We start from the raw sequence: 144,179 nt of genomic DNA, 5'->3' as shown, positions 1-144,179 counted from the left end.
ATGGCACTTTTACCTGACATTGCTGTGCTCTCTGGAACTAAGCTCAGTTAATGTGAGCTCATTAGCAATACCTTCTCTATTCCCCAAATTCCCCTTGGTACTGATGCTAACTTCTTGAGAGCGGACTCTGATCCATCCAGGTCCTTCAAATGATGTGGCAATTAAACCTCCCCCATTATGGTGAAAGCCCTTGTTACCCAGATCTGGCCATTCCCTTCCCTCTGCAGTGTTCCACAAACACAGTGTTGGTCTGAGCCCCAACACCTGCTGCACTGCTGAACACTAAACCAGGGCATTTCAGTCAGGGACTGATAGACTGCTCTGTCTGAAGTAGTGCAAAGGCAGAGGTATTCAAGATTGTCTTTCTAAGCTGCTTTGATGCTGACACTAAGAATTTACTTTCTTGTTGTTAATACATCCTAGCATTTGAACTAGCATTTTATCTTTACTTCTTGCTTTATGGTAATCAGAAGCTATTTGCAGTTTGATAACATGAAGGGTGTCAGCTGGGCAGAAATGAAATTTTGCTTTGATTTGAACAGTTCTTCCTCTTAATTGTAACATGGTGTTTTGGAAAAGTCTGTTAGGTTTTATTTAAGTTGTGTGTAACACTTGCTGTGCTTGACTGTCTGTTCACATCCACATGTGTAAATTCAGAGTAACTGCTGTAAAGACAATGAGATTTTACTTACACTGAGCTGTAAGAGAAAGAGTAACTACAGTTTCAAGGTTGAGTCTTTAATCATATTGATATCCAGTGTATTTGGCTATTTGGCTCTATATCAACTCCCACATTTCTTTAACCGGTATTAATAACCAGTTCATACAACCTAGTGATGCTCCTAACAGATTAAAAATAGTAATCAGAGAATAAAAAAAAAATAAATCTTTTAGCAAGAATATTTATCTCCTTCACAATTAAGCTCCCACATGATTTTGCTCAGATTTCTTCTTTAAAAACTCTATATTTATATGTCAGTGTTAGAATATGTTCAAGATCAATTTACAATTCTAAAACAAACCACATTCTATAAAGCAACAGTTACTAAGGGTGTTTAAAACAATTCTGCAATGATCCCCTTTGGAGTATTAAGTGTTAAGAAGTGTGAGTTTCTGATCTCAAGTACCATCTCCAGGGCTTATGAATGTTCTTTGTGACTTATTGGTATGCACAGATGACCTCATTTCTGATGTGATTGTCCACCTTTAGCATTTGGACTTTCTGCTTGTTTGCTGTTTGATAAATGAGTCTCTGTCAATAAGACTTGGTGAAATTAGGAAAGTCTTGTAGTCTGTGACTCCATACGAGGTTGAGTAATTGGGGGTCATTACTGGAGCTATTAAACGAGGAAACAGTGATATGGGAATCCATGTCCTGAAGGCATACAGTAACCTGACTGACTATCAAAAATAGAAAAAGTTTAAATAAAAACAATGCAACTCATAGGAATTGCACAGAGCAGATACAAATAAAGGTTTTCCAGCAGGAGAAAAGTGGCAGTGTCAGACACAAGGAGTGTGAACACAGGCCCAAACACTGTTGTAGTATGCTGTAGCTGTAGTAAGAGACCATCCATTCAAAACAGCACCAAAGGACCAGCTCCAAAGGATGGATGACTTTTCCTTCTGGGGGACAAAAGTGTGTTAGTGTTTACTAATAAACAAAACACAGGGATATTGCTCTGAATGAGACACTGCATCCAATGGCAATGGTTGCTTTGAAGCAAATAGTATGTTATCCCTAAGATGAAGGAAGCACTTTGACCATGCACATACACTGTGCTCTGTCAGATCTACTCTGGAGAAGCCCTTTCTTCAGTGCTCATGTTCCCTCCAGAGCAGATGAGGGGCAGATCACTTCCATTCTCCCACATGCTTTGCCATTATTATCCACAGGTTGCGCCTCCAGAGGTGCAGTCTCACAACACTGGGTAATGAAATCTGTAAGGTCACTTTACATCTCTTTCTGAAAAGAATTAACACTCCTGGAGATGCTGAAAATTTAATTTTGGAATTAAAAGTGTGGAATTGTGTAAGAGGGAGTGAAATGGGGTGGGGGAGGTGGGGGAGGTGGAGGAAGGGCAGGGGGAGAGCTTGGGGAATGTTTATTACCTTGTGCTGGACAGAAAAGCTACAGGATAACCTTTCTGGGCACTATTAGTGGTTGAGGTGAACTGAATTTATGGCTCATAGTCTCTTGCTTATTTTGGAAGGATATCTGAACTCATATATATTGGAATAGAGTCCAAGACGCCACTTCTGGCATTTAGATCCCGTAATGAATCACAAGTTGAGGATATGATTCAATATCTTAAATTGCATTATCAGATTTGTGACTCATGGTTAATGACACCAAGTCTGGCAGGGTTCTGAATGATGCCTTCAGGAACAACAGTTTTTGATCATTTTTCTTGTGGTCAGGAGGTGAAGATGGTGTGCACTGGGGTCACAGAGCTCTGTGTTGCCAAGGAAGGGCTGTGTTTCAAAAGCACTTGCATTGAGCTATTCTCCCTAACTCTCACTAGCAGTTCCACACTATAGCAAGAATTTCAAACTGAGGTACCCTAAAATATGGCATGTGTGCTATTCTGTGTATATATTGTTGTACATAACAGTAAATATGCTTTTTATCCTCCTGTCTCCTCTGCTTCTCAGGCCTCATATCAGCAAAGAGGCAACACTTAGACTCTCCTAATCATAGCACCAGCATCCTGGTGTAGGTATCATTCCTTGCTAGGCTGGCCTATATCCCTACATGCTCCAGGATTGTGTGACTGGCAGGAAGTGCAAGAGAGGCCAAATGGCAATGTCTCAGATGTGTGCTGCACAGCTAGCAGTGGCTGCACTAGCACTAGGCTCTGGGGATCCAAGCTTCTTAAAACAGGTTTTTCTAACAGGAAGAAGAAATGAGAACCAAGAAAAATGACATTTTTAAGGAAGGAGATTGAGGAATAATCAGCTGCAACTGTGGGCACTCAGAATACGCCTTGGAGGAAACTCAAGTGAAGAGGAAGAAAGTGAACTAACTATTCATAATACAGCCAAATTAAAGAAGCCTTTGAGTTACCTTCACATTCCTTTTGCCAATTTGAGAGGAATTAGGCTATACCCAGTGGTATCAAAGGCTGTGCTGAGATCCAGCCAACAGCAAATACTCATTTCCTAGTTTTCGTTGCATATTTAGTTATCTTTACAACATAACCACAGGAATGATTCCCTCATCTCTCTAAGGACTACTCCACATTAAAACTATAAAAGATGCTATAAGTCAGGTATTGTACAAAATGTCTGAAAGAATATGAACAGAAAGAAATTGTAAACAGCCCCTTTATTGTGAACTTCTTTGTCTACAGATGCTGAATGCTACAAGAAGGTCTCTGAGATCTTAAGGTCACAGTTTGGGTAATACTATTCAGCAGAAGACAATGTGCTCCTAAACCTCCTTAGATGATTCAGACAGTGAATAGTGCCACCCACATCTGATCTGTGTTTGGCTGAACTGCCAAAACATTAAAATCCGTGAATAAAGCATCCTACTGAATTTAAAGTGGGTGTCCTGCTTTGAGAGAGCTGTTCTTAGACCAAACACTCCAAGCTGGGGGAAGCCTAGGACAACTCAAAGTCTGGAGTAGGTAGCTAAACTGGAAGTTAAATAATTTCTTAATTGCTGACTGCTGTTAAATTCTAAAAGGCAGAAACCTAGAGTGTGAAGTAGCAAAGGAAATGCAAGTTGGGAAATTCTCCACTTCATGTAATTTCAATGGAAAGTTTGTTCTTTCAAGATGCTACAGACCTGAGTCCTGAGGCAGCAAAGCACAAGCACCCCTCATGGATGGCAGACCGAGTTTTTTCTGATTCTTTCAGCTGGTGTCACTATACCACTAAAGGGGAGCCAGGATATTCTCTTGTCTCCCCTTGAATATCAAGTCGTTGACAGTAAAGTGGGGCTGGCAGGGATTTCTCTGCTGGTTTTTTTTCATCATATTTAGTTGCTACCCTTGAGATGCAAACCCATCTTTTCAACATACTTTCATTCTGAAGAACATAAAGCTCCACTGTAGCATTTTATTTACCATCACACCAGTATTGTGAGGGGGTCCTTCCTCTCATTAAGATATATGATATGAAAAGAAAATACAAAAGAGAAAAGCACATGAACAGCAAGAGTTCTATTCCCAGAGACTTTGCAGTTTTTCTAGCCATTGTCCCAACCTGCCTCCAGGGAGTTCCAGGGAATATGATGCATCTATTGCTGCTGCTCTTTTGTCCTCTGACACTGATCTGTTGCCCAATAAAATATATCTCAAAGGACAGCATGGTCTCACAGCTGGTTTAGAACCTGAGAAAACCAGCTCTTTGCATAAACAGGCTCCATCTTCCCTTTGTCCTTTTAGGAAATGTACCCAAGGATATATTTTCATGGTATTATCTGCTAACCAGTGCCCTCCACTTTGGGCAAAGCACAATCAGAGGGTCATTAACAAAAGTGAAGGGCGTCACGTAATGTAATATCCTCTGCTCAGCCACCTATTTTATGTACCTTTGTACTTGTCTGAGTAGATTAGGTAAAGTACAATAATTTATAGAGAAAGAATTTTATACAAAGAAACTTACTTTCTTTTGTAGTTTCTCTGTTCTTTTCTCTGTCATGGATCTGCTCCCTCCTACTGTAGTGAAAAGGGTACATTAAAATTAATATTCTGAGCTGGGGTTTTCAAAGCAGACTATGGCAGTAAAGTGTCCAAAAGCCACTGACATTCAATGGGAGCTAAGTCCTTAACCTCTTTGAAAATTCTTAGTCCAAATCCATTAAGCATACTTCAAAGAGATAATATTCACAATTCCAGGAGTAATTTTCCTAACAGCCTTTTATTCTCATTTCTGACAGGCCCTTCCTCCCTAGATCCAAGCCCCCCATTGAGGTACAAAACCAAATTGCTTCCATGTCCCTTGTAATTCAGACCTCAGCTTTAGCTCTGATTCTTTTGAGGCATTAGTTTTTATATTTAATGACACATAATAATTTGTGTCTAGAAGACACAAAATGGGATTCTGCAATATTGTTTTTCCATCACTATCTGTTCTCATCTGTCATTACACTTCTTGTAAATGGGTGTAACTGGGGCTTTATAAACACACACCAGTTCACCCAGATATTTTGACTCCTTACTGGGAAAAGGGAATTCCCATATTGTGGTTCTTTTGCTTATGGTCACTTCTGATACTTTGAAAATAATTAATTCATCTCTACCAGTCTACATCCTACTTTGTCAGCCTTTCCTTCTAAAACAGAGTGCTACAGCAGTTGTGACTTGTCACATTATTAACTTCAGTCATTTATACTGATTTTTCACCTCACACCCCAGCAATCATAACAGGAGAAGACTTCACTGATTAAATGAATCAGGTACAGAAAATGTGATCTGACCAGAATTTTTGCAATTAGTGATACAAATATCCTATCAGAAGGTAGATTTTAATTGCATTGAAAGTCAAAGGATGCTGTAGTAACCAACCCTTACTGATAATCTGCTACACTACATTGACACCTTGTGGCTGGTGCATCGTAATGCAAAGCATTCACCCAGACTAGCAGGAATAAGAGTGAGTAAAATGTAAAACCTGTGGGGAAAATATTTTAATTTTAAATACTCACAGTGAATGGGAGCCTGATGAGGGGGATTTATCAAGCTCCACTTTAAATCTCAGTCTGATCCCAGCCCAACTCAAATGTATATGTCCTTGAGTGCTGAACACACAACCAAGACCTATACATTTCTGATTTTCACTACAATGCAGATCTCTGTGGGATCCAGCTTCGAAGTGTGTGCCCCAAGCTTACCTCAGACTGCCCTTCTCCAGCTTACATGTTGTATTTCAGCTTCCACAATGAAGATAGTGGGATAAAGAATGAACAGATTTTGTAGCAATGGTATCTGCTGCCAAAATAGAATGAGATTAAAATTCCATTTTCAGAAGGAAATGCAAACTTTAGAGTGTGTGTGTGAAAAAACACTCTAGAAAGGTCAAACAGAATGAAGATGCAGCATGAGCAGTCTTTTTCCCTGCCTGCCCGCTGGAGAGGAAATGGCACAGTGCAGGAAGCCTGCTTCAAACAGGCAGATGGGCTCTGACATAAACCTGAGACAGCTCATCTGCTCAATATGCAATCATCCTGCTTGAAACCATTTTCCTACAATCTTCCTGAAAAACACAGAACTCCCATGAATTCACATAGGAAAGGAACTGCTGAAATGTTAATAAAGGGAAGGATTTGAAAAGGATTCAGATAAATCACTTACAAAGAGTGCTCTGGCCAGCAGTCAGTGAATCACTGAGCAACATTCAATGATTTCTCAGGCAGACTAAATCTATCATATGAGCCTACCCTTCCCCAAAACCCATTAAATCTGCTTTGGTTCATTTCTTTACAAACCCGGAGACTTCCTGTATCAATCAGTGCCATCACATGAAGCTGACGTTAATTGTTTCAGTGAAGAACCACACTTGAATCATGATTTTGGTGTTCTGTGGGCAAATATTCTTCCACAAAATAAGGGTTAGTTATCCAGTTTTTGAGAATGGGGGAACTGGACATCAGGGAGTCCCTCCTTTCTCCTGCTTATTTTCCCCTTGGAATAATGAGACGAGGCTGCTTGGAGGCCCTTCTGCTGCCTTGGCAGAGGTGTCAGGCACCCACAGCTGGAAAGAGCACTGACACCAGGATCTGTCATGATGCTCTGGTGTCTGTGGACCTTGAACACTCCTGGGATGCCTTTGGGCAAGAATGACTGAGCTGGGGGGCAGCCTGCACTGACAGCAAGGGCCCAGTTCCAAAGTCAAGGGTATGAAAGGGAGGAAGAAGAGGGTGGGAAGGATGCCTGGACTGACTTGGTCTCCACCTATTTCTATCTCTATCCAGAACTCTGCAATACTTATTTTGAGGTTTAGACAGTTTAAGTGTTATTAATTTCCTGTGTCTAATTTTATTAATTAAGAAAATGTGTGGTCCCTGATGGTCTTTTGGCCACATGGGAGTTCACAGTAACACAGTTCCATGAGGATGTGGTTAGGAGTTGAGTGATCTGTGGCTCTGCCCATGGGAGAGCTTCCAGAAAAGCAAATATCTACTGGATAAACCCTGTCTCTTGCCATGGATCTCAGCCAAGAAGCCTCAGCTTAAGGATAACTATTAACATTAAACAACCTGCAAAATTTGTTCAAATTCCAGTAGCGTTAAATGATGATTCTTTAAAAAGAATTACAGTAATCTATTAATTGCCATGGAACAAGATATAATTAAAGAAATTCCTACAGCAATAACTCAATTACATATATTTTTGTTCTAAACTGGCTCTTAAAAGATTCTTTAAGTGAACAATTATTTACTCACTACAAAACTGTAGCTCAACGCAATAATAAGTATACTTAATACTGCCATGCAAGGCACTACTGGAGAAGGAACCAGTCTTTGAGGAGAGGTGTAAAGGCAGCATGTCCTAAACAAAACCTGAAACTTTGTGTCACTGTTGTTGGATGTAAATTGATTGTGAACTTCTCTCATCTCTCCATGAGATGAGAGATATTATTGCCAGTATTCATAAAGGAAAAACAGCTGAAATTACAGAGCCTTTCCCCTCTGAGTGAAAGAAGGAGTGTTGTTTGGAGGAAGGTGGAAATGGCCACCAAACATGGAAAATGTTCTTGGGAAGTCAAGAATCCAAAAGTACAGCAAAAAGCCGCAGCTGCTCTCCAGAGAAGTGAGAACACTGCACATCCCAGTAGCAGGATTCTCTCCTACTCTTATATAGCAGTGATATGTACACCCTGCTGCATTACAGAGCAACCCAGAGCTGTGGCCATTCCATGAGTTCTTTGCATTAAATGCAATTTTCAGTCTTCGTAAGCTCTTCTATAGAATTCTTCTTGCAATATACCCAGACCTCTTTGTCATAGCACACTATTCCCAGCAGCCAGTTTGCACAAATGCATTGTGATTTGGAGACTAAAGTAAATTCACTTACATACCTGGGAGCTGTCCTATGCCTGTTGTCCTCACCAAGTATGAAATTTCCCAGGGATTTTAGTTTTTAAATTTACTAAGCTAGACCAACCAAGGAATATACTCCAGGCCACACAGAAAATCTGTGTTAGGGAAGGTAAATCCAGGTAATGCTCTAAACACAACCAACATTCCCTTTTTCTTTTTTACTCTTCTCTATAAAGAGCCTATGAAATATTTTCACTACCTTTTAAATCCCTGCCTTCCTATCCTTTGGAATCCTGCCAAAACCCCTTCCTGCCTACCAGATATTCTCACATTCCCTCTGCTTTGCTCTTCAGATAACTACAGGAGTGAGCACAGCAGCTGCTTGGATGACAGCCATCAACCCAGCCCTCTCTGCTCTGTGGTTTACCCAGCTCTTGCAATGAATACATACTGACTCATGAAAATGATAACAGATGTGAAAAAATTACAGCTCTACCACCTGTTGCTAGTGTAATGGATTTAATTACTGGCAGACAGCTTGAATTATTTTGAGGTCTTTTACAAAAGGAAGATTTCTTTATCCCCTGTGGGAGATCCTTGTTGAGAAAATTGTGGTTCCATAAAGGCAATTCACTACAGGGGATAACCCTGCACCACAAAACTCTCTGGTTCCTTACAGATTCTTCCCCACCAGGAATTTTCCCTTGAATCATTCTCTGATGTGTTAATTATTTCTTTGCCTAATTGACCTGATGAATTTATCTTAGTTATATACTTTCAAACTGTCCTTAAACTGACCATAATTTCAGAGTTGGTTTGCCACCATACTGGTATTCACCCTTATACTGATGGGTGCTTTTGCTACCATCATTCACAAAAAGAGAAGAGCAGTAAAACTCGAGGCACAGTCACTCCAGGTACTCATTGCAACTGGAAAGATAACTGCAAATACATCCTGTGTGGGCATTTTTTCATTCCAGCTCTGACCTTATTCAGTGAAATTTTTTCTACTCAACATCTGTATAGGTATCTGAAAATTTCTGTATTGCTACTGATAAATGTGAGATAACGGATTAATTGAGCACTAGTATGCTCAAGCTAGATTGTATCTTCTGTATGTGCTTGAGGTTGGGAGATTGGCAAAGAATATCCTTATTTATAGCATGATATCTGCTGAATGGCCATTGAGTTTAGGAGGTTAAACTGAGCTTCTTGATCATGGATTGACCTCAAAGCATGCAGATGGAGAAGGCAGAGGGCAAGCTGGAAAAGGAAGATCTTGTGCTATGCCCTCTATTCACTAGTGGGAGAATTTGATCTAAGATCTGGACCTGTTTGGAGAAAATTTTGACTGAGTCCTTTGCTATCTGCATCAACTGAAAAGATCAGTGTGGGCACTCATAATTTCTCTCTGGTTAGAAAAAAAAAAGAATAAGACAAACCCTGCATGCACACTTTCTGCATGCTGTAACACAAAGGTTCAATGAGAAAACAGCCAGCATGAGACAGAGCCCTTGTGGGTATGTTTATCTCACTAAAAGCACCACTGTGTAAACAACTGGCTTCGAGACACCACTATAGATACACTGCCAACTTGAAATATACTTGTTTAGTTAAGTGAGAGCTGCTGGAAGAGCAGTAAATGGCAGAAACCTGTGACCCCAGAGACAAGGAGAAAGGAAAACAGGGAACCAGCAAAAAGGTAGCACTAAGGGCCTTAGCAAGCAACAGAAGTGGGTAAAAGTACATATTCCATCTCAACACATAGGCTTCTGAATTGTTGCCAAATAAGAGCTGGAAGAAAGAAAGTAGAACCAAATGGAAGAAAAGGAATGGGAAAGTATAATGTAAAGAAGATGTAGTCTACCTCCAACTTTTCTCTCAATTTTTCTCTCCACGCCAAATTTTCTGCATAGAGTGATGTACTTAATTTTCTTTAGCATCATTGTCAGCTATGGTGGAAGGTTATTTGTGCAATCATTATCAACTTTGTCTTATTAACTGCAGTCTGCAGCTCAGATTTTGCTTGTCTTTTGCCTAGTAAGCTCTTCCCAGTCCTTTTCTTTTTTTTTTTTTTTTTTTTTGTCATTATAGGATCATCAGTAGTTGTTTTGTGTAGTTAAAAAAATGGGAAAAAATGAGAGAGAGAATAAAAGAAATATAGAAGGAAAAAAGGCTTCTTTAAATTCAGCTGTGTACTCTTCAGGAAGCTGATCACTCCTCCTGAAAAGAGATATCAGGGGTTGCTTAGCAATAGAAAGATGGCATCCTGCCTGTCAGATGGCCCTTTTCAGATTATTTCCTAGATAAGTACAATAATTGGAGGGAAGCATCTTTTGTGGCTGGCAGCCCCCTCGTCTAGGTTAACACAAGGAGAAATGTTAAGCTTCAGCTACTGTGCTGCAGCTGCTGGCATCTCTTTTCTGGGGAATTAGAATATAATAGTAGCTGATATTGCTTTATTTAGCATTATCTTCAGCTAACATTATTTTAAAAATATTATTTTTAGTATTTTAAAAATATATTTTTAGTATAAAGACATATTTAGGAATGGCTGCCATCTGTCCGGACAAAACAATACAGAAAATAAGTGTTTCTCTAATGATCAGGAACTAAAGTTACTTCTTCTGAAAGAGAGGTTGTTAAAAGGCTAATTGCCCTAGGCAAGAACATAAAATACCGCAAAAATTATAATGGAAAAACCAACTCGTGAGCACATTTGTCTATGTGTGGCTTCAAGAATTTTTGTAATTCCAAGTGGTGCCTGCTCATCATTTTGCTGTCACTGTTACAGCCTCCATAAATTTATTTCTTTTTCTCCTCATTGTTATCACAGGGAAAGAGCTCAGAAATTCCTCCCCAGAGCTGCATTTCTGCGTGCGGCCATGCAGCGGCACAGGAGACCAGGAATCTGCAGGACGGGGTGAGCGAGAAGCAGGAGCTTCTCAGGTGCGGGGCTGGCAGGTGAGTGCCAGGTGCCCGAGAGGCCGGGCTGGTGGCACGGCAGCCGCGGAGCCTGGCCCTGTCCCACGGAGCCGGGGCGCGCCGCCAGGGCCAGCGACAGGGGGAAGGACAGGGGCAGCGACAGAGGCAGGAACGGGGCAGCGAAAGGGACAGGGACCGAGACAGGGGCAGGGACAGTGACAGGTACAGCGACAGGGGCAGGGACAGCAGCAGGGACAGGGGCAGCAGCAGAGCGGGGCAAAGCGCTCCGCTCCCGTCCCTCTGCACACAGCGGGAAGGCTGCGCTGCTTGTGGCACACTGTGCCCCGGCTGGGCAGAGCAGGGCAGGGCAGGGCAGGGCCGCTCACACGGGCAGGGCAGGGCCGGGTTCCGTGGCTCGGTGCTTCTGCTGAAGCGTTCCCTGCTGCGTTGGTGGCACTTTGTGACACTCTGGCAGGCCTGCAAAGCCTCGTGCCTACCCTGGGAAATGGCAGTCATTTCTCTCCCTGCCCGGGAAAGGCTCAGTGCCCCATTTACCAGCTCTGTGGGTACAGCCTCCCTCCATTAGCCAGGCTCCCGGAGTCAGAATACACATTCCACACCTGGTAAGGAGAAGATATCCACAGGTCCCCACTGCTCATCCTTGGTACACACTGAAACCATCCTCGGGGCAGATCTTCATGGAGTGTCAGAGAAATGGCCAAGCTGTTTCGGTCGGGTGAGGAGGACAGTGTGATGAGGGCTCTGTCCCTGTCTGACGTCCTGGAGGCTGCAGCAATACCGTGGCTGCAGAACTCTCAGTGCACTCAGGACAGCACTGGCCAGGTCCCTGTAAATATATAAATGAAGGATGAGTCCACTTTGTGCAGCCGGTGCTGGGATGATCATGTTTTCTGTGCTCCAAGGGATTTTATGCCTCATCCTTGGATCATTTTCACTAAAGGAACAATTTCTTCCCTTTGGCAGTGCCAGGCAGCAGCAGAAGGGGGAAGAGTCTGCACAAGAATACTTAAAGCCTTTGGCAGGATTTTATTTCAGGCTTTTAGATCTCCTGGGCATGAATGAAACAGGTTCAACTTTAGAATTTATCTTGAGTTTTTAAAGAGAGCTTTCTTTACAATTTCCTAACTCTAAAATTTAGAAGGGACCTAAAACTGCAAGACAAAATCAAAGGAAAAAAAGCTGAAAGGAAGCATTGATTTCTGACCCTTTCCATTGCCAACATCATCCCTCCTGCCTCTTCCTTTAAGCAAGAGGAGACACCCAGGAGTTTATTTTGAAAGCACAGACATGTCATCTCAAGAGCACAAAATTAAATTGAGTGTCCAGGCTTTGGAGCTATTTATTCTAGTACAAAGACTGATAAAAGGTGTAACTACACAATTAGCTGATTCAAATTACCCCTAATGATAACCTCAATGCCAGGAACTTCTTCCCTCTACAGTTAAACCCTTGTGATCAGAGACACCACACACATCCCATCCTGGGGAGCCAGTCACGACACACGGGTAAGACACACAGATCCTCCAGGTGGCAATACAACCATATTTTCCTTTTTTTTTTTTTAATCTCTGAATTTGAGAGAAAAGCTGCTTGGATTCTGGACAGCGAGAGCTTATGATTTAAATTTATCTGTAAATATTGCATTTCTTTACACTATTTATTTATAGTGACAACCATTCAGTGTGTGTGAATATATATCTATGTATGCACATCTATTTAAAACATATGTCTTTATGTATATACATAGATGTACCCACATCTACTTCCCACTGTGGCTGTGCAAGTTACATGTCTGCATTCTGCTCTGCCTCAGCTGAACTCTGCTGCAGATGAAGGAGGAAGGTGTCCTCATGAAAAGGAACAAAGAGGGATGACAGCAGTTTAATTTCTAATTAATTAATCCATCATGATTAACACCTGATATTGAAGCAGTTGTGTTTAGTCTCTGCTGAGTGTCTGATCCAAAGACAGCTGCAGCCAGTGTTGCAAGGGAGAATGATCCCAACTGGGTACTCCAGTGGAGATGTGGCCCCAGTGTTTTAGCAGTGGAGACTCCTCTGGATGTGCAGGCTGGCACCTGCCCTCACCCTTCTCCATGCTGCTTGCTGCCCAGCTCCATAGCAGGAAAGCAGGGAGATAGGCTAAAGAGAAATCTGGCTGGGACAAAAAATTAAAAGGAGGCTTCTCTTTGCATCTTGCTACTTGTAAAATATAAAAGTGTGAGCTGAAAGCAGGTGTAGCACTACTGGACTCAAGGTAATGCAAAATTTAAATCAAGTTATTCCTTTGCAGTGTACAGTTTGTCTTGGCTGCACTCACACTGAAGCTGATCAGGAATTTTTCCACTGCATTTTAGCTTCCATAGCACTGTAAGGTACATCAGCTGCAGTTTAGATTTGGAAGAATGAATGACTGACAAAGCATTGTTGTCATGAGCTTACTTCTTCCCATAAACCAAAGTGGCACAGTTAGCAGCATGCATATGTGCCTCAGGATGCCATTTGGAATTTGACATGCCTCCTGGCTGGCTCTCACCCACAACACACTGGGGTTTACATTTGCTTTCCTGAATCTTAGATTTCTGCAGATGCCCCAGAAATGTTCTGATTCACTGTCCCTGTGGCACTTGCTGGTTGGTGAGCAGCCAACATCAGACACTTGTGGTAGAATATGGTATTTACTTTGATGAATTAATAAATTATATAGCTGACCTAATATCTTTGAATATAAATGTGAAATTTTAGCTTTAACATAAAATGTAAATCAGTGGTTGAAAAAATATTCCAAAATAGTACCAGAGAAACCAGAGGAAATGAATTAATGTATAATTCAAAGAGTTTAGCTAGGAGCAACAATTCTATTTTAATACTGTGAATGTTTCTAAATGAAAACCATGTTCTGATGCTTGATTTCTTTTTCTTTGAGCCCATTTTTTTGTTGTTGTTGAAGATATGAATGGTAATTAAAAACAACAGTGAATTATGAAGCTATTAAAAGCTGAGATTAAAAATTAAATAATGGAAGTCCTATGATTTATGTTACTGAGCTCATAAAAAACATTTAAAGCAAACTCACTAAGAAATTCATGCTACTTCCCTGTCAGCCATTTTCTTCAATACAAACCTAATTTACTGAATAGAGCTTACCATGTTCCAGTTAATGCTCAGTTAAAAATTTAGTTTGTGGTACTGGTCAGTATATTAACTTCTGAGCCCTATGTTGTTAGTGGCCTCAGGGTGAAAACTATGCTAGAACTTGCTAAAGATGAGTATTTTATCTCACAGAAGGAAAGGTGATGTGTTTGGGGTAGACTCTGCAAAGCCAGAGGTTTTTTTATGAGAGGTTGCACAGTCCATTTATGCAGCCCTTTCTGTGAGCCTGGGACAGTCCTGACTGTCATGGACTCAAATCTCAGTGCACTAAAATCAGCTGCAGTGCCTGGTGGGGCTGGAATTGCTCTTAGCACTGCAGAGCCACCAACACCCCATCTGCCCTCAGCACACCATTACTGGAGTTTATCTATTACATATAAGGAAATACCACAAGGGTTACTACTACAGGTGATGACCTCTGCCTCAGCAAGTTGTTTGGTCTGGCACGGTTTGAAGCTCCTGCCTTGACAGCCCTGAATGTTCATGCATTATGAACTGGGTTTAACAACAGGATCTAATAGAAGGGAGCAATTAAATACCTAATTGCTGTTGCATAAGTGCTTTGAAACCCTCCCATGTTCCAAATTTATGTATACCACATGGGAGAGAGCCCTAGGTCCACAGTGAATTTCTTTAGGTTTTAAATAAGAACTTCAGAAATAAAGCTCCCACAGTCTTTCATTATTTTAATTGATGCAATTACTGTAAGAAACAATATCATTAGCGCAATTGCTGTTATTTGTTTATAAAAAATTCAGGTGCAGTAAAGTGATATTTTTCTTAGGCCTTCACATGATCTATCAATAAAGAAAGATGATTTAAATTACTCAGCAGCATGGAGACAAGGACTATTACTAAATATCATCCCACCTCAACAGGCAAGCAGATAACTTTCTATACGTTGATGCAAATGACATGAATATTTTGTTGAAATGCCATGATGCAGAAATAAAGAATATATTTGTTGTTTTTATTTTCTGGGAATCTAGAAAACCTAGATAAAAAAACTGCATGTCCTCTTTTGGCTAACACTGAAACTCTAGGGTACAGGTTTATAAACTGCTGGAAAGCATTCTGCATCAGAGTAATTCAATTCACAGAAGCCTCATTTCTCACCTTTAATGAATTGCAAAATAGAGATATATAAACTCAGATTTTTGCACTGTCATTGTTTCCCACTGAAGCAGAGAGGCTGTAGAGAGACTGATGGCATGAAGGGACCAACATTAAACTGGCACCAAATGAACAAAAACCTACAGGAGCAGAAACCCTGCTTCATCACCTACAACCTTCCCCCTCATCTACCACAAAAGCAGCAAAGGACTGGCTTATCCTGCATGGGTTGCAAATTATCACTGTCATAAGTACTTGACTCCCTTTTCGTTCTTTACACTTCAAAACCAAAATGAGATCAGTCTGCAAGCAGATAGCAAAACCTAGATGAGGAGATGGCCTCACAGAGAATAGAATGTATACCCATGCTGATGTTTCAGGGTTTGAAACATATACTTTACTAGGCATAATTGCTACATGTCTCTCTCATCAAGGGATATTTTATCTTGGAGGGCTGTGCAGCTGATGTTTTGAGGTTTTCACATAAACATCTATTAAAAGGAGTAGCTAACAGGTCAAACTGCACCTTACTGCAGAAGAGAAAGCATTGAGGTTCAACAATATATTAGAGACTATATACACTGACCCAGGCAAAAATATTGCTTAAAATCAAAGTCAGAGCAAAATAAAAGAGAGAACCATGGCTTATCCCATTTATCTTCTAGCCCACATGTCATTCATGTTCTGTCCCCAGGCACCTTGAGAAGGGCAAATAGGATTTGTTGACACAGAGGAGTGGCTGGAGTTTGTAAAATAAAGAACAATTTATTGTAAAGTACTGCTACCCTTCCTTTAACAAAGCACTTGTTTTACTGTGGCTGCTGTTTACTGCATGAAAGACAATCTACTCATTATTCTGTTTACCTTTTCATTGTACTTTTCATCCAGCTGTTGTTTCATCTACAAGCAGTTTGAAGCAAGCATGACATCTTTGGATGATGGACTTGAAAAGATCCCATTGCTGTGAAGTCCAGGTGCCCCAAAGGGAATGTTTATGCAAAAATAAAATTTAGTGACAAAACATGAGAGTGCAGTCACAAAATGTTGAGGACAAACACAGTAGTCTCAACTGTTTCCTTCTGGTTTCCTGGCTCTGATGGTCCTGGCTATGCTGATCTCTGGGACATTCCTTGGGTGGAGCTAAGAGCTGACAGAGAGCCAGTCACCAGCAGCTCTGTGGGAGGTCAGTCCTGCGTAGATTCAAGATAGCAAAACAATAGATAACCTTTTATTTTCCTTTCCTTAATTAAGTCAGAGTCCTGGAGGTTCATACTCCCAATGTGCTGCATTAAAATATTGCTGTAGGATTTGCCTAGATATATCCTTAATTATGGTATCTAGCTGGCTTCACAATGATGCATCTTCCTGAGTGCATTTGCATTGACAAATTGGAGTTGTAACAGATAACTTGGAATCTGCAAGTTATGAACAAAGCAGCAGGGAGGTAACATATAGTCAGAGTCATCTCTTTCATAAGGCATGCAATGCTTGGAGTTTTAGCCCAGAGAGGGGAATGATGGAGCAGGAGATGGAGTGATCAAAACTCCTTTACATTGTCTACTAGACACTGGATCTGTCAGGAGACGACCAAACCTTAGCTAGAAAAGAAAAAGCAATATTCTCATAGCTTTGATTACCTAAAAGGATTGTGAATACTAGGATAGGAATTAAAAATGCTCCAAAAAAGTATATTGTTGAATGCCTGAAGCCTGTAACAACCTTGAGCATACATGTTATTGCTTTTATGGTCATTTCTAATAATATTAGTGGTGAAATAAAGAATCTAAGATTATACTAATGAGAAATTATAGCAGAGATTGTAGGTCCAGAGGTACTGCTCCCATATGGGATCTGTGCTGCATAGCCAAAAAGCACCAGAACTTCTTCTAAAAGCATTGACTTGGTTATTGTTTCATTTTGCTCACAATATCATACATTTTTGGTTTTTAAAAGAATATTTTGTTTTCTTTTGTTAATTCTCATTTTCCTGCCTTAAGATCTTGTTTATTGATAGGTTTCACTCTAATGTAATTCAGCTAAGCTGTTCTGTGTGCATTCATGCTCTCAGTTACCTTGCTTGCCATGCCCTTGGAAGTGAAGCTGCAACTCCATTGTTGCACTTTTCTTTGCTTGTCACTGCCATTGTTTGCTTTCTCCTTAAAGTATCAGCTTCATAATGTTCCCTTTTTCATAGTGTCTGAGCAGAACTAAAGCACTGGGATAGAGAATCATGTACTTGCTCCAAAATAATTGCTGATAAAGTCAAATCAATGAAAACGTATTGCCTTCCATTTATAAAAGGAGGTTCTGCTGTCCTGACTTGGGGAGCCCTGATCTCCCACACAAGTCACTCTACTGTTGTGACCTCCAGGAGCAGAAAACTGCCTGTGTGCTGTAAGGCACTGAGATTGTCAGGTAGATGCTGCTGGGTAACTGGAAATTCTGTCAAATGCTGGCCACACTGTGCAAATCTCTCCAAATCACATTCACATTAAAGCTGACATTACCTGTAGCAACATCCTGCTGATCTAGGCTTCAATTTATCTCAACAGCTCCTGTACAGGTGTTTTTGCAAGATGCTTTCTTTAACCCAAGTGTTAATAGTTACAGAGTGGGAATATTTGTCATGTTACCAACACTTCTGACAATCTGGATAAGCAACAATATTATAAATAAGGCATTTTCCATGGTTAAATATACAGGTTATACAATCCTTATTCAGTCAAATCTTTATGATCAGTGAGTAAACATATTCCATAAGTAAATCTGGCTGAGGAAGCATTGCAGAGGTAGGTCAAACAGCTCTGCACTGAAGGGTCCTTCATGATGATGAACATAGTAGCAACTCTTAAAAAGCTGTTCTTGTCTAGATGTCAATTCATCAGCTGGTGCCACTCTTTTTTATATTACAGAAACAGATATAGCTGTCCAGTGTTTAAGGGTATCCCAAAGATCTTATTTTTTTTAAAGGTAAGACTTGTAGAACTTATACATAGGAAATACTAACTCCAATATAGTTAATGGCTGTTTTGTTGTGTTGGACATGAACATTAAAATAACAAATATACCATCAATAGCCAAGTTAGTAAAATGCAGTGAGGGACAGTAAAGAAAATAAATTGCCAGAACTTGGACAATGGCTTGTGCTCTGCTTGCTTCCTGAAATTTTCAGCCTCTCAAAGAGCTGGATTAACACTCTGGGGATCCTATCTTATCCCTAATGGAAATGCTTCAGTGACATTTTTTGTTCCCTTTGGAAAATCAGACATCTTTGAAAATACTCTCTCTGAAAATATAGAAAAAACTATTTAGGTATTAAAAACTTTATGGAGATTGATACTCCAGTTAATACAAGTGCCTGCAGCAATTCCTGCCAGACAGGACATTTTAATCCTCTCCTAGAATCTCCTGTATTTAACTAGTTAGAATTAGAATCCCCTGTATTTAACTGTGGTGATCATGAATTCCAACAGAAACACCACTCCCAGAACCGAGAATTTTCAGGTGTGGTATGCTCTTGTTAAAGTCTATGGGACCTGTGTGTCAGGATTAGTGCCTAAACTGCCATGCTGAGACAATGCAAAACAAACCTCCAGTTAGCTTAAGGAAAAATAAAATAACAGATCTCCTCTAGGGTAGAAACATTTGCTTCATATCTAAGAAAGTCATGCTTCAGTTATTTTATCAGGGCTTAACAGCTCTGCCTCTGGCTCCAGTTTGTTGTTGACATTGTAGTCAAAATAGGACAGAAGATGACCAGTTGTTCATACAGGAGAAGGAAAAGGAGGTAATGCTGTTATGGAGAACACAATGTACCACAGATATGGTACAAATATGTGCCATATAGCTCACAAATATGCTGAGCTATCAGCTATTCCAACTGAGCATTCAATGCTGCCACCTGAGACACCTCTGAGAAAATTTAATAGTAAAGAGGGGAAAGAGTATGGAGGACCTCATGGTTGATTCTGTAAGAATGAAAAAGAGGAGGAAGAATTCAGCTCAGAGTAAAGTTCTTGTTTGCAGACCCATTAGGGATCACATCCAACGGTGTCTGAGCACTGCTCCTTATCCCAAGGGTGTGCACATTGAGGCTATTCACTTGTAAGGCAATTTCACCCACAGAGAAACAGGCTGGTAACAGCACCACTGCACGGCACCTACTGAGCTGTGACCAATAGCCTTGCTAGAGAAACAATACTTTTGAATTTCTTTTACCAACGTGTCTAACAGATTGACTGCAGACCCTCAGCCCCTATAACCTAGTATCTCTGCAGTGACCTCAGTGATTTGTAAAGCACTTTGACCTGCTGAAAAACTAGATTTGTAACATTACGATTTCAAATCTAAAATTGTTTTATTTTAATTTTTATGTAAGACTATTTTTTAAAATTTACATGTCACAAGATACAAGACAACAAGAACAGAAAAGGAAATGCATAATTTCTTTAGAAAAAAATCCAAACTTTTAAAATTAGCAGTTCTGTCAAGAAAACTGTTCCTCTGTGGCAGTAGGTAATGCTTCTTTCCCTAGAAAGTACTCTAAAGAGGGTTATGGTTCTAGCATTTCCTGTTCCACTTTACTCAGCTGCTCAATATCCAGATCATGAAGTATTCGCATCTTGCAAAATGGCAGTTGCTATGGAGACCTCAAATATTTAATTGGAGAAAAAATAGCTGAACAAGCTTTCATTTACAAGCCAATAAAAGGTGTTTGACAGCCTGAACTCAAGGAATGCTTTCTTTTCTTTTGCTTCCCTTATACTTCCTTTTTAAGTTTTTGTTATATATTCACCAAAAAAAAAAGTTTCCTCTTAATTTTCTATCCTGTTTCTCTCTGTATTTGAACAAAAAAGGTTTTTAGGAAATATGGAATGAGGATTTAACACTTGGGATAGTAATGGTGGCTGTTCTGTTTCTTGTTACAGTAGTAGTAATGTTTGAACAGGTTCATTTTCTGCTTTAACCAGGACAAATCAGTACCCTGAGCACACATATTGTGGAATATTATGACTGCAGAAAAAAGTCTATATTCCTCAGCTGTGAGCAATTACTCTCCCTTGCAAATGCCTTCAATGTCTAGGACCCACCTGATGAGTTTGAGATAAGCGAATACTGCTTTTTAAAGATGCCCCAACAACTATTTCTCATTTACGCATAGATGAGATAAATCAGCTGGGTAGAAGATAAATGTCTCAGCTCCAGCCTATTTGTTTTTGGGGAGAAGTCTGTGCACATTTAACTTTTGCAAGAACAGTTGTGCAAATCAACCAAAACCATTACTTTTGTTTATGTGTTCATGAGTTTCAATTTTTTTTAAACCTGAGCTGATTCAACCCTCTCATTTGCATTTCTTCCTTCTAGAAAAGTTCAAATATCTTCCCTAAGTAATCTCTAGAAACCAAAACTATGTTTCTTTCAGAAATTTCAGAAGAAATTCTGTTTCCTGGCAATCTCTACACATGAGGATAGACAGAGTTCTGCTTCTCCCCTAACCAGCACTGCTCCCTCCTGGAACAGCTGATAATTGCAGCACATCTGGGGCAGGACAGGAACTTGAGCAGAGTTCTGCTCTGGGTTTCCAACCCCCAGCATAGAATAGGGCGAGCTTCTCCAGCCCTGAGGTAGCCTCTGCATAGATGGCTAGCAGGGCAAATCATGGCTCAGCCATATGGTGGGGCCTGATGGCCACATGTTCTACCACATGCTTTAATACTGCTCATAAATTTCCTTAAGGAATTCATGAAAAATAAGGGATACTTTGCTATATCTACAGATTTGATCAGTGGGTTGGCTGATTTGCCTCCCTGCTATTTTCAGCTCCTGGATAATTTTCTTCCAAATCTACCAGTAACTCTTAAGAATAAACTAGCAATATTTTACAACCATATAAATCTGAGATCACTGAATTTCAGTGTACTTACAAATACTCAAATACACCTAAAAAGGAATTCACGGGTGTCACAGAAATTGAATGTCCACTTGATGGTTCCTGAATGCCTGAGAGACTTTAAATGTTTGTTCAGTTCCTCTGTGATCTCTGTTTGATTTTTAACTATCTGTGTAGTTGCTTAATATTTAATACAGTAAAATTTCTATGAAATTTTACTAATGCTGATTGTATCAGAGGGTGGTTCACAGCTTTTAAAAGAGCTTTTGTGTCTTGGAAACAACCAGCTTTCTAGAGGGAGTCAATGACAATTCCAGAACTGCTTCCTCAAGGCAGAGGAAGATACAGCAAGTATTGAAATTAACAGAGAGCCTTAGAAGCAATTGGAGGATGCAGAGGAGATGTTGAAAGCCTTCAAGTGGCTTTACTGGTAAACTCTGCCACTTAGTGAATTTGCAGGTTGCTTTGGTGCTGTATCAATGACAATAAAGGTTTAAGTCCCTAGAAAATTAGTGTCAATGAATCCTGTCAGCTACACCCTTGGAGTGACTCCAATAAGGATTAAAAGAACATTGACTTATCCACCAATGTCTGGTCCTTACATGGGACAGTTAGCTTGGGAAAGGGAAAAATAGTTGCAACATGGGAACTTGACCAAGGAAAACCAGGCTAGAGTGACTTACCACATGCTGAGCCTCCCCAGTCACAAAAAATATTCTTCCAGAGCACAACTGTGCTTATCTGTTTTCCAGGGGTTTGAGAGCTGTATACATTCACTGTGCATTCACACTGCTGTGTTGAATATTCCATCAGATTCTGCTGTATTCCCTCATTATGTGCTGGAAGGAGTTGCTCTTTTTCATTGTCCTGTGTTTGGGGTTTTCTGAATTCACAACTCAAACAAATGGGAATTATGCCTCCCACTGTACCACCATGGGAACTGTTGATGCACATAGACAAGCATTGTGAAAAAGGATAATAAATGTAAATAAACTGTGAATTGAATAAAAGACACACACCAGCTATGCTGCATGGATCTCACGAGCAGCTGCATTTGTCTTTCATGAAGGTTCCCTGGTGCCCAAATGGGTTCATCCATGTCCATGACAGCTTGAACTGCTTCGTGCAAACACTGGGGGTCCGTGCTGCTGTTCTCTGCTTCCCCAGGGCAGACACTCCAAGGACGGCTGTGAAAAAAGGAAAGCTTAAAAGTAACTCTGCCTTGTTACTTAACTCACTCTAGTAGTGTTTCAGGTAGACTTATGGCATGGGGAAAATGTTGTTTGTTTGTTTTTTTAAAACTTTATCAGAATAAAAGCAAGAACTTAAATGCTCTAAATCTATTCTACTATTATGGCATCTGTTTTTACAAATATACCATTTTTTAGCAAGAGTGATCCTTTTTGTTGGATGGCTTGTCAATTCTAGGGAATCTGAGGAAAAAGAATGAATAATATTTAGATAATTTACCCTGGAATGTAATCTGTAATTTTGTTGAAAAAGGGAATAAATGTACATTCTGCTGCTCAAATTCTTCTCTGTGGTCTTCACTTTGCCCTTACCCTGGGCTCTAGGCAGTTGGCACAGGGAGACAGATGCTGAGCTGGCATTTCCTCTACCTATAACTTGATTGGCTTTTTAAAATATGTATATCATAAACTGTACAAACTACAAAAAAAAAAAAAGGCAAATCCTCAGCTTCAAAGAACATGATAGTTCCTAATTAAGACAAATTTTGATGATCTAGCAGACAGTTTTAGAGAACTGCAGTTACAGATCTATTTCTGGATTCCTATTTTAGGTCTCAATGCCAGATATAAAGTACTTTGCTTTGTTTTCTCAATTTAGATAGTCTTGCTGGCTTCAAACGAGCCTACTCCTGTGTTTAAATCCCTGGATGAATCAGCTCCTTAATCTGCCCATATTAAACAAATTGCATTATGTATAAGGAAACTCTCAGGACTTCTACTATTATTTCTTGTGGAAATATTTGAGTTACCTCAATGTCAATAAGACCTATAGCTTAAAACCTGTGCAAAACACAGAGCTTCATAGAGCAATAGAAGTTAATTTAAACTGCAAATATGACAATAAGCTGGAATAAGAGTGCTAAAAGAATATTTATCAATATAATCTTAGGCATCTTTGATTTTCCTGTAAATTTAAAACTGATATCTGCATTAATAATTTTGCAGCATTTTACATCACCAGACAAAATTAGTTTTAATGAACTGTTTCCAAAAGGCCTTTGGCAGTGTGCAAGCAGACATTGTGCAGACTTACAGCATTTAAAAAATTTTTTTGTTTTTTTTAGAGATCATGAGTTGTCTGCAGCCTGCCATGAATTGTAGGGTTTGGCTACACTGTTAATCTGGAAGCTGCACATTTCATCTGTCTGTGGTATGGGACAAAAAGTTATTCATGGAAGTCCTAGAATAATTTTTATCTGGTCTCAGTAAGGACAGTTTAGTTTTAGAAAAATTGTTCCATTCTAAAAGAGCCCTGGCCCAAGAAAGAGTGAGAACATAAGCCATGCTTTTGTTCAGCTTTACATAGTCCCCCTTATTTCAGTCCCTTGAAAAGAAACTGTGACAATTATTACACATTTTGTAGTTGAAGAAACTCAATTTCCTTTTCTCCCTAAAAGCTGAAAAAAGCTGTTCTAAATCAAAGGAATTTACTCTTAGGCTTGTCAAAACTCCATGAATGTTACAGGTTCACTGAAGTCCTGTTTGTAAATTTCACAGTTTTCGCATCATCACTGAGTTTTGGAACCTGGAATAATTTATTATTATTATTTTATTATATTTTTAATAACTTAGCAGAGTAAGAGGCAAGGAAATGGTGTTTATATCTGAACAAGTTTTCTTTGGTTTTGGTGTCATGTCCTTACCAGAGTGTCTAGATGCTCAGTAAATGATATATTTCCCCTGTGTGCAGAAGGGCACAAATGCATTGCTGCAATCCATGCCCTGAGCATGCCCTGTGTCTGGAGAGAGGCAGAGCTCCCAGGTGCCATTTCTGTCAGTCCTGCAATGGAAACTGCTCACCCCAAATTAACCTGACTTTGCTGGGGAAGTCACTTGGATAATAAGGCTCAGGAGCAGACACAGAACACAGCATCAACCTTGGACTATTTCCTGCTGCAGGAATTAAATGAGGTGAGTTCAGCATGATGTTTCACAAAGATTCAGATTCACCCCACTCTCTCCAGTGCAGAGTTCTAACAGTGTTACCTGCTAAAAAAAAAAACCCAAACCAACAAACCAATAGCAGCAATGATACTTCATTAAAATAAGATAGATCCTGCTGGAAATTCCTCTTCCTCATCTGATTTTCATTGAATTGCATTGAAATACAACAGCTGGACAATAGAGAGGCATATACACATGTTCAAAAGAAATTATTTATAGTGAATCCCTGAAGATTACACCAACATTATCTATTCCCTCTGTGTACAGCTCCATGTGTTTCTTGCTCTATATTTTCTTAGCACTACTTTTCAATACAGAATGTGTTAAATATATAGGCAAGAATTTAGAAATCCTTATTCAGAAATCTGTAAAAGAACCCTGAATACTTTTCTGAAACTGGATGGCTTAGTAGTATCTCTGCAAGTGGAATATTAATGTTTTTGAATTAATTAATTCAGAAAAAGACCAGTTACTTAAAAAAAAAAAACCACAACATAAAGACCTGCTTTATCATCAAACTATGGATTGCCATATTAATATTTGACTGAGGAATGATAGCTAGAAATGTGCTGCAGCTTCAGTTTCCATTATTCTTGGCTTTAATATATTGTGTGGTTGTGTTTTAGGCTCATTTCTGTTTGACTCATTTTAAGAGTCAGAATAGTAGGAAAAGCAAATGAATGGTTCAAACTGTGGCATTTAAAATTGCTATGAAATAAAATCCACATCTTAGGACCAAAATGGGAAAAGCTAATTACTTTTGGTATGCTATCTTCTACTGGGTTTCATTTTCCCAAAAGAAGAAAACTCATAAAGAAATGAACTGCAGAACTACATTGAGGCCTGCAAACTATTACAAATCTTTGAGCTGCATAGAAATATACATCTGGCATAGAGTTGAATAGAGCATCAAGGATGTAATTACAGCTATTTAATATGATGAACATCTTTTGACTGAATTCAAGGGAAAGACAGCTACCAAAATAAGGTATTGTATCAGCAAAGGTCTAATCTAATCCATCTTTCCTTGTTTGCAAGCTTTGCCATAACATATGTTTTTTAGCACAATTTTCTAAGGCTGGCTATCTGTTTAAGGTCAAGGATATCACTTCTGCTAACTGAATATTTCAAGATATGTAAAAAGTAGATTTCCTTGCAATGCCTGGCCTTGGGATGGGACAATTGATTAGCACTTCTTTTCACTAGACAACCAAGTGAAGCCAGGTACTCATGTTATTTCTTTTCAGTAAGGTTAACTTCAGTCAAAGACCATACAGTAAAGTAACATAAAGGTCAGTGGTCTCAGGGCAGTTATTTATGCCTCTTGTGACAATTCACCTGCTACACCTCTCTTTATCCTCTAGTAAAATTGCTATGACATACCCTTTAGTCATTAGAGGAATGGCCAGGGCTTTACAGAAATGATGGAAGAGGAGCTGTAGGAGACAGGGGAGGGTTAGAGTCATTCAGTCAGTGTCTGTCTCAGGCTGGTCAACAGCTGATGGTGCTGATTCAGGATCCAGCTTCCCCACAGCAGCCACTTCCAGCCATTCATGGAATGGAATAATGTCACCACAGCACACTAATGTCTTTTGAGCCAGAAAGACCTCACTTAGGAGGCTCTGAAACATCCGTCAAGGTATCCTGGTGGTAAAGAGAAATTCATGCTCACAAACAAAACTATTATAATTTTCTATCTCCAAAGGTACCTCCAATACTTGCAGTATTCTATTAATTTGGTTTTGTTATTGGTACATCTGCTGCATGGTTTTCATCGATTTCTCATGAAAATGTTCCATTTGTGGCAGTTGTATTTTTTCACAACTCAGGAACAATGGATCTACAGCAGCACATTAAGTCTTGTTCTCTTCAAAATAGTGGAAAAGAGCAAATGAACAAAAATAAGCTCCATCCATCTCTATTCCCTACAACTATTTAAACTACCAAACATAAGCAATTGTTGACTTTTGCTAACATCAGTGTGGAATCTTAATGAGTAAAATATAGTGAGATAAAATGGAGCTAAATATTTATTGTTGGGGCAATAATTTCCAGCAGCAGTTGGCAGCCATGTGTGTAATGAAGAATACTTTTGCAATAAAAAAAGCACTGAAATCTTTTCTCTAGCTGCAATAAGATTTGACTGGAGAAGTCACAGCTTCAGGAGGAGGACCTCTAAGTTTGAAGAGTAGAGAAGCTTGTAAAGATATACTGCTAACCCAAGGTGGTTTATAGCCAGTCAGCCCTCTGTGAGCTTTTTATAGAATAGTGCCAAGACAATATATATTAAAGAGAAATCTGATGGTTGCAATGAGTCTTTTTTCCCCTTCACTGCTCTTCTATTCCAGTTAAAATACATGGAAACATGGCACTCAATCTTGATCTGAGCTCTGCACAGCTGAGATTTATTAGGACAATAATCAGCACAGCCTCTGACTGTGAGTTCAATGACCATGACACTATTTGAAAACTTGTTTATAGTCCTCAAGTTTTTTATAAAACACAGCCAGTTTTCAAAGTGCCCCCATGCCCCTCAGTACTCAAGCCTCTTGACTAGTCAAGTGAAATTGCTGTCATGAAAAGAAATCCTTCAACATCAGAAACATGAGAGATGTGCTTCCAGGATCTGAAGGAATATGCCTCAACCCTCTATTCACTCCTGCATTTCAAGGTTGCTTTGCATACTTCACAGCAGCTTTCTCTGCACCTGTCTGGCTAGCACTTCAAGGACTGGGCCAGTCAAAATAGCTTAGCACTGACCTGTGTTGAAAACTTGATCCTTTATTCTGTTTACAAATTGCTTAAAAGTCTCCATAAATGCAATTGTTGTTCACAATTGCCCCAGAAAAATAAACTTGGAGTTTTCAGTTTCCTGAGTGTTTGTCCATCACTCTTCAGATGGTTGGCTCAGTGGCCTGTGTTGTTACTTTCACGGGCTTAGGTGGATGTGCAGCTATTTTTGCCCAAGTGGACTTATGTGTTTAAAGCAGACAATGAGCTACATTTCTATCCCTTGGTTTCCTGAGGCTAAGGAAATAGGTTAATAGGATACAAATACTCATTGGGCATAGGATAAGGACTATTTTTACTTGCACTCTGCCATATTATTAACACATCTTAAACACAGAAACACTGATCCACTTTTGATTTGACACATAAGATTGCTTGGAAATAATTTTAAATTGTCACTGTTATTCTTTTATTCCTTTTTTCAGCTGTATTTTGCTTCAGTAGAAGTGGCAGTTCTGGTCAAGTTGAAAGGCTCAGTACACATTCCTTTAAAATATCAAAAACCCCCATTTTGTGCGTCCTATCAATAATGGAAAATAAGAGTTAAGAAACAAAAGCAGTGTAATATAACCAGAAGCTGATTGTTCCATCTTTAATTCTCTAAAAGAAAATAAATTCTTACACTTTTCTTTGTAACACAGAAGGTTCTTAATGCTTTTGTATAACATTATTTCTTGCAAAACATTACAATTTTACAGTTTATTATAAACTTGGTTGATTTGGTTTTTTGGGTCTTTGATATTTAGGTGGTTTTTTTTTCCCAGAAGTGCAGACATTGCACATTAAAAGATAAAACTTTTAATATTAAAAGGTTTATTCAGCACACATCTTTTCTTCCTGCTGTCAGCTAGAATTGACTGTCACAGGAAAGCATCAAGTAGAAAATGTGCTCTATACAGACTTCTAAATTTGGAAAATCTGCATCCTTCCTTCGGCACAGAGCTCTGAGTCTTACTAATTCAGAGAGGAAGGTATCATGACAGCTCTGCATGCTCTCCTGAAACAACCTGTTCTCTCATCCTCTTCCCACACACTTGGGACATTCTAATCCCCCACTTACCTGAGATACCCTCATGTTTGTCTGGCATTCCATCTCCTCTGGACTCTTCAGAGCCTATTACTCATTTAATAGACAGGGATCAGTGGGCTTTGTATGAAATGGTAGCAACAGCAGATTAGTAAAAATATTCATTCTTTGGGTGGAATTAACAGTGTGATGTCCTTCGCTGCTAAATGCTGGGCATGTCAGGGGCAATGCCCATTTCTGTACATCTGCTGCAAGACACAGGGCCTTCAGTCATCCTCATTCCTATCCCTTCCCCTCCTGCTGCACAGAAAAGTGGTTATCCACAAAATGTAAAACCTGGATATGAAATAACTCAGTATTGCACTGAGTGCTGGTTAGTGCTGCTGCAGCCTCTGCCCAGGGCACTGCCACCATCAAATGTGCTAAGTGTCACAGTTGTCAAATGCTCTACCTAGAATCTTCTTGTTCTGAGGCACTGCATGTAAATCTCTACAGAGATACCCCAGCTGGTGCAGAAAAAGCCATTACACTGTGCTAGCCCTGTTCTACACTAAACACTGGGCTTTTATTACCGCTTCTAATGACAAATCCAGAACCATCACTGGGCCATAATGGAAAAAGTTAACTCGACTCCAGCCACTCCCAGTACACTCAATCTGTGTGGCTTTTATAATGGCTGCTCAGCCATTTCTCTCTTTAGAGGAAGGCCAGAATCACTTCTTCTATTGCAATATATATATATATGAATTCTTTTAAAAAAATCCAGACCACTGCTATGGTTCAATTTCAAAGCTAAAGAGTAAGTGGAGTTAATTTTCTCTAGGGACATAAAAATATTAATAGTTTATAAGCAGAGGCCTCCCCAAAACCTCTTCCAAAGCAGGAGTGTGAAGGATAAAGATAGCAATAGTTGCAGCTGGGTGAACTAATGACTAATGTAGATTAGTTTCCTGCAGTTTTCAGAAAAAAAAAAAATGAATTAAAGAAGATAAGCTGCTATCCCATAGCAGGAGACTTCCAGGGGGAAATTGTTGCACAAATAGATTTGTGCAACCCCATTTGGTTTGGTCCTTCTACCCCCTTTAGCCTCTACTGACACCCTCCAACCCCTTGGATCACTGGTTTATTTCCAGCATCCTGACATTTTGAGGCCACTTTTGCCCTCTACTTTTTTCCCTGTCTCTGGTCCATCTCCATTCAAGCTCAATTTTATTCTGGGACTCCAACGACCTTTGGGTCTACCAAACCCTTTCATCTCTACTTTTTCTAGCCTCACACAAACTTTCAGCCTGCCACCCCTTTCAACTGCTACATATTTCCTGGCCTTGCCTTTTCCTCCAAGCCTCTACTTTATTTTGGGTCTCCTTTCAGACCTTTTTTCTTTGCCAGTACAAGATGTCAACAATTTGAAAGTGGGACACAGGTCTTTTTTTCTGGTTTTGAGCACTAAACTGTGTAGCCAAGGGCAATTGCAGTCCACTTTAAAAAGTGGTTTGTGCTCCCAAGATTGGCAAAAAAGGCAGATAGCAGCTATAAATTGGATTTCTCATTTCACTGCTCTCTCACAAGAGTCAGAAAACTGTTTGTCTCACTAGGCCAAATTCTGCTGTTTTGAATTATGAATTTGTGTTTATCTCAGTGAGAAGGCTATGTACTAAAGACTGTAATATTTAGCCTTATTTGTTATCTACTTTTCTCTTTCCCCAGTGCTGTGAAATTTTTGTTGGTATCAATTTGCTGAGGAACCACTGCAGCAATTTGTAATATATAAATCTTGAAAGTTTTGATGAAGGAAATTTTAATAACTAATTTTACACCACTGGAGTCAAAGAAATTTTTTTTCTTAATAGCAAACAGTGCAAGAGCAAGGTAGAAGTTGTCTTTGAGAAATACTTCAGATAAAACACCAGAGACGTGTTTTCTCCCTTCAAGATTTTTGAATGAGTAGCACTTAATAGAAATGCTTGACTGGGTTGGAAGTATTTGATCATTGCCTCAGCTTTTATCAAAGGTATATTACTTGAGAGAAAGAACTTTTCTCCTAATTTACCCATTTTTCCCCACTGACAAGCAGGATAACTTAGTGGACCGATGTTTCCAATAGCCCTGCAAAAATTGCTGAGTGTGATGTCCCAGCACCCTCTCTATAAAAGAAGCTTAAGCAGAAAAGACAGGAGCTGGCAAGGAGTGTAACAGGGAGCTTTCCTCCTTGCTTCATCCACTTCCCCAACAGCAGGGACCCTCACATGCCACTTGCTGCTACTTCTCTTCAAACATATTCTTTAAAGATTTTGGGCCATTTCTCACTGCTCCATAGACAGAAACCATCAAACAGAGAGGTCTAAGTGCTTGAAAGTCTCATCCCAGCCCCATCAGACCCTGCTGACACCACTGAAAGACTCCCCCACAATCCCCCTTGCATGCTGTAAATGTACTGCCCATGATGCAGAAGCACACTGAAAGTCCCCATTCCCTCTTTAAAAGCATCTGGGTTACTCCGCACTCATTTGTTTGGCTTTCTGAGGGAGATAGCTGGTCTCTCTCAGCACCACAATTAGCTCATCAGATGTTTTGGGGCATGGGGGCTGCTTTTCTTCAAAATCTGCAAGCTGCTTATCCCAGCAGGAGCCTGGCACACAGGTAGGCAAAAACTGTGTCAAGAAGGGCCACCAGACCCCTGAGGAAAGGTGTTACACACAAACAAATCCTAGGTGAAATATCAGCCTGTCATTTTTACCCTGCTGAATTCAGAGTGAAAGGAGAAATGTATTCTTAATTAAGACTTGATATTAAAGGTAAATATTTATGTCTGTTGATGGAGGCACAGATGAAATCTCTATTAAAATCTGTCACAGGAGGCTATGGCTGGAAAAGAAGATGGCATGGGTGCAGTAATGGCACACCAAGGAATTCAGCTACACAAACTGTAGCATTTGGAAATGACAAAGCATGCTGTAAATGTCTTGATATGAAGAAAGTGTCCCTTTTTAATGGAAAAATAGAATGTAATACTCTACTGGAATATTGTGTTGGTGTTAATGTAACTAGTTTTTTAACCTAAACCTCCATTATTATCAGAATTCATCATATGCTTTTCCCCTTATTTACCATAGTAAACTAAACAGGATCAATATGTAGAAATAAATTCACATCTCATTTTCTGCAGAGAGCAGCTGTGAATTAAGGAAAGATTGGTTATAAGATATACTAATCTTGATGCAGAAAGGCAAGGAAACTTTAAACTCTTCTAGCTCACCTTTTTTCCTAGCCTGATGTATATATATATATATAGCAGTATCATTCTTCTGTTGCCTTTAGATTTCTGCTTTCAGTGTAAGACCTTTTTCCATGCTATATCTTTCTTGCCTCTCAGTCTGGATGTCATAGATAAAAAATATAATGAACAATAGCAACTTTGGTGGGGATATTAAGTTCTATTCCTTACCCATAAGCCAATCTCTGATGATTGCAGACACATGACATAATGAGGGAAATGAAATCTTTTATCTGCAGAAAAAAAATTATTCTCTGAGAGTCACTATGAATTACTTTTTCCTGGGAGTGACCAAGTAGGGCTAAAGCATCCCAGCAACAGAAACGAGGGGCAATGGACACCAACTGAACACAGGAAGTTCCATCTGAATCTGAGGAAAAGGCTCTTTACTTTGTGGGTGACAGAGCACTAGAACAGGCGCCCAGAGGGACTGTGGAGTCTCCTTCTCTGGAGATGCTCCAAACCTGCCTAGATGTGGTTCTGTGTAAACTGCTCTGGGTGAACCTGCTTTAGCAGAGGGCTGGACTAGAGCTCCAGAGCTCCCTTTGGAGCCAGTCTGTGCCTTTGTGACTCTGGGATCTCTACTTTTACCAACTGCAGCCACGTGTGTCTATTATATTCCTGATCAGTTGGCCAATGGCAGAAATTTATGAGACAGAGATAGAAATAACAGAACAACAGAAAAGCAGGCAAAGAAAGACCAACAAAAAGATTGTGCCAATTTCACAAGTTAAAAAAAACTTTTGTAGGAAGCTTCACCTTACAGATAGGGAAATGGAAGCAGAGCATTCAATTAGGTGTAAATATTACCTTCTACCCAGTAATTGCTGTAAGACCTCAAATGTTCTGCAATCAGCCACAGCCTGAGCATTAATTTGAGTGACTCACCTGCACTGGCATTAACACTGTCATGTTTTATGTTAACCAAATACAGGCTCTAAACTTTTTCTGCTCCTTGCTTCCATCAAATCCAGTTTTTTTCAACTCAATAAAAACACCCCCCCTAATTCTTAGTTTTAAATTATTAATATAACTTTTGGGATATAAAACTGGTTACCTCATGTTTTGGATCAGGTCAGAAACATTTTTCACAGAACTGTCTCCTATCTTCAAATGTTCCATTCTGCAAAAGAGCTGAGTGGTGCCAGAGAAGAAGCATTAGAAATTAATTTACAAAGAGTGACTAGGAGAGCCCATTCAGTGAGCCTTCTGCCCAGCTTTTACTCATCTAATACCCAGTCTCTTTCAGATCCCACTAAAACCCACTGGGATTACCAATGGGGTCAATATAATTGAAGTCTATTACAAATTTAATACCCCTTTTTTGTTTATAAAACATATACAATTATTACATGCTTTGCCTGAAGCATCAATAATGCAGATAGTATTTCACAACTGAAAATGAATTATTTCAGTGTTAAAAGTAAAAATGCTGGTTTGCTAAATTTTTTACATTATCCTTTTTTTCTGTAATAATATAATGAGAAAAGGTTTATTGAAGTAGAATTAGAGCTTTGGAAGATTTAGATTCTTAGTAGACAAGTACAATTGCACAGAATGATCACCCCATAGTGTAATTATTCCAAAAATACAATTAAAAGACAGCACTGAGCACTTTCACGGTGCCCAAGGAGACTTGAATATGTGCCTTTGGAACTGCTGGGTCAAAAGAGTATTGTTATCCTCAGCAGTTACTGGAGGCAATAATTTAATCTCCTTAATAAATTTCTTAACGGTCTAAAACACTCTGTCAATGAAGTTTTCGTGTGTCAAAGTGATAAAAGTCAAATTTTCCATTGTCTTTTAGTACTGTAAAGTAGAAGTTAAGTATCTGGAAAATATCCTCATTTAAGAAGCTAATTTCAAGGGAATTAAAGAATTAGCCAAAATTACTAAACATATTATAGTATAAAAGAAGCCTGGAAACTCAGAAAAATTTTATATTCAAATCCCTACTTGCAATCACAAAGGCATGAAGCACTTTCCTTTAATAATGAATATAAATGCTTTGGAGATCATTACACATTCTTGAAATTTTCAGACATTCACTTTAAGCCCTTAGAAGAAGATTTTATCTTTAATGTTCATAGGAATGAGGAATTGAAGGTCCATGCTTGTCAAAAAACCAAGACGGAAATTAAATTATCATTTCCTATAACTCTACTTTCTTTCTTTCTTCTTTAGATTCTTAAATATGGTTCCTGTTCATTTTAGACTCTCAAATAAAGTGTTGGTGATTTTGAACTTTTTTGGAAATGAATAACTAACTTATAAATAATCACCAAGTTATTTCTTTGGACAAGTCTCAGGCAATGAGCTCATAGGGAACCTTTCCCTTCCTTGACTTTCTACCCAACAGTTAACCTGACCAGATCAAATTTTGGATGACTGAAACTCTAATCAAAAATAAAATCATAAAATAAAATTAACCTCCAGGTCCAGTTATAAAACTATAGATTAAACAGTTACTGGGATTCAGCAAATACTACACCAGTGATTGTTACACATTAAAACTTCTACAGAGAGTGATGGATAAAATTCAGCCATTTATTTATTCCATTTCTCATCCAGAAGCTCTGTATTAAAAGCCCTTTGGGGAGAAAACTATCTAGGACATCTCAATTAAACAATCCGTCTTACTGCTATCATACAGAAACTTGGAGAAATATTAGAGATTTCTTTTATTTATGTTTTCTTTTTTTTTAAGTAGATTTTTTTTTTAGTACAACCCTTCTGACAGCCCTTCAGCCGCCTCAGTCTGACCTGCTCCTTGGGAAGGGCTAAACTGTGGGTCTAAACTGCAGTGGAATAAGAAACAAATTATGTTCTGAAAAGATGGGGGGGGGGGGATTTTTAAATCCTCATCCTCTAGCTTTTCTGTCTTTTAGTTTTGCCAGGGTTACCACACAATCAGCTTTTAAATGACAATTCACAATTTTCACTTCATCCCCATGCTAGCATTACCATGGATAACATATATCAAACCAATTCCCCATTTATTTCAGCTCTCAGGCAGGTGGAATTGAGTTCAAATACAATGAGTAATATTTCTTTCTTGTGGAATTCAAAGATTTGCATGACGTGCCCATCACCTTTCCTCCAGCCTTCAACATACACAGGCATTTTGAAAATAGCATCAGCTAAATGCCTCTTGCTATTAAACAGCTCCATCCACACCAGTTCACTTCCACAAACTCCATTCCCTTCCATTCCCTCCTGGGACCTGTTGTTATATGCTGAGTGGGTCTTACAAAAGCCCTTCATGAGTTCCAGTTCAAACACACATCTCTCCCACCCACAACCACCCAGTGATCTCTCCTTTCTATTTTTTATTTTTTTTAGTGAAACTATTTTTATACAGGAAAAATTTTTATAGTGAGAAATTTGAGTGAGGCAGTGGTGGATTATAAATCTTCAGAGAACACTGATTATATTCCACACGTCTCCTACACTCACTCAACTGCCACTATAAAGAAAACTTTTTCCACTCACTGAAAGTAAGAGTGTAACTATGCTGTGGTCCAACCTTATCAGAATCTATCTACAATTTACAGGTATGAGATGAGTAGACAGCTACAGACAGTAAAAATATTTAAAACGATAATTTAATTTAAGAAAAGTCCTTATATGAAAAGCAGCAGCGGCACAAGCTCTGAAGACTTTTTTCCTTATTACTGGAGATTACATCTATTTTAACTTTATCATTTTACCTTCAGAGAAAGCTGATATAAAAATCCCTAGAATATCGAATATTACAGTTCAGTACATCCGCCAGTCACCAATGTTCCTACTTTTTATAATATTTTCATCACCAATAATGGTCATCAAAACTGAAGAAATTCTCAGACTTTTCATCCCCAGATGAAATGAGAAAGAAGAAAAAGACAACAGAAACTGTAACTAAATATGAACCACACAGAACTAAGACAATGAGGGTGGCCAACTTCTAAGACTTAAGTTTTATTGCTAATTTAGTTTTAGCTTTTCCTTCAATAGCTATATGTAAAAAAGAAACAAACTGATCTGATATTTAAACACAAAGAAAAAATTCTGAGTTTTGAAGTGAGAGTTCCATTGCCTCTGTGAGCAAGATTGGACTGAGATCATTAAATGTGCAATTTGCCACAACTACTGGGAGGAATGACAGTATTTAGAAATTAGCATCTGCTATGGTTCCCAATATTGCAACCTTGCTTCTCAGTAGGTAAGAATGTAATTCTTACTTCTACCTTTTACTTACTTATTTCTGTTCACCTAGTGTTAAAAAAAAGCCAAGCCCAAAATAAAATCCAAAACAAAGGCCAAAATTCTAATAGCTGGATACTCTCTTGGCATTTTGCTGTAAAATGTCAATGTGAGCCATTACAAATTTTACAGATCAAAAGGCATTTTAGTAACTTTCTTTATGGCTTGAAAATTAAAGTAAGTAGAAAAGACTGCTATTTCCTATGGAAACAGAAAAGGTTTCAAACCATTTAGAACACACAATACTCAAAGCAGGGGTTTAATTTTAGCAATTCACATAATTGTGGTAAAAATACACAATGCTCTGCAAAATGTATTTAGTATGAACAATCTTCCTTTAGACAGCACCAAAATAAACTGTATCTTTGTTCCTTCCTATTTGTCTTTTCAAAGTAAGGTATCACCAAACTTTTCCTATAAGGACATGAGGTTCAGCACCTACCTTTTATTAAATCTTTTGAAGCCAACACTGAGACAAGAGCCATACACTGCTGCATGTGTTTTCAGAGATTTCATTCCCAGAAGTGTTGTCATGAATTACATTGACATAATTGGAGCTATTTATCAGCATTTCCTAAATAAACAATATTGTTATATTTTAAAGAGTCTAATATCATACAGCCTGCGCTTAATGAAATAAATCAGAAGGTAATGCTAAAGATACTAACATTATTGGAAAATCTTGATTTCCAGCAGAGTTAGAGAAGTGCCTATGTGGAAGCTACTTATAACCTGGGCCTGAGCTTCTGTTGGGAGCTCTTCCAGGGCTGCCCTGGGCTCAGGGCTGCCCCCAGCTCTGCAGCCAGCAGATCCAAGCCCTGGCGCCAGGTTGTGCAGCTGCAGAGCTGTCAGGGTCAGCTGTGTGGCAGCCTGGAGCTCATGGCCTGTTGCCACTAATGCCCCTGACGTCCCCACTTATCCTCCCCCTCAGTTCCAGAGAATGAGGAGCAACCTAGCTGAAGGTGTAATTTAAAATATAGCCAGCAGTGAAATAGTAATCACAACATAAAAGGCCACTGACTTCCACATCTATTGAGATAGATGAAATAGGCTCTGCAGACATGAGCTGATGTGGTGAGCAGCTGACCAGTTGGCTGGGTTGAGTGAAAAATCCTTCTGTCCCAGAGCTATAAGTGATTGCGCCCCATCCTGCTCCAGTAGTTTAAAATCCAGTAGAAACTGTTAAACAAGATACACTAAAGACTTAAAAAATAAAAACAATCCTAGAGAAAAGACAGATAGAAGTATTTTATTTCAATGGAAGAGGAGCAGACAAGCTGGAACAGTGGGTTGCCATCACAAATCTCTGTATGGGCTCCCTAACTAGAATAAGCTCACAGCCCCCTGGACCAAACCTATTAGCTGTGTTTCATTCTTAGTGAGCATCAGACACATGGGAACCCCTGAATCCAGAAAGGGAAATGAGAGAGGCAGGCTCACACCAAATGGCTTCGTTATTATTCAGATGAGCTGTGTTTATTTTCCCTCTGTACTTTACAGCTCAGATATAAACCAGAGCTGCTGCTGAGCAGGGCTCTTGTCACAGCATCCTCCCTAGCTCTGTTTCCATTTTCTGTATCTATTTCCAGTGTGCATTAAAATAACTCAAGTTCATTTGCAGCATCAGCTCTAACTACTGTTATTTTCATATCTAAAAATAATTCAAGTTTATTTATGGCAGTGTTTTGACTACCCAACTGCTGATGTCAACCAACATCATAGAAAGAGAATCAATGACCAGGCTTAGATTATTTTCAACTGCAGACAAGAAAATTTGAAAAGATTGATGATAAATCAAGATGATTCTGCAAGAGAGCCTCTGGAATGTACTGGCATTTCAATTTTATTAAGAAATAATAAACAGCCTCCAGCAATAATATGTTTCCACAAGACAGTTGTGCTCTAGCAAGTATGTGTGTGCCAATGATAAGAGTTATTTCCATACTTTTCTTTGGATGTGAAGCATTCAGGCCTTGCACTTACACAGCTGAAATGGCACAGATATAGAAAGTGGAGCTGCCATCCCAGCATCCCAGACTACACAAAGAATAGGTTTGTCCTATCTCTGCAGCTTTTCTGTGGCCATCAGAAACTGTATAAATTTAAAAATTTTTTTAGGATACAAAATTGTCTCAAGAATTCAGTAGCTGCATTTAGAAACTGCTTCTGGAAATAAATTCTAGTATAATTGTCTATGGAAAGTACTTTTCATTCCACTTTTTAAATCCTTATAATTTTCACTTTCAATAGCTTAGTTTTAGTGTGGAACTTCTGTCTTTCTGTGTCATAGCTGGAACAGCAGATCTTTCTTACAACTACATCAGTGAATTGTGGCTGATTCATCTCTGACTCATTTTGCTAAAGTTCTTAAATATCTCCATTTTCTGGTCTCACTTCAAGTAATTTATTTTAGGTTTGGGGTTTTTTTCTCATATAGGTAGAAATCCCTTTTCAAATGGCATTGTGCAATTTAGGCTGAAAATAAAATACAATCAAATTTAGCTGCTCAGTTCATTTTGAGAGTCTGAGTAAAGCCCAATGTTGGACTTAACTACAAATGTAGGAACAAAGCCAAGATGTTTGTTCTGGAGGCCCTACAACAGTGGCTTCCATTTGTGCAGTACCTTCATGGCCCACTTTACTCTCCTGAAAATTATCAATTTTTTTACTGTGACAGTTCAGAAAGTTCCAGCATTGACATTTGAAACAAATTTTTGGAAATAGTTAAATTTTGAGCTAGGTGGAAAATACTGCTGTTTTCATTATTTAAAATGAGAAAAACTGAAGGCATGACCTGAATCAGTCACAATAGTTCTAGACAAGAAAGCAAACTGGATCCTCCATCATAGGAAAACATTTAGAATTGATGTTCAGTTCCTTTGTGTCATCCTCTTGAAACAGTATGACTGGTAAAGCAAAAAAGCTCCTTCATTGCTGATTTTATAGTGCTATTTTATATTGAAGATAATGCCATAAAAAGCTTATAAAAGAGTTTGTATTAGTTCTGCAAAACACAATCTGTCTCTACTATCAGATTTTTAAATATTAATGGAAAATTTTTCTACCAAAGGAACCCCAAATATCTCTGAGCAAAAAAATTTCTAATATGAGATGTTTGCCAAGGATGATGTTTTTACAAGGACCCACAAAAGGATATTGAATGCCATTGAATTTATGGGATTTTTTTTCTTGCTATTAAAAATTCATCATTTATTCACATCTACACATCGATGAATGATCTTTAGCTACTAAAATAATCTTGAAATGGATATGAGTGAGCTAAAGAAGCATTAATGCATATCAAAGGTAACACCAACTTAACATACAAGAAATGCTCATATCAGTGAGAAATCCTTTAATAATACTGCACAAGCTTAATCATTAAGGAGGAATGAAAGGGCATGGCAAGGCTTATCTCCAATTTGAAATAAATTTGCTAACTTCAACTCAATGCTCTCAAACAGTGTAGAGTAACAGAAAGGGGATCTACAAATTTGTCACTCATCAAGTCTTTTTACAAACCTGATTTTTTTATGACTAAAAATCTGCTATTAACTCATTTTCAATTGACTAATTCTAAAGGAGCAGAGCAATTTACATGAAAATACTAATTTTAAACATGCTTTTAATGAAATGCTTATTAAGGGCAAACACTATAATTTAAGAGTAAAATATGTTATTTCATTGTAATACACTTAATTTTATGCTGCTCAGAATCATGATTTTAAAACTTCTCCCACAAATGTGCATTAGCTGCACTGAATTTCAGACACATTGTTTTCTTTTTCCTTCTGAGGACATAAACAAGCTCTGCCTGCTTCCATCCAAGATTTTCTTTGTTATGTGGCACTGAGAGGAGCCAAAAGCCTCCAGCACAATCAGCTGGTCTTCTGGACACAGCTGCCTTGGGCTTTTCAGGTGTCCTGGCAGCTGCAGGGCAGGCAGTGCTGCCAAGGGCAGGGCTGTGGTGCTGGCACTGCTGCCACACTTCACATCTCCCTACAGCTCTGCAGCCCAAGGTCTGCCAGCACAGGCACTTTTAAATGGCTGTGAACAACCAGAAATAAAAAACAAGGCACTGTTGGTGTGGAATGCCCTCACAGCTCCCCATCCCCATTAGCTTAGATGGAAGCTAAAAAGCCTTGTTTGTAAGATGGGTGTGCTGGAGGCTTGGAGCTTGCAGCTTTCCACTCAATAAAGGCAGGTTCCTACAGAGCTGGACAGCAGCCTTGGTCACCCCTCAGCCTCTGGCCTGCACGAAAATACAGCTCCCCCAACCACCCTCTCCTCCTGGGGCACAGAACTGTAGCTCCACTCTTATCTGACCTGAAGCAGAAGCCATCTGGAGAGAAAATATCAAAGAATTACTGATGAATAGTTTTCCTTGTGGTTGAAGCTGTTTTAGGTTTTTCCTAGTCCAAGCCTAGCTGAAACTACTTCCAGCAGGAGATGTAGCTAGCCAAACATGCCAACAAGGACCTGACTCAATTCAAACACTTCCAGCTCATTTTGCACTGTCTGACCCCAAATGTAACTCTCCTGTTTTAGAAGGGGAGTAAGAAACCTGCACAGAGAAGCCTCCAAGCATGAAATGCTAACAGAAATCTCCAATTCTGTCTGAAGCCCCTCATGTGCTGCAGATGTGTTCAAGGGATGCACCTTGCAGGTGGGGTGCTGCACCCAGGTCAGGCTGCAAACAGGGTGCGCAGAAAGAAGAGGGATCACAGGTGAAAAACAACAGAAACAGCAAACTTTGTGTATCTGACACTTGAACCATGACACCAAGCTAGTTCAGGTAGCCACTGAGTAACATTTGATTACATTGGTAACTCATGCACATACAGGGGAAAAGCTGATGTGTTAATTCCTAGCATGTTTGTATTAACACAGCTTTTATTATCCGTTAAGCATGGTCCTGTCCATGACAATTTTTTTTGCATGGTTGTAGTTATGAACACATGCTTAACTCAGAGCACAGGAACTGTGCATTTATTATAAAGCTCTTCCCAGCTACATTTTTTCTGCGGGATGCTTTTCACTTGCAGGGCCTTTCTTACTAAGCAACCCTCAGTAGTTACATTTCTGTGGGGTTATTTTTGGGGGGAGGAGTTCAGGGACACTCAGACCTTTCCAGGTGGTCTGAGGCCGGCTGCTACATAACAAAATAGAGGATTCATTTAGGTTCTCTGCAGTGGCTTTAGCTCCACTGAATATTGCCTTTCTGCCATGACCATCTCTTGGCCATACAGACTGGCAGGCTTCCTGTGCCTGATGTTGTTAAACATTTATTTTTCTGGATTGGCAGGTTTTTGAGCTGCATTTTTAGTTTGAGAGGAGGTAATAAAATAGTGATGGTTATGGGTTGGTGTTCTATAGCAATGAATTTCCTCAGGCCTATGTGCATCATGAAACTCTTGCTCCTCTGCACTGTCACATTTAAGACTTGAGTAAAATATATTTTGAGTGCCTTTATATTACCTAGCCAGGCACCTACTACAGAGCCTTGTTGTTTTGGAGCATGTGTACTTGTGTATGAAAGCTCTTTTTGTTACCATGGTTTAGAGTACTCATATTTCTTCAGTAGTGTGTCTAGAAACAGAAAAAATTACTTTTAATGCACTGTTAGTATTTTCAGTGCGTTGTTCTAAATTCACACTGTACTCCCTGAATGCCAGTATCAGTGAGGATTTGCCACAAGCAGCTGCCTGCAGTCCCTCCTTATTTACTGTTCACTGCTTGCTCAGCAAGAGGAATGCAAACATGAGGAGTCCAGCAGAGATTAGGTGATGATTAGACCGGTCCCCAGCTCCTGTCCTGAGGCTGTAGCAGGGTTTTTCTACCTCCTCCCAAGCTACTGCACTGACCTTACGTCTCCCCTTTCCCAGCTATAGCCCACATCTTGCTTCCCAACTCTCTCACTCCCTCTCACAGTCACATTGCAGCCTCTCTTTTGTTTAAAAAAATATTGCAGTTAATATTTTCCTGAACAGAATGCTTTATAGAAGGAATTAAGTAGGGTTTTTTTTTTTCATGTTTAATGCATGCCTGCCATCCTAAAACACAGTCCTGTAAATGCACAGGAGAGATCCTGTCAGAGGAATGAATAATTGTACTCCAGCTCAATCAAAGATTGATCAATCCTTAGTTTCATTTATTTCCTGGTCTCTTCCTTAGTGGACTTGCTGCAATAAAAAAAAAAAAAAAAAAAAAATTTCTAAATAGTTACTAAATGCTGCATGCACAAATGTTCTTTAGCATCTCGCTTCAACCTCCTGCTGCTGCTTGGAAAGCTGTGCTGTGCCTGTGGCAGAAACGTTGCATACATTAATCATCAGGGAAGATGGTGCCAAGAAACTAGGTAATAGCTTTACTAATATTTGTGCCTTTCAAGATTGGGAAACAACTGAACTTTAAAAATCTTTGTTAAAATTTAGTTTGCTGAAGAGAGTTCATTATTCCAATGTATGGAAGCACATTGATACAAAATGTGTGTATCAAACAGCAGGCAAAGCCAAGGCTGCTGGGAGCTCACCCCGATCTCCACACCAGTTCAGGGTTCCTTACCCTGAAAAAGGAGGCACAAAGAGGCTTTACATAAGTGCGCATCCAGGAAAGGCTCCACCTCTGGGGCCACACCCACCAGCAGAGGGAAGGAGGAGTGGTGTCAGTGCAGCTGGGGAATACACGAGGCTGGACCCAGCTGCTGCTGGAGTTGTCCTTCACTGCAGCAGGCTCAGCCCCACCTGGGACAGCGCTGCCCAGCAGAGGCTGTTCTGCGCTGTTCTCTAGAGGAGATGCAATCCTGCACATATTGCTACCTTCTCATCTTTTCCAGACCCCCCTTTTCAGCTCCCTAACTACTTGCTGCTGCCTTATGCTGTATAGTTTCTGTTCTTCTTCATGGATAAGATTACATTATTTTTTTATATTTAACTTTGGATATATCTGGAAAATGAAGAAATGTCTATTGTATTCATCTGTATCACCATACTTAATGTCATCAACCGAAGAAACAATTTCCATTTCATAATATAAGATCTCCACTGGAGAAATTTAATGGCATTGCTTGTCCATTTAACACTTCATGTTTGATTTAATAGCAAACTGCTACAGGCTTAAATAATACAATAAATTTAACATGTAAATACAATAATCCATAATTAATTAAGAATGTCTATACTTGAACAGTAAAATGTGGGTGAATAGGAAGGAAAATCATAAGGAAAGTATAATTTCTTTCTGATATAAAGCTGCAATTTGTTTTTCACACTTAAATCATTAAATTCACAGCACAGAAAAATCTTGGATTTTTTAATTCTCCTTACACTTCCTTTTCATATGTTATGACTCAGATGGTCACTTCTCTTATGCCACTACTAAAAATAAAAGGAGAATAAATCTGAAGCCATAAAACTGTTACCTTCTAGCTGAGTTCACATAAAGGGGACTAAAGAATAGAGACACTTCATCACTAGAAAACTGGTGATGGGAGAACTGTTCTTTTTCAAAAAAGAACTACTTCACATTTTTTTGTTCAGTGGCATGAATTACAGTGTTGAGCAGTTACAGTTCAAACACACTGAGTTCAGGGACACAAAAAGGCAAAGGAGTAATATTGTGTTCACAATGGTAAACACCAAGCTGTTGCCTTTAATCTGACTGAAAAATTCCCTGAAATTCTAGACACACCCTGAAATCTTTCAAGACTATTATGCTTGTTTCAGCATCAATATTTGAAAGTAATCTAATAATACACTCAGTGGCAAAATTCAAAGAGTGTCGACTTAATTATTTTAATTTCTTAAGGATAAAAAGAGTATGTCTTTTTTCTTTGCAAGACAGTATAGTCTGTTAGGATGCTGCATGCAATGCTACAGCATTTCAGTCATGCCAAGTCATGTGTGACAAAGAAAGGAAAAAGGAGTTCTTGCTTAGTCCAGCAAGCCTGGTATCATGATAAAATCTAGGAGGAGAAGACACACACAGTTTTTAAACACACACCTTTTAAATCTAAGGGTAAACTCTTGGATAGGTGCACTTTAGTACTTATGTGGGTGCTGTTTTTCCAGCCTGCCTTATGTTCCTTCAGGGAACTGCTGCCCAGGCCCATCTCCAGAGTGTTTACCCTTGGTCTGAGTCCCTCCTCTAACACTTTGTGACAATAAGATCTAGTAATTGATTCTTGCTTACAAAGTTAATATCTGGAAGTGGTTCAGAGCTTCCTCAGGGTCACAAATCTCAGCTCCTTCTCTGCTCCCCTGAGCTTTTATACATTTGTTTTTATTGTCCACAGCTATGGATAAAACCCTGGGCCCTCCTTACCAGGAAGTCTTGCAGATGCCATATCTCGTAACAGGGTCAATTCCACTTGGTAAGTCACTGAAACCACTTTCTTTTCCTAATTAGTCACTAACTGTGTGTTTCTCATTATGGCACAGAAAGTCTGATTTGAAATAGGGGGTTTATCTTGTTTTTTGGGTTGTCTAGGTCAGAACATCCTTGTCTGACTGGTATCACATACTCTCCAGTTCACTCATTTGAAAGCCTAAATCAGCATTGGACTCTGAAAATCTCAGTTAGATGCTGACCATGGAAGCACACATTTCCTTTACTTACTCTTTGTATAGGTTCTGTATTTGTAAAATACAGAACACTTCTTTACCCAACTTTCTAAAAAGGAATCTGTATCCAGAACTAGGAGCAGCACCACAGAAGGACAGTTAATTAGTAGCAATTTTTCCTTCACATTAGGGTTGGAATCATCTCTAGCAAATGGGCCACAGATTGAAAAATGGAGAGATAAAGTACTAATAGCTTTGTTGATTTTATGACTTAATGAAGCAGGAGACCTATAAAGCATAGGACAATTGTGCTTGATTATAATAATGAATAATATAATGCATTATACACAAAGGAGCAACAATTCAGTTTCATGCAGATGGCCTGACTTTGGGGAACTTGGGTTTATCACACTAATAATGTAATGTAATTTACACAGGCCTTATAATCCATATATATTCCTTCCTCTCTGTATGAGAAAAGGGAGACCCATGGATATAGTGACATGAATCCTGTTGCAGTAAACATGGAACTTTTCTGGGGGAAAAGTGACAGAGGAGAGTGACTGTGTTTCTGGAAACCCAGAGACCTCTGTGTAGAGAAACTGGACCAAAACTTCTCTGCAGCCCTATAACTTCCTCTCTTCCTAAAGCAAGTGAGAGGAATAAAAAGGAAAATAAATTTTCTAGGACTGTTTTTCTTCTAACAACTTGCGTTCTTCCATGGACATTTTCATGCAAGTATATGATGTGGCCCAGGAAGTGCCTTCTGTACTGTGTTCCAGTATGGATATCAACTCACATGGGCCTTCCCTCACTCCTCATCCACACATTTGCATTTGTGGAGCTTTTATGTAATAGTGCACAGAGCCTGCTACAGTTTTCTTGGTTCTACCAGCAGAAGGAATAATTAATGAAGAATAAATGAGGCATCTGACTTTTGAAAAATCTTGCATCCTAGCTAGTGTAAGATTGTGCCAGACTCCTGAGTTTTCTGTCCTGCTTTTCCTTATTATAACTTTGAAGTGTCTTTTAACTAAATCAGTGAGGAAATTACCTGAGATCCTGCTCTAGTCCTTCCTTTGAATAAAATATACAGTTCTAAGGCAGTTGAAGAAAATATGCAGAAACTTGGGTAAGCTAATTTGTTCAAGAAAAAGAAAAAAGCTTTATTCCCTGAGTTTTAGGAAGAAAGACATCTACTATGTGGTATAGAAATTATTTCGCTTCTCCTACAAAATAGATTAATTTTTCAAACTAATTTTGCATAGTTAAAATAGAAGGTTTTCTCCTTGTGCTTCTTTTCCCTGCCAAATTTTATTTCTATTTGCTTAGTACTGATCATTAGCAGTTTGTGAGCATGTACAGCACTGTTGTTGATGATACTGGATATTACATCAACTTCTGCCCATAACAAATAGGGCTCAGAACAGTTTTGTCTGATTTTCTTACAAAACAAACTATTTTCTCCTTTCCATTCCCTTTCTGATGATTCTCAGAGCATCAGATATATCCATTTTCTAGCTGCAATATGGTTTTCAGAAAAACAAGCAGTATGAAATGAAATTGCCCTGTGCCACCCCCTGCCCCACTGTGCCCTCCTGACAGCATTCTGTTGTTAGTCTTTAGAGAAAGCTGAAAACATGGATTGGCACTTGGCTTGCACAGCAACATCACTCTGTCAGGACAAATGTTGTGATTTGGCCATCACAATAAACAGAATATGAAGAAAAACAACCTGGGAAGGAAACACTGCTCTGTTTTCTGTGTCCTTTATGGGCAGACAAAGGATTTGGCAAGTTCCTTTCAGTGAAGGGGGGCTCTGCAGCAGCAACAATTGTGACATGACTTTCTCACCTGAAATTCTAAATATTCTTCCAGGTTTGTGCCGATCAGAGCTACTTGGAAAGTTGAGACTGTCCTGCAGAATTTGTCTTACGTTTGATCATATTAAATTGATTTATTCCATATTCCTTATATTTCTTTGCACAGAAACTCACAAAAGCCTAAGCCTTCAGCCTTCTTAACACTAGCAAGGTTTGGGAAGCAACAAACCCAGATACTCTGCCTCTAAAATCTGTCAATACACTCCATAAACAGCATTTTCCGAAGTCACATCCTCTTTAGCATTCAGACACAGCAATAAACTCATTTGTTGCAGTTTGCTTACTTGGTTATTTGAAAAAGAGACAGAAAAATTTAAGCCATATTGTCTGGCCCAGCAGAACTGACTACAGAAGCTACTTCACCAGGGCAACTGCAATAGCACATGAAGAAAATATCTGACAAATAAGAGATCTGAGACAATCTCTCAAAGATATGAAAAAGTCTGAGAAAGCCATAGTGGACACCTCACATCTCACAATCCTTTTTAGGCTGAGAAACTGATGGAGCACAAAGCTGCTTGTAGCTGTGCAAGAAGACCCCATCTGCCAAAGTGCTCCACAACACCTGATGCCTCATCATCCTCTCTTGCCCAGGGAGATGGCACTGTCCATGACAAGTTCACATAAATAATGTCCTTTATAATTTCTCTGATCCTCTAATATCAATTGATTTCATTGTCAAATGATATAACCTTCATCCAAAATAATACCTAACCTTCCTGGTTTTCAAATATGGCAAATTGGATTTATAGTGTAATGCAAGCAAAGGCAGAAATATTTTTGTGTCTTCCCTCTGAATTGAGAGCTACCATTGAGCTGTCTGTGCCAGTATATCCTTCCACTCATTTGGTCCATATCTGGATGTTTTGCATTTTATGGATGTGATGGATATCCTGGAACAAAATGCTTGTGCTGAGGAAGCTATCTGGAGTTAAAAATCTTTGATCTGATCCTAACCAGCAACTTTTATTTTCATAAATAAACTATTTTATACCTCCCGTAAAGTCAAAGTTCTCCTCACTAAACTAGAGGTAGGTTCAAAAATCAACATCAAGAAAACCACCCTTTAAAAATTGCCCAGCCCCTTATCTTGCTCATGCAAGTGTGTTACACAGATTGATCTCTGCAGACACCTACAACTCTCTGAAACAAAGATTACAGGTAAGTATCTTATTTGCAGTTCATTATACCTGTTTGTGCCCATGCTTCCTCTGAGGATCAGTGGCCAGTGGAGAGGGAGCTTCTTCCAATACACCTTTGGGTTCTACAACAATAATGATTAATAATTTTATATTAGTGATTGATTCTTTTCCTGTTGCCTAAAGCTGTGTGCTGGCATGAGATGAGACATTTCTGCCTGTGATGGGTTTGTGCTGCTCCAGTGAGAGGTCACCAGCCTGCCCAAATGAGCAGCTGTGTGCTCTCTCCTGGCGCCTCTCGGGCAAAGCAGCCAGCAGCAATTAGTGTAATAGTATAAATTAGTGTAACAATATAAACAATTTAATCAGCCTGCTTGAAATAGACCCACAGTTTTGTTTAAAATGGATTACAAGGGAGCACGAAGCCCTGAGAGCCTGTATCTCCAGCAACCAGGCACCAAGGGGAGATCAGCTTCTTCACCCCATCAGCCTCCAGCGGGATCAGTTCATGACCACAGCCTTGTGCCTCTTTGACACTTGCTCTGCTTCCTTGTGTTTTTGTCTTAATTCAGTTCCTTGACATCCCAATGCTAAGCCCAAGAACAGAGCTGAATATTTTTGCAGGTATTTTTGCACACAACCACCTTTTGTCTCATGTGCTCCACCTGTGTCCATGGTAACAACTTCCATCTTCCTCTTCAGCGTAAAACAAATTTAATTTGGTTGCAGTTTGTATTTTTCTCTGCTGTCAGACCCATTAACATTTTCTAAAAAAAATGAGTTTAAAATACAAAACACCTTCCTTGCTCATGGGAAAAGGCTTAACTCAAATGACTGTCATGTGTTGAAATGTAAAATGAATTATTGTTCAGATCTGCACATCTCGTGAATAGCATAAAAAAGTCATCAAAACAGACCTGACTTCAAAAACCCAAGTAAAAGTCCTGGAATATTTACATCACAATAAATTGGAAGCAGTCCTCATTATATGAGCAAACTTTAAAGAGGAGTAATTGTATTAAAATAACATCAACTGTCAGACACGATTGAAGGAATGAGAAGTTCTCCTGAATGCTATGTTCAAATGATGACTGAGTCAGTGTTCCTTTTTCAAACAGCTTTCACTACAATTTAATAATAAATTTTTCACTTTCAATGGCTAGATTGAAACCAGGTAGCAATAGCACTTCTATAAAGAGAAACTCAGTTTCTAAGAGCAATGTGTAAAGAGAAGTTGATAATTCTCACTTATAAAGGGGAAGCTCCTTAAAAGAAGAAATTAAAGGCATGGAAATCAAAACAAAAACCTATTCATTTTGAAAATTGACCCTTAAGATGGGAGTACACTTCTTAAATGTGAAATAGCATCCTGTTCTTGGATGGGTAACCTGCAAACTATTTGGTTTTGAAGCTGATTCTCTCTCCCATCTTTAGCAAACTCTTTACAGAAGCTTCAGGATTGATACATACTTGTCTTTGATGCACAGGCTACCTTGCTAAAAATAAAAATGCTCTTCTGCTTCTCAGGATTTTATGCTGGTGTTCCTACAAGAGCTATAAGCTGTTTACCTGTTACCCAACATTGTAATACAGGCAAAAAAGGTTTTCCACTGTTTGTATTGATTTTTCTGCTAGCTCATTTGACTGTGCAAAGCTTTAACAACATGTGCTTGAAATGATATATTAGAAAGTATTGCCTCAGTTATTTAGTTCTGTAAATATCATGACAGAACCATATGTCCTCTTTGAGTTCAGAAATATAAATCACAGGAGAACCAACAAAATTCTTTGATTTGGAACCTATCATCAGACAAAGGCACAACTGTCAAAACTGAAATAAACTGAGGAAAATGAGCCACAAAAAAGCATTTTGGATTTGTGAGTGCCTTTGCCCCAAAAGGATTTTTAATTGAAAGAAAATGGTTATTATACTGCTGCTCAATTAAAAACAATTAAGCTTTTTCACATTGCACTGAATATCAATATCATAAACCTCTTAAAATCCCAATTACTCCCTGTGGTATTCCAGATGATGTAGCGAAGGATAAACGGTGCTCAATCTATGCATGACTCATCCCCAAAGTTCTCCTTGAAAATTACACCCAATAAAACCTATTGAGAAGTGCAGCATTGTCCCAGGAGCAGGTCCCTTCCAGCTGCAGGAAATCAGGGACTGTCATTGGTAGAGAGAGACACAGTTCTTGTGATATTACTGGTCATTGATGCTCCTCTGTTCTGACACACCAAGCATAAAACTGAACGTTATCTTATCAGAATAAAAAATGAGTTTTGCACAGGAAAATGAAGGCTGATAAACTTTAATAAGAAGAAATCTGGATTATTTGAATATATCTCTGATTGTCTTGGTGAAAAAAAGGAAAAATGAGATACATTTCCAACTGTCTAAAAGGTCCCATTTCTTTTTATTACAATAGTCTTAACAGTAATTAGATAAGTCATTTTGCTGCCCATTTTCAGATAACCTAATACAAATATCAGGATAGAGGCACTATTGGATTCATTGATTTCTATATACTCAAGACCTATGAATAATTTTAAAACCAGTGGACTAGAAAACCACAATTTTGTGAACAAATCTTTTCATTTCTCCAAAGAAACAAATGAAAAGTGAGCCCCTAAGAAACCATTATTTCTGCTTCATCCCAAAGCTTTTGCACAACCAAGATTACCACCTTATGCAGGGCTCTTTAGTTGGTAACCAATTTCTCCACTTTGCCTCTTGTGCACGATGCTTGGCAAAGCTTCCTTCAGCATGTGGGGATGGGAGGGAGGTGCCTACGTGTTTTATCAAAGCCTATTGCATTTATTTGGCACAGAAGAGCTGTGGGTCCACTCTGGGGCAGTCAGAAGCACTCATTCAGACACCTGGCAAACACAGTGGCCTTTGGGGATTCAATGACAGCCAAGGTGCTGGCAGAGATTAAAGCAAAGCAATAAGGAGATAACACCTGAGTGAACAGGCTGGGGGATGTTCTCACATGCAGGCTTCTAAAAGTAGGAGAAAGACATTTCCAAGCCATCTCTCCTGCCTTTAGCAATGGTTTACAGTGAGAAATTTAAAATAGAGCTGAGAATTCAACTTCAGAACAACAGATAATAATTCCTGCTCTGGGATGCTACAGCAGGAAAGGCTAAAGCTTGGTGAGGAATGCATAAAACATCACAAACTCAGCAACACAAAGACTCTGCCTTCTACTTGTGCTGTCTGCATCTCTCCAAATTAGAAACCTTGGCCCCACCATTTGTGCTGAGTCTTAAGCACAACTGCAGGAACACAAAAGGTCATATCCAGGGAAACATCTCATCAAACTGCTCTGGCAGCTGCCCTCTAAGCCAACTGATTGCCAGATGTGCCTTTCTGGCTTTCTTGTCCACCTGGTACCATCCATCTGGTCCCTGCTGCAGACATGGGCTTTTCCTGCATTCCCCTGATCCTGAGAACTTGATTTTGATCTCTTGTGTCACCAGCCAATCTACAGGTTGGCTAGAATTAAAAATTATGTTCTTGGAACTCCTTCCCCAAATATAAAAATATAAATATTTATAAAATATATATAACTGTCTGGAGAAAAGTTTTTAATTAAGTGTTGAAGAAAATTTCCATCATGAAAGAGCCAAGCACTTGACAATCTATGAAATTCAGAAACAGCTTGTTTATCACATAGAAGACATTTCACTGATGTTTTTGGTACTTATTGTGTCAAAAATCTTGTATTTTTAAAATTTTTTCCAACTGCATATAATACAGGATACTATCTCTCCACAGAGCCCTGTTTTGCTTACATCTTATATCAGTACACCATGGCAATGCTCTTTCTGAAAAAGGTGAAAGCTTTCTGGGGAGAAAGGGCTGCCATTACTTTGGAGACGTAAAACTTCTGCATTCTGATGACAATGCTTCTAAATATGGTAATTTACACACCTTCTCAGGCTTGAGGTGCAGTGTGTTCTTAAAGAATACACCTGTATTTTCAAAACTCATATTACATTAGTCATCAAAGTCCATAATCATAGCAATATAAAACAGCACACACACAAAAAAAAAAAAGCAGCTGTGGGTTACAATCTTCAAAGGTAACTCCATAAAAATCTTTACAAAAACCTTTCATCTTGCTAAGTTTTAGCATTTTTTTATCCACTGACCCCATATACATGTATTTTAAATAGTATTATATAGAGAGACAGACATCTAGAGTAAACCTACATAGCAGGCTAACAGGTCTTAACAGAAAAAAAGAAAATTTTCAGAATAAATCATGTCACACTGATGTTCCCCTCTCATTGTATGTTTGCTTTACATCCCCTGGCTATAAGATTTTATAGCTCTGACTAGATATCCCATTTAAAATTCTGAGTGAACCTCCCTGAATTCCAATTAATTATTAATAGCAAAATGGTGCTTATAGAAGAGGTGGATTATTTTTTCCATGGGAAATTTAAAAGTCAGACAAACATCCAGGAACTACAAAGCAGAAACGTGAAAAGCATGCTTGTGACATTTTTCTTGAATTCTTTTCAAGAGCTCTCTCTGAATTTTTCTGGAAAACAGGAAAGGGAATAGTAGCACATCGCAAGAAGATGTGCTATACAAGAAGTTTACTGTTTCAAATACAGCAAACAGTGTGATGTGCAAATATATTTTTTTCAATTTTTTACATTGTTCTAGAATTTCAGATGTACTTCCTTTCATAAGAATGAGGCATATTTAATGCCTCACGAAATATGAGGCACAACAGCAAGAGCTGTAGCTTAAAAAAGAGAGATATTGGCAGTAGTCAATAGGAAATGAGTCCTCCTTTGGATCTGCAGAGCAGGTACCTCAGGCTCAACAGCTTTCCAACACATCCTGCTCCTGCTGGGCCTCTGGGCCCTTCAGGAAAAAATAGTCCAGAGGACAAGAAGCAGGGCAAACTTGGGAATCAACAGTGGCCTTTAAGGATGAACTGAATTATTATCCTAACCTCTTACAGCAAGACAACTCCCAACCAGAAATCACATATCATTAATGGATAGATAGAGTTATCAGATATTTCATAGCAAAAGCAGCTTATGAGACATTGAGGTATAGGCAGGCTTTTCTGAATAATCTATCCTTAGTCAAGAAGAGTGAAGCACTTCAATCACGTTTAGTTTTTAGGAAGTGTTTGGCATAGTACCTTAGTCCTTTCCTCTCTCTAGCCTGTGGAATAGCATGGAACTGGTATCCAAATATTTATTTAAATTAGAGAAACACTTAAAACTATGTGGGTTAAAAACATTAAGGATCCCATCCTCTATAAGCTAATCTTCTGACAACTACAACATATGCAAAACAGACACTCATCATGTTAAAAATACTGCTCCCTAGCATCCTGGAATGATATTTGCCTCTGCTGCTCTTGGAAAATGGGTTGCTCCTCTGTATAACAGAGAGCTCACCAAGGCAGCTGTGTTGGTAAAATCCACAACCTTGCTTCCACCTGGCTGCTCTTTCAAACTCCCATTCACCCTTGTTCCAGTTTCACCAGTTTCCACTTGGATGTTCACCTGTGCCCAGCAAAGAGCACCTGCCTGAGTGTGCAGTCTCAGTGACATTCTGGTTTTGGGTGTTCAGGATGTTTGGCTTTAACATGGTCTGCTCCTTTGAGGAATGAATGTAATGGATCTCCCCCCCTTTCACCTTTTCTGGACAACATGCTAGCATCAAGCAGGCTTTTTCTTAGTTTCCAAGAGAATTTTCACTGACTTTGTGACAGAGTAGCAATTAAAATATCATTGCTTTGACCATCAGGAAACTATATCATCTTACCCAAGGCATGGCCTCTCCAGCATGCTACAGTCTTTTGTAAGAGCCTCTGATCAGTGGTTTATGGAAAGATTAAGACATGGCTTGGCTTCACTGTTAACTTTCTGTGCAGACACTGGATATCCTGGTTAACCCTGGGAGACATCAGGTCTGCAAATGGTCCACCTGCCACTGGTCTAACATTAGAGCTGCAGAAGAGTGAATGACAGGAAAAATACAAATAAAGTCACTTTCCTCTCCCACAGTGCTCACTGTGCTCTCAGTCTCTCAGTTGTGCACATTTGTCCTGCAGTGCACAACTGCTCAAAAATACCCAGAGCATCTGAGTGAAGACATCAAACAGAACCTCTCTGTATCCTGAACTGAAAACAAACTGCAAAGAGAATTGCTCCATTAGGTAGCTGACAAAGGTGTCACGGGGTCTGTAGTCAGCTCAGACTGAAAGATATAAATATGCTCTTTCAATAGCAGGTGCAAATCCCTGTTGTCTCAGAAGCAGCAGGAAAACAAGCCAGGGAGACTGCCAAAAATAACAATCAAAAGTCCCAAGAGGCACAAATTCAAGTCTCCTAACTGGCATGCATACCCAGAGTTGATTGTTGACATAAAACACTAGAAAAACATCTTAAAATTTGCATCTCTATATCCTTAGGAGTTTGCAACTATCAAAATACAGAGTTCAGCCCAAGTGCAAACCATTCATAATGATGGGAAATATGGTATTCCCTTGGGCCTGTACTGTTCCACGGCTTACATATGCCCAAAGTATCATTCACAGCAAATGAAATCAACTATATTATTGGGATGAGCATTGGAACAACTAAAGGGTGTTTCTCGCTCAGAGAAAATCTCATGCATTATAATTTCAATAAAAAGTTATTTCAATTTAGAACACGCACAAGAGCTCCTCTATTAACAAAGCACAAGCACTTGTCAGGACTATATTGATTGGAATTTTTTCCATTTACCCTAAGCATTGAAAAAATGTGCCTAGTAGGTGCAAAAAGCAAATTGGAGGGCAAGCAAGAGAGCAGCTGTTTCCAGTTGGAATTATTATTAGTGGGAACGTTTCATTGTGCAATTGTTTTAATGCCTTTTATTGGCATCCAGAAGCAGTTTGACTACTGGCCTCTCTTTTCTGAACCACATAAAAAAATAATAAATAAATAAATAAATGCATAGTCTATATAACACCTGGTTTTGTGGACTTCTCAAGGTTGACCTGAGTCTCATGGTAGCATGTAGTGGGCTTTTAGCAGAGTGTAATTAACTAACAGGTCATAGTAAGATAAATTAAACATAATTCAGTCAGTGTCATGGTAAAATGGGGTTTTAGGAGCGCTGGTTACCTTGAAGTCACAAAACCACCATAATATTGATCAAAAATCTGGACTGACCCACTGCTCAAAGTGGGCCAACATAGAGGAGGTTACAGCAACAGACAACATTTCTAGTAAGTTCTTTTAATTCATTTAAGTAGAAGAAGTATACAAAATTTGGGTGAGGGCTAGAGGTGGCACGTGAGTCTGAAAGCCACCTACATTATAGCAAATGATTACAGCTGGGAACAGTAGGTGATTTTTCAGTGGATGTCATTCAGAGATACTATAATATCAAGATGACAAAAAATATTAATACCTACTAAAAATGAAATTAAAACTTTAAGCCAAACAATAAATTCTGCTATTAGTTGTCAGATGGATCTTGTGATACTCTAATATTAGCCCCTGGACTAAATGTTGTTCTGTACCTCATTGTGAAGCCTGTGAAGTTGGGCAGACACACAGAACACACACAGAAAAACCCATAAAGCCATTTCTGAGGACAGCCACCATCGTACCACTCACAGAGGGTCCCAAGAGCCTCACTCAGAACCTGAAGACAGAAATTCAACCACCAGGTTTTAAACCAATTTTCATTAGCTTGTTTATATTTAACTTGAGAATTTGAGAGGAATTTAATCTTGATCATACCCTTCACAAAAACTCTAGGGAAAGAGAGAAGTGATTCTCAATTAAAGAAGTACAACAAAACTGCATGAATGAAGTGCAAGAAAAAATATTATCAAGGTTTCCAGAAGGAATCGTGGCTTTCTAATCCATTATCCATTTGTTTGATGGCTTAGATCTGTATCTCTGGCACATAGCTTTCAGGAATACTGCAACATTCCTTGCAACCTTGGGCCACTCACAAGTGGGTTTGGCTACTATGTCTAGGTGAAGAAGTTACACATATTAGCAGTAATTATAATTGCCTGAAAAATCTCAGAGATTTGGGTTTAATAAGAACACAGCATGGAAGTAATGAAGCAAAAAATACCTAGCTACCATCAAGACTATGTTTTGGAATCTTCTTTATTGATTATTCTTCATTTAAATGTCTAATGTGATATTCAAGACCTCATTCTTATTCTCCATAGATTACAAATTATTTTTAAAAGGGATAGCTTTTTTTCCAATTGTCTGCACAGTGATGTTCAGACCAAATAAATCAGTATTATGTAAGATACCATTAAAAGGGCACTAAAACAAATGCTCTTATTTTGCTTGGACCTCAGGGCAGTGAGCAAAATTGCATTCTGCAAAAGCAAAATTCTTTACTCCTAATTAGTTCAAATAAAAGCACAAATCTAATTTCTACCTTAGGGTACAGCTATGTGGAGAATTTGCCATGCTGATGGCTACTGGTTCAAGTGAGATTATGAAGGGCAAAATTTATTCCTGACTACAGACAATATTAGAGATTTTTAGAAGCTTGTCTGCAAAACAACAAAATCTGAGCAAAATTTCATCTAAAGTGCGCTCAATAATTTCCTGTGCATTTTCTTCTTGAATTAGAAATAAATTTAATTTTCAGGGGCAGCTTGTAAACTCTGTGTTAGTGAACCACAGGCCAGAGATGTAAGAGCCTGGGAAAGCAGGGCACTTCTCACTCTCAAGCTTTCCTGCCATCAGCTGTCACACTGCAGCTCCTGCCAGTGGATCTGCTGTCACTGGAGCAGGAAATCTGCCGGCTTTTAGGACATCTAACAGCCCTCCTCTATTATCTGTGACCTAAATATGATTATTTCCTTACAGCAAACATTGAACACTTTGATCTATTAAATCTTTAAAACCCATCAAACTAAAACCCAAACTCATTTAAAATTAGGAAGCAACCTGCTTTTTGGAAATATATATACACACACATTTGTGTGCATGCACACAGATCACACCTCTGATTTCTACTCAGAAATTAAAGCAATTCCCACAAGAAATTCCTATCAATCTGTTCTCAGAGATTATAACAACACATTGCAGTTTTATATAGGAATAAAATTAACAGTTCCTTCCTACATGGCAACAAATATGCTATATTTTTAATCATTTACTCTGGCAAATAAGATCCCTTCTAAGAAAGAGGAAGGAACTTTGAAATAAATTATGGTGAATATCTCACTCCACAGAAGATTGAAAATACTTGTTTCCATATTCTTCTCAGAGTGTCATATTTACAAGAGTAAGTGCATTGCACTCATATCCTTAGACAACTAGGCAATGAGGTCATCAAAAAGCTTTTGTTACCTCAGATCAACTATTCATCTTATTTCTTCTTCCCATTTTGTAACCTGGTGAAGTTACAGAACTGCCATTCTGCAACTCATCTCTGCTGTAAGGTGGGGACCCAATAACATTGGTCCCAAACTGCTTGATGACCTGAGTTCAGTTCTGCCAGATCAGCAGATCTGAAGGCATCTTTGTCAATCAGAGGAAGCAAAACTGGCTGTGGGTGGATTTGAGAAAATCAGTATACATTAGCATAATCCAGAAATGTCACATCTGAGCTGGCAGGCAACTAAATTAGACACAGAATGACAAATAAAAAGGAGTCAAACATACATCTAAAATTAGAGGTGACTTCATGGGGGAAAAAATATTTTTGTAAGATAAAAGAATTAAAAGTATTTGTCATACATCCCACAGTAGCTGAACAAATGACCTGGGTGAAAAGTAAGAAGAATTAAGTAAATAACATCTGAGAAATGAAAATTAAACTCATACTCTTATTGCAAGCAAACAGTAGCTAGAAGAATTACTTTTAGACAATTATTTTCAAACTTTTCACCCTTTATCTTTCTAAGGAAGAACAGCACAAAGGAAATCTATCAGAAGTCACTCCCTCTGTAATTTATGAAAAGTTGTATAGCTTTGGAATGGAGAAGAGTTCCCCTTTATCTCCACCTCTGACCCTTTTTTATATCTTCCATGTCATTCAAATTTTCCTCTCAAAACAGCCTTGATTTAAAGCCTACTGAAAACAATGGAATTCCACTTAAAATCCATGACTATGTCTTGATTATCACAATGTGACTTTCCAAGAGGCAGCTAAAAAGAACAAAACAGCTTACCAAATTTCATCTTGCCATGGGAAATTGCTCTATTCAAGCATGGCTTAGGATCACAGAGTAAGGCAGAAACTAAGCAGAGAAAATAGGCTTATGCCATGGATTTTCTATTTGGTTCACATGTATGGGCACACTTTGAAAAGCTCAAAATTCCCACTCTATTTCTACAGCATTTGGATGAATTATGTGTTTTCTGTCAGTCTGGAAGGAGTTCACATAGCACTATCTGTACCAGTCCCATTCTCTCTTTGAAACTCTAAACCATCTCCTGCCTCCAAAACCCACCACTCATTCTCATGGAAAGCTGAACTTAGATAAACAATGTTACAATCCACATCAGTTTTTCCCATATAAACAAGAAAGATAATACCCCTCATTATTCTGTCATTTGGTGGCAAAGGATGGAAACTCAGTCCTTTTACAAAAATCAAGGTTCTCCAGCATTTTAACAGGACACACTAGGAAAAGAAGAAAAGATGGCAGAGGTATGTTTCTAGGAAAGAATCACATATGGTTTACAAATTTTGGGCACCACAGACAGGAGAGAGGGAAGGAAACAAAGGAAAAGAGTTACCAAAATGAAGACCAAGAGGAACATGAGAGAATAGTTCAACAGTGTATTAGGGTAAGGTGATGAGATTTACTAGTAGTAGTAAGGGGACAGATTTACAGACAGAATGAAAGAATTGAGCTTGCTTGCAAGGCTGATTTTTTCCTTGCTTGCACAGCTGCCAATGCTCCACAGATTTGTAATTAGTGCACAATTTCTCCAAGGGATGCCTACAACATCCAGAGTCTGACTTGAGTTTTATTAAACCTTGGGGACCCTGAGAAAGAGATACTAGGTACATAGAAATGTGGAACAGCAGAGTAGATGCTACCTCTTAAACAGCACTCACAACCATTGCACTACCACTGACATGCACTGAATTGTGTTTCTTGGATAAAACCTCCTACTCTCCAACCACTTCTTTGTTCCTACCAGAAATCCACCTGGATACCTGCAGACAAACAGGCTGAGGTCCCAGGTCCCTGAGGAATTTACCTAGGAACAATGTGTATGATTTCAAGGCACCAAAATGTACAGTGAGGGTGCTCTCCTTATGCATTTGCAAAGGTCTCTGCAGTGAGACACTTCCCACAGTAGCATTTAACTGCCTTCAGATTTAATGAGGTTGCTATTTTTCATTAAAATTTGTAGATTACTGTGACATATTTTTGCAATAACTTAATCTTTCATTAGTCATGGAGATGAAAGTGTTCAATTAGCTGTTTTGACACTTTTGACTGTACTAAATAAAATTGCCAAGTATTTCCCAATGATAATGCCTCCTATCTAACAGATTTTCTGGGAAGATTTCTCTTAATGTAAGCAAAGGGGGACATAATCAATTATACAACCAGTCCAAAAAGCAATAGGATGATGCCATAGGAGGAGCCTTGATGGAAAATTAAGAGCTGCTGGTTAATTTATGCTTAAAGTGCTGCAGAGTCAGTTCTGTGGAGATATCTTTTCTAACATGAAAAACCCCACCAGACCTAGTGGGAAGAAAACCCTCAGAAATACACCTGAGTATCTCAGCACATTATAAAATACATTTTGAACACAAATGACACAGATGACAAACTTCCTTCCTTAGAGAAAACTACGATATGACACACAGCAGTGGCTCCTTCCATCCTGGCTGCACTTATAGCTCAGATAAATCTGGTATAAATCTAGGATAAATCAGAAGCAGCCTGTCTGAACTGAGCCAAAAGAGGTATACAAGACCTCAATAAAGATCCTTATGGGAGGAACATGGAAGCTGTTACTTGGGTACACAAGCCAGATGCTCCAAGGCTAGAGGAGCTCAGTTACTCCACGATGAACACTATTCAATCAAAGCCTTTGATGCAGTTCAGCCGCTCTTCTAGGATCTTCAGAGCTTGATTTAATAAATTTTAGCATAATTACAATCTCCCATCACTGAGATGAGCTGGTAGTATCTTTTGTTGAGTGAGTCACCAAGATGAGCCTGGATTGTTTGTGTGTGTGGGGAAAGAGTGCCTGACTCTGCTGCCATCCGTGCACAGTCACCGTGGGATGAGTTCCAGGCTGTACTGGCACCAGCTTCACTGCACACCAAAATAAGAAAGAGAGGCACAGGAACACGAGGTCTAATGTATTCACTGGGAGACAAACTGCCAGTGTCCTTAATAGGAAAGGAAAATCCTTGAGAGAGGAAACTTTTTTTTGTATAGTAATTCTAGTTCAGAGAAAGCAATTCCAGGTTTTTCACTTTCTATAAAATTAGCCATACTCTTCTGAGTAGGAGTTTGACTTTTCTGATGAAAGATTTAAACAGTTTTTAAATTTTTTTTTTAAGTTGACATTTTCTTTCTTTACACTCAAATAATCTTTGGGCAACACTGATGTCTGCTAGACAGTAAAGACAAATTTGGGCACTACTAGTCAGGAAAATTCTTCAGAAAGTCTTCAGAGTTGCCTTTGGTTGAGATTTTCTAAAACTGCAAATTACAGAAGATTTCAAAAGGTTAATCAAGCAACACTGCTCTATTTATATGTTATATTTTGGTTTTCTTTTCCTTTTGATATCCACATTTCCTAAGATTCTTTGAATCAAAAACCATCCAGCACAGCTTAAAATTGAAGAGAGTTTCAGCTGAAGGAAAAAGAGTAGAACTTAAAATATGAAACAAGTTCTTTCTTCAAGAATCTAACCCTGCTGATCATGCTGATCTTCTGAAATCATGAGGACTCAAGATAAGAATACATATTTATTTGCAGGATATACATGTCTAGGCAGTGCTAATTTCTCCCTGAAAGTGTGTGTACTCTAATCTGTCATGAGAGAGAGATACCACAGACTAAAAGAGGCTTGATTGCCAGACACAGAAATGTTCTCCTAAAAGTCTGAGTTGAAGACTGCTGAAATCCTTGGGAACTGTACACTCAACAGGCTTTGGATAAAGACTAGACTGACCATAATTAAACAGTTCCTATAAAAAAAGGACTTTTCTGATCACTAATGCCAGATGTAGTTGAAAATACTAATGAAATATTAATCTGCCCTTTGAGAATATTTTATATGACTGATGCAAAAAAAGTATTTGATCAAAAATTAAATGCAAACATAAGAGCCACAAATTTAGCAACAATGTTGAATTTTGCATAAGGAACCACAAACAAGGTCTAGAAACTGAATTATACAGATAAATCAAAGAAATGAGTAAGCCTGTTTTTTGAAAAGCAAAGTTTTGTCAGACCTGAAATAGAAGACTGAGAAAAATGTGACTTTATTTTTAAGTCACATCTCCTTCCAAAGGCTCCCACACTGCTTATTCTGTTATGGAAATGAGTGTTACTTATCAGAGTGGGCTGATTCCAGAGGATATGCCTGTGTCTCTGGGCATTCATTTTCATGAATGCAATGATATCTTAGCAGCCTGGAGTGGGAAACTCCTCAGTCTCTTGAAGCAGGATATCAATTCACAGACAATGTTCAAAGGATGAAGACACTTACAGGTCTTTGTTTCTCTCTTGTCTGGTGAGCAGACAAAAAAGTGCCAAGTCTTCTTTACAATAATTCCAGATTTTTTATTATTAGACAAACAATATAATTGAAAACACAGGGAGGTTAGCCTACTAGGGTTGTTATTTTACCAAGTCTTCTCTCTCCCAAATGAACACGGACAAGTATGCTAACCCCCTGGGCTGCCAAATAGGAACAAGCAGAAAGGAGATGACTGGAAAAAGCATGGCAAATGCCAGGGCTGTCATCTCTCATCTGGGAAACCTGCAAGGCTCACAAGATAAAGGTGCAGTGAACACTTAGGATAAAGTGCTTACCAAACCTTCTAACTGCTTAGAGAAGCCTCCAGTAAGCACCCCCTTAGGTATATTTGCATTTTTTAACAAATGCATTGAGCAAATTAGGTGAGGAGAGAGTGACCATTGAGGCTGTATTTGGAAAAACCAACCTCTGTCCTTTATCCACTGTTGGATAAAGGACAAAAGGATCAAGAACAGAAGTGAGAGGTAGGAGGCATATCCCACTCACAATACAAGAGACACAAACCCACAGACTCAGAGAAGTTTCTGAGAGCAGCAAGTGAAGAGGGGAGGATGGCAGCCCTTTAAGGCATGTGCTAAGTGCCAAGGAGTCCTTCTTCATCCTGTACATCTCTTATGACACATTATTGTTTAAATATTTTAATAAGGCAATGCTTCTCCCAAAACTGAAAAAGAAAGATTGCAGAGGATGAAAGAATAGGGTCACACTGGCTGACAATGGAAGGATGGCTATGAGCTCGAGGCAGCCTTGTGAGTCTGTGCTTGAAGCAGCTCTTCCAATCATTGATGTCACTGTTTTATCTGTAAGTTGTAGCAAAGCTACAAGTCTGTTTTTCAGTGGAAGAGCTACTTCTGAGTTGTGCCACATACAGAGTGCTGATGATAAGGAAATGTAGGCTGTTACTAAAATAAAAGCAGACTCCCTGAGTGGTATGTAGCAATCTCACACCTCACTGAGCAGGAACAGGAAGTACAAATGGCTGCTTGCACAAATTCAAAGCCAAATTATATCATCAGTGGAAATGCATCTCAAAGCACACCTGTGCAAGGCTCACCACAGGGTGTGCAGTCAGAGATGGACATCGCAATACAAAGAATCTGGCTACAGTCCTGACTGGGAAGCAGAGATTTTCTGAGAAGCAGTGCCTTAACATATGGAGCTATGGGCCCAAGCCAGGACATTGACTGCATGACCCCTGGTAATACAACTGAATTGTTAGAATATACTGTTAGACTTGTAAGAATATGTTCTTAGATGATGTTGCAGGAGGAAACCAGCCATAAAATACAAACTTAACAATTCTATACACTTCCATTACACTTCCATGCTGTGTTTGTTTATATATATATATATATATATAAACATGGCATGGAAGTATATAAACAGAGTTTATGCAAGAAACCAGTGGCAGCAAAAGTAGTCTATGATTGAGTGAACAATAGCATTTGAGGTACAAATATCAATCTAAACAACCTGCTTTGCAGCTTCAAATAGCCACATAACAAGAGGAAATTGTCTGTAAGTCAGCCAGTGACAAAGGATATTCCAATTAAGGATACATTGTCAAGGTCAGGATTCAGACTGCTGGAATGGCCAGTTTTGGGCCACCTTGGAAATATCTACAGAGACTGCAAACACTGAGTTAAAAAGCACAGCCAGAGGTGTGACTGTTACCATCATGTCCCACCATAGTTGTAAAAGAGAAATAATTGCACTGTCTGGGGCTGAATTAGGGTTCTAGTCTCTTTAGTTTCCCTGGATAATCAAAGAAGAGGGAAAAGATCATTCAGGTAAGAGTTTGGATCAAACCCACCTGAATTACCTGTGTTAGCTCCATTGGAGAAGGCACAAATGAAGCTGGAGAGCCAGGGATATCAGCCTTGTCTGCAGCTTGGGTGCCCAGCACTTGGTACCCCAGACAAATAAATGTGCAAAGGCTGCAAATACCTATCCCACCCTCAGCACAGGTAAGGGGATGTGCTGGCAGCAAATAATCAGCATGGATTTATAATAAATTCAACAGGAAAATGTTCTTTATTCTTCCACATGTTCATGGTTGATTTAGACAAGAACAAGAGAAAACCATACATTTATATGATTCTACATTTATATGGATGCCTAAGAACAGGAAGTGCTGTGCAGGGACAATTTTCAGGAAGGGTTACTTCTCAGAGAGAGGAAACTTCTGGCATAGCTCAGTGAGTGCATAGCTGAAGTTTGATAATCTCTAGGAACAGGGAAAAAATACCAAACCCAAACAGCTGATCTTAAAGCTCATTTATCCAAAAAGAATTGAAGATGGTGATAGACAAGGCAGCATGTTTTTAGAACCAGAAAATGTTGAGTAACTCTATTTGTATAGACATAACTTGTGTGGCTAACTGACCACCTCAGGGAAAAGAGGTTCTTACCAGCTTTCTGGAACACAGAGGAAAAAACCTGGGCAACACAAGTACTTTAAATACTTTGGTTAAATAGACAATTTAGAGTTAACTCCCTTGAGCTGAAACTCATACTAAAATTAGAGTGCATAGTAAAAACCCTTAGATTCAAACAAACTTTCTGTGTGTGTTTGCAAAAATAACACTATTTTCAAAGGCTTAAAGAGGTACCTAATTTCCTTTAACCAATACCTGTGTTTCTATTTCATAAGGTTATGTTAGTGTATTCAAATATTGTTTTGATTTATCATATTTTCAACTTAAAAATTATATAAATCAGATGCTATGATGGATAATACCAGTAAGTAGCCAAAATCTAGGGAAAGCCTCAGCATTTAGGCAAGTGGCATGCAACAAGGATTTACATCCAAGAGTCAACAGAGGGATGCTGGAAGAAAGGAAATTATTTTGAATTATTCCCTAGATTTGTCCATGGAATAATTTAAGAAACATGTAGAGTCAATGTTGTTTAGGTACTATGTATCTTTGGTGAGTGAAAGAACCAGGATTTTGATGGATACTGAATAATGAAATGCCTATTTTAAGAAGTTTGCTGGTATTCCTGGAATGGAATTTTATGTGCACTGCAGATACACATAATGGTTCACTTAGGTGCTTTCAGGCATAAAATCTATTCTTGTAATGGTCATTGAATGCAACCCAACTTTAATATCAGAATTAAAATCTTCCCATAGTTTATCTATTTATGTGTTCCATCTACTCCTGCATTCAAAGAGGTTCATTCAAGGGGTTGCCAAGGATTTTATGCTCTTTGGAGAAGAGAAGCAGATGGTCCCAGAAAGACAAGCACTTCAAACATTGCAGTAGATTTGGGAAACAGACCTACAGCTGCCTGGGGATATACATGAGAATTTTAAAAGGTTATTAACTGAACTACCACAAGCTGGGAAAATAACTCAAAACCAGATGCAATCACTAATTGCTCACTTGAACTTTGCCTATGAAGTTATTTCAGCAGGAAGAATATTTTTATGCTGACTCTAAACAAAAGTTAGAAAAGGAGATAATTAATAAGATTAAGAAGGCAATTAGAGCTGGTGATGCTTGAAATTCTCTGTGAATACTGCACATTTGAATTCATTAGGTGACAGTAACTGCACAGATTCATCATACATGGGAGCCCTTTATCCTGGAATGGACATCAACAAACTCAACTGTTCATTTTTATTGGTTCACACAGTTAGGAGAAACCACAAATACTGAAATAGCTTTCAAATACTCTGAAGAAGGTGAATTTTAGCATGAAGAGTCCTCATCCTATCTGCACCACATGTAGCATAAAAACTGTTCCCACCACTAATAAGAGACTTTTTATCTAACAAGGTACAAATCTTTTGTCCATATCTCCAAATTAAAACAGAATCATAAATCAAATCAAAACAGATTCATCATGGAATTCTGACAGACAAACTCAATCTTCAATCTTGAAGTATTTGCAGTGGAAAAGCAACCCAATAGAAACAGCATGAAATGTAATTGATGCCAGTGAAGGAAACACAAGAACGGCAAAAATAGTAGGAAATTCAGCTGCAATGTAAAATCCCACCAAATGGATTTCAGAGTTATTCTGCTGCAAGATTCAAAGGGAAAAAAATTATGAAAAGTGAAGATAAGAACTTTGTCCTGGGTACCACTACAAGAACTATAAGACTGCAAGAAATGTTACTGTGAGGCAACATCAGCACTTGTGAGGTATTACACATTCCTCCCAGCAGATGCACAGGAGCCCACAGAATAAAGATTCCTTAGGCTGCCAGCAGTGTTCAAATACTATGCAGACAAATGCCTCATTGCTTAAGCAAAACTGTGTGTTGGTTGTAGAGAGAAGTGTACACACTTGTCCTTTGCAGCCAACACACAGCTGCTCAGAAACACCAGCAATAGGAGACTCTGAGGATGGGTTCGTTGCCAAGTGGCTCAGAATTATTCCACAACTGCAGACATGGAGAGTAGCTCCATGGAATCAAAAGAGAACACAGCTCTGTTTTCACATTTGAGGTCCTCTTTCGTGCAGCTATTGCGTTAAGATAGGATTTCTTCAAAAGGAACACTGAGTAGAACAATAAAAATGCCCACATTTTAGCAGGAATGCCATCACCATATCATTCCAAGTAGGAATGAACTACTATTATCACACTTTCCACTTTCAGTTATCCACTGCTTACAATTTCCACAAATCTCCCAGCTAGGAGCTATCAAGCAATACAAGTTGCAATTGCTATTACCCAAATGTGAATTGACAAAACTGTTCAAAAGTAATTTTGTGAATTTATGAGAATAGCAGAAAATTTATCCATAGAAAAATCAAAATTTCCCTTTTAAGGTATTTAGGAGTAGAGACAAGTTAGAAAATCAGTTTAAATTGAATAATGCAGCTGGCTGCCCTAGCCACAATGCTGTGGCTCCGGAGTGGGCTATCAAGCTGTATTTCAGAGAATTTTTGCAATATTAGGGAAATCCCAATCTTCTTCTTAACATACCCAAAAATGCATGCATGGAAAAGCTCCAAGCCCATACTGCCCTTGCTTATATTTCCAAATATACTCAACAACTTTCAAGTTAAGGCTAGTAATTTTAACACAGGGAGTTTTCTCCCCTATGAGCATCAAAATGTGTGCCATCCCCACCACTCTCCTTTTCAGCCTGAGCTTAAACATTTATAGGCAGTGTAGCCAGGTACATCTACCTGCATCTATTTCCCTGCCCAGGACTTCCAGACTTTACTAAAGACTGTTTTTTAAAAATCCAAGCTTTTTAAAATTCTCCCTTCATAATTTCCATGTACCTCTATGTGGAATTACAGATGTATATTCATGTGGTCACATTACAGCAACTATTTTTACTATGTAGTCCAATCTTCTAATCACTCCTGAGAGTTGCTCTTCCCTCATTTTACATATTAGAATGAATTATCTGACTGTCAAGGAGAAAAATTAAAACTGTGCTCTCCATGAAAGTCAGCCTGATTGTTCCTGTGTTTGCAATGACATATCTATATAAACATTGCCACATTAGTTTGTACTATGGTTTTACAAAATAAGATTTTAGAGTTTATTAAATCTTATTATTTCTGGTATCAGTCCAACTAGTTTTCTTTCTTTCCACCTGAGTCACATATGCTGTCCCTTCAGTAAAAATAACAAATTATGTAGGCATGCATCCCAAAAAGAAACATGTCCCCTTCAGTGTTTTCCATTTCTCCACCTTTGATAAGTAAACCTAGAGCTGGCACAGACGTAATCCCTGGCTGAGCATTAAAAGTACATGAATCTTTAAGCAATTTTTCCTCCAGGGTCAGATGAGTCAACTGCTGCTTGGCCAAACAGGAGCTCAGGGTTGGCAGCTCCATAAAGAACTGAGCAAACACATTCTTCAGCATCGTTTGTATTCCAAATGGAGACACAAATACAGCAGCAAACCCCTGTTTTTCTGTCCTTTGGGAAATCATTTTATCTTTGATGATTTGAGATTATGCATAAAGATTGAGTACCATATTTTGCAGACTCGTACTCCCCCAAGAGATTTTAGAAGGCATGATTTTATTGCCCACTAACATGTCACTGGGTGTTTGCCAAAACAAGACACTGTTTTACTAAACATGGAAAGGTAGTGTCTATTTACTATTTGCATTTATGTAAGTAAATGATAATTTATGGTCTTAGAAAAAAAGACCACTATATATCCTGTGGCTCTCCCTCTTCTGCTCTTCCATTTCACTTATTTAAAAAGAGAAAAAAAAGAGAGAAAGACTTGAAATCTTAAATGCAGCTGTGATAGTGACTGGTTATTCTGCAAAAGAGAAAGTGTTTCTTTTCTGGAGCTTTGGAGCCACAGTGGGTCCTTATTCTTCACCTCCCTCAAAGCTCTCCCAAGTGCTGGGTTGGGCAGTGCTCATTGTGGTCAGCCATCAAAATTATTCTTCACTTTCCAAATCATCAGATCAAAATGAAGAGAGACAAACTTCTCCCACAAAAATTTAGATAATCACCTGCAGTTCAAGGGGTTTGTAACGCTGCTCTTAGCACTTTTCTTTATGACCTTTATAATGCAAACTTAACACTGTGGTTTAATCCTTGAGCACACCAGAGTCTGTTTTAACAAGTATACCAAAGATGTATCCTAAAAAGTTAAATCTGGTTAAGAAATTAATGGCTTTTATTCAGAACTGGATACATCAGATTAACTGAATGCTGCTCACTAGGTTTTGTTTTAAAGCACTGTTCAAAGCAAAAGTATTCTTTACAGTCAAATCCATTAAATTAAACAGAGAAGGGGACAGGAAACCTGTGTATCATCAAATCAATTCAAGGCTCATGGCGCTTCCTTTGACAACATATATTTTCAAAAACATGGTATTTCTAGTAGTGCAAAGATTTATGTACTATTTATGCTAAATCTATTCTCAGACTGAACATTTGTTACCAGTTTTTTGATGAACTACTTTCTGTTCCATCTTTAAATGTTCTTTTTACTGAGCAAATATGCCAACATGATATTAGTCCCTCCTCCCACCACTGTCAGTATCAAATCTCCCTTATCATTTGGATTAGACAGGTACATGCATCTGGAGCACAGGTCAGAACAGGCACAACAGTTCAATGAAAATAACAACATTGTTGAAAATTTTGACAATTGCCACCCCTCCATTTTCCAGTTACCAGCAGTGAGATGACAGCAACAGGTTTATGTATTATCCTATTAAAAATTTAGCAGTGCCAACCATACTATGCCGTGATATTTTGTTTCACATTTAAATGTCACGTTTTAGTATCTATGTAAACAAGTGGCTGTTCTGAATCTACAACAATAAAATAAAGTTTTGTGCAATATATTTTGATGTAAACTTTGCAAACCACAGAAAACTCATTTCTGAAATACTCAGGCACCTGTAATCTCTAAGGAGCTGGTGAAATGGGGAAGAAAAGAGAAGCTTATACTTGCTTTGCTCCCTAAGCAGATTTGGGGCAGTGATAGCAGATCAAATTCTGGCCTCAAGTTCTGCTTGTCTTTGTGAATAAGCTACCCAAATTAGGATACAGTAAATATAGATCACTGCATCTTCTCTGCAGGTTCAGTTGATGGAGTTTCGCAGGGATGAGTCACCAAACACAGGCCCTGTTCTTCTCCTCCCAAGCCTCCTGGACCAGCTGAGAGTAGCTGCTGTAGGAGGCAGGACACCATGTTAGAGGGACATTTGGTCTGATTTTCCAATGCCTTCTCACATCCTCAAAGCCAGAGGGATGGTACCATCCTGCCCACCCTCTGCGCCTGCCCTGTGCTGCAGATCCCTGCGCAGCTCCGAGGAGCCACAGCCCGTGGGTGGGTACTGTGATCTCAGTGAGACTGTGCTGGGGCAGCTGCAGCCAGCTCACTGCACTCACACTAACCACAGCTGAACAGACCACTTCGCTCAGGCTCAGCAGCATTATCTGTGCTCCTCATGGGTTGGCACCACTCTATACATCAGTTAATAAATGTTTCTGTCCCTCCTGCTCTGGTGCCTTATGAGTCTCAGGGCTCCAACCACTGTTTCTGGGCTAATAGACCCATCTGGAGCATTGAGAACGTGCTTGTGCTCAGCCCCACCAGCACGGGGGAGCTATCTTAGCATATCTGCATCCATCAGCAGGGCTGATGAGCCATCCTCTGCACCATGACATGACTGTGCTGCTGCTGCTGCTTCTAGAGCCCTGGCAGCTGCACTAATGTATTCAGTGTGCTGGATCTCAGGCATGAAAAACCTGTAATCCATCTTATTAAAAACTGGCCTTGTAAAGTCCAAATAATGTTGTTCCTGATCCTTACAGCTTTCAAAGAGACCCTTATACTCCATCTTTCCATGCTGTTTCCATTTTGCTGCCATTTAACATATATGAAAACACTGCTGACAGTCTAAATCAAATGTATCTGTTAGCGCTTTAACAAACATGATGAGACCAAAAAAACCTACAAAAAACTGTTAGAGATAACAAGACCAAAGCTGGACTGTGACTTAGGGCAGAGCCTCTGTAAACTCAGTGCTGCTCACTCCACTGGGTGATTTCACCATGTTCCTGCCACTTTCTCACAGTGACCCATGCACTAGGACTCTGAGACTCACTGAACTCCTTTCCTCAGAACACCCTTCAGAAAGGCAGACTAGCACTGAGATGCTCTTTTCTTTTCACACATGACCATTTGGTCATAAATAAAATTTACAGTTATAAGCAATTCATTTGAGAGATGTTTTGTTCTGAGGCAAAAACTAAATTATTAAACAGCTTTTGCAAACACATTTTTAATTTCTGGGAGTTATTTTACTAGACAACGTACAGTTGTTTGGTTTGTTGTGCTCTTGAAGTAAAGAGACCAAGTAGGAAATGCCACATCTTTGAATTATTGTAGATGATGGACAGCAGACTGTTGGACCAATTTAGTGTTAATGTCAGAAGCAAGCTGCCAACAAATAAATAATGACGCTCTTGTAACAGCCAGACAGCTGAAACACGTCCTGCTCAATGCACTACAAAGATAGACTTTCGGTACTGTCCCATTCAATTATTCTCCTCTTGTTTCTTGTTTCCCAGCAGATAATTGGATTTTAAAGAGTAGGTATCTTCAATTTCCAGGGCTTCATTTCTCTTCTGTTTTCCTTCTGATTTCACACAGACTCTTATCACCATGTCCTGTATAGAATCAGCCAAAGCCTTTCTAAACTTCTAAGCTACCCTTAAAGTCAAAGGAAAAAAGGAAAAAAGAAAAAAGAAAAAGAACTCTTCAAAGGTAAAGGACTTGATCCTGCTAGCTAGGGAGGAGTGCTCCTAATGTGGTGAAGGCACCACTGTTACAACTGCTAAAGAATCTGCAGGAACATGGGCCTCTACAGCATCAGTATCTTAATAAGAATAAAATATGATTTAATTGAGAAAAAGGAACTTATTTATTTAAGCATACATTCAAAATGAGAGTAAGAAAATGGTGACTGTTTCTATCCTAATATTAAGACCATTACTCAGAATGAATTCCTGTAGCAGCTTTCCTTCCATAACAAAAGGAGGTGTTATAACACACTGTAGGAAACAATATATATTTTACTAAAATATGATTAAGAAATTTCTCTATTCTAGACTCATAAAATGCATATAGCTTGCCAGTTTTCAGTGATTTTTGATTGTTTTTTGTTCAGACTTTTTTCCCCTTAGCAGAAAGTAAATGCTTGTAGCAACTTAAAGACCTGAGTTGACTACAATGCTGTACTTTATTGGGTGGAAAAGAAGTATTCATTAAACTGCCTTCTGAAAGACTGAGTTACCAGTTGCATATTATTCAAAGAAAAAGTATTGCTTTCAGCCCAGAAAGGCAATACCCTTAAAACTCTCTGTGCAATTCTTTCCCAGCAAGTACTTCTCCTTAAACTGAAGGAACTGAGCACACCCCTGTCATTTGCGACTCTGTGCTTTCCCTTCCCACAGCAGGCAAGGTTGTGATACTGCCTCCGTTTGCTAATGCTGAGAGTGCCATGTCTACAGATGCCCAGTGAGTCATGCTGGCAGCAGCCATACAGCAACGAGCCCCAGCGCAGCAGCAGAGTACCCATGAGGCAGAAGACAGTACACCAGCAGGTGTGGCACCTCACAGCTTTAACATCCTAACTCTATCCAAGCCACTTTTAAAAGCAAAGTCTCCTCCAGCTGCAGAGTCCACCAAATGCTCCAGCTACACCAACTGCTCCAGCTGGTCTGCTGGAGGGTACATATGTGTGGGGACTCTGACAATGGTGTCAGAAAAGCTCTGGAAAAATGGATCATAATCTGTGCAAAAGATTTGATGCCTTGAGAAATGAGTAGGCCCTCCCAGGAGTAGCCCAGGGAAGGATCAGAATGGTTTTCATTCCATTCTTCCTCTCAAGAGTTCATCAAATATCACTTTTCAGATGCAGCCAGGGACCTTTAGGCTGCTAAAGTAATTCCCAGGAGCTGCTTGGACCTGCTCAAATGTGAAGCAAGAAACCATAACCACCTGCCTACCTCTGCAATGAATCTCTGCAAGCTGCTTGCCCTCTGCCATACAGGCAAAGGAGGTCCAGTCAGTGCCTGCTTTTACCAAAGGTTTACGTGGCGTGCTCTGACACACTGTCCAGACAGAACACATAACTTCTGTCTTGTTATCATCCTTTTATTCTTGTTATATTCTTCTCCATATTCTTGTTATATTTCTTTATCATATTCTTTATTATTATTTACCCCCTCTGTAAATCTCTAAAGCACTACCTTTGTTAAAGCAGCACGTAAGTATGTGCTATGTAAAATCTCAAATATAGTCAATAATAGTTGTGTCACAGCTTAAATACTGCCTTGCTATGAAGCTTAAATAATGAGATAGGCCATAAGAAACCACAGTGGTATCTCACCTGGTGTACTTTTTCAAATGAAATGCCCTTTATCCCTTTTGACAGGTCCAAAGCCAGCCCAGGACATGCAACCATCTGCGCGCAGGACTGCAATAAACGTGACTTCTGTTTCTGCCTGAAGAAGGTGCCACCTTCAAGCTGGGAGTAAACATATGCAAGCCAAGGCACTCCAGAATTCAAATATTTTCAAATCACCCTTATTCCTCAACCATCACTCTTCTTAGTTTCAGAAAGTGTCTTTTCAACTAAGCTATTCTTATCTTCACTCTTTATTTTCTGCTTAACTCCCTTCCTCTGTGCTTTTGTTTGACTATAAATGAACAAACAGCTTGTTTTTCACAATGGTCACATTTTCTCTTGAAGAGCAATTTATACAAAGCTTATAGCAGAGTTCTTATTGTTGCCTAAAGGTATTTAATTCTGATTATGCCCTTTGTTAGCATTATGCAATTGCCATGATATAGGCTGTCCAAATTAAAAATACAAATTCATTATCATGTGCTCATGTAGTCAAGACTGATATTTAATTATTTATCAAGCTTTCATGAGTCAGGACTGTGTAAAACAAGTACTGTTATCTAGGATTACTTGATAACTTATGGGACACATCTCTATTAGTTAATTATTACAACAATTATAAGAAACCTATATCTTCCTCATTTAAAATCCACGGCTGTTTTATTAAACAGTATAATATTATTATTGGCTATTCAGAGAAGTAGAAGGGTTAACAATGAGATGCAGATCCAAATCAACTTCTACCTTGACTTCTACTCAGTTCTGGCAGAAATTACATGGAAAAAAGAATCCCCATGGCAGAGAACAACGTACAAGTCTCTTCTGCAACATCAAGCAGAAATTCTTAGGTAAAAAGTGTTTCTTTGTCCCCACTGACAGAAAGCATAATTGGAAATGTTAATATCCTTGACACAGAAAAAGAATATAATCCTTTCAAAACATCAAAATTGCTTCAAAGAGCTCCTGGTGCATTGATTTTTTTTACCCCTGACATTAAAATAAAAGCAGAAAGAATGCTAGTATAGACTCCCTGTGTAGTGCACTGTCCTGCCAGAACTGAAATAGTGCCTGCAGGACAGAGATCAGTCGGGAAGCTTTACATTCATCTGGCCCCAGCTGAGATTACTTCAGAGCAGCACTGTAAAACTCCTGTTCAGAAACCAGTCTGGACACAATGCCCTTTAATTCCAGATTCAGATGTAGCAAAGCACACAGAGCAATTCCATTCATCAACCACATGAATGTCCTTAAACCCAACAAATTTACCTACCTAAACACTCTAGCTTACACTATTAAAACTTAAGAGATAAAGTATCTCATGGCACTTCTTTTATCAATGCAGTAAAGATACGAAAAAAAGGCCTGGGTTTAGGTGTGCTGAATTTCTATCTTCGTGGGTTTTCAGGGGGAATTTTAAAATGTTTTTCTTCAGTCTGCTGAATGTTGGGAAAATTGTACAATTAGTTGCATCCATATCAAATAAGGATTATCATATGCTAGTGGAGATAAGAAATGACATTGATACATCCCAGAGATACTCCTTGAGAATGAGCTAAATATAAAAGATCCAATTGTCTACTTACGTAAGTTTAAAAACGTCAGCTTTTGCCAATGCTTTGAAGGGAAGTCAAGAGCTCTCATCAAGAGACATATTCTCTACAGGCACTGGCACACCACCAATTAGGGCTTCTACCTACTTCATATTTATAGCAAGAAGTGCCACAACACAGATTCCTGGCATAAGCAAGGAGATTGTGTGATTCTCAGGATGTGGCTGATATTCCACTTTTCCATCAATTCAGTTTTGCCCTGTAACGGCATCTAGACTGTTGTACTCATGTAGGTCTATTTCCAGACCATTTCTTCCCCCTCTCTGCGTTTGCTTGTCTCCTGTGCATGTTCAACCAATCTGTAAAGTTCTGAAAAGCACCAGTTAGGCAGTGACACTGACACTCTAACACTGTGCCTGAGGACCTTTCCTGGAGTTCTCACCTTTACCTCTGAACTAATGATACGTAAATATCATCACTTCAACCTTCATAGCTTAAGAAAATCAAAGTATCCTGAGGGCAAATGTAGGTATAAAGGAAAGCCATTTATGTCTTCAATCAGTTGAACTCACATCATAAACCTGTGCCTCAGGCATTTTATCTGTCATTTTAATGTGTCAAGTGAACTGGTTATTGGCTTATTTCAGAGAGGGAACTGTCTCATTGGGAGGGGACATCTTGACTTATATGTGACCTGGCTTTCTCCCTGAATAGCCAGACTTTGATTCAAATGCAAATATCTCCAGGGCAGCTTTCAACATGATCAGTGTGTAAAAGCCATCAATAAAAGGAACCAAAAAATGACTAAAAAATAATAAATGTCAAACATGTGAGATGTCCATTAGTTTCTTCCTGACCTAGATCCATAAAATAGAAAGCAAACAGCAGGTGCCTGGCAAATTGATCTTCAGGAGTGCTTAGAAAGCTTAACCTTCCCGTGCTTAGTCATTTACATCACTCCACTGTGTGTTCAGTCCATTGAACAGTTCCAGCTCTCTGTGCTTTTCACCTTTTTATTTATGGAAAAGAGCATCTAATTGACCAAACTCTGCACTATGGTTCTCATTACTCCAGCTTTGTTCATCAGGAGAGAGATGCACAAAAATTAACAACTAAGCAGAACTTTAATCTTCTGCACCACCTATGGAAATTTATACAAAAGTTAGAACTAGCAGCCGAGAATTTTTCAGGCAAGTTCCTACTAAAAATTTTGAAAACATATCTATGGTGTGAGGGAAGTTTCAGGCGCAAATTGAAATCCTTGGCCTTTGCCTTATATGGAATATCCCAGAGTTACCAGGAACACTGTGCAACCACAGACATTCTATTCCTTAAAGACTTAAAAGTATTAAACTTTTTGCAGGGTGGACTCTGCCTAAAGAAGTACTAAATGAGTGTGAAGCCTTCACTTTCCTGTTTTAGTGAAAGGATTACAGCTCTAGTAACTTCCAATCCCTAAGTAAAATCTGTACAGGCAGAGTACAGTGAGTCCCATCTTCATGCTGAGCTATTTTAGCAGGCACAATTAGACATAGCAAACCTAACTGCAGTGCATTTTCTCTGACAGAGATAGCCATGAGAAGGCAGGAATGGCACCAGAAGGCAAACTCCTTAAACTGGAGGCAGAGTGGCAAGCTCTGTTCTCAGCGAGGACTTTGGGGGAAGCTCTCCTCCACTTACAGTGCTACTGTGAACAGAATCTGACCACTCCTTTCCAGGGTACTTGTCAAATCACATAAGCAAGAAAAAGACAACCTAAATATCTTCTTGCTTTGCACTCTCCACTGCCAGATTTCGTCAGAAGATACTTACTGTTGTGTGTGTGCACTCCATAGCAAATAGTAATTTGTGTAAAAAAGCTGTTAAGTTGTATTCATTTGAAAACTCTCCTTTGGACCTCAGTATCAAAAATTAACTTTTTCTGTAATGTTTGTCAAAAAAACTGGGAATTTTAAGTGGTCTTCTTAGCACAAAGAGGTTCAGGAAGGTTGTTATGCTTAAATGGGATTTCTTGTATTTCAGTTTCAGCCCATTGCTTTTTTGTCCTTTCTTCAGATATCCCTAAAAAGAGTTTGGCCCCATTGCTTTTTGACACTCATTATACACATTGACAAGACACTCCTCACAAAGCTTCTCTTCTCCAGACTAAACAAGGCTTAGTTCTCTCAGCCTTTCCATGTTTGAGATGAACCAAGCCCTCATCCTCATGGTCCTTCACGAGGCTTGCTTTTGTAGGTCTGTCTCTCTTAGACTGGAAAACCCAGAACTGAACCCAGGTTTCCAGATGTGTCTCAGCACTGCTGAGTGGAAGGACAAGGATCACCTCTTGACTGTGGAAAGGCTCTTCCTAATGCAGCCCAGCAGGCTGTTGTCCTTTGCTAAGGACACATTGCTGGCTCGTGGTCAACCTGGTGCTCATCTACACCCTCAGAAACCTTTCTGATGTCTCCTTCCAGCCAGCAGCCACTGATACCCTGTACATAATGCAGACAGGTAAACAGATACAGGAAAACAGCCCTCAACTCATGCCTTTACAAGGATGTTAATTAATTGGACAAGAAGAAAAAAACAATCAAAAATCTAATCGCAGGATTACAGCAAATGCATCCTGGTAACCTAAAGAGGTATCAAAAACAAAACCAAAACAAAAAAAAAAATAGGCAATCAAGTTATCAAGTTGCCACAAACAGAGCTTGCTCTGGAAGGAAATACTAGATACAAAAGGGTCCTCTATTGCAGCAGGAAGCATCATCACAAAAAGCAGTGCCTGCAATACAAACAAAGCAAACCCAGAAATTAGACACAAACTTTAAGCCACTGAGACAAAGAAAAGGATTTCTTTTATCTGTTGTTGGAGGCACAGACACCATGTCCTTGAAGATAAAAGGTACAGCAACCTTGTCACAGCTACTTTCTTCAATTCATTCCATGCCCTGATCCAGTCTGATCATGTACATTTTATGTATATTAGTCCGTGCTTAGATCCTATTTTTAGGTTGGATGAACCAGTTTCCTTCCAGTGCTGTAGTTCATCCAGGGATAGTTTGTTCCAAGGACTATTCTGTATACAGAGCATGCAAGAGTTGCTCTGTCACTTTGAACACCATTTGCCTTACACACTATTCCATCAGCATCCCAGCAAGTCCTGCAGCCTCAAACACTCCTTACCCTCCCACAGGCTGTGCTCCAGCCCCTTTGAGTCCCAAGCCATTCTGCACAAGTTCTGAGGCCACACTGAACAGGAGGGCGAAGACTTCTCTCTCCTGACAGGGACCAAGCAGGTTCCTGTAATGCTGGGTGTCATTCCAGCCAACACACAGCATAAACACATCTGCGCACCATCAGCAGAAAATAAAAACTACTATGTGTGTGTTAAACCTACCCTAGCAGGGACAGAGAGGCTGAAGACAGTGAGGAGAAGAGAGGGACACAGCCCTGCTCTTTACCAGTGCACACTACAGGAGAAGCACATTTCAACACTCAACACTGCAGACACTGACTCCTCTTCACTGGAAGTGGAGATCTATTTAAATGTATTTACACTTCAGTGGCTACTGTCACAAGTTCTGCAAGAAAATCAAGAGATGTTAATTAACAAAACGTGGGGTCTAATAAACACCTTAGAGACAGTTCCTTTAGGGAGGAAGGGAAAGAGACACTCGAGTTCTCCCTAGAATGCTGGTGGAACAAATGTCAAGTGGAAATACAACTTAAATACATTTTAAAATACCTGCACTGAGATCTCTCTCTACAGATCTTTTAAAAGAGCATTTTTTTTCCTAACTTGGTTGACAAAACATAAAAAGTGAACAAGATAGGGATGTAAACACATTATTCCAACACTGGCATGAACAGTGTAGCTCCCCTTCACTATTTGTTTCTTACATCATACTGTGCAGAGTTCTCACACATGATCAGGTTTTGGGAACCTCTGCTACCACTGGAGTTAAGAGGTCACACACATAACTTAGAAACACAGTAGCTGTGCTTCAGTAGGGCCATGCTATTAGCAGCCTGAAAGTAAGTAGTTCCTATGGTTTCTATATATAAGTTACCAATAAAGATGAATAAGGCAAATATCCATAACTCTCTTTTTACTTTGCTGCAGGTAGAAATTGATAGCCTTTGAGTAACTATGAAATAGAGGAGGCAAGCTTTGCAAGTTACACCTGAAAGGAATGTATTGCAGACTCAGAATGCTCAATGAAACTTCCAATTATAAAGCAATGAATGAAAAATTCATGTAAATGCATATTGCCAAGGGCATTACAAATCTAAACATTACGATTAAGATCAAAGTTTATTTCCCCGGGAGAATATTCATTGAAGCAATCAAGAAATTTTTGCATAAATCCTATTAACTTTCTATAGCAAAACTAAAACACCCAAATATAACTTCCTAACCAAATTATGATCTTGGCTCTTGAACAAATAAGCATTATCACTTAAAAAGGATGACAAGTTTATGGCTGGAAAATAATGCTCAGAAAGTTGTATAAAGCAGCATCATTTTAAGCAGCCATCTCTCTTGATTTGAACCAAATGAATATTTTAAACTATCTTTCTTACAATACATTGATCAAACTTGCATTCTGAACACAGCAAGGAAAAATTGTCTAAAAGTCAATATTCTTCTGACAGTATATCTGAGAGGCACATCCTTCAACATCACAACCTGTCCTTCATCTGTGCAAAAGTCTGACTGACTCATGGTAGGTGAATAACATGATGTCTTGTCTAGCACTACTGAAACATGGTTTTTTAACAGAAGGATGGCATTTCTACAATACTGAACTCTGCATTCCAAAGTTCATTTCTTACTGTTAAAGCAGAGGTTTAGTTCATATGCCTGATGTTTGACAGCTCAGACTGGTGGGAGTTGCCGTCAGTCCTTTGGTACTCAGTTAATGGCTGTGAACAAGAAACTGCAGCTGACAAAGTCTGTATATGAATCCTTACTGTTTGTTCCAGTCCATTGTCAATACAATGCAGACAATGATAATCAAGAAATGGTTTTCTAAAAGGCCTATATAATTTTTGTGGAAAAAAACCCCACCAACTTTTAAGGAAACGCCTCTAAGAGTTGAAACCTTCTTAGGAAGCTTTCCACACCTGATTCCCCCTCCTGTGAGATGAAGAAAAGAGGTTTGCTTTTGCTGAAAAAGGTGATGGCTTCTTTGGATCTGCTACTTGCATTAGCACACTACTCCAAATACCTCTTCTACAGATTACTTATGGCCTTGAGCATGCCATGTATCCTTTCACTGTCTGCAAAATTGGTTTTACATAACAAAATACCTACAGAAATACACTGAAATGGCTCAGTTACACACACACATGCAGAGATATCTGACTGAAAGAAACCATGCCTTGGGATGGGAGAACATCAGAAATGGTTCCATGCTCTTTAATGATACACACAAGACTTTCCCCAGTAACTCTGCCAGGAGCAGAAGAACATCAGTTTCATACTGTAAAAGTTAAAAACAAAAACTTTGTCAGTGACACTCTGCTTTAATTTGAAAGCAGTTTGCAGAATTGCCATGATGAGAAGTAATCATGTGTGTTCATTAGTCAGACTGTAATGAACAAAATACAATTTCCTCTCATAATACTGCATTCTGCCTTCACCAGGGGAGAGTTAACAAGAAAAAAAGAAAACACATTCTTACAACAAGGAACTATTGAAATAACTTAAACATTGTCTTGTACAAGGGGCTGGATAGGTTTAAAAAGACAAGATCATTAGGTACAATTTACCTCCAGGATTCTGAAGGATTTAAGAGATACTAAAAACTTGCTTTCACTTCCACCTGAACTTCAAAGTACATGAAATGTTAGCCTTTAAAACTAATTAAAAACAAATCTCAAACCCAACAACTACAAAAAAAAACCAACCAACCAACCAAAAAAAACAACACCTGAAAGAAGAAGCAGCTTACTGGGGAAAATATCCACTCGTGAAAATCTCAGCCCTTGCAAAAGGTCATTTTCACAGGGGAGAATGAATACATCAGCTGCTTCAGTTCTGTCTTCAAAGACTATTTGGAAAGACTTTCATGTATGTCTGATTAGGAAAGGTGGAATACAGCATCCAAGGAACTAGCAGGGATTTCTAGCTCACTATTTCTTTAGAGGCTTTTAAAAATCAAAGCAGAAATTCAACTTTCTGTTTCATTTCTAGTATTTTGGACAGAGATTGAAAAAGTCTGAGACTGACAAACTAAGAGAAGTTAAACATTATTGTAGCATGCTCTAATCAGTTTGGGATAATCTAATCAGTTTGGGATATATACTTTCAAAAAATGTCACAGACACAAAGACAAAACATAACTAGCTGCTTGTGCACATAGGACTTTAAAAGCTGCAGGTAGTGGAAGTAGGATGCACAATACAAGAAATGCCCAGAGGCTGCCATTCTTTGAACTGCACTCTGCTCAATGCTCCCACAGCTCCAGCAGCTCTCAGGATGATCAGCCCTAACTGTAGGAGAAAAGGACCAGAAAGAGGAGAAAGAAAAACAAAACCAGTGAACTTTCCTGCTTTCCTGTTCAATTGCTTCTTTTTTGGTCAGTTCCGCAAGTAAGTTTCTGGATAGCAGATTTCAAGTCAGAATCAAGTCCTTCTATTGAGTTCATTAGACTTGATAAGGACCTATCAACATGACTCAACTTCTTTAATAGAACTGAAAAAAAATTAATTCTGGAATAGAAAACACACAGCTTTCTTGGTGAAATGAAATCCTGAAAGTAGATGTGTTGCATTTCTCCTCAAGATACATCTGGACAGAATAATTATCATGTCCTAGTTGTATTGTCTTGATAAAAAACTCACTAGGGCTTTTTCCTATTTCTCAGAATTGGATTTGCTGCTTGGATTAGAACTCGGCAAATTGTGATTTTCACATCTTAAGTTACCATCCAATATTAAAATTTGTCTACACAATGATATCTGTAATATTAGTTCTTAGAGTAGCTGAGTTCTGAGTTACATGCCTCAAAAGTGCTGCGAGTAGAGTTGTTTCTGTAAACCTAGAGCTGTAGATAGTGAGTAACTTTTGGGCCCACCAGCACCAGATTTCAATAAACAAGAATGAGTTCAGCAGAGAGCAAGCTGAGATGTTCAGGGCTGGAACACTTTCCCTATGAGGAGTAGCTGAAGGAACCTGGCTTGTCAAACCTGGAGAAGTCAATGCTTCAAGCAGGACTTAAGAGCATCCTTCCACATAACCTTAACAACAACAAGCAGGCTCTTCACAACAGTGCATGATGGAAGCATGAAGCAGCCATAAATTGAAGCAGGAACATTTTGGACTAAATATAATGAGAGGGAAAACCTCAAGGACAATGAAACAGTGGAAGGGGTTGCCAAAGCTATGTGGTCTCCAAGCTTGTAGGTCTTCATGACCAGACTGAATAAATCCACAAGTAATCTGATCTGATCTTGTAGCTGTCTCAGCAGGAGGTTGGATAAGAGATTTCCTGTGGTCTCTTTCAGCCTGAATTACCTAAAATTCCTACAATTTTTAGGCAGGTTTATATGTCAAAATTAATAATATTTTGCAAAAAATAAAAAAAAATTAAAACACATCACTACTAAGACTGCAGTACATGTAACAAATGAAATTTTATGTAACTGGGCAGAACTGAAAAAAAAAATAAATTACAACCTTCTAGAAAGATTAGGAGAAGGTTCAATTTACATGCTAATTCCACCAACTAGCATCTTTATTTTCAAGAGCAGGGCTGTTCCCTCAGCTTATTAGTAGCATATTTGCATGAAAATGTGATCTATGCTTCTTCACCACTCACTCATCTGCTCTTCCTGATTATGTCTCATTTGAAGCCACAGTCTGCAAATAACTGTTATGCTACAGAGAGATGATGTTGAGTTCAAGCAGAAAAAAGTTACAAGAGGAGAGAGGATACTTAGAAAGAAATATGTTTTTCCCCTGAACATCTGTTTGTCCATAAAAACTCAAAAAGAAAGAGTAAAGGAAAACACAACTGAAAAAAAAAATCCTGCAGTCAAATAAGAACCTTTCCATAAGGCACAAGCACCTGAACCAACCATCTTCCAAAAGAGAATTTATCAGAAAGATGGAAAAAGACTTTTTATGAAGGCCTGTAGTGACATGGAACAAAGATTTGAAACTAGAAGAAGAAAGACTTAGTATGGATCTAAGGAAGAATTTTTTTTACAATGAGGGTGGTGGGACAGTAGAACAGGTTACACACAGAAAACATGGACGCCTCATTACTGGAAGTGCTCAAAGTCAAGTTAGACAGGGTTCTGAGGGACCTGAAAAGATATAGATGTCCCTGATCATGACAGGGGGCCTCAACAAGGTGATCCTTAAAGGTCTCTTTCAGCCCAAAAAAAACGTAGGATCCAATTAAGAGATGGGATTAGAATAAATCTTGCCTCCCCAGAGAAATCTCTTTGTGAATGTGCATTTTGAATTAATTTTGCATTGTGCCCATTGACATGGGTTTACCTAAAGCAAAAACTTGCTAAAATGTTTGCTCATATGAGAGCAAATCCTAAGCTCAAGGGAAAAAATATTCCTTCTTGGGAAGTATAGCCCAACATTACATTGAACTGTGTAATTTGAATAAGAGCAAAATAGCTCTGATCCCTTCAAACTAGCAGGCAGAAATTAAGATTACTGAGCAAAACAGTCCCTCCTGATCTGCAAAACTTTTCAGAGCATTTAGAAAGTCTTAGGGTAAGCTTGGCTACCAGTTTTACAAAAAAGGCTTTCCCTTTTCTTACTGCTGTTTATTGTCCACCTTAAATACAGTAAGAATACAAAAAAGTAAAGATGAAAGAAAGTACAAAAAGAAAGATGAAAGTTTCTTGAATATTATGAAATACAATGATTTTTCTATTCCACATATGCCATCTGCATGAACAGACAAATTTATTTGAGAATCAGGTGTGTTTTTTCACTTACTCAATTTTTTTATAGAAGTAAATTCCTCTGGAAAATTTTTTCCAATATTTTCTGGTGTAAAACACAAAGAAGTTGGGAATTTATGTAACAAATAAAAATATTTGCAATGGAGACATATCACCATCACTACTTTCTGGTAATAACATATAAATCCTAAAAGCTTTCAAAAGTTTTTAATCTAGAAATAAAATTGATATCACCAGTATAAAAAAGGCAATGTCTTTACTGTCTTTCAGAACTCCATCTTCTAGTCTTACCAGCATATCCTTCTTTCCTTGCTTTGCCAAGCAAGCTGACCTAGATTTTGAAACAAACAGGATCTAAAAATAGACTATTTGCTAAAATAAGTGTTGCACAGAGACCTCTGCAGTCAGCAATACTCTAAATCTCATAAGAAGGACATTCTGCTGTAAAAAACATGGCATTTTTGTGCCAAACTTCAGCTTAATGCATCTCAGTTATGAAAAAGCGTTCCCTTTATTTCAGTGTGGTAAAGTGAATAAGGTCTTAAAATACACCATTAATGTTGTGACATTTGTATTAATGACTTACCAGAATATATAGAGTGAAATTCTTGGCTCCACTAATATTCACTGAAATGTTACCATCAACACTGAAAGCTCAAAGTTTCCATTCAAAAAATTAATTCCCACTGGCAGAGTCTACAAGCTGGCCCTTAAAGCCAGAACCAACCTTCAGGTCTTATCTTTTCAGAGGTAGCCTCTAATTTCTTCAGCCCCTTTTTTACTAACCATTATCTTGAAAACTTCTGAGTATGATTACTTTGTTTTTTCCTTTGCTTCATCTTCAGCTTTTGCTCTTGGGCACAACAGAAGCCAGGACTTGCCTCAAACTTCCTAACACTGAAGTCAAATCTCCTTCAGTAGGTTCTGTGTGATGGCATTTTCAGAGCCATGGCCCACACAAACAATGTCCTTTGAAGAATCAACATCTTAACTCAGAGAAAAACACAGGAGAGGTGATTCTGTTTTCTCAAAAGACTTACTTCATTTGCAAGCCCTTCTCATTTTTTGATCAGAAAACCCTACTCACAGCAGGGCTTGACATGACAAAATATTTAAAAGCTCACATCCCACTCTACCCACTGAAACAGTGGGCAACTCTGGGCTACAGAACTTTGTTAGGTCTGTTTCTTTTCCAAGGTAGAAGAAAGGCTTCCTTTGGTGATGTAGGCAGAATTTATTATTCCACCTTCCACTGGCCAGTAAACTCTTTACGTTTCAGTGACTTGGTAGCCCATTCAAAAAATAAAACTAACTTCACAAGAACTTCAGTTTGTACAAATTAATGTGGCTCCACTGAATTTATTGAAGGATCAAAAAGACAGCCCAACAGAAAATTTGTCCTGGCTGTTTTAGATGTGGTATTTAGATGTATTAATGTGATTATGGTTGATACTTGTTCTTGCTGTCTCTCAGATTGTTTCCTGCTGTGAGAAATATCTGATGCACACTGGTAGTTGCAAATGAAAGTGCCCACAGTAATGGTAGGTGAAATGAAGCCAATATCAGAGGCTGTCTGCTGACTCAACCAAAGAACATCTGAAGCCTGCTGCCAAATTGGCTTTATATATATATATATTTTTATTTTTTTTAATAACTACAGTGACTGCTACATTCAGAGTGACCAAAAAAATCACACAACATAGCAACAGTACTTACATCCTCCTGGCTGTATAAGACTAATTTTTTTCCCCACATTAAAATAAAGCCTTCCCACAGGGACTTCAGCTGAGCCAACTGTGTGACCAATTCTAGCTGGAGCAGGATCAGCAAGATTTAGCCCAATATTTTTTCTAACAGATACACAGGACACTGGAACATTGGGCTGAGCTACATCATGCAAGAAAGTCGATCTGTGTCAGGTCTTTGACCACCACAATTTCACTGTAATGTCTAATAACTGAGTGATTTCATGCTATCTAGCAGTGATTAAAACAGTATTACCAATTTATACTACCCTTCAGGAAAAAGAGGGCTCAGACTGCAGCCTGGGAAAATCGATGCCAAATTCAAATTATTTCATACTTGCTGGAGCTTTGATCCAAGAGCTAAATTTCACTTTCAGAATTTTAGATTAAAATATCACACAAAACACCACAGAGCATCCAAAGGGTGCAGTGAAAGAATAGAAGATCTGTGCATGCATTACTCCATGCACACAGACATTCTAAGCACAAACAGATGCCTGTAAATGAAGTGAAATGCCAGTGAACAAGCAAGGCTGGGATCAGGGTGGAATTCCAAATAAGCCTACATTTGCCTGCAGACTGTAGGAAACTTCCCTCACCAGCACAGAAAGACACAGGAGAAAAATGAAAAATACTGTCACAGTAAGATAAACTCAAACAAGAAGTCCCCACGTGGAATTACTCCATGTTTAACAGTCAATCTTTCTAATGTGAACCTTCCTAATGTGAAAGAAAGCCCTACCTTTCCCAAGAGCACAGACATCCCGTTGTTTGCAACCCTTTCTGATTTTCCCAGGTAGAATTACAGGCTGCTGCATGTTCAGATATGTGTGGATTAGCAATGATGCCAGAGATCTTGCCATCATCAACTCAGCTTCCCGAGAACTTTATAAGCCTTGCAGAGAGGATATTCCACGGCATTCCATTCAAAATAGAAGATGATCCAGTAAAAAGCTGTAATGATGAAAGGTTGAGCCTTTACTTCTGGGTGCTGAGATCCTATTCAGCAGTTTTGGGGATTAACTTTTCTTGAATGTTGACCCTAGGCACTAGTTTGTCCTTTTTTTTTTCAGATTTTCCACATATATTTCAAGTCCTGATTAGAACTATTATGAACAGAGCAGTAAATGGTAGCTAGGGATAACAGATGGCTGAAGCCAAATCAGGAAATCTGGGGGCCCAGAGGGGCAAGAAGAGGGGGGCAGTGTCAAGGGGAAAAAGGGTCAGAAGAGGACCAAAGTTCCAACAAGAATGAGGAATAAAGGCAAAAAAAAGGAAGCACAGATTTTTACTTGTGGAGACGGGCCTCTTGGCTCCTTTTTGTGTCCCAGGCAATCGGACATTTGCTAGGGACCCAAGGGTCTAAATCTAACCATTCAGTGGAAAGATTTCAATGAGTATCAGATGGGATGCTAATAGCAGGTAGGAATTCAGATTTCACTCATTTTAAGCATAAGTTAAATTTTAAATTATGTGTTCCCTGAGAGATAGCAATTGCACATTCCATTTAGGGACATAATTGCATCAGCTGTAGTTTCAGAAAGCAGAATCTATTCTTTTTGCCAGTGTAGTCCCTGACAATCTATCATTTTAACCAATACAATTAGGATGCGAGAAGATTGAGTATTTTCTAGGTTTAGTTTCAAAACAACTTCTAAGTAGGTCATGTGAATTACAGTGTCTGCCAAAAGGTCAAGTTAGTGTGATTTAATCAAACGTGGCCAGTGGGGACAGTTTGCAGAAGTCACATACAAACACTTCACCATACGTCAGCACATCAATATGCTTCTTCTAAAATATGCATCCTTTTTTGAGCCCATGAAAATAAACCCTCAAGAAAATAACATGAATTTTAAAAGAATAGAAGATTGCTTGCTACGTACTATTATTGGTCAAATAATAAAACACCTAAATCCATCCCATACATCTACAAAAGCAAGCCAGTCCTGACAAATGGCCAGAACCAACAACAAATGAAGCAGCACTATAATAGATATTATCAGAGTTGACACACAGTTGTTTAAAGAAAATCTGTTTTATTATAATATAAATACTATAAGTTCCTCATAATGTATATAAAAATCTGAGAGATAAAACAAATAAAGATTCAATATACACAAAAAATATCAAATATATTTTTGCATATTTTTCCCTCATGGATAGCAAAGTTACTGCTTTGCAAGCATGCTAATTTAAAAGAACCATTTATGTGAACGTGGTTCATAAACATACCTTAAATTATTTACAATATGATATACTAGCTGCTGTGTTCATTTATTTTCTATAGGGAAAATTCTCTAAGCACCATCAATATGGAGTATGCTTTTCAGTCACGGGCAAGTTTTTCTTACCATAATTAATTTGGCATTACAATTAAAATGAACATGTAGCTGCATGTGCCAGCTCTCTACCTATTATTAAATTAGCTACTTACCCAAAACAAGCAAAACTGCTGATCCTGGCATTACAAATAAGCAAATTTTAAACTCACCCTCCTGATGGCAATAACTGTCACACTGTCTCATGTATCTTTAGATAAAAAAATAAAAAAAAAAAAACAACTCCTAAATAAACACCCGCTGCTTTCAAGAAACCAACATAAAACCATGTCCTAGAGTTCACATTCAAGGCCCTTTTTTCACGTCTGTTAAGTTCAAAGAGAAGGAAGGCTGCCACATAACCTACCAAAAGCAATGCATTTTTTTCTCCTTCACCATGTGGATTTGCTGCAGATATTCCAATAACCAATAGCTAAAACCTTAAAATGAAGGACCTTGTCATTCAGTGTAATCTAAGCAAAGAACTAATGAATATGCTGCAGATGGTAACCACGACATGCATAAATATGTAGGAAGTGTAGTAAATCAGTGGATTATGATCCAGGATGTCTCAACATGACACTCATTCTGACATGCCACAAGAGTATTGCACTGCAGAAAGGCTATTTCCTCTGAAGCAAGGCCAAGCACTATATTTTTTGTGGAAGCTAATATATTTCAGTTCTAGGACTTTGAGTTTAAACCAAGCGCTATCTCTGCATATTTGCTATGTTCCCTCTGTCCTGAAGCTCATGGCAACATGTCCCCATGTTGAGGTCAATACAGTCACACCGCCATTGACTTTAAAATATGTGTGATTAAATCCCTCAGGCTTTTTTCATAATACATTCTTTACATCAGTGAAAGGATCAATGTGGGGAACACTAATTTAAAAACTCAGTACAGCCAGTGCTTTTTTTTAATAATTAAGGAGCTCAGCATCCAATTCATTGCTGGTGGGAGGGCAATTACTCTGAAAACTATGTACACAATTTCCAATTTCATGTATTTCTTCATCACGCATTTACATTTAAATTTACATTTAAATTTTTCTGCCAGCAGCTAGAGGACATGTTACATACATACAAATAGGTGAAATTGTAATTCATATCACATCTGGCAGAAAAACTTGATTTTTGAGGGTTTTCTGGCCTTGATATCAGTATAAGTTGGCAACTGAGAAAACATTTAACATTTTTATTCACTCAACTCTTTTGATTCAGAAATTCTCCAAGAGATCTGACATCTAATTATCATACTTAAACAATAAATTCAGTGTAGATATAATGAAGATATGTATTTTATTCAACAGAATAAAAACAGACTCAGAAACACATTAAAAACAAAGAGCAACAAACAAGTCTCCTAATGAGTCTCAGCACATTGTGCAAACCTGTAACTGCCTCTTGTGTATTTCTATGTTTCTGGCAACTCCATTTCGGCTTTAGAGAGAACAGCTTACCAAAGTTTAGAAGGCTGTCAGCAGGCACAAAGGAACCTCTCTGTATTGACTCTATCAAGAGAATATCAGCACCAGTGGTTTATATGATCCTCATCATTACACAGCATTAAAAAGACCCCAGAAACGTTTCACTGCCTATCCTTGCAGTGAACAAAACCAAATCCCTTGTACAATGTAAACACTACTGTCAGAAGAGGTATTTCAAGCTAGTGCAATAAAATATTCCCAGAAGCATAGCAGGGATTAAAAATTACTAAACACGGGGTTTTTTCACAACACTGACCTCCTCCAACTTGGAGATGAGCAGAGCCCAGTAGAGACACAAAGGGACTGGTTGCCCTTGCATTCCCTACACACACTTACACCTGGACATTTCAGCAGCTTCTAATTTTCTGCCCTACAAACTACAACCATTGGGACTTTTTTTACTGCATCTTTGCACAAGAGGGAGGGGCTAGACAAACTTATGCATTAATCCTTCTTCTGACGAAAAATGGAATTTTGTCTCATTGATGTCATTGGTTTCATGCTGTGCAGTTCACCAGTTTCTTCCTATCTGGGCAAATGGTATAGAAGGGCAAATAGATTAGGCTCAGTTCAACAGGACAGAACACATTTCAATACTAGTGCAGAGAAGTTTCAAGTAAGTTGTAAAAGAACGATATGTAAGTAAGAGTTACTAATGCTTAAAAGTTTTACCAAGAGGCTAATGCTGACGTGGGTGAAGTCTTCCCTGCATAGCAATTTTCATTTGTCAGAACACCACTCAGGACAATTTTAGCAATAAAACAAAAATCTCAAGAGGCACGTTGGTTTTATTTTTTTCCTCCTAGACAGGCAACATGATTTACATATGCAGTAAACAGAATTCTTGACTGTTTTCAAGACTGTTCCCAGGATATTTGATCAGCTTGTAAGTAGTTCAGACTACTAGGGAAATCTCAGTTTTGGTTTTGGGGAATTTGTGATTTTTGTGTGTGTGTATAAATAAATATATATATTTCTATGAAGCAGCCTTGATTTTATAATTACTCTGGCTTGTACTTTATCTTAAAACCACAAATATTTGTATGGAAGTCAGTAGCATTTGTCATTTGTTTATTACTCATTACAGCTGGCAATGGCTGCATGAGTAAAAAGTAAAATGGAATAACGTTTTCATCAGTTACACAGCAACAAACATAAAACCCACAGATGCTTCCTCAGAGCTTTCTTCAATGGGAAAACTCCAGCAGTTTCTTCGACCACTTGATGTAGACAGATTACAGATCATTCAAGTGTGTAGACTTGACCTTTGTGCCCCTTCTATTAATTTACATAATGACTTGAGAGGGCCTACTTAGCCTCAAAAGACAGAGCATTTTGGTAGTCAGGTTCTGTGAAGCTTCTGTTTCCAAGACAAGAGGACTGAAACCCACTCATACACTGAAAAACTAATTAAAAAACAGAACAAACATAAACACTCCATTTCACAAATGGAACTTTTTCTGAAAGTCTTCTGCATTACTCACCTGGCATTATACATTAATTATACATTAATTTATTTCATTAGAAGCCTTGACACATCATTATGGGTGGAACTACAGAAGTGAACAGCTACCAACAGAGGCAACACAGAGCATTCTGCACAACCTGGCAAAATCAGACTGTAATTTGCAATGCTGATAGCTGCAGTAATTAAACAAATGCATATTCCTTAATGCTGTGTACAAATGTATTTGATTATGTTCTCAACAGTTCTGCTGTACATTTGATCTAAGCCAATAAATCCAGAAAAACAGGAACTTAAAATTTTCCTAACTCCCTATGATTCTGCATTTACTTAATGCTTTACACAGACTAGAGATAATTATTTTCATTTTTTTCAGAAAGAAAATCTTTGGTCCCAAGCACTACTTTCCAGAAAAGTTTGATATGAAGAATATTATAATTCTCAGAGTTGAAGGTGAGCTTCTGAAACAACCAGATTTTTGCATATCTAAGGAAATAATTTCTTTAGCAAGATCTACGTATCACTCTGTCTTGCAGAATTATTGCATAATTTATAATGTTATTAAATTTACAGGTAATTGTTTCCTACTCGATTATATCTTCTGGAGGGTTGACTGTTCCACTGATAAAAAAAATATTTCCTCTTCATGGTTATGAGAGAGTGCCAGGTGAAATAGACAGAAAACTACCAGCCAGCTGTTTTGTTTGAATATTAAGAAAAGTGAAAATTAACTTGGGGATTTGGGTGATGGAAAATTTGTTTGTTTACTTCCTTGTTTGGTTTTTGTTAATATCCAACACCTAAAATGAACTTTACATGTTACTTCTTTGAACTGACCCACTCTTGGAAACCTTCGAAAAATATTTTTGAAGAAAGAATTACAACAGTTTGTTATGTCGAAGGATCAAATGGCAAAAGCTCAGGAATGTCTGTGTAGGCAACCCAAGAATTTATCACCTTTCAAGTATATTTTACATCTTATTTTTCAAGTACATAAACAGTTTTCCACTAGCTTTGGTCTGCAAAGCAGGTTGAAAGACATTTGACAGGATTCTCTTTCGACATCACAGATGTAATTAAAAACACCAGAAATAGGAGCAATTTTTGCAAGCAAATTGCAGTTTCATATCAAAACCAAAACAAGCAGCACTGCATTTGCAGAGCTTTAGCATCCATCACACATAAGCAATGGAGGATAACAGTATAAATACCATACTTTTTACACAGAAGTGCATCCTACCATGAAAAACGAGAATGCCTTCAAAGTACAGTATGTCCTTTGTCAGCACAACAATAAATATGAACAGCAATAGCTTGATGCTAGATCTGGCAATGGGGTGGGATGGTGTGCTGTTTGTGTCAAAAAAGTTGTAATAGTTTCTGTTCAAGGCATATTATTAGGAACTCTTAGCTTTCAATAAGGCAAACAAAGAGCACCACAGTACAACTAATAATTGTTAGGCTCCAAAAAATATGCAGAGAGTAAAGTGCTTGTGAAGTTACTGAAGAATAACAGCACAAGATTTTGAAGTATTTTTTCTTACAGCTTCTCTGTAGGCACAGAAAGGCTATTATATCTGTTTCTAAGAAACTAGAAATGGAATGGGCAATGAGGTGGGTGACTGAGGGCCTGACATGCAAAAATGGAGAGGTATCTAAAGGCTGCTAAACCATCTAAGCAGTTCAGATACCTTTTAACCATTTAAATTATAGGAGTAGTGCAGTATTTAGCAGATATGTATTTAAGTGTCCATTGTTTTTTTCTTTTTTATTTTTTGACGTAAATGGTTCTGCATTTTTCTTTTATATTACAGTAAGGGAAGTTTTAAAAGCCTCTGTTGCTGAGCTTTTTCTGCCTGGATGATCCAAAGTACCGATTTATTACTGAGGAAATAATATTCTGTGATAGTCCTGAACTCTTCTGACGTTTTCCAGATTGCAGGCAGAGTGTGGCTCTGCTGGTAAAATAGATGGAATATTCAGAGGTTCTGTGTGACTGGCATTTTCCAGGAACACAGGAGCTCTGCACATATGGGTGCACCTGTGGTGTAGCAGACAGGAGAAGGAGCAGGTGAGCAGTAAGGCATGCAGATCTGCTCCCTTTCCTAGGAATGTTCAGATGCAGCAGAGCACACAGAAAGAACTGTTCCTACCACAGTGAGTGCAAAAGATGAGCTCCACTCCATTTAGAACAGGTTCCCTGACTCTCAGCTCTGAAATCCTTCTCCATATCAAGCTAAGCTATTTAGGGCTGGCAGTAGAAATGGCATTTAGCTCTCTGTGCTCCCTTTGCTTTCTGTAAGAGCTCTGAGCCAAGCTCCTCACCACCGTGGCACAGAGGAGATGAGCACCAGCACACAGGTTGCAAATCACATCACACAATCATAGAATATGCTGAGTTGGAAAGGACACACTAGGGCCATCAAGTCCAACTCCTGGCCCTAAGCAGGGCAACCTAAAAGTCACACTATGGGCCTGAGAGCATTGTCTAAACACTTCCTAAACTCTGTCAGCCTTGGTGCTGTGAGCACCCTGGGGAGCCTGTTCCAGTGCCCAACCACTCTCTGGGTGAAAAACTGCTATGGTACCGCATGTCCTCAACAGTAAGCCAACTCCATGGTTTGGCTTGGAGAATAAAGCACACACTAGTCAGACACGGAATTCAGTAAGATCTGTGAAGGAATACAGGCACCAACTTGCTGAAAATAGCTGCCTGGCCATTCATGGGTCACACTGGGAGGGGTGACAGTTCCCAAGGGAGATACAGGAAGGCAGTAAAGAGACCACATCAGACAGGAGCAACTGAATCACAGAATTCAGGACTTGGATTCAGCTGAACCATGGTATTTAAGCTATCAACACGCCTACTGTCTCTCTAGATCTGAGTCCTAGATTTTGCAATGAGTGCACAACCATGGATTGCAAAGAGCTGTTCCATCAAAGTACAGCAACCCATCCCATGTCTGCATGTAACTGATGGAGCAAACCTTCTCTGGTTAGCAATGTTAACAAAATAAACCTCCTAAATTTCAAAAAGAAAGATCTTTCCAAAGGAAAAGAAAAAAGGAAAAGGCCTGCTTGACCAAGAAGCATATCACTGTTCTTCTGGCTAAATCTGCACTACTCAGATAAGGGAGCTGCACTTCAGTAGCCCCATGTTGAAATAGAGTTGAGGATTTCCACAGTGGAAAGCACGTCAGTACTAATAACTTGGCACAAGTCAGCATCTGTTATCAGAAAAAACAGCCCATTAACTCATCCATAAATGTCTGGTTTCAATACGCCTCATCCAAATTACATGCAAGACAAATTTGCACCAAAATGTTACAAAAATGCCAGTCCATACAGAGGGGTATTAATAGCATAGACAGACACAGTGCCACAGAAATTAAGGTAAAACGTATCCATTCCACTTAGGGATCCAAACCATTTCAATGCCCATTCAAAGTTTCAGTTGCCTTTTTTTCCTCATATGCACTGAAAAAAATTCAGCACTAAAAGAACTTTCTACAAGTCCCTCCAACCATCCTCCCTAGTGGATTTTACTCAAAGGGATGAAAAAGATTTCTCCATTTCAAACAATTACCCCCTACTAGTCAGAATAACACCTCAAACCAATGAAAAACAGCACTCTGCTCTTTCAAGTGCTCACCTGAGAGACAGGATTCTGAACTGTAACCCTGACATTGTCACCATCTTAATCCTTGGTCATTATTAAGCAACTAAAATTCAGCACTCTATGGAATGTATATATGTGTGTGTGTATATATGTGTATATATATATATATTTGTGTGTATATACATGTATATATACATTAATATCAAAGTCTGAAAAATACCTTCCAAAACCACAATGCTTGATTTTGACCTGCAACACACATTTCTCTCTTTACTCTAATTTCAGCCTACAATTATAAAACAGGAGTACTAATCCCTCTTACTAGTTTCAGGGCTATGGATGTTAATTTATTAATGCCCATGAGATTGTCTGAGGTAGCCAAATTGAAAGCCTGGATAAATGCAAACACACTATATCAGCAGGAATGCTTTAATTAACTACAGCCTCAATACATTACTCAGTAAAGCTAATCAAAACACTATAGCAGGAAACCAAAACAACAGCCAGAGAATATTTATAGAAGTTTTACAGAAAAAATAATTGCATCAGCATTTACCTGTGTATATACAATGATAATTATTTTCTTAATAATTTTGCATTAATTTTGCTGAATTTCTTTGCTCCATTTTAAAGTCACTCCCTCCTAGCTAGATCAACCTGAAATAACTGAGAACACACAGTTTACTTATCAGTATTCAGCAGAAAGTTTATTGTTATTTACAATGCAATTAAGGACTTTTTTAAAGAAGTGCCAACTCTGATTTTGAGGGTATGGTCAGGGTGTTCACAATAACAGAAAGGTTATTGTAATACTTCTCTGCATCAAAGTATAAGAAAAGAACAGAGAAGATTTAGACTAATTTAATGATTGCCATGTAGCTAGATATCTCACAATATCTCAAACACGTGGCAGAAGAAAAGTAAAAACATATTAATAGGAATGTTCTCTAATCAAATGCTCTTTGATTAAGCAGATACATGACAAACACAATAGGAAGAAGGCTGCAGGTGATGCAGTTAAATCCTCAAATTTCTTTTAAAATATTTTTCTTAAGGAATTTATGTGGATACATCTTGTTAAAAATATGAATTCAGTGTTAGCTCTTTGTCACATATAAAGTCAGCTGTGTTGTGGACAGAATCAATTCCTACTCTTCCCCCAATATGGTTTAAACCTGCTGATGTTTGACTTCGTTAAACACCAACAGCGCCTGAGCCCTGCCCTTACACACACGACGAGTTTAGAGTGTGCTACCTTAGGCACAGAGCTGTGCTGTAACTGATCCGGGAGCTCCAGGAGCCACAGCAGCTGTGCAGTGACTGGGGGGCTCTGGTTGGGCATGGTGAGCCTGGAGCAGTGCCCAGAGGCAGAGCCTGGTGCTCAGCCCCGGCAGTGGGCACAGCCAGCCCTGCCTTGCATCCAGTGCTCAGCAAGGGAACTTCACTCTACACTGGAGCCACTTCTGATTCCTATTTGTGTGTGGAAAAATAGCCCTGTGGGACTCTCTCTTAAAAAAAATGTTTACAGAACTAATTAAGTGGAAACTGCTACTGACCTTTTAATACTAATTACTTCTGACAGTGTTCTAGAATAATTAATAGAGGAAGAATAGAGCTCTTAAAGGAAACAGCTGTAGTGTGCTGAAATGCTATACCTGCCATAGATGCCTCTCTGGCTCCACAAGGACTTTTTCAGCCCCAAATGCCTTTGCAAAGCGAAGTCACCACACTGGTCTCTATTCCTGTTCCTCCTCAGTGCTCAGCCCAGGAAACAAACACAAAATGCTCCTTTGTTCTACTGACAGCTTTACTGACTGCAATGAAAACTAAGTTTGGGCTGACTTGCACCAAGGATTGGCTGATCTCACAACACAGACATTAGAGAATTAGATTTACTGTCTACTTCAGAAAACAAGTTATCCCAACAATTCCAGCAGCATCCCAGCCCCATCAAGCAAAGCATCCAGTCCACAGTACAGCCACATCAAGGAAACAAGCTCTAAAGCAGAGAAATTGAACAAAGCAGTAAACCCTCATATTTTTAATTAAGTACAGCAATTACACAGAAACCAAAATTTCTTTATGCTAGTAGATTGAGTAAAAGCCAAAAGGATCACTTATTCATTACGACTTTGCAGTAATTTCATACTTTGTTGAACAGCTTAAAAGCTGTGACAGAACAAACAAGTGGCAATTTTGCTTTGAAAGGTTAAGCCTGAAAGTGAATTGGAGGCTGAGGCAATAACTTCACTCTGAAAAATATACATTCTGTGGATTGTAGTTAAAGCTGTGGAAATAAGTGTCTTGTCAGCCCATTGGCCAAAAGAAAAAAGGGGAAAATGATTCATTCTAGGTCAGCAACATTGCTTCTCTGTACAATCACAGCAGAACAGAAATGTCTCCAGTCAGGGGTAACAGCTCCGTTCACATGGGGGTGACTCCTAGACCTAGGTAGGATTTGTCATCTAATCCACCATTTTCTTTCTGCTCAGAAAACACCCAGTTCCTGAGAAGGCCATGACTACAACATTTTAATACATGTGTATAATTGTTTTCCACTTCATTATTCATTTCCTCTCTTCCGACTTCCCCCATCTTTCCCTTTACAACAGCAGCTGCTCCCCAGTCTAGTGTTTGGGTTTCTTGCTTCTCACTTTTAAAATCAGTACAGATTGCAGCTCCAAAAATGGGCTGAGATGCACACTGCTCATTGGGCTGAACATCTGCAAGGACTAATAACTCTCACAGCATGGGAAAGTAGAAGATGACCATCACAATCAACTTATTTTGACTTTAGGTTTCTCCTTTTGCTCCTCCTCCTTACTGTTAATGCAGCAAATTTATTTGATTTTATAATTTTTTATTAGAAGCAAGGATCTATCTCAAATTTTCTCTGGTTTTCAATATTTGTGTCATTAAACAGCACAGTTCTTTTTCTTCTATTCTCCAGTTCAACTGCCTAAATGCCAGTATAATTCAAATCTTGCCACTGGATGTAAAAATATGTTTAAGAAAAGATACAAGAACTATGGCCTTATATGAGCATTTTCAACAACTGTGAACACTTATTGTGACTCTGCTTTTATCCAAATAGCTGTTCCTGGAAATATCCTTGAAACCTTACTTGTAAATACCACATTAAGGCTTCTCAAACACGTGAAAGATCTTTGGTTTGCCCATGACATGCACTTTCATTCTTCATTCCTCCACTTGGGCATGATGAAGATGTAACTACTCCTTTATACTTGCTTTTTGAATGAGAGAGGATGTTCTTCCAAAAAGACTTAATCTGATCAGCATTTGCACAGGATGAAAGAAGCAGAGAGTTGTATAGGCCTTAGAGGGAGCTCTGGTCCCCAAACAGAGACCAAATTTGCTCAACTACAGAATAAAAATTGCAAAAGTTTGATCTGTGGTGTACCACATGCAAAAAAAAAATAAAAAATCATATGAAGATTTTAATTTTGAAACTCAAAATTTTTGTTCCTTCTCAAATTTCAACCTGTTTTGCTGCTGCTGCTGGGTTTTTTAATCCACAGCCTGTAAAGACAAGTGTCAAATTTCTACAGTGCCATATCCTCTCAGACATCACCAGTGTTTCAGCCTCCACCGCTCATAAGGTTACATAGTTTCCTCTGCAAAAAAACTACAGCTCCTGTAAGCAGCTACTTATCAGTAGAGAATCTGTTACTTAGAAGAATCACTGCTTACCAAGGAGAGAGCTGCTCTGCAAAGCTAGAGTTGTTTGACCCCATTATGGAGGCAATCATCGAGGAACAGAAGTTTCAAACACACTTCACAATGTGGTAAGTAATCTATGGACATTTCATCCAGCTTTTATAGAAAATACTGCTCAGGATATACTTTTACTCTTGTGATATAGAATACTGAACAGCATTCAATCAATTTTTCACACTGCTAACCTACAGAGTAATGCATGTGAAACACACATGTTTTATTCAAAATCCCTGATCTGAGTTATCCCCAAATACTGAAAAGAAAATCAAGAGTACCAAGAAATATTTTCCTCACTGTCAAATATTGTCTTTATACACTAACAACTATTTGCTGACTAAAGTGAGAAAACATCAATGATCTCCAAATGGCATTACATTTGTTCATAGATTAGAAATGAAATAATAAATATGGTTTAACTGTCATTTGGTTTACATAAACATAAGTGCTTCGGAGTGAAAAGCTCTTGCACCTTTACTGTAATTTTAACACACTCTTGAGTGTACAATTAAAAGAAGATACAGCAATCAAATATCCTGTTGTTCCATGAATTGTAGAACTCTACTTTCTTTGCAACAGATATATTTCTATGACATATTTATTAAAATTTGTATGTGTGTTTATTTGTGTTTAAGTTTCTGTTCCAAAGTAGCTCAAATAAAATGGATGCCCATGGGAGCAAGCTCCTTCAGCTTTGAAAAAAGCAGTAGAAGAAGGAGTTTAGGATTCATTTGTACCAGCATTTGAGCACAGAGACTTTGTACATCCAAGTTAAGCCCTTAATCCCAGCAGGCATTTTGAGAACACACACTCTTGCAACATCTCATTTGATCTGATGAATTTTATTCTCTTCAGAGAAAAATTGCCACAAACCTGTGCCGCAAGAAAGCTGGAATGTGCTGCAGGATTACCTCATAATAATAAGCAGCAATGAAACCCTGTGGACATCCTAAAAACTTCTAAATTTACCTAAACAGTAAAGGATAACAAAACACATAAGCTGCCGTGCTGGAATGGCACAGCATCAGGTGTGAGCTGGTACAGACAAGACCAAAATATCAACACAGCCACAAGGGCATCATGGCAGCCTAGTAAAGCAGCATGGGACAACACATCCTGTACAGCTCCTTGCTGTGATTCAGTAAGGACTGCATAAATTCCAGAAAAAAGGATTCATTTTAAAATAATTAAACAAGGACAAGGTTCTTAAAAATGAGAATTATACTCGGATGAGAAAAGTAATGTAAAAAGTAATTTTTCCTTTACCTTAAAAACCTTAAATTAAATAAGAAAAATCTTCTTAAGTTAATAAAAATTACTCCAGGCACATTCAAAAGAAATCTCCTCCATTAAATTCAGCTTTTTCACCTTTATGACAAAGCTGAAAGCCATTATAACTTTCACTGTTCTTTTGTGCAGCAGAAGTAGAACTAAATTTTGAGCCAGATAAAGATTTTTGAAGTTCAGATCTGTGATTCAAACCTATTTCCTATTACATGCTCTCAAGTAAGTACCATCATAGGAAGAGGAAAACAGCAAGAATTCTAAAGCAGTGGGATTTCCTTCGTTAATCTTTGAGAGCACTGAAGCAAGAACAACTCCATCCTGCAGTGCCTCAGACTATAACAATCCCCCAGATAAATTGTCTAAACTTTTGAGATTAGGGCTGGTTGCAACATCTTCCTGCTGATACTCTTCTGGATTTCAATGTATTTCTATCTATATTCATACTTACAGTGAAATAATTAAGAGTTATAAATTTATTAAAAGGTGATATAACCAAATTAAATGTTATCAATTAATAGACTTTACTAATTCATCATTAGTCTGAACTAGTTACATTTACAATATTATTTTAGTATATATCATTTTGGTAGATTCACTTCAGTTTCAACAAAATCCATCAGATTGTCAAGAAATTCCACCAAAATCACTGAATAGAAATACTAATGTGACAGCAGTCATATTAAATGACTCTAGGGACAGTTATTAATTCACTCTAGGGACAAAGAGTTTTAATTCACTTTAACAGGACAATAATCACAGTTGAAGCATGTGTGTATATAGAAATTCTTAGTAGCAAGACCTTAGCTTTGTATTTTTACCTCAGTTTCTGCCTGGTGATGATGAAAGATGATTTTTATAAGTTGTTTACCATTGAAATAGTTAACAATCATTTTTCTTCTACTTTTATTTGCTGACATCCCATTTTAAGCACATAAAAAATGTCATTTTGCCTAAAACACTAATCTGAAAACAAATGCATAATTACTTGAGTCTTTGGGTATTTGAGAAGTGGTTTGTAAGCATATAGTTTAACATTAAAGCAGACCTACAATGCTGCATAAAACCTAAACAGTGATGATTTATCTTATTTAGGTCTGAGTTTCACTTCTGCTCTGCCTTGACTGAAACACAGTACATGGAGCTTCAAGAGTATCTGCAACACCCATTTAAAAGATTCAGCAAGCAGAGAATTAAGATGGTCCTTGAATTTGCAAATTATTTGCTGAATTATAATTTGATTATTACATTTCACAGGAGTTCAAAGTTACATACATAATATACATGGCACAAAATTCTGATTTTACCACAAGAGCCATATTGAACAACCTTTCTTACTCTCAGACATGAGTACATGCAGTATTTTGCTAGAAGCAGCAAGACTGGGAAACAAATAGTTCTCTCTGGACATGAGCAGGGTTTCTTTGAGCCCACTCAGAAGTTCTTTACTTGGCAGCAGAACTGGTTTCTCCTGCCTCAAGAATGCTCTGCAGAACAAGATCTCATGGGGAGCAGAGGGAGGCTTGGGAAGATGAGCAAATCATGTTCTGGGATACAGGAGAGAGCAGAAGGGATAGAAAGCATCTCTTGCTTTCTTCCTTTCCCTTCCCACGGCTCACCTCTCTACTGCCATAACTTTTGTTCCTCTTTTGAATGAATAAAACATCTACTGCTATGTCCAAGGTCTGGTTCCCACAAAGAATTTATCCTATTTTTTTCCCCTCCCATCTTCTGTGCTTCCTCACATATGCCATTTCTCCTATGCCTCTGTCTTTCTAATTGTATGAATTAGAGAACAGATTAGGGTCTAGAAGCAGAGAGGTTTGTACCAGATATCACAACTGCTCTTCTTGCACCACTCTATTAGATTCAAGGCAAAGGCTCTTTGATACTGCCACCCCTTTCCTGTTCACAGATCAGCAGACAAGCAGCAAACACAATGCTGCTTAAATTGCATAAATACCGCTCTGCAACTACTACACTCAGAAATAGTTCTGATTCCACCTGGAGCTTGTCCTTAATATATTTTTAACAGCAGAGCTCTCCAAACAGACAAGTACTACACACTCTGAGGCACACTCATGTGACAAAAGATGAATGGAACAATGGTTTCCTACCTACAGATGAATTTATAATAATTTTTGCTTCCAAAGAAGATTAAAAAAATTATAATGGCCTCTCCATCAAAGCACCTCAAGACAGAATGATTTCTAAAAGTTGTGCAACATTTTCTTTCACATAGAATGGCTTGGCCTTCAAAAAGAAGATCAGAACAAATAGCTTTTCTGTAGCTACTCTTGTATGGAGGTAAAACAGCCATAATTATTCCCTGCAACACTGGCGGGCTTTTATCTGCCTTTCTCCTTCTCCTATTCTACCATAATTGGTTGCTGTTTGGACATTTGTTTTTTTCAAGAAATTAAAAAGTGGATGCAAGTTGCAAAGCACATCCTCCCCTTCACCTTGGGGGCTATTCTGAATGTTGGTTATAAGAGGGTTTACTGTGCATGCTCATTATTTCTATATAATAGTTACCTTCTTCTGCTAAGGCTATCTGCAACTACAGGTGCTGTCATTTAGCTAATTAAACCTAGGTTATCCAAAATCCTGCAAATTTCCTGTAAATGAGAGATTCAGGCACTTAAATTACCTGATTTGACTCTGCAGTGATCATGTGAGAAAGTGGAAGTCTAATTAACAGTAGAATAATCAATTGGTTCTATCAATGTTCATTAACAGTCTCAGCCTGTTTGTTAGATAGCATGCTGTAAGACCCACAACATTCTTGTTCTCCATCAAGAAAAAAAAAAAAGTTAAAGCAAAATCCAAGAAAATCCACCCATGCAGATTTTTTTGGTACTTTCCCAAATCAGCAAACACTGTCTTAGCTAAAAGGATGAATGTATTTGCCTAACAAACTCTGCTAACATTGCAGAGAAGCAAACTGAGTCTGAAAAAGTGGTACCAATTAACACCACTTTGTAGTCTTTTACAGCAGGTGTGGTCAAGAAAATCCACCCATGCAGATTATTTTTTTGTACTTTCCCAAATCAGCAAACACTGTCTTAGCTAAAAGGATGAATGTATTTGCCTAACAAACTCTGCTAACATTGCAGAGAAGCAAACTGAGTCTGAAAAAGTGGTACCAATTAACACCACTTTGTAGTCTTTTACAGCAGGTGTGGTTCTAAATGCCAACACAGCCTGAACATCACACCTGCTCAGGTCTAATTAATACCATTAAGGGATTAGTGTTCTGCTCACGCGCACCCCCATGCACACACCATGGATCCCTGTGACCTGTCACAAATTTAAGACTTGAGTGAAAGTTTTCAATATCATTTTATTCACAATAAAGGCTACAAAGAATATAGATGTGCTGGTTTTAGTACCTGAAACTGCTTTTCCTAGAAGAGATCACTTGACTTCCTGCCAGTTGCAGTGCTGCCATCAGTATGCTAAATGTACCGTGTGTCTTCTTAAAATAGCAGCAGCCTCTGCAGCCCTGGCCCAGCAGGCAGCATCTCAGTTGTTCTGAACTGATTTATCTGATCAGGTGTCAGAAGCTGAATATCAGACCTAAGCTTCTTCCCCAGCTAACTGGGATGACAGCACTGCTCATTCCCTCAGCCATAACAATGAGCATCGGCAGAGGAACATGATTCAGGCCACCAGAACACACCAGGTCCAAAGCACAGAAATGATGTCTTTATAACTGGAGATGACCAGATCCTACTAAAGAACAGAACAATTCCCAGGAAATCTTTTTTTTTTCCCAGTATCAGAATCCAGATTCACAGTGCACTGTGTAAGGACAACTTACAACCGGTTCCTTTCTTTTCTACCCCATGGCTGATTTATGAGTCAGAATATGACAAAGATAATGGCTAAAAAAAAAAAAAAAAGCCATGCACTAGGATTCTGCCACAGTAATGTGGGAGCACAAGCCTTCTGTTTGAAATAAGGGATAGCCTCTCCACTGAAAAGAAGAGTAGTACTCAGAAAAACTGCATTTCAGCTCCTGTAATTGACTTAGTAGCAGCAGAAAGGCAAGACAAAAATATGGGGGAAAGCAAAAATAAAAGCAAGGGAATCAATGGCATGTATTCTTTGACTATCTAAAATGCCTAGTCTTTTATGATTTAGAAAACTAATTAGGAATACACTGATGCTCTAACATGTAATTACTCTGAAGCTCTATCACTCTCTCTATCCGGGGCTTTCAGCAATTGGCTGATTTACAGAGATACAGAGAGTGTTTTAGGACTACAAGTACAAAAAACTGGGAGATAATTGTAATGCCTCATCACTTTTTGCTGTTGCTTTGAATGTCCTTTAATGTTACAATCAAGAGAAACCAGCCATAAACACCTGCATTGTTTGTTTTGTTTGGTTGGGGGTTTTTAAAATATATTTCTCTCTAAAGCTGAAGGAATCCATTAATGATAGTGAAAGAGAGAATGTAAACATGTTTCTGATAACTTTCAATAATCTGAGATAAAGACACAAACAACAAAAAGGTCTTGGAAATGAAAGCGGAGAAACAGCCAAGTCCTTCCCCAGCACAGCTCATTTGGGTATTGCTTCTCTGAGACTGGTAGCCAATATTAATGAGAGCATTAAATAGCAAGGGAAAACAGCAAGAAGAAATCAAGTCTCAGAAAAAGCCTCAAGAAAGAAGGGCATTGATAAAATGAGTAAAATGACACATTAACTCTATTGTCCAAGGTCAGACTGAATGTGGCCCCTCACTGCAACAGGCAAACAGATTCCAACACTAAGCCCAGACAGTCAGCTTTCCCCATGGCAAATACACCAGCCAGCACAAAAATAACAGTCTTTACACAGCCTGCTAGCCTTGCTCTTATCCTGAAACTCTCCATTTCTCACTGTCCACATCAGCAGGTACAGGGTGCTTCAGCTGCATTATCTGCTGGCTTTGATGGTGTGTACAATTACAGGTTTTGCCCATTTACTGATATACTCTGCCACCCCTTAGAAGTGATCTCTCTCTCCCCACTATTGAAACAGCAGATCACAGACTCTGAAAAGACTATCAAAAAAAGGACTTTGACTTCTTACTCTGCTTATGCACATTTCCCTTTCCAGCTAGAACTGGCAGCAGACAGGTTTAATTCAATTCCCCTTAATTACACTGGCAGCTCACTTAGATTCACTGACTTCAGCTGGAGCACAATTAAGAGAATAGTGGATAATTCAGAGCTTAGAATTCTTTTTCTCCTAAAATCTGTGCAACTAATCTCTTCAACCTAAGTCACAGGCATACCTTGGAATGTATTGTTTTTTCTATCATGCGTGCAAGAAAGCTGTTAATGTTCATGTTTGACACCTTTTAGGATTTTCCTTCTAAAATATTTATCAGTATAACTCCATGGAGAGCTGCACATTATTGTGTAGGTTTAGGATCAATTTCTGTGAAATTATTTTGGAAAAATTATAACTAATTAGTATGAATAGTGAATTTGCTCTCATGTTCAGTCAGCTGCAAAATTCTAATCTTCATATAACATGAACACACTGTGATGATTTTTCTGCCAGGGAGCAAATACAGGGCATTTCCCAAAGAGCTTTAATGAATGAGATGAAGGATGAATGTTTGAAATAGATAAAGGAAAAAAAAAAAGGGGGGGGGGGAAGGGGGAAAGGAAAGCAAAGGCTTGCTGTTTTTCCCAAATGCTGATGTTTGCAGCAATATATTAAATTCCTCTAACACACAAATTATGAGTAATTGAGACAATTCTCATGTCCTCCTTGTGCCTATATAGCACTTACGAAAGAAAGATATATTTCTGTGACAGAACACAGACTTCCTCTGTTTCACCAGAATGAGTAAGGGAGAAAACAAAACACACCAGTACTCTCTTTTGAGACCATGTCTCTCTTGCATGAACTCCACTTACCTAATCAGTTCAATTTAAGACAAATGACTGCAAGTAGCTATCCCACATGTGGAAAATTATTACCGAGCATGGGAAATGCTCAATAGAAATTCAAAACTAGTAACTGGACATACACTTAGATACTGCATTAATAAACGCTTTCTAGGATTAATAAGATTAGCAGTAATAACATTATTAATAGCACTGTTTCGGTCAAACTCTTTCCTATTCACTTTTTTCCACATAAATCTGTGTTGACTTTCATAAAAGGTTACTATGTGAAGAAACCCTCTGGGCTTTCTTTCATCAGCTATCACATGTAGTTTTCAAATTAACACACGTGCCTTTTTAAATTCATTTTATCACTTGTATATAAAGAAGACAAACATTTGAGACAAGGTCTAGGTCTACTGCTTCTCCCATGGAACAAATGCATTTCTCAGCTCTGAGTTTAGGTCTGTATTTGAACTACAACACACTGCACAATTTTGAACAACAAACAAAGCACACAGTGCAACAGAGGTACAACTGACACACAATATGCTTTTTCCAACTCAGGTAAACCCATACAAGGATGTTGCAGCCTAAATTGCAGAACAAGCACTGCCGGCCTCATCTAGCACCCCAGAGCCCCAAGCTATCCTCTGCCACCCACTGTTTAGGAAACCCAAAGCACCTGGCTTTGGGATAGCTCAGGGAGTCCTTGAGCACATTTTCTCTTTTTACCTCCCATTTCAGAACAGCAGGGCCCCCCGTGCTGGAGATCTCCTGGAGCACCTGAACAGATCCACACTGGAGCTGGCTGCAGCTTGGGGCTCCACAGGGCTGAAATGAGTTGTTTTGCATAATCCTCACTGCACAAATGCATTCCAGCACCAACAGTGCTGTTGCAGATATCAAGAGTTTTGATAATCTAACTAGAAAATGCTTATTGTCAGCTGTGGTGCCAGAACACTGGGGGAGTGAAGCAGAGGGAGAATAATTTAATTTCAAATGCTGACTCTTATCTTCAGTTCTGGCTTGCCCCTCTCCTTTTCTTTTGTTTGCATTACCAAACCAAAATAAGATTCTTGTGTGCATTTTAGTTTTTTGCTCAACCATGTTTTTGAGAGAAAAGAAAAAAACTGTTCTTCACCTACAAAATCCACTGGCTGATGAGAAGGATGCTAAGGGTATCTATCCTATGGCCTGTTGAGAAGATGAACAGCAGGATTCACTTTACCCACATACACAAGTAAAGATTCTTCTCCCATTTTTTCTTTATTTATTACCAACCAGTGACAAACCCACATTTCTCTTTCTAGGTCAACTGGGATAGGTTAGGACTTTTGACTTAACAAAAAGTAGTTGAAAATCCCATTTGGCTTTTCTCAAGCTTTCAGAGATCATATTAAAGCATCTTTCTGGCTTTGATCCTCTATAAATTTTTAGAGTCAATGCTCCATCATTTTCCCCACATCCATCAAAGAGATAGGAATGCAGCTTTCTTCCTCTTTTTGTGGACTTGACCCTTTGGAGAAAAGTTACTTACACCATAGTATTCTAAAATTATGAAAGCTTTTCTATCTCATGTCTGCCATAGAGAACGTGAAGTTTTCTTATGTAATACAAATACAAAATCTGCAGTTTGGGATTTCCATGTCTTAACATTCTGGCAGCAGGAAATTGTGAGATTCCTCTTGCACCAGACAAAATTATACTACTGTTATGGCAAGGAAATGTTTTGGGGTTTTTTGGTTTTGCATTTTTTAGCTATGTAACCATGCCTGTATGTTATTTTGAATTGAAAGGAATACATGAACAGAAAAAATACTTTTTGCTTATTTTAGTTGTTTGAAGCTATACAAATAGAAATTAATAAATGTCATGATTTGCAAAAAGCAGCTTAACACTAGTTTAAAGACGTATATAGAATCCTAGGCTAGTGTTACCCTGATTTTCAATTATAACCAAAGAGAAATATAAATACGTATTTAAAACCCATTTATGTTTGTCTCTGAAACACATACATGCACCAACCCTGAAACCTGTAATCTTTTTCAGTAGTCTTTTTGGAGTTATTAAAAAAACAAACCAAACAAAACAAAACAACCACATGCAAAAAAGCTAAATAAATACATTAGTACTTTGTTCTCCCTTTTACCTACATAATATGCACTGTCACTTTGCAATGAATAGATAAAAAGGATTAAAACTGCATCTGTTTCCCCTACAGATTAAGAAGATTGCTGAAAGGCAAAGTAGAAGCTGGCTTCCCTACATGTCAGCTCTCATATAAAACATCCTGTAGCAATAGGACAACTGTGATGAAAGCTGAATGCCAACCTTCCAGCTGAAAACAAATCTTGTTGGGAAATTAGCTGTAAGAAACACCACAGTTACCATGATTGTCTTTGTTTATCACATGCCACAATATTAATTTGTTACACAATCATAACACTTCTGAAGCATAATTTAAAAGTATGTGTTTGTTTACTTGCAAAAACAAGAAATTCACATATTAAAATCTTTTTGTTTTTGTAGATGTTTGATAGCTTGGAAGAAAGCATCCAACAGCACTTGGTATTCAAAGCAGAGCCTTTCAAATCATGATGACATCTTGCATGTATTATTTACCTTAGTATGTACAGGGCAAGGTCAGACAGACAGCAACACTTAATGTTTCCAAATACCAGCCCATGTACAGGTATAACAAAATCACCATAAATATCTACCAGAAACACACATCTTAACCCCTCCAGCAGAATCAGACTGATATCTGCTGAGCTGCATTCCTTCAGCATAAAATGTCACAGCTGGAGATCTTTACATCCTCTCTGGCACCAAGGCTGGGAGCCTTGTGGAGGAGCTGAGGGTTTGCACCATCTCAGCATCAGCCCATGAGCTCCCTGAACATCCCGAGTGCTTAGTGACAGTGACAGCTCCACAGGAACTACTGACTTTTTATTTGATGGCAACAAAAAGTTTACCAGGGTGATACTGCAAACACAGTAAGATCCTTGTTCTTCAAACATTTTCTCTGATCCTTAACAGAATTCGCTAAGAAACTTCTCCAGCTTAACACAGAAATACTTTTAGGTCTGTAAACCAGGCAAGGGTGACCATGAGCTATGCCCTGAAGAGAATGATAACAGCACTTGATGCCAGGCATTCTTGTCTAGTCTACTACTATTCCATTTCATGCTTTTTGAGCTTGATGCACAAGGTTTCTTTTTGTAAAATTGATTGCATTATTTCACTGGAAACATTAAAATATGTCAAAAACTGCAGTGCAACTTACTGAGAAAAAAAATACAGTAAATGGTCTAGCATTTTATACATAAATGAAAGGTAACCTTGGATTTAACCATGCACTTGTTAAACAAATACAAAATATTGTCTTTATGATGTATTATTGAGCTTTTAATTTTGCTCTCAATTTGTTGTTGTTAGCTATAAGAACATGCAGCAAATCTGGGTTTTTCCATTGTCAACTTAGAGAAGAAAAGAAATTTGGGGGTTTTAAATTAAATGGCTATTTTCTATTTTTTTTTATAAGAGGAAAATCTTCCAGATTAAGCTCTGACCATACATCATTTTATGTTAAATAAAGCCAAGAAAAGCCCACAAATTTAAATTACCACCAGGATTCACCAATTTTTCTTCTCTGAAAAATATTTACAGCTTGGTTTCACCTAAATTTGCGGGGACTGGGGGCATGGTTAGGTTGGGGTTTTTTTGCCATCTTTTGCAGAAGCCACAGTAGCCAGCTGAGGAAGGTGGGTGGAGGCTGAAAAATAGTTCTTCTATAGGATGCCTCTGTATGACAGCCAAAAGCCACAGGGCTGTTTTCTGGTTTCCATTATGGTCTGCACTCCTGCCTTTCACTTGTAAAGCTGGCAGCATAAATGGGGCTGCTCCTTGCTGGACTCGTCATAAGTATTTGGGATACTAAAGGAGCATTTCTTTGAGTGTGCTGTGCCATGACAGAGACCAAGGATCTCTCTGAGCTGACACAGTGCTCTTTGGGAAGCCAGGAGTTTTCAAAGCCACATCAGCCCACTTCCAGTGTAACCCACCACACACAGAGGTTTTAGACAAAAGGCAAACAGCCCTGCCTCTTGCAGCTAACACATCAATTTAGGGGAAGCAGCTTCCATTATTGTTGTCAGGAAGCATCAAAAGGAATGAAGGCACCAGAATAGATCAAACATCCAGCTATGTCTTGCTGAGAGTTATATATACACTTCAGAGAGGGGTATGGCTGGTCAGAAGAGCAACAGAAGGCAACACAGGGTGGGTCAGGACACAAGCAAGGCTTGTTAGCAGGTGGTCTAAAGACTCCAATGAGCACCTGAGCCTGAGTACATCTCTGACAGCCCTTGGAAAGAATCAGTTCCTCCTAACCCTGCCAAAATAGGAAAATAATAAAACTGAATAAATTAATTGAAACTATTAGCAGTGTTTTAATCTTTTTTTTTTATATTGAGCCTGTATGAGGTATAAGCCAGGAGCTACAGCTTCTACCTCTCACACTGTTCTTGCTTCCCTCCCCACACCACTTTTGAAAGCACAGCACAGATGCTTTCCCAGCAGTGTGTTGTTCTGCTGCCAATTTCTTTGTCTTGCTTGCACTGTCACCAACTGTACTCTTCTGGGGGTAGCCTTTTCTGATTCTAACAAGATGTATTTCACAAATCACAAATTAAAGCATCGCAACAGGTCTCCTGACATGAACAAAAAAATTGTGCTTGCTGGAGCACGAGCACAAAGGAGGAAGAGATTCATTGCCACCAGACATATATGACTACAAACAGAAGTACTGCTAAAATTTATTTTAAAATCCAGTTATGTGAGAGTTCTAGAAGACATGTCAAAGAGATGGCCTTAATACAGAAGTGAAGACAGCAATGGTCATGGCACACCTGCTACTTCATGCCTCTGCAAACCAGAGGAGTCACTCTGCCTAATTACTTTGAGTCACATTGCTCTCAAAATATTTTACCATATTTTATAAAAACATGGTGAAATATTTAAAACACACCGGACTCCTGTTAAATGGGAACTACTCATTCTTAAGTTACTTCTACAACTAGGAAGTTTAATATCTTTAATATTAACAGAAAATTAATCTCTAGCTAAAATACCTTAAAGCTACCCAGTTATTGAATGTAAATCTAAATGAGCTACTTAGTTCACATCAGTTCAAGGAAAAGAATGACTTGTTACATGTGTTTTGGGATCCATGTTAACTCTCCAAAGCATATTGTGAAAGATATCCCAGATTCCTTATTAGCAAGTTTAAATAAAGCAGCATTACTTTTTCTGTGAAGATCCTTTTCCATCTGCATGTTCTATGATGCTACTTTTTATATAGTAGGTTTCTCATTCATATTTATAGATGCAGTATAAAAAAAAACCACAAACATTCGATTCATTAAACTTCCTCTTAGGTCATAATAAAATTAAAAATAAGAGAACAAGAGGGAAGACAAACATTGCAAGCTCCACAATAATGTTATTAGGTTAAGGACATGACAATTAACAATCCATTGTCTGTGATTTTATTTCTACAGTAGTTTATTGTTGTTAGAGATGTAATGACAGAGCCTGGTTCATGTGACTGCACACAGGTATGCAGTGCTATAGATGAACATTTGTTCACTGCCTGAGGTAAGTCACCCTCAGTAGATACACTCAGGGCTCCAGGAGCATTTTGGGGCTCAGCCATGAACCAAAACCAACAAGAACCATGCACACACTAATTTCTTCAGGCCCCCTACAATTACCAGAGTCAATAATTGTCTCTCTTTATGGCAATAAACCTCCTTGAATAAAATTTTGTGCAAATGACATCTGTTTATTTTACATTGATCAATATAGAATATTTTGCTCTCAATACATCTCAATGCTAAGAACTTTAGACATATTCTATGTATTTCCTAGTGCAATGTCCTGCATATCATTGGTTGTTCTAAATCACAGATATTTCTAGAACCCTTAGTTGGTTTAAATCATGAGACACGGCCATTCTTAAAGCTGGAATTCCTAAACCGCTCTCATGTCCCCCTAGTCTTTGAAGCACAATTTTCCTGAGAGCTCCTGATGCTCTGACAGTCCCCATTTGAGTGTGAGCAGAAGCAAAGCTCTTGCTCCTGGGTGTGACCATGGCTTACATGGTTCTGTTCCATCTGGCGATACTCTGACAGCTGAAATATGAGATTTCACCTCATTTTTGCTCCTTAGTGTGTTGTAGGCAGCACACTGGTACTATTGATTTAGTACAGGCACCCTGGCCTTTATAGGTGACATTTCATCTTTCATATTATTAGGTAGCTCCATCTTTATAATAAACACAGATTAAGTTATCCATTCATTAGAAATCAAACACCACTGTCTCTCCACCTCTTCTCTAATTTGCCTTTCTGCTTCATTTTTACATGTGCATATCACAGTGCATTATTTAATTACTTCAAAATTTAAGTATTCAGATGGAAGAGGTCTGCTACATATATCTGAGCTAAATATAACCCACTTCTTGCTAGACTCTTTCCTCATTTAATATTATTTCAGACAAATCCAGTAACAGTATGTTTAATCTAACACAGAGGTACCACACAAAGCTGAAACAGTGTAGATTTCTGGGGGTTTTGGGGTTTTTTTTCCAGTTTTTGTTAGCTTGCATTTGTTTGGTTTTGGGGTTTTTTTCTTCATTTGGGAAACTTTCACTTGTATTCTGCTTATCTTATGTGTACACTGTCTCCAACTGCATTTTGAGTTTTCTTGATGACAGTGCAAGAGACACCAGAGGTACTACATAAATTTCTGTCACACTTAACTGAATGGCAGGAGTGAAGAACATTCCCTAAAATTAGACTGACTGTTTCCATGGAAACAAGAGAGCACAAACAGAATTGTAATAACTTGACTTCATAAAATCAAAATAAAGGGCATCTTTATATATTTTGTTGACAAAAGGACAGAAGCCAGTAGTTTATTATTTATGGGATTTCACCTTTAGGCATATTTCTGATCCTTATTTTGTTCAGAAGAAATGCGTTGTTGCTTTTGAGGTCGGGAAGGCTCAGATTGGTATAAAAGATATAGGGTACCACTGTTAACAAATATTATTGCTCTCCCAAATAACACAGATGAGAGCTTGAACATAGAAACACAGTTGAAGACATTAAGACTAATTTTCAAATGGAATTTAGCATTCATCTTCAGAAAAACAAAAAAAAAAAATCAGAAAAGGGTGAAGGATACCTGTTTCCAAATTGTTAGCAATGGAAATCAACCTCAACCCAGACACTGCCACAGTGATACAATATCTTTTCTCTGTTAAAGAGGAGAACAAAAGGAAAATAAATACACCCCCCAACATGGTGGGTGGGGAGAGGACTGGAAATTGTTCAGGAAAACATCTAGGAGTGATTTGATAAACACAACGGTTGATTTTGTGAAATCCCTCTAGCCCCCTGCCCCAATGAGATGAACATTCCCTACCGATGTCCTCCTGGAACCCCCACCCCAGGATTTGATAAGGTGCTCCAGAAGCAGAAACAATTTTTAATCGTGAAGGATTCCCTCTCTTCCTATTGGACAGGCCGTTTGTTCCCACAGCCAAGGATTTGGCATTTGTTTTCCATTTGCACTAAAACAAACTACTCCTTCACTGTAGCCCACTAAGGGCTTCAGATCTAGACACAGAACTCCCCATTGTCCATTGTCCTCTCACATTGTTTGATTGTTGGATTGCTCACTTGTGTATCATATGCAAGTTTTAATCATTATTTTAGCAGTTTTAATAACTACTTTGAAAATAACAATGTCAAATGTCACAGCCTGCACAAACCAAAAAAAGCAGTTCCCTGACAGTGATTGCTACTTGACAATTATCTGAGTTTTAATCCCTTCTCTATGTAATGGTGAGATTTTTATCATTCTCATTTCATAGGCAAAATTCTGACCATCAGCAGCTCACATTTTCTGCAAAAATAGTTATATCAGCAGTATTGCCTGGCATCAGTTAAACTTGTAACCCAGAGAGAAGAGACAGATCCTTTCAAAGTAATGATCTTCTGGTTGTTTAGCAATACACTTATTTCTTCTTTTAATACTTTGTTATTGAATCCTATAACAACTACTCAAAAATATATGAAGAATCAATGACTGATTGTTCCTCTCTACCTTCAGCCATCACAAAAACAGATTTAGCTTCCTTCACTTTCAGGCAATTCTTCCAGTGTTTTGAAATGAGCTAAACAGATCAATAGGCAATAGCCTGCACAGCTCCTCAGGCAGCCCTCTCAAAACTTCGTGATGTGAGTTTGTTAATGAACTCTAGCTCATGGTATGATGTGAATTCTGGTAGTTTTAGTATCTATACTGATATCACCTCTTTTTAGCCCCAGATAAGGAAGAGGGGTGAAAAAAAAATCAATGCATCATTGTTTAGAACAGACTGAAAGGAGAGGCAGCCTGGGACAACAGGGATTTTCCTGCTTCAGGTATTGTGCTGTACCTTGTCAAAAGGACCAAGGAATAACTCCTGATAGGGTTCATCTCCTTTAGCTCTAGGACTGGACATCAGTATGGAAAGAGACTGATGGAAAGCACCAGCATCAAGAACTTTTCACAGATTTGCTTTCAATCCCCCTGTATTTGGATTTGCCACCAAGGAAGTGAAAGACACCCATGATTGGGCATCTATTCAATTTTACTTCCAAATTCCAGAGGAGCCCCAGAATGAAGATGTTGGCTCTACTCTCATAAAGCAAAATAGCATGAACTTGATTATAGTATTGGAAGGATATAACAAAAGACAAAGCATAAAAAGAATAAAGCATAACACCTATTTAAGATGGCCACAGAACTTGCTTCACCTTGATTAAGTTAAATTTTGTTGATTTTTTTAGTTCAGTTTGTGGAGGGTTTTTGGGGGGTTGCTTTATTTTATTGTGGGTTGTTTTGGGGTATTTTTTAGTGATATTCTTAGTCTGCTTAATGATTTATTCTTAACCAAAGGGGAAAAGTTACTTCATAAATTGATCCAAAATCATATTGACAGCTGGTGGGACTGATACAAGTATTTGTACAGTAGCTTTTCCCTGTAGGGTTCCATCTCCTCTAGCATCTCCATTTTAAGTTTATGTCATTAAATTTAACAGCTTTATAAATACAACCTATACATTTAATTCCTTTATGTACTTATGTATTTACTTTCACACAGACTATCCAAATATAGCAATAAATTAGCATCTTTTGAATGAGCACTAGTAAGGCATTATTTTTGTTAGAATTGGGTTTTTTTTCTTTACTTTCCTACTCTAACTGGCGGAGTATTTTATGATTTTTCAATGCTATCTTCATTGGCAAGAATAATATTCTGTGACACAGATCAGGAAAGGAACCAAAAAGAAAAAAAATTGTGAAACTGAACCTGTGAAAAGAGAGCATTTATCACAGTACTAATCTAAGACTGAGAATACTGAAATGCAAAAAAGATGCCCATTCATCTTCCACTGCAACTTGTAAGAATAAGAAAAACAGTTTTAGAAGTGATTAACTGAGGTGATCTTCAGAAAAAGTCACAGGTGAAGATGCAAGATTTTACTTTATTTTCCAGATCTTTCTCAATTCACAGGATATGGCCTTGAACATAGTTTACTTGCCTGTATATTAAAATCTAATCTAAAAATCACAGTGAAATTGCAATACTGCCTATAAAATTCCTTTCTATGCCGCCTTCTCAATATCTTCTCTCCATGACTTTTCAAACAACACAGAGTCCCATGGGAGGTTAAACAGCCCCATGTATGCTGCTGCAAGACTAATAATATCCCAAAACATTTTCTAAGCTCAAACCACACTAGCAGTGTAAGAAACATGGCATAAACAAACATACATGTCTTTTAATACCGTATTAAAAAAACTCCAAAGAACACAAAGTCTTCATATGAATTAGTTATCAGAATTTTTCATAGATAAAAATACATTACAGAGGATGAATAAAATGAGAGTGTGACACTATATAAATACAACTAAAAGATAGAGATTGCAATTATCTGTAACAAATCATTAATAGGCTTTGAATTCAGTTAGACCATGAAATCTCAGATGCCCTAGCTTTTTCCTTGTCAGCCTGCTGGCACAGACCCTTACATCAAGGACTGTGCAGTTCAGAGCTTCCAACCATCCCTCCCAATTCAGGGCACCAGGAGAGCAGGATCAAAGAGCTGGAATTAGAAATGGTGCAGGGATGCTCTTTTACAAATGTAGATATGAATTTGCCATTCCATTTTGTGGTCTGTAGTGAGGCATTGTAACTGAATGTGACAGAACACTGTAGGAGGGCAGTTCTGCTCCACAGAATTGCAAGGGAAGAGAAGTGGGTAATGCTGATGCTTTACAACTGTAGGCATGTTTTTCCACAAATAAACTCTATCCAAAAACACGTGTACACAGCTAGAAGTCAAAGGTACTAAGGCTTCATTTCAGGGAGATGGAAAGGCAGAAGAAAACACAATTACAACAGAAATATTATCTTACAACCAGCACCAACCTTGCCATTGATATGCCCAATTACAGCAGATTTCTCCTAACAGCTCAGGTGTGCCACACCTTACAGGGTATGTAGCCCTTCCACCTACAGATTCTGACAATGTAATAAGATGAAAGGATGAGTGAGAGTCTCAGATTAGGAAGAAAGTTTCTCCGGCAGTTGTCCTTACTAGAATTTCCTGCAAAACCAGACCTCTGTTTGGCAAACTTTTGGCATTTGTTTTCCATTTGCCCAAAACAAAAGGCTCCTCCACAGCACTCAAACTTTAGCACTCAGATGCAGTACAGAAAATGCTCTTGAATTCCAAATACCAGGTAAAACTATAAACATAGAGCAATACAGAGACTAGTCAGGGATGGATAAGAGAGATGAATGGGTAGGAGTTACATGCTAGAATTTAAAAGATCCTTTTGATAAAAACTTTGCCAGACAGGCCCATTGACACTGAATGATTTGTTTCTATGAACTTGTATTTACTTGGGGGAAATTGTGAAAAATCCAGAGCCATACCTGGCCTGCAGAAACCCTTTACCACCACCTAAGTACAGGGAAGAAGGAGGAACAAAAAACTCAGGAAAATTGCTGACTCCACCTTTCTTATGTGCAAGAGAAACTGGATCTTTTACCAGCTGCTTCTGCTGATGTTTACAGCTCAGGAAATCTAACATAAGAAAATTAATTATGCCAGCCCCACAGATTCATTCCCAAGGTTAATTTGCAGTGTACATTTCCCTTCACATTTTACAAGATGCCCTGAAAAAACTGCAAAAGGATTGGTAAGAAAAATCCTACAAGCTTGCTGCAGGTAAGAATGCAGAGCAAGCAGCTACTTCCAAACTCCTTCCCTCCACCTCTTACTGTTTGTTCTTCTACCACGAGCCACAGCCATGATCGCTGCATGTGAGATCATGACTGCATTACCCTGACAAAGTTGAGTCAGGTTTGAGGGCACTTCACCATTTCCAAGTGCCCTCAAACCCAGCTCAACTCAGTCAAGGTAAAGCAGTTGTGATCTCACATGGAGAACCCCCCAGCCTCTCATTCCTCTGTGCTGTATTTGACCCAAAACACCTTTGTGGCCTGGGCCTGCTTGCAGCACTGCTGTGGTGTGCAGAACAACTTGCAGAAAACCACTGGCTCTGCAGCTTGGCTTGTCCCAAGGGACTTGACCACAGCCTCTGCCACTGAATGAATCCCATCTCCTGGCCTAAGTCCCAATGAACTTGGAAGAAACAGAGGAAGACTAAAGATGTCAGCATGATATTTTTGCAAGTTCAGGTTCAAAGACACACCTCAGCTAAACTATTCCCCTTTTGGAAGTGAAAAGGAGATATAAATGTTTTCTTCAGCTAAAACACAGGTCCCCACTGCTTTACAAGCTTTAATCAACAAACAGATAAGCATATTCCAAATCCTCTAGAACATCAAGGGGCTATTTATCACTTTTAATGCAAAACTAGAACCTTTTCAGTGTCAGTATACTCATCCCAAAGCTGGAATTGCTTCATTTCCTCTTTTACTAAATTATTTTAGAGCAGTTTGTGATACTTTTTTCCCCTCAGCCACATCACAAAGCCTACGTATCACTGTTGAACAACAGGACTCAAATACTTTAAAGCAAATAACACAATGCTGGCAGAGAACAAAGTCAGAATTTCTTCATTGGCATCCTTGAGCTCTTCAGGCACCTGACCCATAATGAGCTGGGGCAGTACCTACCAGAAAGAACAGGGCCCTCTGAGTTTCAAAGATTTGTTTACATGGGATTTTATAGACAATATGAATCTCAGAGATACTGGAGTACAGACAAAACTTAAATTCCTAAATTAATAGTAGCCAAGCCATACCTCTCATTTTGGTCTCTGTCACCACACATTTTGATCAATAGCCCAACATGACTGTTCATTCACAAACTGAACTAATGGAGAGAGGTACTGGGCAGAAAAACACCAATATTTGGCAGAGACTCCCTTCTAAGCCTTTCCTCCCATGGGGGACTTGTCTCTAGTATTGGAGAACTCTCTCTGCAGAAGAATTACCAAAGAAAAAGAAGTCAGATGATATTTTCATCTTATCTTATCTGTAAAACTCCCATACCTTCTCAGTGATTTCTCATGGGCAGTTCCTCACAATAAAGTCTAACTGCCTCCTCAACCAGCTCATCCACTCTTTTATGGCACTCATGCTTATTGGACACAGCTGTGGCCTGTTAAGGGCAGGCCTGTTCCTAATCTTTGGTAATTAGTGCAGCTGAAACTCCTCAGGGGTGAGATTGCCTTCTGCACTATCTCTATTCTCTTACATTCTATCCCCCACACAAGATGACAGAAAAAACAATCTATAATTTACAAACCATTTTCACTTTTTTCCTCTCATGCATTCCATCCTTCATACATCTCCTAACACAAAATCTCTGGTTCAGCTCTGCCTTCACTTCCTATACATGACAGATAACCTCCTGCCTCATGGAGATCTGTGTGGAGTTACTTATGATTTTATAAAATAAGAGTTTAGTCATGTCTCTTAATATATGCAACATGTTTAGAAACATGTTCACTGTTATCCAATTTTTCTTTTGTAGCCAATCTGCACTTCTATAAGATATGTTTTGGTTTGGGAACCTTTTAAAATAATTACAATGATTTTATCTAAATTTAGAAAGATTCTTGCTAATATTTATTCATAAACCAACAGTTTATGAAACAGTTAATGCTTTATCACAAATATTTTTAACAAGAAATCTGCAGAATAATTGCCATGAACTCCCTTATCAAAATGACAAAGATAACAACAGCTAAGAAATAACCCATGCACAGAAAACCTCTATACCTTATTTCCCAATAATTCATGATTAGCCACAGATAAAGCAAAAGCTCATCTTGTTCAAAAACATAAAAAATATCCTGCAACTTCAACTTCCATTAAAAGCCTAAGGAAGAAAATATTCTAAATTTTCCAAATGGAAAACTAAAAAAATCACCACAAGAGGAAAAAAAAAATTCAAGCTTTTGAAAGGATGAAACTGAGAAGCAATTTTCTAGAATTGTCAGCTTGCAGAGGCTTCAATTACATGGATGTGGAATTTGCTTTCATTTGCCCTGTTTGAGGACTTGTTGCTAGTCCTACTGCAGTCTCTACCAGCACCACTAATGAGATCACTGCATAAAGGTTCAGAGTTGAACTGCACTCACAGTCAGAATATGTCTATTGCAGAAGCACATTTAATTATATTATCAAGTTTATGTTTATTGCCTCTTGAATTTTATATCACATTCTGTCCATTTACAACTGAATTATTCTTCTCACAGACAGCTACAGGAGAAGTAAAAGACAAGGCTTGAAGAATGAGTCCACGCTTCAAAATATAATCATTCAAATGAAAAACATGTGGACAAAAACAAACAAACAAAAAGAATTATTTGTTTTTAAACTGCAGACAGTCATGTGTATCAAAGCAACACAGAGGCACACCTGCCCTGCCAGGACGCCTGCTGCATATGAGCAATGTGGGCTCAGTAGGATTCCCAACAAGGAATGCAGTGTTTTCTGCACCTCAAACTCTGCCCACACAGACTCAACCTGCAGCACCCAGGGCACTAAAGAGTCCAGTAGCAGGCAGGGCACAAAAGGAGTTCCCTTTTCAGAATAATAAAACTTTTAATGCTATTTTAGTGCATTTCACCTTCAAAGCACAATTTCTCAACCAGCATATTTAGTTTTGTTTAAAAGCTGAACTGTCTGCAAACAGCACACTGTGCTGCACAGAAGCTGGTCTTCATCAGAGTGAAGTCTCAGCAGTACCACATTGTCCCTTCCAGCCCAGTCTGTGAGAAAAATATGCACTGTGGAAACAGCCTGTGAGAAGGAAATCAAATTATTAACAAATACATTATTATATTAATACTCGGATAAATGAATAGATAATTAAATTGATCTTATCTATTCTTTGCTCCCTCACTTGCACTGTAACTTCACACACGTATACTCCAAGAACTCTTAAAAACACTGATGCTTTAAGACAATGTAGGAAGATTCTCCATCATGTGTTACTCCTTTGAAAAGATCTTAGAGATATTTAAATACAAATGCCTAAATCTCTTTTCAGTTGTTTGTGTTATTCAACACTTCACTTCTTAACACTTTAGGCTGTAATGAGTGTTTCTAATGTTTTACCTCTTATTTCACTTTGCAGTGAAACAATTTCCAGTATGTCTTTGTGTATGAGAGCAATAAAAATACTAAACTGTAATTTTCACTAATAGAGAAAGTTCCCATGATTTCTGTGCTGCCTTCATCTCAGGTAATTGCTCTGAAAAGCTGAACAACAAATTTTCTCTAACATTTTGAAGTAATCGAGAGGAAGATCCAGTTAGTCACTCACAGGCAGGAGGTCAGGCCTCCTGTCCTCCTCCTGCTGCACACACATGTCCCCACACGTGTTGTGAGAGGATGTGAGCCCCAAGGCAGCTCATGTGCCAGCCCTGCCCTGGCCACAAATGTGTAATTAAGACCCCAGGAAAGAGAAGACACAGGTGGCTGCAAAACAAAGTGCATCCAGAGAGGTTAGGTGAGGACACATACAGGTTCAGCATGTTGGTGTTACTTTAACAGCTTCTGCTCAACTGTCTGAGTCCTCTCTGACAGACCTGGGGCTAAAAGTCTGTCTCCCTGCTCTTTGTTCCTGCCTGTTCCAGATGGGCTGTGGAGTTCTGATAGGGAGAGGGAAGGAATAAAATACTAATAGCCACAGCTACTCCAGTACAATAAAGGGAGCCAGACTGCAGCCAAACATCAGTGAAAAAATTATAAAAATTGTATTTTCCTTTCCTCATACTGGGGAAACCCAAATAGTTCCCTTGACGCCTATATCAAACCCAACCCAAGTAAATCAAAATGTTCTGCTCTTTTAGAACAACTGTCTGAAATTACTATGCAGTGCTTAGCTTCATGTTTGCCACAGCAGCTCTCCTACCTCCATGGGCAGGAGTGAGGAATAGGAGCTGTGACTTGCAGGATGCATTTCCCACTTCCCTCTTGCCCACCTTTAACTCTGTGCAGCAGTACCAACATCTGGCTGCTCCCTCTTGAAGCTGTGCCCAGCAGGTGAAGCCCAACCATACACTCACTAAAGTCAAATGGAAATTAACCATATGTGTATGAAGCCAAAACATGCATATGCCAGACAGAAAAATGCAGAAATCATGATTTTAGTCCTTGTTTTAGAACCCAAACTACACAGATTCATTTTTAGCACATACTTGAGACAATTTTGCAGAAGGCAAAACTCTGCGGCCCCAGATTTCTGAGTGGATGAACCTTTCTCATGAACTCCAGTAGTACAATTAACAGTTTAAACATTAAAAAATGCAATAAATGGGGAAAAAAAAAAAACCAAAGAAAGGTTTCTTTCTAAGAACTGTTGATAAACATGAGTTTTCTGTGATTTCAGATAGTTTATGTCTGGCCCCTGTGAAAAGGCTACCAAACGTATTTTCTGGTTCCACCAGGGAGACTCCAATGGACTTTCACTGCAATCAGCTATTTGCACAAGTGCTTCATCCAGCTAGGAACAAAACCCAAAGAATCCAACATGATTTGTCTGGCAATCAGGTATTTGCAGTCAGGCTCTGGATTGTGCACACAGACACACTTCACAAGTCATCAGTCTGGTAATCAAATACTGTTGTTATATAATAAATTTGACTAATGGGCACAGAGCACCTGCTGGTTTTGTTGCTGCTGCTATTACTAGCCAAATTTTATTAGCAAATAAAAGCTAATAGGCTGCTCTTCTTCCATTTCAGTAACTTGTGATAATGGTGACATTAGGATCCCTGTTCTGAGCATATAATTTTTAAGCTCTGTCTACACTTTCATGAGCACAATCAAGCTTGTCAAATCTACTAGCCTAGGAATTTTCATCTTTTTTCTCAGCTGAATTATTTATGCAGCCAATATTAAGTACAGAACATTTAACATATAAATGTTTTATATCAACTTAATTAAAAGTTCCCAGTTCTCAGTCACTCAGTACGGGCCCAGGTAATTTGCCTAATTTTTGTCTTCAGGGGCTTCTCTTATGAGAAATCTAACCACACTGCATCTGTTAGGAATGAACAGTTTATTGAAGTGATATGTAATTTTTTTTTAACCCTAGTTGTATTTTGGTGACTAACTGAACTATGGATCTTCATCACAGGCTACATGAAAAAAGGTTCTTGCTGGAAAAGACAAAGAATATTTCTTCCCTGAAAGGTAATCTAATAAGGCGTGGCAATAAAAGAGCTCTGCCAATGCCCCCTTTTCCATTGGAACTTCTTCCACGCTCAGCTGATGAAAGCTCTCAGTCCTCATGGGGCAGCAGGGTAGCCCAGAATCGCAGAAGGGTTTGGGTAGGAAGGGATTTTAAAGATCATCCAGTTCCAACCACCTGCCATGGGTAGGGACACTTTCCACTGGACCTGACTGACACACCTGGCCTTGCCTGAATGCTCCCAGGGATGGGGCACCCACGATTCTCAGCAACCTCTTGAGGGCCTCACCCCCTTCACAGTAAGGAATTTCTTCCTACTATCTAATCTAAATAGACCCTGTCAGTTTAAAGTGGTGATTCTTCACTGAGCAGAGAGCTGAAATTCTTAAGAAAATAGAAGACACAACAAATTGGAAAAAAAAACAAAACAGAACAAACAAAACATCCTAGAGTTTAATGTAGAAGTATCAAGGCCAGGCAGAGATTTTAAAGAAAATACTTGCTAAAGACATAAAAGCCAGGATGCATTCTGGATAGTGCTTGAAGGGCAGGCAAAGCATTCAGAGAAGCTGAAACCATAGAAAAAAAAAAGCTCAATGATTTTTCTGTGCTGATGTTCATAGGGCAGAAAGAGCTGTGGGAACCTTCTCACCCCAGAGCATTCCTAAGAATCACCAGGTCACATCTAAGAATCCATTAAAATCTGCAGTGCCTGTAGAAGGCTTAATTATTGAAATCAAATTAATCAAGCCAAATCACCACCTGAACAACATGCCTGATAATATTCAGCCAAGAGTTTAAAAGAATTTCTTAATGAAATGTCTGTTTACTACCTGCTACTCTATAAAGCCCTATCACTGAAACTGACTTCCATAGGAGAGAAATGAATGTTGGCAAGGTTGATCCAAGCAACTACAAACCTTGACAAAAGCTTTTAACTTGAGTAGTGAGGTTGAAAGTAAAATAAATAATAAATTTGGTGGTTACTCTCAACAATATAACAGAATGGAAAGCAAATCAACTTTTCTCCTTTTTCACTAAAAGTAATATTTCAAATTTATTAAGTTTCTGAACTTGCAAAAACAAGATCGCATTGTCCAGCCATAGAGGATCCTAGATCTTCTTTAAAAATTAATTTAGAAAAGTCTTTAAATGACCTTTAAGAAAAATAAAATGTCATTGGGTAAGAAGGAACATCCCCTAGCAGACTGATAATTTGCTAGAAGACAGAAGGCAAATTATAAGAATAAACAATTCTCTTGTTGATGATAATTTAGTCATGGTAATAAAGACCATAACAAACACAGATGAATTCCAGAAAGACCTAACAATGCTGAATGAGTCATTAAAAGGCAGATGAAATTCATCATCAATAAATGAAGAAATGTCCATCGGGAAAACAAAAGTACAAAATTACATGCTTGAAATTATCTTTTTTCCTACTCAAAAAGTAATGTAGTATCTCTGATATTGATCAAAAATAACAGCTACTTTGACAAAAATATAATCTCAGTGCCAATAGTCTAAATGTAAATAAGAAATTGTTAGGGAAACAACAGAACAAAACATGAAACATCATTATGTTTTTATATAAATCCTTTGGGTGCCCACAGGATTGAATCATGAGCGCAATTTTAGTAACCTCATAACACACATAGCAGAAAGGGGCAACAAAGGATGATTAGAGACAAAATGATGTTCTAAAAATAGAGACTGAATAGAAAAGGACTCTTCAGAGTAGAAACCTGACAATAAAGATGAAGTATGCTTATTTCATGCATCTCTGTCAATGTGGAGAAGATGAATAGGAAGTGATTATCGACTGTTTCTCAGAACACCACAATTACCCATGTCATGCTATTTAGTGCTACTCGTAAAAGCAGAGAAGAATAAATATTTTTACATACTTCATTGATTATTTTGCCACAGCAGACTGGGGCAATCAGGAAAACAAGCAAGTTCAAAAAGGAACCAAACAATTTGTGGACAACAGATCCATTGATGGACACTAATACAATTCATGCAGTCTTGCACTTGGGTAGTGCTCTGACTGCCGATTTCCACAGCCCATGAAAGTAGATCACTCTGCACTCATCCTGCTTTGACATCTGTTCATTACTGCCATAGCTGAAAACTAAAAATGGCTAAACAGAATTTTGGTCTGACATGGTAAAATTGTTCCTGGTTTTTGTTTTGGGTTGTTTTTTTTTTTTTGTTTTTGTTTTCTCGAGGTACTATTACATTCTGGTGAACAAAAAGAAAGCTTTCCAAGGAAGAGAAGGAAGATTAAAGTATTCATGTTTTCCACTGGGGGAAGTGTTTCTTGCTGGCAGTGGAGCCTTACAGGCAGTTTTTTTATTAGGCAACACAACAGTTTAGGTCACGCAGTATCCACTTTTAGGATCAGTCTGTTGGATGCCCCAACGCACAAAGGGGAGCTGGTAAATTTGCCCATGAGATGGGACTCAAAACTTAGACTACATCAGTGAGAGCTGATGCCACCCCTTTGTTTAGCTCATTCTTCAGCTCTGAAGAGCAATAGAGAATTGCAGTTATGTCATTCTTACTACCAAGTATGTGGCTGAAACATAATGTTCCCATGCTTCCATTTGGTGGTGTGTCCTTCCCCATCAGGCCTAATTAGAATCCTGATATTTGTATGGAAATACTGGATTTTATGTGGGATAAACGTAGATAAACTGGGGTTATTCCAAAAGCCTGGTCATTGATTTGAGTCCCTTATTCTAGTTGCAGTGATATGTTTTAATGAATCTAAATCAAGCTTCAAGAATTCTATCTCAAATTCTGCCTTAACATTTTACTTCTCACTGACTCCAGAGAGAGCACTCTAAAGAAAGATACAGCCCCACATCAGCTCCTTACTGTGTTCATCGTCCTTTAGAGTGCAGTAGAAAAAAATAGTTGTTTGATTTATGCTTCCTTTCTGCTTTCTCAGAGTTGTTGGATTTCCATCCTCATCATTTTACATTTGTTCCTACTAATAGTGTGCTCTCAAGCTATTTCCCATTACATATTTACTCCCTTTATTGTTTGCAATATTGAACTATAGTGACTGAATTCCTCCCCCACTACACAATTTCTCCAAGGTCCCATCTTTGTTATGACCAAACCTACCAATACATACTAGCTTTTAGCTCTAGGAAAGTTAGTATTTTACAAACTTAAAAACAAATTAAAAAGTAAGGAAGACATTCAGACAGTCTGCAAGTTCTTTGGAAAATCAGAAAACACCAGTTACAGCTGCATTCATACACAATGGGGAAGCACAGAAGGTATCAATCACTTTAAACAGGTAAAGAACACCAGTGCCCTTATCCTCCCACATCCTCTAACACACATTACAAAGTTCCTAAGATGTTGTTGGAAGCCATCAGTGACTGCCTCCTCCTTATGGAGGGATACAGACGTGGAAGAGATGCCACACTGACTCTGCACCACCCCAGGACCCTCTCATGCTCAGGAAGTTCCCCCCATCACTACTCCAGGACAGCATAAACAGCCTACACCCAGGGGAGCCTTCAGAACTCTTTCAAAGTGACTTATTCCTTTTAAATGCATGGTTCTTACAAGATGGCAACCAAGGTTATTGTGTCTAACCATTTCCTCCTAGGGGAGACATTGTCATTGGGTCGGTAGCAAGAAAACTTTTAAAACAGGAAAGGAAGAAATACCATGCAATAATTTAGTATGTTCCACTATTAACCAAACCATTTCCTCCCCAAAACATTTTTTTACAGCCATTTAAGGCTGAGAAATCAAGGCTTTATGACTTATTCGATTTTCTGAAGTATGCCTGTGAAGACAGTTCTCATGAACTTATCCTCTAAATCAACACACCTGTCAATATCCTGGGTGCAGAACATGAAGGTACTTCCTAACAGACTTTGGTCACAGACATGTTAAAGACTCACTGCCAGGTTTTACACCAAACCAACCCATTTTCCAGGCACTGCCACACAGGTACTGAGGAAGAGCTTTGCAGCAGCACATGCACAGCTCCTCCCACCCAGCTGCAGGCAGAGCAGCAGTGCCACCAGGACCTCTCACCATGGGGACATCTGAACAGCCAGGCTGAATGTACAGAGAGCACACAGGGCAGGCAGCAAAAGGCACAGAGAACAACTGAGTTCCCTTAAGGTTGCTTGGACTGCACAGAATCCAGAGGAGTGGATCCTCAGACCTGTAGTAACAGCCCATCTCTCTAGGATTTCCTGTTCCCATTTCCTTCACCAAAACTAAACCTTCTTTTTCACAACTTCTGTCAATACTTCCCTCCACTGACACATTCTGGATCTGTTCCAATGTAAATAAGGCAAACTTCTACTTTACTCTCAGTTAGGTGGGTGGGGGATTATTTTCTGCTTTATTTAGGTTTCGTTTGTTGGTTTTTTGGTCTTTTGTTTTGCTTAGGTTTTTTACTTGTTTTTATTATTACTATTGAAGTTTATCACACTGTGCAAGTCATCTTGAAGTGGTTTCAGAGTCACACACAGACCAGAGAAAAGCCTGCTGAGAATAAACATGTTGTAAACCAAATTACACCTGAAAAGGCAACACACTGTTTCAAATAACATATGGCTGCTGTACAGAACAGAGAAGAACATTAAAAGAGTAGAAACTGGGGGACTGACTCCGTGCATGTAACAATACAGGTTGCTAGGATTGCTCTATTTATTTGGGTGGCTTTAAAAAACAAAAATAACACAAGGTTGATACCACAGTTTTGCATAAGTTTTATCACCAGCATAGATGAGCCATTTACAAGGTATGCAGAGAGAGATACTGCACTTTAACTTCAGACAATGGTATGTTTAAAAAACAGGAACATCTTTACTGGGTCAAGCTGCTATAGTTTACAGCAAGTGCAGAATCACATGAAATTAATATCAAAATTCTCAACAGCAGTTTTTCTTCTGAATTCAATCCAAACTAATAAATCTACTGTGGCTCTGCTTTCTCTGTTCACTTCAGTTCTTATCTAAATGACAAGTCTTGTCCATGTGCCACGGATAAGTATAGCATCATGTCAGGGAAATGACAGAAGCATCCTCAATTCTGCCAGACAAATCACAGTAGATGGGACATTATTTTTTCTTTTGCTATTTGACAGTGCCATCTGTAACTTCTGCCAATTTTCTTGCATTACTCAAGGCAATTGCTTTCCTTTTGTTAAGAAGAAAAGAAGGTTGTGACAGAGCTAGCCATCAAAGTTAACACGGCACCCAGCTTTGTGCAACTTTCATAACACTCCTACCTGCAACATGGAAGAGAGGCAAAATGCCAACAAAATACATCAGGGAATCAACACACTGACAAAGACAAATGCAAATTTAAAAAAAAGGTTTGTGCTCAGTGTTTTATGATTCAAGGAAGCATTACAATTATACATGACCTGCTCTGTCCTTAAGGGCTAGAATGGGCACTTGATTGGGATATTAGTACAGGAAACACCGGGCTCATGTGGCTGGATGCACATGATCTAGTGGGGAAGCAGCTTGTTGTGCTACATACTGAACATATTTCTACCTTTTTCATAGAAAAATAACACTGCAACTTCCTTCATGCCATCTGCCCTACACTGAGTTCCTCAAACATTGCAGGAAAAGGAAAGAATCTTTTATAGGAATATCCTATAACATTGTCAATACATGAAAGACAGTATTCGCTACTAATATTACAAGTGCCAAATGGTGAGCTTGGTCTCATAATTATTAAACACATTTATTAGGCTTATCTTGTATGTACAAAGTCATTATAGGAGGGTTTGAAGCATTTAAGTACTTCAGATATACATGGTCTTGTCAGCATTTCTACCTGAGTTCTCCTGTGATAGTGATTAATTCAAACAGCATTTTGTTGACAAGACTTTCTCACAGCTGGGCTTAGATTCCTGCATGCTGGTGACTCTTGCAAATTTGCTACCTTCCTCTGCTCATATAAGGTCTTAATCCTCAATATAACATTTAGCAAGTGGAGCAGAGCAGCAGTTTTCTTTGTCTCAAGGGTGTTAAGGTATTGGAATAGGTATCCCAATATAACCAGTTAGATGGTGCCTAGGCCAGTTCTGACCTTCGCTGCTTGGCCAGAGGCAGCACTGTGGCGTTTAACCCCAGAGATACCTTGGCTGGCGGCAGAGTGCAGCGGGGCACAAGACAGGACTCCGTTCTCCTCAGGAGAGAGCTTCTGGCGATGGTGGAGAGAAAGGGAATGGATTCTGCTAGAAGGTAGCCAGATGTTTATTCCATGAGTACAGATACATCTGCACTGGGCCACTGCTGGTAACAGAATGGAGGCCGCATGGTCTCATTCACATTTTAAGCTCAGGACAGGGGAAGGGGAGGGACAGGTGAGTCACCAACCAGGTGAAGGGGCAGGGTCTCAAGGTACTAGGGACACCTATCACACGACGCCTTGCTGGTATGTTAGCCTGATTGACAGGGCACACTCAGCGAGGGGCGAGGGGGAAGGGAGAAGGTAAAACAGGATATTGCAACACACCACAACATTAAGGCATCACTCAAGGAAGCCCTAAGTTTCTAGTTGGCTGAACAAGTAGTTTTCTGCATGAATTGAAATCTATTTTGCAAACTGGATGCTGGAAAAATGGTAGGTAAATGTCTAGAATCAGTATTATAACAATTAGCAGATGGTTAACATCTCAAAAAGAAAGAAGGGAGTTCAGGACCTAAAAGCTGTAAAGTCCTATCTTGCAAAGACATCCACAGGGGACTGTATACTTTCTAAAAATAAAACCAAAGACCAACAGTCTAAATTTGAGTGCCTTTAGGTGCAAGCATGCATGTTTCAACCACTTAGTCTCAATTTTATCTTTTTTTGCAACCTCTTTTTTGGAATAGTCAAAGTAAAAATCAAATCTTTATCATGCAAGCTATGACAGATGGGATCCCTTTGGATCTGCTGTAGAAAAAGATGCAGAAGGAGTATCTGCAGTATTTGCTGCAGAAATTCCCATCAGAAGTCAGATGTCTTCATGGAAGAGGTGCACTTTTTTAACATTCTTACAAATTAAAAATCATAAGTAAATGAATAAATGCCTAAGTGGTCTTACAGAGCACATTAAAGTCCCTCTTAAGCTGGGAATAACAGATAAATAGTGCAGAAAATACAACCCGTCCCTTTCTGTCCTAATGCCAAAGATGTAATCACTCTTGTCAGAAACATTAATGTGTCATACAGTAAAATTTGAGGCTATTAAAATACCAGTGCAGAGATTTGATATTAAAAACATTTCTCATGAAATTGCTTGCTGCACATTGACAAAATATGGAAGCCCTGTGGGCTTGTTCCTTTAAAATGATACATTTGATTCTGACAGAAAGAAATTTAAAGAAATTATATACAGACTGATTTCCAAGTAGTAGCAGAAACACAAGTCATGCTCACAACCAAAAATCCAAGTACTATCGCCCTCGAGGATTATATTGAACATGCTGATAAATGATGTGCAAGTGGGTGTATGAAGAAATAAATACAGGGATTACAGAAGTCACAGCAAATTCTGCCCAGGCAACTCTCTAGTGCATTAATATTTTCATTTAAATCAACTTGCATTATCCAGCTTCTTTGAAGTTATAACAAGAACCATATAAATTCTCCTGCAGTCATTAGGCACAGAGAGATACTGAAATGCACCTGTAAGTGCAGTTAAACCAAGTAGAAAATGTGTAAATTAACTAAATTAGGAAAAAAGTAGAACTTTCAATATGGAGAAGCAATTGATACTTAATGATGACTCCACAGCATTTATGGGCTAAACAGATCACTTTCCTTTTGATGCAGTTCTTAAAACAACCCCCAGCAGGATGGCATAGGAAGCTGGGGCATGTTTAGCAGGTCACTCCCTCTGCACTGCATTCTTAAAGGCTGGAATGGAAAAAGGGAGAGAAGTATCCTAAAACAAAGCTTCTCCTCCTGGAGTCACACAAGCCATTTCAGGAACTGAAACCTGCTTCTGCAGGAGCAGCACTAATGATACTCTCCTAGTCTCACCACCCAACCACTCCAAAAAAGAGAGGTGCATTATGGAATAATCTCCAAGCCTGCTTATGAGACCCTTTAAAGCAATTTCTCCATTCAATGTCAGAGTGCTCTTAAGGCACTTGGGGGCCTTGCTGACAAAGGACCAAACTGACCACATCTGAGCAACAAAGTAAAAATATGGGATGCCTGACTGCCATAAAGAATTCTACACCAAGATTCCTTCCCATCCTGCCTAGATGGCCCAAGACCATGGCTTCAGCCAGTTGATAAGAGATTTTTTTTTCCCCAGCTATCTTTTCCTGCACTTCTAAGAGTACTTTCTTTTGAATTCATGAAACTCTTTTTAGACCCATGAAACTACAAGGTTTTTTGATGCAGCTAAACTAATTTCTTTAGTGCATGCTAAAATCCAACTCTTATATGATAAAGCAATAAGATGTCTTTTGATCTCATTGGCATGCATTGCATAAAGCTAGAAAGCTTTACATTGAGGCTATTCCTTCCTTTATGTTAGAAATCACACATCCCCGTCACTGTCACTATTTCCTCATCCATCAGTGTCCAACCTCTGAAGAAAAATGTTGGGTTTTTCTGGACAAACCCTGTATTCATTATATATTCCCACATTTTGTTTCATTATTAGGGGTTCTACTAAAGCAGCTTCTTGTTAAAGAGGATGAATACTCTTCATTTTGTCTGACCTCCTTCACTTGCCTGTTGAAGATCATCCTCCATACCCAGTAAGTGCCTGATATGCAAGTATGACAAATATTGCCTGAGATGCTGCCCCAAAATAAGCAAAAAACTGGTATAAAAACATTTCTGTAATTATGGAATATAGTTAGTTAATGCCATAAAATGCTAGCTTTTATATTTTTCTTATCTTTGTAATCCTGCATTTTAGTGTATAACTCTAAACTCCATATACAGTGTTAGCTGCTGCTTTAACATTTTGGTGAGGCAAAACAATTTCTCTCTAGGCCTGGGAATGAAGGACACCATACTGTCCTTTGTCTCTCAGGCCCTGAGAGATGTAAACAAAAGTGAGTTGGGCAGGAGCAAACTTGGAATAAATTACTTTATTATCCAAAACTGTAATTAGAAAATTAACCCCCATATGCAAAAGGAGCAAACTTATAAAAGTGTGAAAACCCATCATCCATTTTTTGGGTGTAGCCCCTGGGGGGGCTTTGTCTGCCCTAGGTGTAACTGAAGGCCCTTCAGTAAAAAAGACCTGCTTTTTATTCCCTTAACTTTGTCTGGCTGCTGTTTCTAGGTAGTACCAAAAAAGCATGTTTACTTCATGAAAAATGTGGGCTGCAACAAAAAAAAGAAATTGGGGTTTTATCTAGACAGTTTAAAGGGTAAGTATTCTTAGAGCAGCTGGCTGGGATAATTTCAGCTGAAATATATTCTGAACATAGAGACAGGTCTATCATTTACAGTAACAAAAACTCATAAATGTCTCTATTAAAGAGTGGTTTTCTGCATAATGAGGAATAAAGGACTGAGTGGTCTCACAGGTGAATGTTGAATGTATGGGTAAGTTATTTTTTCATAAAGTAATTCCAGACACTGAACAAGAAGTCAGGTTTGAAATCCCAAACTGACATTGATTCAGATGCTAGCTTGAGGCCATACTTTGGATAAGTGCAGTATTGCTCTAAGTGTGGAACACAACAGATTCGCCTATTGCAGCAACAGCAACAAAATTGCATTAAAAAAAAATTAAAGTCTGCCTACTGAGCTCTTTTGAGGCTGCAAAATTGTGTAACTTTGAGCCAAAACCTACATTGTAAAAAACAAACAAAGAAAACAACAACTATTTTGTCTTTAAGACTATTTCCTCTGATAAGACTCCAACACATTTAACAGAAAAAAGTGTTTCATAGAACTTAACATAAAAGTCAACATTCTACAGCAACACTTGCCACAGGCACCAAGGCTGGTGGCTCTGGGCCTGAGGGATGTCTCAGCATATGACCTGTATCAGGTAACTTCTGCCTCCAAGTGAAAGACTTTCAGTAAATATACTTACTGATGAGGAGACCAATATGAGAGAGAAAAATCTTCCTTAAGTTTTAAGGGAATGGAGTCTACAGTATTTTTGGGTTAAAGTTAGCTTTAAGTCATCAGCTTAGTATTGACACCTGCCAGGAGATCGCCAAATCCCTGGGGTCTTCTGAAGTGGAAAAGCAGAATTTTTACCTCATTGCAGTATTAGTCATCTGCCTTTCCACCCCTTTAAATCACCTAAGAGAAGTTTTGTACAAGCTGCAGTCCTTGGCAGGTGCTCTGCAGCCTGGATCCCATCCCTCAGCTGTGTGCCATGATGTTTTCCTGCTGGCTCTGCAGCCACAGCCTCTGCCCAGAGGCAGCTGCTCCCTCGCCAGGACACAACTGCCTGATATTTGCAGGCTTTATACAACAAAGGGGAAAGGCAAAGAAGAAATAGCTCCTTAATGAAAGGCATTTAAATGGCTTTTTTGTCATTACATTCAGCCGTGTTTCCTTTAGTTGCAATAAAACCCCACAGATTTTAAGCCTTTTCTGATAATGTTACATTACACGGTTTTTCTCCTGTTGTTTTACAAGAGCCTAAATAATGCCTTTCACCCACACACTGAACTTGGTGGTTCAGGGAAAGCAGGCTTCCTCACAGGTTTCCATGAAACTGGGTAGGCAGTTCTAAGTTGGATTTTTAAAATAAACACCATTTTGTTTCAAAGAAAGAAATCAGGGACTCATTTCTGGGGAAGAGAAAGGCTCATATTCCAGAAATAAATTTATAAATGGGGACGTATGAGGCACAACCTCCGAGCCCACAGCAAGGGACAGAGCTCAGGCCCTACATGGCCCTGGGGAGGAACTGAGGGGCCCCTGTTTAGTACCTTAACTTTGGTCATGAATTATAAACAACCTCTGTGATGGTTTCTGAGGAAGGTGCCCTTTCCAGCATGGTCAGCCACAGTTAGTCTTTGCCCTTTATCCCAGGGAGATGAGAGTATGGAAGGTGTTGCTCCCAGCCTGGGGCAGGAAGGGCTGAAGGCTCTGGCGCCATGCTGGCCTGCACTCACACCATGGCGGCGCCATGAGGCTCTGTGAGGGCACGGCCTTTGGCACGAGGGTGGTGGGCAAGGAGGGGAAGGCCATGCAAATAATTAAGTTTTGTTTTATGGCCCAGCTCATGCAAAAATAAGAGATTAAAAAAATAAACAATAAAATAACCTTACCACCAAAGCTTAAATGAAAACTGGATTGAGATGCATTTCAAATAGTCACTCCTGCTAGAACTTGCTGAGAAAATAAATTGACATATGCACTTTCAAACATTCTAAACATTTCAAACATTCTAAATAGGTCAGTTAGACTTCTTCTGTTAGTAAGAACACTGTACCTGAAATTTATTTATTTTATACCATATTTAACATTAACACACACCAGATCTATCATAGACTGCAAACTGTTGTCATCTTATTGTAAATCTTCCATACCTTCTGGGTGATTTCTCATGGGCAGTTCCTCACAGCACTGACTCCTCCTCCTCCTCCTTCTTCTTCTTCACAGCGCAACCAACAAACTGCAACTCTCTCCTCACCCAGCTCACCCACTCTTTTGTAGCACTCATCATCTTATTGGACACACCTGTGGCCTATTAAGGGCAGGCCTGTTCCCAATCTTTGGTGATTGGTACAGCTGCAACTCCTCAGGTGTGACATTACCTTCTGCATTATTCTCTTACATTCTATTCCTCCACAGCAAACCATAAGGTTTTTTCCATTACACCCAAAAGCTTTTTCAGTATAGTTCACCTTTAGCACCTCCAGCCAGTAGGAGGTTCTGAAACAAATAGTTTAATAAAGCCCTTTTCAACCCAAATTTTTTAGTTCATCCATGTCAGGAAATGCTTCATAGTAGGGCAGCCATCAGACTGCTGTGGGAGTAAGGAGCATGTGTATGTTTCACATACATTAATGTTGGGGGTTAAGGGGCTGAGAGAGGTTTCTGTGGAGTACTTTCATTTGCCACATCCCAGCTCTAAGCCAGCCAGGGATGTAGTGAGGGGAGTTTAGCACAGCAGCAGAAATCCTGACTCTCTAGGTTACATAACCCCAGAGGGATGCTGGGATCTTGATCACTCTGAAAAGCACCGCACAACAATGACAGTTAAGAGCTGAACACTTCTGGAGTAATTTTTAAATGTTTGTTAACTCAGATGCCATGGTAACATTAAAAAAATTAAAACCTATGTGCTAGCACTGTCAGAGTCAAGTAGCTTCAGGGGTCCTCAGCAAACAAAACCTACCTACAATTTCAATCCTACTGCCTCTACTACCCTGTTGGTTGGCTGGCCCATCTTACTACAGATGAGACTCACTCAGCTCCCAGACTCATCATCTTAGTTTTAAAGTCACATTTTTCACTGTATTACTTTGCTTCAAAGAGATATGCAGCTATTTTTCTGGCTGCTTGTAAGGAAGTTACTGTTGGCTGTAGCAGATGCTAGTTCTGATTCTGTAAGTTTACATACCCAAAAAGACCATGAAAATACTAGATCAAGAATTCAGAATAGGATCAGAGAAGAAATATCTAAATTTGTAAAAGTGCCAAGTCAATTTATGACCGAGCACTGAGACCAGGTAATGGTGGAAGCAACAGAGACATGAAATCTATCCATTTCAATGCTTCCTCTGGAAATGTTCCATAAAGCTGGAGGAGACTGGAGCTCAGCCTGACAGGATTTGGATGTCTGTAAAACTAACCTAAATAGCAAACTAAATCCTGTGTATGAGGGTATTCTGTGGAGGTAGCCAGTTATCTAAACATAAAACTTCGAATTTTAATTGTCATTTTTTAGAATAGAATTCTGCACTTAGAGAGACAAGCCTCAGTTGGAGGCAACACAGGGAAAACAACCTTTGCTAAAATATCTTTTTGCCTTTACATCTGTTGTTGCAATCCTTAACTCATACTGCAGTCATTTAATACAAGCAAGATTGTTCTATTTCTATGCAAAGTAAACATAAATACAGCTGAACTGCTCAAATCTCCAGGTCTCAAACAATGCCAGTAACTCTGGAGCGCAGAGCAAGCCTGGAAGCTTGATATTGATGGAGTTGTTTAATAAACATTTCTGTGCAATGTCAAGACAGCATTGTTTATTCTCTATTCTGCTTCAAGTTTTGTGCTATTTAGTTTATTTCTGAAAGGGTCATGTTCTGACATGAGGCATTAATTGAGAAGCTTATTTCCCGTTAAAAACAAAAACCATTGTCATATTCATGACTGAGACAAAAAAGTAAATGTCAAAGACAAAGAAAATCTAGAAGTAAATCTAACAAGAAAAATCTTGGTTTTTCTTAACCTGCCATTGTTTACTTATGTGGGGGTTTTTAATCCTTGGAGTAACTAATACTGAATTTTTTACTAGGCAATTTTATTGCAGAAGAACTAATATGAATACCAATCAATCCACTGGTCAGTGCAGACAACCCTATCACAGAAATTTAAGAGCTTTGTTATTTTGCACTGCTCTTTATATTACAAATACAGAATTCTCTAACAGTTACCCAAATGAAGGTTTATAGAGTATTTTAAACTGCCAAAAACAACAGCTTGCCACTAAAAACAAACAAAACAAGACTCTACACCAATAACATATTGGCTATTTTTGTCTTGTTGGTCATGAAAATGTTAGCAAATAAACCTTGCTTTGTTTCAACAAATAGGTTGAGACAGTTACACATACAGAGTAATCAATGTTCTTAAACACTCCAAAAGAGACATAATCATATTCATTTTCCAATACCAAAATTATAAACAATTCAGTAAATAGCATTAAAAATAATTCCTTATAAGAACCTATTTAATTTATTCTAAGGTCTTGCTTGTAATACTGTAACACATGATGTGGTCAAGCAATGGTCAGACTGATGCGACAAACTGCAGCATCACAGAAATTTTCCCTAGTAGAGACAATTCAAAAGGAAATATCAGGGCAGCCTGGGAATAGCCAAGTGAGACAGAGGCTATTCATGCAATTGAAAAACTTTGGGAGAGCCCATGAGCTAAATCATGAGAGATAAGTAAATGAAAATAATCCAAGAAAGCAATGCTGCCTACAGATACCATTACAGTGTCTACCATTATAATGTATAACTGTTATAAAGGAAATATTAGCCAGTTTTAGAATTTTCTCATATTTCTAGAAATGGAACTGAAGATTTCACACATTTTCTGTTCCATACCGGGTTTACTAGGTTGTGGGTTTTTTTGGCCATTGTCTCAGAAGCACTTCAGTTATTTGTAAAACTTCTCATTAGTAGAAACTTCTTTTTTTCTCCCATTAACAATAGCCACAACTTTTCTTTAAAACATCTTGCTATGTATGTTGTTACCAGGAATGTACTTTTCACCATTTCTATGAAAGATACTACTTAGCTGTTCCCATGCAGTTCACAAATGCTCAATCTCCTGGCACCAGCAGGAGAGCCCAGGCTGTTGAGGCAATAGGCAGAGAAACCCAAGCAGAAGCACTCTCACTCCTGGGCTTCAATGCTTCTGCTCCTCTCTCCCAGGTGATATAGCAAGGAAAACAGCCTGGCAGGTGGGACAAGAGCCAGGATGAGATTGGAAAAAAGCACAGTCAGAAACAAGAAAGCTGCATGTAGAAGACCAAAAGCACAAAGTAAATATTTGGGGTTTGTTTTTGTTGTCTTTGACTGCTAAGTTTATAACCTTGCTGTGCCCCTACACAGCTTTTGTTTTATGAAGTCAAATGCTTTACTAGATTTCTTTTCTTGGCCTCTATTTATCAGTGCATTGTTTGACTTAACAGACAAGACAAGTATTTGCATAATCATGTCTTCATCTGCTACTGTGAACATGTACAAAACTCCACACATGTGCATTCTCAGTTTGAAAAAAATCATGTTTCATGTCTTTGCTCAAGAGAACTTTTCATTATAAAGTAACAACATATAAACAATGCTAGTTCAAGTATCCCTAATATAACTTCTTTCTAGTTGTAACCATCTTCTGTGGTACAGCTGTGTGTTAGCAGATGTGAAATGGCCTCCTATTATTTGGGATAGTACATGAGGATATGATGAATCAAGAATGAAATATTACTTCTGCACTGAAATCCCTTTTAGATCTTGGCATCAACAACCCATTGGACATGCACATGCACCCCAGGTATCTAACTAACAAGACTGATATTAACATTTATGATGTAGAAGCAGCAGATTTTTAATATGAGCTATAACTAGACTCAGCCTAAAATATACACCACTTCTTTCTGCTCATAAGAACAGCTTTGAAGCTATCTGTGTTTTGCCACAGCTTCTTATTTCTCCCAAGACCAGTGAACTCTACAGAGCCACTCTTCACTACACCTCATTCAGTGTAACTTCTATCTGACACATAATATACCTTGATCCTCTCTATGCATTTGGAAAGAGCACTCAGTGCATCAAAAACAGTGATTCAATGTAATTATATAACTGTCTGGCTATGTAACACTTGATACTTAATCCTCTCACCCCTTCCCCCCCCCCCCCAAAAAAAAAAAATAAAAAGAAAAAAAGAAACCAAAAAGACCAAACTCACAGACATTCTTTACCAGGATTACTTAATGTTCACATAATTCATACTTCCCTTTGACTTTGTATTAGTCTAAATAAAATGACAATGACATGGCTGTGGAAATCCAGCACCTTCTTGCTGTTACACAGATAATAATCCAGCAAATGCTCTGTATACTCAAATTGTCTCACTGATATCTCTATTTACACTAGCAGCAGTAGCTCCTGCTTCCTCTGAGCCACATCATCACTGCAGGCACCAGAACAATTTTACACACCTGGGAATTGCTGCTCAGGACTTGCCTCTTGCATATCACCTACTGCTTCTAGAAAGCAACCCTTTCTCATTAACCCTTGGCACTCCCATTTTCTAAATCACAGGATCAGAGCTCTTTTGCAAGCATTTTTGCAGCTTGTATAGCCACTACAGCCTAATAAATGACTGTTCGAATGCATAGACAGTAGCCTGGAAAGACAGTGAAGTACAATAGAGAGAAACCTGTAGTTATTTAATCACTTGATTCCCAGCTCTGCATAAACACATTCATTCCAAACAGTGATTGTTCTGACTTCAATGAAGCTGGTTTTGACACAGGTAATTACCACCAAAATTTACCTGATCAGGGCCTCTGCTACCTCACCAGCAAAGGTCTGATCAACAGAGCCATTAGAGTGCTTGTAGCCATCTTATGCTAAAATTTGTCCTGTGAATACAATAGCTGCTGCCTGCTTTGTGCTGCAGCTGTGTTACAATTAGCAACATCAGCTACACATCTGTCAAGTATTAGATATTTTTCACATAGACCCTCTGCAGGATGATCACTGGGTAAAATCCTTTGGGCGATGCTCGTTCAGATTAATCACGGCATAAAGTAAGATATGTGAGTGTAATTGAATGGTGAAGTCCCTGTGCTCATTTCTCATGTCCCTCACCCAGAGATGTGAACAGGCAGCTTGTCTGCACATCACACCCCTCAAAGACAGGTTCTGCAGCTTGCTCCTCTCAGTCCTATGGGCACTGCAGGCAGCTGACCATTCTAGGTCATCTCTGCTGAACGAAATGTTAATGCATTTACAAAGCTGATTAGTTGGACTGACCCATCTTTTGGTCTGCTCTTCAGTTCGTCTTCTGAAATCCCATAATAGGATTTACTCTTCTGCTGCAGCTTGCCTAGGAGCCCTGTAAATTCAGCCCAGAGGGCTTTTACTGAAGGAAAATTAGGAGATCTATCATTTCACTGCAGTACACTTCAAATACACGTGCAAAAGCGTGAAGACTAGCCAGCTTCAGCATTGATTTGCATAAGGTCAACATGATTATTGTTCCTCTAAAAAGCACACGTGCTGCAGCAAATTCAAATTGCATTGCAGGAACATGAAAGAGGGAGAGCATGGAAACTGCCTCACCAGCTTCCTGACCCACTGAACAAAAAAGACAGCCGTCAAGAAGTTGGACAAAGTAAGCAGGAGACCTGCATTTGGCAACTCATCTCTACACACAGCTCCCTGTCAGGGCACTGAGCAAAGCCTCTGGTAGCACACTTCAGTGCACAACCTCCATTCAACTACACAGAAATTTGTTTAACTCTGCACATGGCTGAAATTTGCCATTTTCTGTTTCAACCATTCTCAAGCTTTTTCCTAAGATGAAACATGTTTAATAGTTATTAAAATAAAACTATCTAGAACAGGAACTTCAAATTTAGAATAGCATGTTTGTGCATATGTTCTGTGCTGTTCCAAATCTGAACAAATACTGCAACTTTGAAAAAATGAACCCTCGGACATATCAGACAAGGTAAAAGTATGAGGGAGCAGTGGGAAATCTTGTGGAAAATTCTGGTCTCCTCTCAAAAAGTAGGGTCAGACAGAACTCAGGAAACAAAGTTTTCTAAAAGCTAGGAGAATGCTTGTCCTTAATGTCTAAGATTTGAAATCTAGAAAAGCAAACAGATCTTCAAAACTGTGAATGTCCTAGAGATTGTAAGACGAGGTGCCCATTCACCATATCTTTCCATACAAGTGAAGAAGCAAGCGGCCTCAAATGAGGCCACTAAAAAACAAACAAAAAGAGTTGTTTTTTTCATTAAAAAAAACAAACTAGTAAAGCTGTGGATATAACCATGAAATTTTATACTTTTTCTTTTCTTTTAAATTAAAGAGAAACCAGAAAAATTTGTGGAAGAGATATATGCTGGCAGTTACTCTTTACATAATATTATTTGAACATGTTTCTGTATTAAAAATACTTGGGGCTATGGAAAGGATTAGAGGATGGTGGACATATATATTTTTGTTTGTCCTGTTCTCATTCTCAATCCTAGATATTTGCTTTTGATTTTTGTTGGAGGCAGGGCCTTGGGATATAGGGTTTTTATTAAAAAAAATTAAATCTTAAAACCAGCTATTTCCATGCTGTTATCTCTCAAGCAACTGTAAGGCACAAAGAACAAGTAATGTGTCTGTTTGTGAAGTTCCAGAGATTTTAAAAAGACCTCAAGTAGACAGATCCTAGAGCACATCTAATGGGGTTCCTTTTTGTATCATGTTTCATTCTTCCCAGAGGCCAGCCTGTACTGACTTTTCTCCTTGAATACCCACCCTAGTCCCAAGCACAAGGAAGAAGGGGGGAACAGCAGGGAGTTTATCTCAGCTGACACCCAGAGGGGTCACATTAGTCACTGCCAGCTTGCAACTGTTATATAAAGAAGGCAACTTGCCCAAGAAAATACGGAAAAAGAGGCTTCAGTGGGCTCTCCCAGACAGTGATTCAGAGTTCTACACCTACTCAAAAATCCTCTGAAGGTGTTTCCATCTCTCCTAGGCAGACTAGAAGACAAGGCAGCGAACACAGTCATCCAAGGAAAATGGCTAAATTTAGGCAGATAAATACTTCTTCTTGTGCAGATTGGAAATAAAGGCAGAGCCTAAAGAGATAACTATCAAATAAATTGCCAGTGATTGCTTTTGAACTGCCCAGGAATGATGGTATTTTATCTTGTCATCACATCTAATAAACAGAAAATGCAATTGAGTCACTCGGTAGGCAATTGGATTTCATTTTTCATTTCCCTTTGATGCTTATAATTCCATTTTATGTTAGCAGCAGAGAGGGCTGGGCTGTGACAGTGATAACTGATAATCTAGTAGTGCTTATTTTTTCCTAGAACATCATGAAAGTAGCAAGTCGTGATAACCTCTAGCAGCAACATGGGCTAAAGATGAGACCTTCACATGGAGACTTTTGCAGCATTACTGACATCATTACACTGCTACTCTGGAAAAATCAGTTGGCATTTTTCAGCATAATAGAGCGACCTTCCTTCAGCAAAATGCTGGTGTTAGCTTAACTACTCTGGAAAGCCTGGAGGGGCTCATTTACACAGGGGTTAATGGTCTAAATTCTGCAACTCTAGTCCCAAAATCCAAGCCTCCATGCAGACATTCTCTAAGTTTTTGTATCATTCAGCAGCCTTTGCCTGGTGTTGTTCTGATCAAATATAAATTGCATAGCTTAGCTTTTTTTCACAGCTGTACAAACTACTTCAACTAATGGTTACCTAACTTTCACAAGCATAACAGCATTTGTATCACAACCCAGCAAATCCTCCAGACAATTCCACTCAATTCCTCTTCTAAAATCCTTGAATTGATGTAGGCTCATAATTATCCAAGTATATTCTTAATTGTTTTCAGATCAGTCCTCTTATTACAGTTTTTTTTCAGTCTCTCTCAATTAGGCTCAGTTGAAGTGCTTCCAGCTGAAACATCCCAAGATAAATATTCTTGTGACTACCATGCCAATTGACAGTTAAAGCACAGCATAAATGTAGCAGAATTTATCTGTTTGGAAGCCCAAGAGTGAGACAGGATCTCGAATGTGATAGTTCAATAAATGAAGTTGAGCCTATTTGTCTCCTGCTGTTTTAACTCTGTGAGGGCTCTGTGCTTGTGACTTGTAGTACAGGGGCACCTGACACTGCAGTAATGCTGAGGCACAGGAATAGATTACCTACAGTGCTTATGGAAATGTCTAGCAGAGGGAATTTTTAAGGACATGTTGGACTAACTGCTTCTGACAGTTGCTTAAGTATAGTTGACATTACTTTCAGAAAAGGGGATTATATTTCACGGGTTTTCCCAGACCTATTTTGTAGAGTTCCATGGCATACCAGCATTAAAATCACATTACAAATTTGTAAAAAAGCAGCAGTTCACATTTCTTGGAATGTGGCATGACTGGGTGGCCTTCTGAAGTTCCTTCCAGCCCAACTTATCCCAATTCCCTGGGTAGCTGTGTAGATTGCCATGGAGCCACTGTTCTCCTCTGTGCCCCACTGTGATTTGAGAGGTCAAAGCACCAAATATGGAAATCCATACACGAGGTTGGTGACATAAATGCCTGCATATAACCATGGTTCTTGTACTGCACATTTCTTACCCTTAATCCTGGTGTGTGCACATATATTCGGATCTGTTGGTACTCCCCTTCTATTTCTCTCAGCTGTTCTCTTTCCCTTTGAAAAGCACCACATTTTGAAGATTTTGGTGGACACTTCTACATGTTTAGAATTTGTCCAAAGTGTTTCACCATTCTGAAAGATCTTCACATCTGACTGAACTGTAATTACAGATGAATATACACAACAATGAAATAAGAACTTGTTCAGATTTTAATTTGCAATAGAAGTAACAACTTGGCTGCTACAATAATAAACTTTTATAAAACTAACTTTGTGAGGCAGTGAACACTTTTCTCTATATACAATGGATTAGAAGTATGTAATACATTGAGTCAGCCCTAAGATCTCAACATTGAAATAAAAAAACAAGTCCCAAGTCATTATCACCTTAAAAAAAAATTCAAAGTTCTCGAGTTCAATCTTCAGTATAACTATCATCATTACCAGCTAGTATAAATGAGCTTTTGATCCATGGTGCAATTTACATGTATTTATAGTGTGTTATAAACCCACACAATACTTTTATTTCTCTAGAATTTGCTTCTTAGCAAGTGTTTTCTGACAAGAAAACATCTTCATGGCTCCATAAGAACAAGAATATTTGAAGATTTTCGTGACAGATAAAAACAAGCTATGTCCAAAACACCATTAAAGCTGTAAAGCTAGTCTATTTTTTTCCCCCTTAAACTTAAGGACTACATAGCTGATATTCCAAAGCCATATTTTTTCTTCATTATTACTTCTGGTTTCTTACTCTCTAGTTTAGGAACAATTTGTAGATGCTGAGAATTGAGTTGAGATATGAAAACTATGCAAAAACCCATGCTTCATACAAAACAGAACTCTGTCAAGTTTAAGAGGTGACTTTGTTCATACAAGCCAAGGAGGAGAGGAGGAGTTCCCTCTAAATCCCATGGCATCAGTAGTCTTTGTATTCCAATAACAAATCAACTAAGTCCACACAGTATAAAACTTAAACTTAGTCTTATGTTTATTTCCTGATGTTTTCCTGTAAATCAACCAGAAATTAAGAATGAGGCTGCCTTTAGATTTCTTAAATAAAAATAGAAATAAACCAAACCAAAATAAATTAAAAGCAAACAAAAAATTCTCACCCTCCCCTAAATAAAATAATTAAAAACCTATATATATATATATCAGAATTTCTGATGCAACATTGAGTAAAGCCATTGGCATACATCTAGAATATGAGGAGGACCTTTATTTTCTCCCTGTTGTCCTTTAGATGGGAAACTAAAAACCAAAACTCAAGCAAACATGCTGTGAGCAATATCTCACCCTTTAACATCATATCAAAGGTGAAGATCAAGCCCTTGTCTGCATAAATATTTAGTGAGAGCCCCTCAACACAAGGGTTTTGAAACTTAAAAGGGTTTAGGCAACACACAAGAGATTTTGATGTTCCACTGAGAAACAAGATCAATAAACTGCAACCAAGCTGAAATATTAGTTCCAAGAAGGATAATAAGGTCCTTGCATAGATACTGAATTTGAAGATAACTACACAAGATATCAGATAGTGTATATACTAGTTTACTTTCAAATATTTACATTTTATCCAGAATCTTACACACATACTATTGTGTGACATTCATTTTAAGTACTGCACATTAATGTGCAATCTTAATGGTGCTTGAAGGAAGGAGAATGACACCCATTACTGTATTTGTCCACTCCCTCCTCACCCAGCACGTGTTTAAATTCAGCCTATGGAGTATGAATAGCTCAGCTGTCCCAAAACACCTCATAAAGCAGTCCCATATATCCAAGCAGGTAGTATTTACTTATAAGACTCAAACTGCGCTAAGGAAATGCAAGGGAGTTCTGCCATCGTTGCTGTAGAGAGCAAGACTGAATATTAAAGTGGATTTAACATCAGAAAAATAATCCTAAAAAGTGCAGGGACTGGTAGCATTATGCAGTGTTCATATTTATATAAGAGTAGGGGAATGGTTGCAGGGATTTCAGCTTGGAAGACTGTCAGTGAAAAAATGTGAGCATGTACCATGGAGCAGAGAGTGATTGCATACTCCTGAGTCCACTCCAAACATTTTATTTTATGCATACATAAAGCTTAACCACAGTTATACCAATTCAGTATGGCAAAAAAATAAAGTAAGGCATTCAGAGAAGCAAGTCACGATACAATTACCATCAGCTTTGCCTCCACCTAAGGTTTAAGAACCTGTAATTGGGAGCTGTGAGAATTCCCCATCAAAGTAGGTCTAATTTTGTCAGGCTTTACTTAAATTACTGAACTACAAACTCAGTTTGACAAAGCTGCTTTAGTATGCCTCCACTGTTATTCCATTTTAACTATTATTACCAAAACCAAAATTGAAATGCAAGGCTTACATTCAGGAAATTATTTAAATATACTTCTGTTGCTAGAATGGACTGCCCTTAAAGAGGTCTGTACGTGCAGTATAACATCTTGATGAAGGCTGATTAAATAGATGCTTAAACATCAAAAAGGAAACAAAAGAGCCCTAAATCAGAAACTTGAAGCCCAGTTTGAGCCTACTCTCACTTGGGCTCCACTGCTGCTTACTAGAGGTCTGAGCTGCTTGGTGGGTGCTCAGATTGTCTGAATTGCATCCAGGAATATGCTGAGCTGTTGACATGGCAGATGTGAGAGTTGCGTGAGTGGAATCTCTGGTGTGTTTGACAGTAAATTTAAAGCTTAACATTGGGTATGACTTTTAGGAATCTGAAAGATGGTACACTGCAACTTGAACAGGAACAGAAGAAACTGCCACTGATTTCAGTGAGAAGAGAGGACATGGAGCATGAGAGATCAGGATCAGGAGAGGTGCCCAGCCTGAATTCAGACCACTACTCACACTGCATTTCTTACAATCCTGTGCAGGCTTCCTGCATTTGCCTCTCCAACCAGTGAATTGAAATTTGGGTTCCTGTAAAGGCATAGTGAAATAGGCCATTCATTTGTGAATTACAAACATTTTGGCAAGCTGAAAAAGTGCAAAAGTCAACTAGAGAGTCAGTCCTACTGTATATGGCAGCTGTTGCCAGGAGTTGTGAATGGCACTGAAGATCAGAAGAAAGATAAAGGCCCTGTATCAGTGCACTGCCCCTGCTCAGCCACTCCCAGCAACAGATGCCTTTAGAATGACTGCAGATGCCTCAGAGACCTGAGGTGTTAGAGCAAAATTTTCTGCAATACCATCACAACTGAAATCTCAAAAATCATACACAATAATTAATGTCAAGAGCTATTCAAGGAATTTGTACTTTGGCCAAAATATCCCCAGATGACATGGTCACTAAACACAAAAAGCACTAAATCAGTATTAGCACATCTATGTACTAATGTACTATGCATACAAACCCAGATTGAGGCTGTTATGAGGATGAGGTTTAAAGTGCAATGAGAAAGGAGACTGTTTTTTATCAGTTCTCTTT

General features: G+C 38.7%; 1 long non-coding RNA gene across 1 annotated transcript; it reads right to left on the bottom strand.

Moving 5' to 3' along the window:
• Positions 1-41,674: 41,674 nt before the first annotated feature.
• Positions 41,675-132,261, bottom strand: LOC135451908 (uncharacterized). The gene is made up of 4 exons (XR_010441470.1): positions 132,181-132,261; positions 78,761-78,862; positions 47,256-47,329; positions 41,675-41,803 (listed from the first exon to the last, which is right to left on the bottom strand). It is a non-coding gene; the product is annotated as an uncharacterized LOC135451908 (long non-coding RNA).
• Positions 132,262-144,179: the final 11,918 nt, after the last annotated feature.

Source organism: Zonotrichia leucophrys, chromosome 9 (genome assembly GCF_028769735.1).
Source record: "Zonotrichia leucophrys gambelii isolate GWCS_2022_RI chromosome 9, RI_Zleu_2.0, whole genome shotgun sequence".
Classification (NCBI taxonomy): Eukaryota; Metazoa; Chordata; class Aves; order Passeriformes; family Passerellidae; genus Zonotrichia; species Zonotrichia leucophrys.
Note: the sequence above shows the minus strand (reverse complement) of the source record. Positions and strands in the feature narration are given on the sequence as shown.